The sequence below is a fragment of the Peromyscus leucopus genome, chromosome 14 (genome assembly GCF_004664715.2).
Source record: "Peromyscus leucopus breed LL Stock chromosome 14, UCI_PerLeu_2.1, whole genome shotgun sequence".
Taxonomy (NCBI): domain Eukaryota; kingdom Metazoa; phylum Chordata; class Mammalia; order Rodentia; family Cricetidae; genus Peromyscus; species Peromyscus leucopus.
In genome coordinates, this window is record NC_051075.1 from 49,446,778 (window position 1) to 49,590,956 (window position 144,179).

A 144,179-nucleotide genomic window follows, 5' to 3' on the forward strand; every position below is an offset into this window, starting at 1 on the left:
CAGGGTCAGAGCTATTAGAGCCATAGCAAGAGTGTGGCGGTGGTGGCACACGCCTTTAATCCCATAAGATCTCTGTGTGTTCAGGGATACAGTCAGCATTGGAGACATACCTTTAAGACCTAGGGGGCTGTACATTCAGACGGTGACGAGGCAGTCATGTGTTTGGGTTTACAACCAATGAGAAGGCAGAACAACATACTTTAAAAAAACTAACCGACAGGAAGTAGGTCTCTTTTCGCGAAGCTGGGACAGCAGAAGGAAGGGTGAGATTTAGCTCTGAGCTCTGACCTCTTGGCTTTCTCTTTTACATTGTTTCTGTGTTTCTTATTTAATAAGACGGTTGGTTACATCAACATCTGGCGCCCAACGTGACAAGAATCCATTAAAAACTGCTTGGCTTGGCGGCAGGTCCGCTTTCCCGCAAGGGCGGCAGGCGGCCCGCGGGCGGCGGCGGCGGCGGCGGCACGTGGCGGCCGGCGGCGATCGCTTCTTAGTCCTTAGCCTGGGTCTAGTTCTGCTTGACCTCAGGCTGGACTATCGGTGAGCTGCTTGCTTAAATCCTGCTTGCTTAAAGCCGGTGCTACAAACAACTCAGACCTGCCCTGCCGAACAGGGCCCTGCCTGTAAAGCCAACGCACGTGGTCGGAGCTTAAGGAAGCCAGACCCAAGCCTTGATTCGGCACAAGAGGGAACACGTGGCTGCATTTAAACTTTAGCCAGCTACACTTTCTTGCGCTCTCTCTCTCTCTCTCTCTCTCTCTCTCTCTCTCTCTCTCTTTCTCTTTGGATTTACACCTGGGACACTAGGCGGCTGCTTTGAAAATCCCCTCGGATTTCTACTGTTCTACGCAGATTTGGTAAGTCATAACATATCAGATATTTTAAAGGAAACTATCTAAAAGAGAATTTTTTTCCACATTAAAAAACAAATGGGTTTTATGTGTACATTGGAAGAAAATTGGTTTTTGTTCGAAATTTTAGGCAGTCTGGCAATGGAACAACTATATAATATTAGTATTGGTGGAATTATGCACCTTATCACTATAATCACATTTTAATATTTAAAAAGATAGTCAATTTAAGTGCCAGGATAACAGCTTTAGAAGAACTTGCTAAACCTGTAAAAATTCAGACAGAAGAAATTAACAGTGAAGTTGTTTCAAGTCGGGATCATAAGGTTGCAGAAAGAAAGCCTGTTTTCACACAGTCACCCTTAATTTATCCTGTAACCGTACAGCAGATGCCTGATCAAATGGCTACACAAAATAATTGGGCTCCAATTGAAATGTTGGATTTAAAAAGGTTTAAGGAGGCAATAGTATCTTATGGCATGCATTCCCCATATGTAAAGCAAATGTTAAACTCTTGGTCAACATATAATAGGATAGTACCACAGGACTGGCGGGACCTGGCACAAGGTGTTCTGGAACCCAGCCAGAGACTTCAATTTCTGACTTGGTTTAAGGAGGAGGCTAAGAACATAGAAAAACAATGGAGGGATAAAGGAATACAAGTTTGCCAGGATCAGCTTATGGGCGAAGGCCAATATGCTTCAGCACAAACACAATGTTTATATGATGTCCAAACCCTAATTTTATGTCGAACGGCAGCCTTGAATGCATGGGACAAAGTTGAGGAACCAGGAAAAAAATCTGAGTCATTTACAAAGGTGAAGCAAGGCCCAAAAGAGTCTTTTACAGATTTTTTACAAAGACTGGCTTCAGCAGTAAAGAGAATGGTCTCGGATTCAGAAGCTAGTAAGGCAATAATTGAAGCTTTGGCCTTTGAGAATGCGAATGCAGCATGCAAAAGAATAATCAGGCCATTAAGGGCAAGTTCTGCACCTATGGAAGATTGGATTAGAGAAACAATTAATGTTGAAGCTGATAAGCATGATGATACATGGGTAGGAGAAGTAATTTCAAAAGGTTTGAGGAGTGTTAGATGTTTTGGATGTGGAAAGCAAGGACATTTGAAAAGGGACTGTAGACAGGTCATTCCCAGAAACAATGTTTCTTCAAGGAACAATGGCAACAGAAGGCCCCTTCCTTCTGGAGTATGCAGAAGGTGTGGTAAGGGAAAACACTGGACCAACGAATGTAGATCAACAAAGGACAGACAGGGTAATCCTTTGCCTCAGTCTTCGGGAAACTCCCAGAGGGCCTCAGGCAGGCCCCCAATGCAAATCCAGTTCAAACCTTTCCTGCAGCCATAGAGGAAATGCCTGCTCTGGAGAGCGATTAAATAACCAAATGCCTATTGGAATAAATCATGCTGGTCAGGAAGATGAAACAGAGAGAATAGAAAATTCAGGAGAAAACATAAAGAAAATTTTTTGGCAAACTTCTATTAATGAACAAAGACCAAAATTAACAATAAAAATAAATGGTGTTTTGTTGTCTGGTCTGGTAGACACAGGTGCGGACGTTACCATAATTGCACCAGAATTTTGGCATCCAACTTGGCCTCTTCAGGAGGTAAACGTTCAACTGTTAGGAATTGGGACATTATCTCAGGTGAAGCAGAGTGCAAGATGGCTCGAATGTATAGGTCCAGAAGGACAGAGAGGAAAATTAAAACCATATGTGGCTAACATAACTATGAACCTGTGGGGTCGAGACTTGTTGCAACAATGGAATACTCAGATTAACATCCCTCCAATCTCAGAAACAAATCATAAACTAGCACATGTTACTGAGAGAAATATTAGAAGATATTGTTCTAATGAGTGGTCACCAGCCATCCATATTATACAAGAACAGGGCACAATAACTGATGATCTTCCAAAGACACCAACAGCTCTACCTTTAAAATGGTTAACAGACAAGCCTGTATGGGTCCAGCAATGGCCTTTAACAACAGAGAAACTCCAGGCTTTAGAAGAGCTGGTAGAAGAACAGTTAAATGCTCAGCATATTGAAGAATCAACCAGCCCTTGGAATTCTCCTGTATTTGTTATTAAAAAGAAATCTGGTAAATGGAGAATGGTAACAGACCTTAGAGCAATTAACAAAGTAATTCAGCCAATGGGCTCTCTACAATCTGGGATGCCTTTGCCTACTCTGTTACCAAAAGGATGGCCTCTCATAGTTATTGATTTAAAAGACTGTTTCTTTTCAATACCCTTACAAGAAAAAGACAAAGAAAGATTTGCTTTTACAGTGCCTACTTATAATAATTCTCAACCGGTTAAAAGATTTCAATGGAGGGTCCTCCCACAGGGAATGTTGAATAGCCCAACTCTGTGCCAATATTTTGTGCAACAGCCATTGGAAGTGATACGTAAAAAATTTTCTAAATCTATAATTTATCATTATATGGACGATATTTTACTAGCTGACTCAAATGCAGATACTTTAGAAATAATGTTTGAAGAAGTAAAGAAAATTTTGCCTTGCTGGGGATTACAAATTGCTCCTGAAAAGATACAAAGAGGAGATTCTATTAATTATTTAGGATATAAAATAGAGCTACAAAAAATTAGACCCCAAAAGGTGCAAATTCGGAGAGATAGACTACAGACTCTTAATGACTTTCAAAGATTATTTGGAGACATTTCTCATCTACGAACTATTGTTGGGGTAAAAAATGATGAACTGACTAATTTGTTCAAAACCTTAGAAGGTGACAAGGACTTAAATAGTCCAAGAGAATTATCACCTGAAGCTGAGAAAGAATTAGCCTTGGTAGAAAAGAAAGTGCATGAAGGACACGTGAATCGTATTGATCCAAAGCTGGATTGCATTTTAGTTATCTTACCTTCTAGGCGTTCTCCTACTGGAATATTAATGCAGAGGGAAGATATTATATTGGAATGGATATTTTTACCAAATAAACCAAATAAAAAATTAAAAACTTATGTGGAAAAAATCTCTGACTTGATTTACAAAGGAAAATTGAGACTTCGTCAATTAGCAGGCATAGACCCAGCAGAAATTGTCGTACCATTAACTAAGGAGGACATTGAAAAATTATGGACAGAAAGTGAACCTTGGCAAAGAGCTTGCAGTAATTTTTTGGGAGAAATTAACAGCAAATATCCCAAAAGCAATAGAATTGATCTTATAAAGAGAGCTGAATGGATCTTGCCTCAAATTGTACGGCAAAAACCCATATCTGGAGTTCGTACATTTTATACAGATGCCAACAAAGAAGGAAAGGCTGGTTACAAATCAGAAAATTTAAGTAAAGTGGTTCAAAGTCCGTATAATTCAGTTCAAAAATCAGAATTGTATGCTATTCTGTTGGTATTAATGGATTTTTCAGAACCTCTCAACATAGTAACTGACTCTCAGTATGCTGAAAGAGTGGTGTTACATATTGAGACTGCAGAATTTATCCCTGATGCTTCAGAATTAACTTCACTATTTATTCAATTACAAGATACAATCAGGAAAAGGGATCATCCTTTATATATAACTCACATTCAATCCCATACTGGTCTGCCAGGCCCTCTGGCACAAGGCAATGATGAGATTGATAAATTATTGATAGGAAATGTGCTGGAAGCCTCAGAATTTCATAAAAAACATCACGTCAATAGTAAAGGTTTAAAAAAGGATTTTTCCATAACCTGGCAACAAGCCAAAGAAATAGTAAAGAAATGTCCTACTTGTTCCGTCTACAATCAAACGCCATTACCAGCAGGATGTAACCCAAAGGGTACTCAGAGAAATGAAATCTGGCAGATGGACGTGTTTCACTTTGCAGAATTTGGAAAATTGAAATATGTACACCACACTATCGATACTTATTCAGGATTTCAATGGGCAACTGCTTTGAGTTCTGAAAAGGCTGATTCTGCAATCACTCATTTGCTAGAAGTTATGGCCATCATGGGTATACCTGCACAAATCAAAACTGACAATGCTCCATCATATGTCTCTGTTAAAATGAAACAGTTTTTTGCTTATTACAATATAAAGCATATTACAGGCATACCACATAATCCTACAGGTCAAGCAGTTATAGAAAGATCAAACAGAACTCTAAAGGATATGCTAAATAAACAGAAATGGGTAACAAAAACCCCCAGAAATAGACTACATAATGCTCTTCTAACTTTGAATTTTCTGAATGCCAATGAGAAAGGAACAACAGCTGCAGAGAGACATTGGATAATAGAAAAAACTACAGAATTAAATCAGCCTATATACTTTAAGGATGTGCTGACCTCAGAATGGAAACCAGGGTATGTATTACATTGGGGACGTGGTTTTGCTTTTGTTTCCACAGGAGAAGATAAGCTGTGGGTACCATCAAAATTGATAAAGGTTCGATTTGAACAAGAGAGACCTTAATTGAGGAGGTGATAGTTCATCAACCAGCATGAACATCCAATTTAAACTAACTTGTATCAATAAAACATGCCTTTTCATTTAATCAGATAATAACTTGCGAAAAAGGAACATCCCCAAAATTAGTCTTGGGGAAAGGTTTTTGTTTTTGTCTTTTAGGAAAATGAAGGTTAAGGAATCTGAAGAACATTGGACAAATGAGACAACTGAAGAAAAGTGACAAATCATCTATCCCAAGAAACAGAATGAAACGGTGTATGGGTATATATTATCTAAAAAATTTTATGTCTTCCTAAATGTTTGTTTCTGCTTTTCTCTAAAGATTTAACACTATTGGTCTTCTAACAGTCCCAGTTCAATTAAAATTTAAAGCTGACTTTGGAGTTGGAGAATGGCTCTCTCCTTCTTTAAACTCAAGCATGTTGTTAAAAGGAAAATGCAAACTCCCTGTATCATGCCAGAATAAGAGCCATCTTCTGCTATGGTACAGGACAAAAGCAAAATTAATTAAGGGACTATTCTATTACTAATCTCAACTCTTTGATTCTATTCTGATTCTTTAAACTTTTCTCAAAGTATAAATTTTATATCAAAATTTACAAGATTAATATATATATACATTTTAAACTTGTTAAGATATGAATGGTCACATAGAGTACTAACTAATTCTAGAAAAAAGGCTAGCTGCATATATATGTTTTTGTGCTCGAGTCTCTTATCAGTTTTCTGCAGGAAATCACGGCCAGGCCTAACATCAACTGAAGTCTCCAGAAAGAAGATGGGGCCCCACAACAACAACAATTCCACGTGGACAATAATAATATCATTAAGCTGACAAACATCATCCACAGATCAGCTTTGAACTACAAGGTGCTCAGAGCAATTTTGAGATGATTAGCTGAGATGATCCAGTCTCAAAGACTACTTGAATAAGGACTTGAGATAAACCCTGAACTTTGGCATTATACACAGACTGGATAATGAAGGATATAGTTACCTCTCCTAGAATTTGACAATTAACCTAAAATTTTTCTTTCAGGATAAAGAAAACTTCGCCCATACCCAGCAGGAAGCAATTTTAAGAATACGACGCCCACATTCCCAAAGAGGTGGTGTGGGGCGGGTGGTTTTTTGGTCTTTTTAATGGGTTTTGGGTCTGGGATAATTTTCAGTATTTAAGGGGGTTGGTTACAGGTTATTGTCAAGGGTTAGGAAAAAGGCTAAGCAAAGGAGATTAGATTTAAGGTTCTTGTTTAAAAAAAAAAAAAAAGAAAGAAAGAAAGAAAAGAAAAAGACAATTACTAATTTTAAATACTTTACATTGGATTGGATTGTTTTATATTGTATACAAATTTGAAACTGATATTGTTAGAAAATGCTATATGTATATTTCTAATTGTATTTATTCCATCCATTTAACAATGTAATGCAAATTTCTGATCCTTGAATGTTATTATTATCAACTATTAGGATATAAAGAAATGAAAGCTAGTAGTTAGACATTATCATAGAACTTGTAGTCAGATTAGATATGTTTTAAAAATTAAGCAGAGATGTTTTAGACAGGTCATCTTCAAACCCTTCAGAGATCTACAGAATATGGCATTTAAAATGTTTTAATAACTTAGAAAATTTTTCTTTTTTGAGACATTTCAGCTCCTGGCAGTACTAATCTACTTCAGAGAAAATATGGGCATTGAAGAAACTGCATATGGAGTCAACTTTCCTTGTGGCAAAAGTTAGCCACTGGACAACAAAGTATCCTCGAATCAACAGGACAAAATGGACAGACAGAACACGAAACAAGGGACTACTGATTCTTGCCAAAACAAGTGTGGTTATGGCTTTATCAAAAGGCATCTTCTGAGGCCAGGACGATATGGCCCCATCCCTGAAGTGGCCTTCGCATCCGGAAAAGGTACAGTGCCCTTTTCTTTGAAGGCAGCTTAACAGGCAGAGGGCCGATGGATTCTGTTGTACAATGGAACAGCAGCTGAAAGCTCATGCCTCTCAAAAGTAGACTGGCATTTAATAGAGGGATGTGGAGAAGAAGGGGATGCTGAGAGGAAGCCATATATACACAGCCAAGAAGAATGGACAGCTGAATTAAAAAACTGTCAACAATTTCCAGAATTTAAAATCCTGAATCATGACAGAACACTAGTGGAATTCAGGTGTTTCTGGTACATGGACTGCTCTCACCCAATGTGAGGTTGAACTGTTGACCTTGTGTACATCCTTGTGTACATCCTACTTCACAAATGAGTCTGTCAGATACACTAAGCCTATAGGCTGAAGATGATGCCCCAACACTGCGGAGAAACCTCAGGTGACTGCCCAGGCAGCTGGCTGTTTCTGTCAACTCACAAAATTTTTTGGAAGTTGCTTGCATGCACTTCCTGTTTTTATTTTTGTTAGCTAATATTATTCCCTTCTTGGGTCTCTGAGGGAGTTGAAGATTAGTTAGTTATGGGTGAAGATTAGTTAGTTATAGTTGAAAATTAATTAGGATAGAAAATGGAATTATTTTCTCTGATTTGTCAAATACCTGTTTAGGTATTTATTACTTGTATATATTGTATATAGTTATTGTACTTTTGTATATAGTTTTTCTTTTGTTAGTTATAACCTTTTGCTTTTTTTCTTTTTATTAAAATAGAAAAGGGGAAATGTGGTAGTAATCTAATTGTACTGAAATATTATTTTGATTGTATGTAATAAATAAAGTTGTCTGGGGGTCAGAGCTATTAGAGCCATAGCAAGAGTGTGGCGGTGGTGGCACACGCCTTTAATCCCACAAGATCTCTGTGTGTTCAGGGTCAGAGCTATTAGAGCCATAGCAAGAGTGTGGCGGTGGTGGCACACGCCTTTAATCCCATAAGATCTCTGTGTGTTCAGGGATACAGTCAGCATTGGAGACATACCTTTAAGACCTAGGGGGCTGTACATTCAGACGGTGACGAGGCAGTCATGTGTTTGGGTTTACAACCAATGAGAAGGCAGAACAACATACTTTAAAAAAACTAACCGACAGGAAGTAGGTCTCTTTTTCGCGAAGCTGGGACAGCAGAAGGAAGGGTGAGATTTAGCTCTGAGCTCTGACCTCTTGGCTTTCTCTTTTACATTGTTTCTGTGTTTCTTATTTAATAAGACGGTTGGTTACATCAACACCATCAAGCCATAGCAAAACTGCTGAGCATGTACACCAGAGAGAAAATTCTTACAGCAAGAATGCCATCCACATTTAAGGCAACTGCCACTACACTAACAGCAAATCTCTCAGCAGACACTTAGATCAGGGAGGAATGGATGGCATATTCAAAACTCTGAAACAGCCAAGCAAAAACCTGCTGGTCCAAAATATACACATAAAAACTATTGTGAAGAAATGAAACATTTTCAAAATAAAGACCTTTTCTGCATCTAATAAGATGATCATGTGGTTTCTGTTGTTTAGTCTGTTTATGTGATAGAGTACATTTATTGACTTATATATGTCGATCCATCCCTCTATCACTGGAATGAAGCCCATTTGTTCATGGTGAAACTTTTTGATGTGTTCTTGGATTAAGTTGGCAAGTATTTTATTGAAAAATTTTGCATCTATGCTCACTGGAGATATTGGCATATAATTTTGTGTTGGGGTGAGGACAGGTATTTTTCTGGTTTTGCTATCAGGGTAACACTAGTGGTCAAGCCTTTAAATATGGGCCTTTGAGAGAACATGCATCCTGATATGGTTGGTTTTAAAATCTAGTCACCAAAAATTAGAATCACCTGAGCAGGGAGCCTCCCTTGAAGAACTGTCCTGGCTGCCTTGATTGACATGGGAAGGTCCACCTTCTGTTAGCAGCCCAGATAAAAAGGGTATGTCAGGAGACTGGCCATCTTTTGTTCATTTGGCTTTTCCTCTTGCCATGAAGTTGGTTTGTCTTGTTGTTACTGCTGCTGCTGATTTCATCACTGACAGAACCAGCGCTTCCAAGCTTCCATCAGCAGCTCTCCAAGAAACTTCCAGGCTTCTGGTGCCAGACTAGGACTACTGAAGCACCCTGCCTTGTGGATTGAGTAACTCCCTGTTGTTTCCTGCTCCCCAGCCAAACGCCTGGTAAGACACAGCTATTGTAGGACTACGCTGACTGTCTGAGGCACTCAGCCTCAAGGACCAAGTAACTACAGGTTTCTCAGTGATTTAGCTGGGATCACTTTAAAGCAGACATTACATATATGTATTTGTGTTTATATATTATATGTATATATAATATGTTCCTCTACAGAACCCTGATTGAAACACTCTAATCACAAGATTTACTGTTAGGTTAGTAGGGATGAGGTAAAAGGATAAAAATGCATGAGACAGGAAAGAAATATGGTAAAAATCTTTTGGACAGTTCTGGCATTGAGAGAACTATGTTGGCATTCCACACACAAACCCCAAAACAAGATAGGAATCTGTAAGAATGAAGGAAAGAAGGGGAAAAACTAAATGATCAAAAGTAACCCATTGAAGAATTAACCCAGTCCCCATACTTGACCAGCTGTGGGTCTTTGTATTCATCTCCATTGACAGTAAAAAGAAGTTTCCCTGACAAGGGTTGGGAGATCCACAATCTATGGCCAAAGATAAGAATTTATAGGAAAGTTTATTACTATGTCCACTTAGTAGAATAATAGTATTAGGTTCTGTCCTAGGGTCTATGGCCTAGCCAGCCATGGGGTTTTGACCCAGTTAACGGTTCCAAGCATGAGTTCTATTTATGGAGTAGGCTTTAAATCCACACATGAAGTTGTGAAGGAAAAGAGGAGGGAGATGGGAAGTAGGGGAGGATTTGAAAGGAAGGAAGGAAGGAAGGAAGGGTGGGAGGGAGGGAGGAAGGAAGGAAGGAAGGAAGGAAGGAAGGAAGGAAGGAAGGAAGGAAGGAAGGAAGGGTGGATTTGATCAAATCATATGTAGGTGTGAAAGACTGGTTTTTTTTTGTTTTGTTTTGTTTCATCCTGTCATGATCAGACACGGAACAACCTGGGAATTGAACCCGGTTCCTCTGGAACATCAGTGCTCTTAACCACTGAGCCATCTCTGTCCTCAAGATGAAGTGAAAGACTGGTTTTTTGTTTTTGCAGGTGTGGAATTCTCAAACAAAAAATTAAAAATTTTGGGCAATTAATTAATTAACCCAGATAGATTTCTTCACACAGCACTGAACTATGTTAAAGAGCAAAATCACTGTAAGCCACTAGTGAACTCCAGTTAGAGGCTTTTTACAGAGGTACAGATAACCTACCCTAGAGTTAAGTAAGTAAATGTATCATACTTCACGGCAGCCAGAGCTCTCATCAATACAAGAGAGGCAGATCCAGGGTGGAGCTCATTTAGAGGGCTTGCCTAGCATCACCGCCCAGGGTACAATTTGCACCACCACATACACTGGGTGTGCTAATCCCTACACCTGGGAGGTGCAGGGAGGAAGGCCAAAACCGTAGTGTTATCTTTAGCTGGTCTGAAGCCAGTCTGTGATGCATGAGGCATTTAGAACAAACAACAAAAAAGACAGAATAAAAGAGAGTGAAGTAAGCCTTGAGGCAATGTACTAAATCTGGAAGGTATCAGTGTGAACTGATGGTAGCTTTTAATCCACACAAATAGACATCAATGTGCAGACAAATTTCTAAATGGTCTTATTAAATAAAAAAAAAAAAAAAACACGAAGCCAAATATAGTGGTGAAAGTCTTAGAGATCAGGGAAATAGAGAAAGCCACCAGCCAACCTTACCTCACCAACTCTGCAGCTTCCAAATGCAAGCTACTTCCTGTCTTACCCATGTCATTATATGCCTTGCTTTTCTGCCCTCTCATTGGCTCTTAGCCCAGCTACCTCACTTTCTTGTCACAGTCTGTCTGTACAGACCTCCAGGTCTCTATGGTTGGTACTGGGATTAAAGGCATGTGTCACCACGCTTGGCTCTGTTCCCTAGTATGGCCTTGAACACACAGAGACCCTGCCTGCTAAGTAATCGAATTAAGGGAGTGTGTTGCCTGACTTTGTTTACTTAAAATGGCTGGCCTTTTCCCCTTGATCTCCAGACAAACTTTATTTATCAAAGCACAAATAAAATATCACATCATTGTATGTAGAAATATGCTTTTTTAAAAATGTATCTCATGTGTGTAGGTGTGTTTTTTGTCATCTGTCAGCTGAGGCCAAAAAACAAACACCCCAGTAGCAACAAACATCATGATTTCCAAATGTTATTCTCCAAACAGAATATATATCCTTAGAGAAATGGCTGTTCTCAAGGTTGGGATGAATCTAAAATAACATCTTACTGTGCTGAAAAGCAAAGAGTTCCCAATGAGAACTTGCACAGCAAAAATCTCAGGGATCAGCTCCCAGTGGCTAAACAGACACTTTAGCAGCAATGGTCTCCAAAAGATCCCCAATGATAAAATAGCATAGAGATGAAGAGGCTATTTATAGCAGAAAACCAAGAACTACAGAATCACAAAGTCATTTAGGTACCATCCTAGTGACATAGGTAAGAACTTCCATTGGCAGCTAACTAGTGGCTAAATGTTTGAGGAATAACAAGAATCATTTATGAAACCTCTCAATGTAACTTAAAGGGGTTGGTGTAGATGTAACGGTCTTATTAAGTAAGAAACACAGAGCCAAATGCAGAGGTAAAAGCCCAAGAGGTCAGAGCAGTTGCTAAGAGCTGAGACTAAAACCGCCTTCTTACCACCCACTACCATCCTTCTTCTCAGAAAGAGACCTACTTCCGGTGTGTCTTTCTTTTTATTGACTTTCTGTTCTGCCTTCTCATTGGTTGTAAACCCAACCACATGACCTCGTCACTGCCTGTCTATACAGACCTCCAGGTCTTCTATGATTGGTATTAAGATTAAAGGCATGTGTCTCCATGCTGGTGGCAGACTCTGCCTGCCATGTGATCGGATTAAAGGCATGTGCTACCACCGTCAAAATTCTGCTATGGCTTGCTATTAGCTCTGACCCCCAGGCAACTTTTATTTATTAACATACAAATAAAATCACATTTCAGCACAAATGAAATATCACCATAGGTGGAAAGATGGCTCTGTGGATAGAATGCTTGCTTATCAAATATGAAGGCCTGAGTTCAAACCCCCAGCACCCACGTAAAAGTTTGATATGGCTGGACATGCGTATATGCCTGTAACCCCAGCATTGTGGGGGAAGGGTGGTGGTAGTTCCTGGAGCTTGAGGTCAGTCAGCCTAGCCAAAACAGCCAGCAAGCTGTGAGAGACCATGTCTCAAGGGAACGACAAAGAACACTAGAGAAGACAGCCTCTGTCTTGCACATGGCACTTAAACACCCAAGTGTACACACATGCAGACACCAACACACAACACACACCAATTCAAACATAAATAAAAATATAATGTATAAAAGGAAATGTGTAGTGGAGTAACCTGATGAACACACCCTTAACTAAGATTGATGGCATATGGCACAAGCATCTTTCCAGTAGAATTTCTGTAAAACAGGTATGAACTAAATAGGAGTATATGAAACACAATGACATTCAAGAAAATAACTGGCCTATATTCTTTAAATATTGAGCTCATGAAAAACAAAACTTAGGGCTGGAAAGCAGACAGTGGCAGAGTGCTTATCCAGCATTCAGGGGGTTCTAGACTCAATCCCCATCACCACCAACTTAAAATAAGAAAGAAAAATAAAGCTTAAAGGATGAGTCAAGGTGTAAAGAGTAGGCAACTAAAGAGATAGGGCAATTCAATCAGGACTTTGTTTTGCTGTAAATAGCATTACTGGTGCTTGTGGGCAAGATCAGAATAAGACCTACAGATCAGCTAGCTGAATTTGTTAACGTTAGTTTAATTTTCATAATTGGACTACAGACACATAAAATAGTGATTTTAAGAAACAGACTAAAAGCCGGGCGTTGGTGGCGCACGCCTTTAATCCCAGCACTCGGGAGGCAGAGCCAGGCGGATCTCTGTGAGTTCGAGGCCAGCTTGGGCTACCAAGTGAGCTCCAGGAAAGGCCCAAAGCTACACAGAGAAACCCTGTCTCGAAAAACCAAAAAAAAAAAAAAAAAAAAGAAAAAGAAACAGACTAAAATACTTAGGGAAATGGGCATATACTTTTTTTTTTCCCCACTGCTGGAACCAAAGTACTTGAGAACTGTGCAAAAGATGGAAATATACAGAGGAAAAGCACCTTCATCTCAAGGTAGATGGGAAACAAGTAAGAGGAATACAGAGGTGCTGGAGCAAGTAGACCCCTGAAGAACTTGCCCCCAGAGACCTATTCCTTCCATATAGATCTCACCTCAAGTTTTTTTGTTTTGTTTTTCCCCAGAACTTTCCAATACAGTACCATCAGTTAGGGACCAAACTTTCAATACATGACACTTTGGGGAGGACACTTCATATCCAAACCACAGCAGCATGACTATAAATGAGTAAAAAAATAAAAGGGATATACATGTGCATGCATACCACCCAGGCACACAGAGAAACAACAAGAGACAGAGGGGGCAGAAAACACAGGCAAGTGTTATCCATGAGGAGTACATAAAAGAGTTCTGTGCTTGTTTTACAACTTCCCTAGACATCTGAAACTAAAACTAAAAGAACAAACATCGCACAGAAAACCAAATGCTTCATAAAAGTAGAAACAAAGAAATTTGTCTTGTCACTTTAAATAATAAAACACTTTCTGTGGCGTAACTGGCAGTAGAACATTTAGTGACAGCCTTGGTGACAGAGACCCTGAAAAGCACAGTACCTTCACACTCTGTACTTAAATGATGAACCGGAGTCCACACCATTGGAGTACAACAACCTGACCATACAGAGTAAGAGCCCCAGGATACGGAGGCTGCAATGACCCAGCCCTACAGACCATGTATATGGCACTATACACAAATGGGTCACTGCAGCCTTATTTAAAATACGGCAAACTGGAAAACCTCCAAAATAACACAGGAAGCATTTTAAAAAACTGAGCTCCAAATCTTGGTAATGATATTCCATACACTAGTAAACACTGGCAAGTACTCACAACAGACTAACATTATGATAAAGAAAACGTGCGCAAAGAATTATTTAAAAACTGTTATTTAAAAAAGAAAACAAAGCAAACTGACAAGAGTCCATGGGATGATGATATCCATGAGTGAAGGTTTTCCTTTACCTTTCAATTATTCAATAAAAGTATTATTGTAATATAGAGGAATATCCAAATACTACAAGACATGCTTAGTTATTGCATTAACATTTATCCTCTCAGAGACAAGGAAAAGGCGTGATAAGTAATATATACAAATAACTTTATTGTTTTTAAAGATATATACTGGCATATCTGTGAGTTAGGTGCCCTGCCCATGTCCAGTAGAGGCAAGGTTACAAAAGATACGTAAGAAATATTCACATAGAAATCATGGTAGGGAGAATGTCCTTTTGTAAGGAACCAGTGCATTCCATACAAAGAAGAGGGCTGGGATAGTGTTTTAAGACTCCAGAGCCTCCCACGGTGCTGAGGTATAGTGATTGACAAGGAGCTTGCCGGCTTCTTTCTTGTCCACTAGTCACTGAAGTCTCATTCGTTTCTCAGGGGGACCTTTAGTGCTCACAGTCTGCTGAACATTCTTTGCACTCTCCTTCTCCTCAGATTTCACAGTTTCTGGTAGAGGCTCTGTCTCTTTCTTTGTCTGATCCACTAGACATCAAAAGCAGGTATTTTGTCAAAACAAATGAAGGTGGAAGGAAGACATAAATTTAAACACTGGTTAGTATCAATGGTTTACTCTTTTAAATTCATTTTTAATTGCTTATGATGTTGAATATTTAGTTGTTTCCCCAGGCAGACATATTTTAAAAATCATTTATAAACCTAAAAATTTATTAACTCAAAGAAATTTATGTTAGGCAAACACATGGTATTAAAATAAGACATCATGTGTGAACAAGCCACAAAAAAAGATCCTATGGCAACTTACCAGCCAGCTCAACACCTGTTCTCGATGATGAAACCTAGCATGAAGTCACCGTGGCTTCTTTGCTCTTCCTGTTCTCCTTACCTAAACCCCACTTTTAAATGCTAGTATCACTACTACAAAAACACTAAGTGTTGGCAATTCAAAAGTGTTCAAAGGTTAGGGGTGACAAACTATAATGGGACAGCCTAAAAGGACAAAATAACCACAGCTCATCTCACATGCCATTGCTGTTAGGACATTAAACAGGCTGCTTAATCTTACTTCAAGTTTAATAAGAATAACAGATGAATCATACCTGGGACAGGCTTTTCTCCAGACTTTTGCTAGGATTTGAAAAATAGGACATGGGAGAAGGAAAAGGAAAAGTCAAGTTAATAATGTTTCTTCTGGGTTTCATAGTCTTAAATGACATACTTACGTAACTGCATTGTAAAATGATTTCATAAAGAACAATTACCATCCATGCACCATAAAAAGTAAGCTTGTCATTTTCTGCTCTTTACACCCTTCATTCCAGAAAAAAAAAAGACACAAATCTAAAACCAGAAGTCATCCATAAAAATGCTGTACAGCTAACAAGCTGTGTGCTCTCCCACAAAGGCTACAATAAAAAGAATAGTCATGTGGAATTCAATGATAAGAAATAAGAGAAGCACCAAACCTTCAGAGACTTACCTGCTTAGAGGATATGAACTATAAAAAGGAGAACAAAGCCAGAAGTGATTTAATCCCAGCACTTGGGAGGCAGAGACAGGTGGACCTCTGTGAATTTGAGGCCAGCCTGGTCTACATAGTGAGTTCCATGGATAAACCCTTTGATTTTAAGTATGGTAGGCATGGGAACTAAGAAAGAAAAAGGTTTATTTATTTTTATATGTGTGGGTATTTTGCCTGCATATATGTCGGTGTACATGCCTGGTGCCCAAGGAAGCCAGAAGAGGAGGTCAAATCCTTTGGAACTAGAGTTACAGATGGTTGTGAGCTGTTTAAGTGGGTGATGGGAATAAAACCCAGAACCTCTAAAAAGCAACAAGTGCTCTTAACTGCTGAGCCATCTCTCCAACCCAGCTGGCTCAGTGGTTTAAGATAATGTATTGCTCTTGCGGAGGACCTAAATTTGCCTGGGCAATTTAATGAGACCATGTCACCAAAAAAAAAAAAAAAAAAAAATAACGGCCAATAAAATGGCTAAGTAAAGTAAAATGCACCTTCCACCAAGCCTGACCTAAGTTTGACCCCTGTGACCCACATGAGAAAGGAAGAAAATCTACTCCAAGGTCTCCTATAACTTCCACATCCATGTATCATGGCATATGCATGTCCCCTCCCCCAAGAACTACCCTGCCAGTAAATTAATACTAATTTTCCCCCCTTAGGAAAATGGGGGGAGATGTGCCGAGGATGTAGCTCCTCCAAGGCCTTGGGTTCAACCCACAACACTGAAAAAAATTAAAAAAACAAAGAGGACTGTTTTCAAGGTTGGCCCTAGGCTGGTATACATAAACTTGAATTGTAGGAGGTTTCCACTATTCTGTACCTGATAAAACTGATTCATTGTCCCTAGGCTACACAAATAATACAGTTTATAACAAAGATCTGCTTTCCTTCAGAGACTGTGGGACTTTGTTATGTGCTTAAGAGAAGCATCAATATATGATGAACTACCTCTAAAAGACTTAATTCGAAATTCTAATAAATTTCCCAGGCAGAAATATTCATATGTTGGTGTATTTTTATTGTTGAGGTAAAAAAGCATACTCTATATAACCTGTTACAAGGAAGGGAAAAGGACAAGGGAACCTACATACAGACCATAGACCCCTCCAGACTCTATTGCCTCTTTTCCCCTAGAATCTGACTATATATTCTTTAATGCATAGGAATGTTTTACCTGAATGTATATCTTTGCACTACATGCATACATGGTGCCTGCAGAATCAAAAAGAGGACCCTGGAGTCCCTGGAACTAGAGTTACAGACAGTTGTGACCTGCCACATGGGTGCTCGGAATCCAAACTGATCCTCTGTGAAAGGAGTCAGTACTCTTAACCACTGAGCCATCTCTCCAACCCTTGGCTGTATATTCTTATTATATCACATAATAAAAAATCTTTACCAAGTAAAACCACATAAATATCTAACAAATTAGCAAATACAGGGGTAGTCACAGACATCCCACAACACAGCCATATATCATGAACATATCAAGATTTAAATATGTCTAAAGTAATTATTCCTTATTTTACAACAGAAGAGGGAATAGAGTAACAATGAGGGGAATGAAATTTTAAGATTTTTTTAAAGGTTTATTTATTTATTATGTATACAGTGTTCTGTCTGCACGCATGCCTGCAGGCCAGAAGAGCACACTAGATCTCATTATGGATGGTTGTGAGCCACCATGTGGTTGCTCGGAATTGAACTCAGAACCTTTGGAAGAGCAGCCAGTGCTCTTAACCTCTGAGCCATCCCTCCAGCTCCAAATTTTAAGATCTTTGTACTGCTAGTTCTGAACCACTTGAACTGATTGATGTCATATATACCAGCACACACTGACTAATCTTTCCTAGTGAATACTGCCAACCAACTAACAGAATGTGCTATGACATGGGTAAACACAACAGGAATGCCTTTAATCAAATTTAATCCAACAGTCTTAAGGTAAACCTAAATGGAGCCATATCCTATATAGTGAGTGCCCTAGCAGCTTCCAGATTAAAAACTAAAACCACTGAAAAGAAATTCATCACAAAAGATATAAGGACCTGAACCCCCCATGCTCACATTAGTATCAGTGTAACATCCAGCAGTAACACGAATTAAAACATGGAAAAGAGGCCTAGAAACTCATGAAGACTTCTTAAAGATTCTCCTGTGCTAATACTACTACTGAAAAAACACTTAGGCATCAGAAGCCCGACTGTTCAATACTGTCTAAGTAAAAGTACACCCTGAGCTCCAAGCAGCTGAGCAACTCTGGGTAGCAGTTCCAGAGAAGCCATCTTTTCCTGCATCTATTACAGAGCTGGATGTACTCTCTTGACTATTTTTACCTTTTGGTTCTTGTGACTAAAACAAATATCGGGTTCAAAAAACAGCTATTCTCATGTATCTATTGCTACCTTTAGAAGAAAAACATCACTGAAATTATATGAAGGGTATAGTCAGTTTGATCACATAACAGAGAGGTAGGAGATACAAAAGATGAGCACTGGGTTCATGTGTATTTGCTTTTAAATTATTCCATTTTTATGTATTTATTTTAATTGCCATAACTTTCTACAAGGTAAAGCTTTTTTTTTGTATTAAGAGTCAAGGCTGTCTTTAAGCTTCTACAGTGTCTAGCCTCTCACTAGATGGCTTAGCAGCTATGAGCACTGGCTGCTCTTACAGAGGACCTGGGTTTAATTCTCAGCACCCACACACAGGCTCACAACTGTCTGTTCTGGAGCATTCAATGTCCTGATCTGTCCTCCAAGGGCACCACATACATATGTGGTACACAGACATAGATGCAGGCAAACCCATACACATTAAATAAATAAATATATATGAATGAATGGTTTTAAAGGGAACCTTTGGGCTTATCTATAGACAATATAATTAATTCTTTAAAAATTAATCTTATTTTTTTGGTGCAAGGTTTTTTCTTTTTAATTATATGTGTATGCTTTGTCTGCATGTATGTCTATGCACCACATGTATGTACGGTACATACATGTGTGTATGTACGGTACATACATGTGTGTATGTACTTGCAGAGGCCACAAGAGGGTACTGGATATTTGTGAGCTGCCACATAGGTGCTGGGAATCAACCCCAGGTCCTTTGGAAGAGCAGGCAGTACTCTTAACATTGATGAGCCATCTCTCTAGCCCTAAGTTTGTTTTAAGATTGATTGATTGATTGATGGATTGATTTTGATTTTTCGAGACAGGGTTTCTCTGTGTAGCTTTGCGCTTTTCCTGGAACTCGCTTTGGAGACCAGGCTGGCCTCGAACTCACAGAGATCCGCCTGCCTCTGCCTCCCGAGTGCTGGGATTAAAGGCGTGTGCCACCACCGCCCGGCCAAGATTTATTTTTATTTATGTGTGTATGTACAGTATCTGACCCCATGGAATTGGAGTTACAGGCCACCTGATGCGGGTGTTAGAAACCAAGCTGGGGTCATCGGAAAGAGCAGCAATGACTCCTCAATCGCTGAGCCATCTCTCCAATACTTGGTACAAGTTTAAGACTGAGTATGTATTGTACACTTACATCACAACTCAGCCTGAGTGAGCTGTGTGTGCAATACTCAAGAGTCATGTGTGTCTAGTGGTTAATGTGCTGGACAGCACAGATCTAGATGCTCTTCCCTCAGGCTATGCCGTAGAGATGGTGTACTCACTGAATAAATGACCAGCACACTTCATCTCAAACAGCCCAGAGCAGTTTCCCAGCACACAGCACACAGCTCTAACTCATGTTTCCCCTTGTTCTACCTTCAAGAACAGTTCATGAAATTTCTCTCAGCTAGCTTTCTCATCTCATGTTCCAACCTTTGTCTCTTCACTACCACATAACCATTATAGTAACATCTCTCACTATTTTAGAGTCAGACAGGGGAAGAAGAGGCCTGTTCTAAAGTCATTTTATAGTGTTTAAAAAAAATAACTCAATTAACTTAAAACTATCTTTAAAATTCCCTCAAATCCTTCCTAACAACAATAAACATGCCTGTGTGAGTACACATTTCTTTAAAGGTCCAGAATAACTAGCACTAACATGGCCATGAACTCCATTTCTCAGCTGCTTCACTTCAAAAGCTCACAGGGTAGAATGGCAGGTGGACCTGCTGCTAGACTACTTCTACATCACTAGGTGGCATTACAACCCGTTAACACAGTTAGAAGAGAACTCTAAGGAACCTCTGCTTCCTCTCTTGACCATGCCAAGCCCTCTGCCACTTTCTGTTAAGTCTTAACCATTAACCATTTAAGAGGCGACATATGTTATATGTCAGGCTGGGAATGCAGCAGGTAGAACAGAAAGCATGAGCTTTATATTCTAGGTTTGTTAGAATCTACTATGCTTTCAGCAACCTTACAGGTGAGAATATCATCCAAACACAGAGCTCAGTGTTCACACAGATTCAATAAGGAACAGAGAGCAATGCTGAATCCATTCCTTTCATTCATTACCTCCATTCAGCCTTTTTAAACCTTTCCTCTCATTCAGGGGTAATTTTTCAGCTAATAAGGAAAACCAATATTTCTAAATCATACCTAAAAGACTTTCCAATTAAAATGTGTCAAATCAAAACTCACAACACATTCTCATTACCTGAACAAACTTGGGTGGGAATTTTTGTCTGAGGTCTACGAGTAAAGCATCCACACGCTGTCTCTGAAAAATAGAACTTGGTTCTTCTTTCCTTTTGGCTTTAGGTTTGACTTTATCTATTAAGATATAAAATCCAAATCAACATGCTGAAACCATTATTTTAATAACATCTTTACTAAGACAATTCTTCAAATAAAACAGCAAATATATAAAAGGAGTTCCTAACTATCCTTTACAAACGATGTTAAATTCTAACATTTCAAAAGCTGACATACCTGTCTCTTAAAGATATCTTAGTTTCAGTGTGTAACACTGATAGACAAACAGTTCTAAGACTAACATTCTTCATAATTATCTAAATCACAATCCATATTATAGGCCTGAAATTACTTTTGAGTATTTTAAGTGCAATTCAATAGTCCTTTTCTGTACAATCTACTAAGGACAAATAGAAAAGACAGGTTTTAGTTACTATGCTCCGTTATAAAGATAGTAATTAAACCAGGCAAGAGAATCAGGAGTTCAAGGTCATTCTTGGCTATACAGCCAAGTTAACCTATAGTTAACCTGCCTAGACTACACAAGATCTGTCTCAAAAGACTGAAATTAGCTGGGGATGGTGATTCATATCTCTGTTGATCCTAGCATTTGGGAGGATGAGGCCAGAAGAATTAATGGCTCAAGGACAGCCTGGGCTCCATATGGAGAGATTTTCTAAAACACATTCATTTATTCATTCCCATTCTCTCTCTCTCTCTCTCTCTCTCTCTCTCTCTCTCTCTCTCTCTCTCTCTCTCTCTCAAAAAGGCTAAACACTGTATTGAGGAGAAAAAATACAAAACAAGATCATGAAGGCAAGAATAAAAAAGAATATGGAGGAGAAATTCTAAAGTTACTCGCATTTGCTCTGGCAGGGAGAACAGAGGTAGGGAATGGGTGTAGGGACTGTCTCTAAATAAAGGATTCCAAGTGGCCATGCTCTAGATATCATAAGGTGGGGACAATTGACCCGGGTCAATTTTACTCCACTAAGGTACACTTTCCTACATCAAACATTACTGCCTGCACCCAATATTAAGAATCAAAGTAACTTTATTTGAAAGGCCACTACACAGCTCTGAATTCTACATAAAAGTCATCTTCCCTATGCTTAATTATTCTCAAAAAAATAAAATACACTGATATAGACACATTTCTGGACACAGGTTTTTGGTAAAACATGCCAAAAGAACAGCCATCGATTAGCATCCATGGAAACTAAAGGACCTAGTATCATGACAGGTGCTAACATCAAAGAATTAGAAAGTGACCTAGGTCCAGAGAGAGGTACAGTAGACAAGGCAGTGGCCATGCAAGCCTGGAGAACTGAGTTTAATCCTCCAAACACACATTAAAGGTGGATGCAGAAAACCAACTCCAGAGCTGTCCTCTGACATCCACACATATTCTGTGGCACATGCCTAAGGCCCTGGGTTTAACCCTTAACACAACAGGAGGGGGTAAAAATGAAAATGAAAGGAAGGGAGAGAAAGGGAGGGAACACAGTCTGGCCATCTGAAGAAAGGGCACCAAGAGCAGTATCTCATCTCCTGACTTTGAAGACTAGAAGGCTGAATGGTTCCAAATTCCAAGACAACCCCAGAAGTAAGAAATAGCTTTGCTCATTCATCACCAATGTTTCTCCTCTTACGTTCCATCTTTATGTTTACATCTTCTTTACAAAGCTTATGGACATGTGACCTCACAGACAAAACTAACAACTGTTCTTATGTTACTATTACCGCACCTATGACATGAACACGGGGGCAGTAATGCCATCATCTGAGAAATTAAAACCTATCTCGGTAACATAACAAGCCTTCGAGCTGCAACTTCAGAGTATCAAACCATTCTGGGAGGGCCTAGGCACTCTACTTACCTTGCTCTTCATGATCTTTAAAGTGCCACCAGTACCCTTTGGAAGGATGATATCGACAGTACGACATAGCTTCATCAAAAGCTGACTGAATACCATGCACTGCAGTAAGCTTGCAAAACAAAACAAAAACCAACAAATTCTAAATCTCTCATGAGGTCAACTAAAATGTCCTAAGTAAATATAAAATATCACACATGCAAAGATAATTTCCTGTTTTCAGAATCTAGATTGCCATTCGACTGGAGTTGTATTCACCCCCAGTATCTGCAAGGGATGAGTTAAACACTCACATCCCTTATATAAAATAATTAGCATTTCTGTGTAACCTACGAATTCTCCAATATTCTTTTAATCATCTCTAAATTACTTATAAGACCTAACACAATATAAGTACTATATAGACAGACAGCTATTACAATGTATTGTTTAGGGAATAATAAAAAGGGCAACAAAAACATAGTACAGATGCAGTTCTTTTTCCAAGTACTTTTATGTATATTACTAATGATGTGGAGCCTGTGACTCTTCAGACTCTATTAGCACGGACTTGACCCACAGTATAGTCAACATTTTATACCAGTTTACACAAAGCAGGAGAGCTCCTACTTGATTCTCAGAGCAATGGCTCTCAATTAGAAGTTTGCATTAATGTTCTAAGAATGTGAAAAAAAAAAACTAGATGTGCTGGCACACATCTGGAATCTCAGGACTTGAGATGGAGGCAGGAGGACTGGGGTTCAAGGCCATCTCTGGATATGTAATGAGTCCAAGGCTACTGTCTAAAGAAATAAAAAGGGAAGGGAAGGGAGGGGGAGGAAGGGGAAGGAGAGAGGGAGGGAGGGAGGGCAAGCAGGTAGGCAGGTAGATGCATAGGTGGGTGAAGACACATACCACTCTGGAGTTTATAACTGATCCCAAGTCTGGTGCCTGATAGATGACTCCAGCAATGATATAATAATCAGCCAGTGGGATAACTAAAGCAGCAGGAAAAAATGCTTATGAACACATCTTGGACACAAACTGCTAAAAAATGATTTTTTTCATAGAATGAACAACTAAACTCTGGCACTTTAATATATGAAACTTTAAGGGAAGGTCTGGCAATTTCTATAGAAGTAGGCAGTATGGGAAAACAGCCACACTGTTCATTTATGCTATCTAGGGTTGTTAACAGTTGAGTAGTTCTATGTAGTTCCATCCACAAAGCCTAAAGAGTTTACTCTCTGCCCTTCACAGAAAATATACACCAACTCTTACCCACAAGCAGGGCTTCTCAAACACCAGGCACATCTGAATCAAGTTTAATCAATTCAATGTATCTTAAGATTACTAAAATGCGATCTTACTAGGTACATGTATAGGTATATATAGCACATTTCAATGGACTAAACAATGCCAATGCTGTCAGTCAACCAAATTGGGAAGTAAGACTGAAGAACATAAGACACTTAGAGACCAGAGTGAAGAAGATATGTGATGCATACACTATACTTTCCTGAGTCCCAAGACTGAGCCCTCAGGACAAAGATAACTATTACTGAGCCCCAATACCATCTTGTGTCATTACTATATCCTGAATGTTCTCAAGTAGCCTTGCTTATTATCTACAGTTCTCTTTTTCTCTGCAGAGACTCTAGACCTTCCATTCTGAAATAAGATTTGAATTTCGAACTACAACTTCTTTGACAAGAGATTTTCTGATATTGAAAGGTTCCAGGGAAAAGGATGTCCCCAAGTGCCTTTATGTAGAGCATCTATTTGAGAGATGTCTCTCAGCAATACCACCCTGCTTTTCTACTTTGAATAATCTCTTCTTCGATGAGACTCTGCAAAATCTTGGCTTGATCCCAAGGTGTCTTGAAGTGCCAGTCATTGCTAAAATATATGTTTTAGCTCTCTGATTCAAAATCAAATCTGGATGCATTTAATCTTCAATGTTGTTTCTTAAGCAAATATTCATTTGATAGTAAAACCCAGGTAAGATTTTTGGTTGAATGTGTCATTTGAAGCTACTCGGTGGATTCTCTATGAATTTAATACAAAGTATTAACTCAAAGACTGAGAGGAGATGAAAGTTATTCAGGAGGCTCAAGGTCCAGTGAGAACTCAACAACTGTGCTCACAGGAAGAGGCGAACCATCTGGGTTTTTGATATAGTTCTTACGGGAGCTATACCTGCCTGCCCAACCAAAATGTGTACCGTGAATATGGTGGAAAACTGGTTCCTACTGGGAGCCTTTAATTCTAGTGAACAGAAAATGCCTATGTGACCAGTCCTCAAAAAAAGGTTTAGGCTTAGAATTTCAAATGGCTTCCTGGAGTAGAAGTGTGTGTGTGTGTGTGTGTGTGTGTGTGTGTGTGTGTGTGTGTGTGTAGCTTCATCTTATGCTAACTAGAAGGCACATTTGGTATGGATCCTCAGAAGATGTTGATTCCTACAATGGCTTTTCTTGTTATTTGTCTAGCTGTGTATCCTTACCAGGCAGCCCCAACAAATTCTGGCCGTGAGTACAATAGATGCTGACTCTGATGAGTACACCCCTAACAAGTACTGGACATATATGTAGTTTGTGGGACCTGTAGAAACAGAACTCGATGCAAAACAAAACAAATCATAACATACCAGTTCCTGAATGGTGTACCAAAATAAATCCCTTATTTAAAAACAAAAGAAAGCATACAGATCAGGAAGTAAACAAATTGTGGTCCTTTGGACATTTTACCTTGAGCAGGGGATTGCCGCTGTTGCTTTCGAATGATGAAAAGAATGGGCTCTTGAGCATGTAGAAGGATGTATTCAACTCCAACCATCTGACTGAAATGGAAACATACAGAGATCTATGAAGGATTCCTAAAACTACAAAGGACACTTAAATTACCAAATAAATTGCAACAGTAGTGTAGAAAGGGAACTAAAATTGCTTATGATTAATGTTAAAAGTTGGCTATTGAAAAAAACCAGGTATTTTCCCAGACAGTTGGTACATAGACTAAAATGTGGTTTTTAAACAAATTTATAAAAATTCATGAATTTAACAGTAAGTTACCTTTAACAGCTAAAATTACCTCGTAGCAAAAGCTATTTAAAATATAGAAACTAAATTTTATAAAAACAGTGAGCCATCTCCTCAGCCCAAAGCTCAGGGGTTTCCTTCAAAGATTCAACTGTATCTGTCACTAATTACCATACACAGGCAAAATGACCAATCATTGCATAATCTCGAGTTAGCAAAGGTGCTACCTTCTTAAAACAACTTACTTCAAGTGTTCTAATGTTAGCCTCTGCATCTTGACCACTTCATTATTACACGTCCTATCATAAAAAGGGTTGCTTCTTTCTGAAAAGTAATCCAGAACACTACCACTGTTCAAAATGGGGATCCAAGAGCTGTCAACCCAAGAGATTCCCAGCAGATTATCTATAGGAAAGAAATAAAAGAATTAAAAACAATAAACAATCCAATGAATACCTACTACGTGCTGTGAATTAATTATATAGATTCTGCCCTATGCACTCATATTTTGGCTGTGAGCCTAATATTTAACAACTGAGCCATCTCTCAGCCAGCCCAGCCCTATGTACTGTTAACAGTCTAACAGAAGAGAGAACTATGAAAAAGGAACACAGTAAGGACTACAGTAAAGTTAGGGGTAAATTAATTATAGAAGCATAAGTGGGATAACAAAGCAGCTCACAGAGAAAATGGAAATTATGTTTCACAGGCAAGAGGTAGGTTTACATTGTTAAAGGAGAGACTGCCATGAAGAAGAGGGTAAACTGGTTCCCAGCAGAGAGAACTCATACACAAAGTACAAAAGATAAAATACATTGTTTCTCTATTTTTATTTTGAATAGTTTGATTGGGTAAAGAAGTATTAAGATTTGAAATCTAGAAAGATCTTTTTTTTTTGGTTTTTTTTTTTTCAAGACAGGGTTTCTCTGTGTAGCTTTGCGCCTTTCCTGGAGCTCACTTGGTAGCCCAGGCTGGCCTCGAACTCACAGAGATCTGCCTGGCTCTGCCTCCCGAGTGCTGGGATTAAAGGCGTGCGCCACCACCGCCCGGCAAAATCCAAAGTTTTTAATACTGACAACTGATACAAAAATTTCCAAACACACCCACAACCACCATTTTAAAGATCCTACCATTGGCAGGCAAAGAATATTAAGGAGCCTCTACTATAGACAAGAGAACAATGATACAAAAGTTATGGGGCAAATGGTAAGTAAAATCCCCTTTTTACAGCCATGTTTCAGATTCAGAGTAAAATTAAATCTTAATTTTTAAAAAGACATGGTAGAGCCAGGAACAGTGATCAAGACCTACAGGCCATAGCACCCTGGGAGGTTGAGACAGGAGGATCAAGAGATTGAGGCCAGCTTGGACTACATGTGATCCTGTCTCAAAAAATATGGTAAATTAGTTTTCTATAACTAATGAGTTTCATTGTGCGCTGACTATGATGATGATGTTTCATATCAGTGCCTACTAAACACCACTAGAGTTAAGTTATAAAAATTATAATGCCAATATAATACTGGTTGAAAAGTTTCACCTCTTCTATACAGCTACTTTGGACATCTCTGAAGAAGTCAAATCTTGCTGGGCATTGGTGGCACACGCCTTTAATCCCAGCACTTGGGAGGCATAGGTAGCAGATCTCTGTGAGTTTGAGGCCATCCAGGTCTACAGAGCAAGATCCAGGATAGGCTCCAAAGCTACACAGAGAAACCTTGTCTCGAAAAAGGGGGGGGGGGGAGTCAAATCTAACTCAAGGTAACAAGTAATTTCCAGCAAAATGAATCAAATGTAAAAAAGTTGTTACATATGAAAAATAATAATAAATTGTGCTTTATGTGATCTAAAATAAGGAGACAAACAGATGAAGTATGTTAAAAATAATACCAACTGTGGTGGTATTGTGTTCCCCAAAATATTGTGCACACTAATAAACTTATCTGGGGTCAGAGAACAGAATAGCCACTAGGTACAGAAAATGGTGGCACTCACGCCTTTAATCCTAACATTCCAGAGGCAGAAATTCCTTTGGATCTCTGTGAGTTCAAGGCCACATTGGAAACAGCCAGGTATGGTGACTCACACCTTTAATCCCAGAAAGTGAGTCTTCAATCCCAGGAAGTGATGGCAGAAAGCAAAAAGGTTTATAAGGCATGAAGACCAGAAACTAGAAGCTTTTGGCCTGGTTAAGCTTTTAGGTTTTGAGCAACACTTCAGCTGAGATTCATTCTGGATGAGGACTCAGAGGTTTCCAGTCTAAGGAAACAGGATCAGCTGAGGAACTGGCAAGGTAAGGAAGCTTGTTCTGCTTCTCTGATCTTCCAGCATTCACCCCAATACCTGGCTCAGGTTTGATTGTATTAATAAGACTCTTTAAGATTCATGCTACAACCAACCATCTCTCTCTCTCTCTCTCTCTCTCTCTCTCTCTCTCTCTCTCTCTCTCTCTCTCTCTCTGTGTGTGTGTGTGTGTGTGGTCATAATCAAAATATTCAAAATCAAGAAATAATGTTTTCAGAAAAAGATATCTTTTCTAATAAAAAGCAACAAAGAGAAACCACGGCCAGACAGTGGGGGCACACGCCTTTAATCCACCCCCCCAAAAAAAGGGAAACCACGACTAAGATTTAAATTCTCTAGTCCTACTAACAATCTTATTTACTGTGAAACATGCATTCCTTTTAGCTATTTTAGGAAATTGACTTTTTTTCCCTTAAAAATGTTTCTTATACCTTATCTTTATATCATTTACCAGGCATAATCATTTCATGCCCGTATCTATTAACTAAAGGTAGGTAGATAAGATCTTTATTTACATATACAACATTATGTGTGTTAAATGCTCTGTAAACTTGCAACCCAATAAATGTTAACTGTGACAATGGTAGTGGTGGTCTTTTCTCTGCTCTCATGGCAATTTTAATATACTGTTATTACTAATTCTCATATCATAACCAAAAACACAGAAATGTGCTCCCATTAAGTTGTGAGTTTTTATTTGTCAGGAAATTACTCATCAAATGCTTACAATTCATGACTGAAAGCCAAGGCAAGTATGATTTACTCTATTAATCACACATCTTAATCAATCAATTTAAACAGTCTCATGTATTCAAGGGCATTCATCTACAAAATACTTAACTGGAATGAAAAGTATAGTCTCTGGCTGAAAAAAAATTGTATTTGTCCCACTTCAAGATAACCTCTGGTCACAACTTCACAAATAGAACTACTACCAAATCAGGCAGATTCAACCACTTCTCACTAAGGTAGTTATCACCCTTTTCCAAGCTATCTGCAATTTCCATCCATTCCAGAAAAGTCCTCCTGGTTTTTCAAATTCTTTTCTTGCCCCCCCCAACACTATTCTCAGCAGCAAAAATGATCTAATACATAAATATATAAATTAAAAGAAAGACAGTCAGAACACGCCATCTCCATTGATCAAAACTCTGCAGTGGCTCTCTTACTGAGGAAATAAACCTTACCCTAGCCTACAAGACTTCTCTAAATTATCGTCCCACATCTTCTCACTCCATTTCTGGCTGTGCCAGCTTTTCTGCCATTCCTCTAAATATCAAACACATTACAAGGATGCTAACAAATCTAAATAATAAGTAAAACACTGAAAATGCTAAATAATCAAACATGGTATCGTGGACTAAATTTTTCTTTTTACTTATTAGCAAGACAGCGAGGTGAACAGCTGCCAGGGTAGCACTCAGCAATCTTCAACTGATGAACTTAGAAACTTGAAACTCCTCACAATGGAAGACAAGCGGGTACAAATGTGATCCAGAAATACTGACAACCGATACACTTAAGTAACTATACATAAGCTACCTGGAACCTCACTTCACCTAAGATAGCAAAAGATATCTCAAACACTTTAAAAAATATATGAAACATGTTTATTCAAGTAACCCTAATTAATTAAACTCAACACACACACACACACACACACACACACACACACACACACACACACACACCATGGAAGTAGGTGGTGAACTTGTTGGGAATAAAGGGTTCACCGGGAGTGTGTAAGATAAAAGAGGGTAATGGGCGGTATATATGATCAAAATGCATTATATGCATGCAAAAAATTGTCAAGAAAAAAAAACTGGAACATATACAAACAAACATGCTACCCGAGACCAAGGAGCAATGAAGAGGTTGCATCTCGATTTATTTATTCTCTGATTCAACGAAAATGACAACACCACTAGAGCCTGCCGAAGGTAACTACTGAATGACAGATGAAAGGTATTATAGACTAAAAATTAAAACATTAATACGAAGACTTAGGCATTTCTGTCCGGTACGCTAGGACCAGTCCTTATTTTACTCCACTTTTCTCTTCCCCAAAGCCATCCCCTCACCTCGATATAACGCCCCAGCATCGTGGTAGAAAAGGAAAACACTGCTTCTAACTCTTCCGTTTCGACTCTTTTAAAGAGACCCGTCAGAACACGGGAAAACTCTACAACTTTTCGTCAAATTAGAGCCTTCGGTTGTCCAGAAGCCACTCAAAAGAGCTTGAGAGAGCCCTCACGAAAGGGGTATGAGGCTGACCTCGGCGAGCTATAAACCCCTAACCGACCACAATCTGGGGGTGAGCGTAACATACATTACCTCGGATGTCCACGGCCGCCATAATTCTAAAAGCGCTCGCAGAGCCTCCTTCCGGCGCACAGTGAAGGTAATGACGACCGCGACGGAAGCGGCGGGCTGCCGACCGTACGGGAAGCAAGGAGGGCCAAAGTATTCTGGAGAAGCGCGCGGGCGTGGGAAGGAGTGGGCGGAGGCATGGAGAGTTTGCGGGCGGGGAGGGTTGAAGTAAGGGGACCGGGTTGAATTTTTGCAGCTGGACACACCTGCAAAGAGGAAAAAGGCGAGGCACGGGGTGGCGACCAGGAGGTCCAAGAGGTGGGACCCGCCGAAGAAAGCTATGGAGTAGGAGAAAGGAGGGCTACGTCGCAGTGGATTCCAAGCTGGAGCTGGCCGAGTCTGGAGGGACAGAGTCAGAAAAAAAAAAAAAAAAAAAGCAGGCCAAGCATCAGGGCCGAACAGTGGAAAAAGTAAGTCTATTTACAGGTAAAGAGGTTGAACAGAGTCCTGCCTCATGCACACCACTGATACTCTAAAATTCTCCTCTAAACTGAGTCTAAGACTCTCACTTCGAATCCCAGCTCCCAGGAGGCAGAGCCAAGTGGATAGCAAATTTAGGGCCAGCCTGGATTACATAGAGAGACAGTATTTTCAAAATAATAAGAATACCTCATGAGTATACAAACGAGCTGTTACATAGCAGAGAATTCAAAAGTCTTTGGTTTGCCTGTTGGCAGAGCCCATTAAAAACCTTAACCAGGGCTGGAGAGATGGCTCAGAGGTAAGAGCACCAACTGCTCTTCCAGCGGTCCTGAGTTCAATTCCCAGCAACCACATGGTGGCTCACAACCATCTATAATGAGATCTGGTGCCCTCTTCTGACTTGTAGTCATACATGCTGTATACAAAATAAATAAATATTTTAGCCTGTCTCGAAAAAACAAAAAACAAAACAAAACAAAACAAACAAACAAAAAAACCCTGAATCAATTTATGACTAAATTTCTCGAAATAGGAAGTGCTTCTGAGGTAAATTGTTAACAAGCTTGAGAAAAAGGAATGTTCTGAGTATTGTCCTAGTGTCTGCCTTCCAGGTAGTCTGGAACAGACAGACTTCAGGTAGGGAACAATTCTGTGGTGTGGAGAAGGCATAGAAAACTACAGAAGGACTTTCTGTGTCTAGTGTGGCTTTATAAAAGCAAAATGAGCCGGGCGGTGGTGGCACACACATTTAATTCCAGCACTCGGGAGGCAGAGCTAGGCGATCTCTGAGTTCGAGGCCAACCTGGGCTACAGAGTGAATTCCAGGAAAGGCTCCAAAGCTGCACAGAGAAACCCTGTCTCGAAAAACAAAAACAACAAACAAAAAATCAAAATGATGGAGGTGCCTGCAAACAAGACAGAGCCCCAAAGTGCCACACCAACGCCAGTGTCGTCTGTGTGACATGAACAGTTATGTCAGTAATAGTGGACAGGATATACGTGTCCCACGGGACTAAGCTCCCTGGAGGTCCCTGGCAGAGTGCCCGTGTTATGCCTCCTTCTCGAAGAAGATGTGCTTCACAGATCATGAGCTCCCTGGGCTATGGGTTCTGTACAACTGCTTTTCTGATAATGTTCTAATTAATCTATAAAGTACAGTCAAAACTAATAGATGCTTGGGTTGTGAACTATGGAGGAAAGGGGAAGGTGGACATGGACCTTATTTAGATATAGCAGAATGAGCTATTCGTTAAAGACCCCAAGCTGCTAGATAATAGAAAGTATAATAGTTCAGGTACTTCTAGGGAATGAACGCTCACCCATTAGGAATCCCAACTAAAGTGATTTATGGCAGAAAACGTTATCTCATAGGAGGCAGATGGTGGGCCCCTCTGTTGAGAAACGTAAGGACTACAGCAGAACTCCTTCCCCTTATAGGCATAAAAGTACAAGAGTCCATATTCCAGCAGGTAAAAAAGTTTTATATTAAAAGAGATATTTGATAAAAGAACTAAAGAAAGACTTAGGGAGGATCTGCAGCATCCAAATTGGCTAAATGGGTCATGAGAACCAGAAAAATAAAAATGAATTATAAACTAGCAAGCGGCTGAGATAAAGATGAAGGACACAGCTGCAAGAAGCCTACACAAGTCTACGGACTGTACTGAGTTTAAAAAACACAGACTGCTCTTTGGGTCATAAAGTTCTTGTGGGTGAAGGGATATGTCTAGCGCCAATTGATAATTGTGTGCTTGCTGTTTTTTAAAAGATGATGTAATTGAATTATTGCCAAGCTCTTGTTGTCCCTTGTATGACTTGATAGTTTTCTTTTCTGTATATGAACTACTGATTTGCAGAAGTAAAATTGCAGCAGATTCAAACCACTTCTGAGTGTGTTGTCTGTCTGTCATTCGCCGAATCCTTGCCTTCCTGACTACCCAAGCCCTTGTCCCCCTACGGTCGTGGTACCCCGATGGGCCAGTCCGTGGCACCAAAGCCTGACACAAGGAGCCTATATTCTCAAAACTAAGTACTGCCAAGCTCCCATTTCCAGCATTTAACCATAACCAACTAGTAAGGCAGGAGGACCACTCATTTAATTGGGATTTTTTTTCACTCAGAGACCAAGGAATAGCACATTTTAAATCAGTGTAATAAAAGCATATTTCTTGTTCACTTCAATTTTTGAACTAGGATGTTATACTTGAAATGATGTGGATAAAATAAATGTTCACAAAGAAGGATGTACGTGCTGAGCTGGGTTTTTTTTTTTTTTAATACAAACAGTTTCAGCAGGAAACAGAAAGCTTTTGTTTTGTTTCACTGATCTTGTTTCTTTGTGTCCTTAGAAGCAGATTAGGAGAGGCTGTGACAGAACACAAGCATGATAAACCAGATGGATGTTAAACCAGACTGGGGAGGTCCCCTGGATTTTGCAGGCCACAGGAGAAACGTGATTGAACTTCCGGTTGAGAAAGCTGCTTTAGCTGGACGGTGGTGGCACGCGCCTTTAATCCCAGCACTCGGGAGGCAGAGGCAGGTGGATCTCTGTGAGTTCGAGGCCAGCCTGGACTACCAAGCGAGTTCCAGGAAAAGCGCAAAGCTAGACAGAGAAACCCTGTCTCGGAAAGAGAGAGAGAGAGAGAGAGAGAGAGAGAGAGAGAGAGAGAGAGAGAGAGAGAGAGAGAGAGAGAGAGAGAGAGAGAGAGAAAGAGAGAGAGAGAGAGAAAGCTGCTTTAAGGAGGATGGAGTTGGAAGTATTCCTAAGACTCAAACCGGGGAATCTCTACCGGCAATCATTAGAAACTAAATGATGCCTTCACTAATAAAAATATTGAACTGAAGGAGGGAGGGGTGAAAACTATTTAGGTGATAGCATTAAAGAGCAGTGGTGACTTAATAGCCTGGTGGGGGAGAGGGATTAAAAGTGAGTCAGCCCCAAGGGGGCAAGCAGGGGAGAGCTGGCCCCACTATTGATCTGTCATGGGGCGGTGTCTTCCCCTTGTTCCTCACCCCTTGCCGCCTTTGGCACGTGGGAGATCTGGCCCCTGGGTCATGAGAGGAAGGGCTGGCCCTGCCCTCACTGGCTGCAGCACTCAGGACATCAGGCCCTGCACCTCACTGAGCCAGCACAGTAGAGCTGATCCTGTTGATGGGGGTTAATGTGACCAGAGAATGTGAGCATGGGAGAGCTGGCCCTGCCCCTCATCTGCCTTATGGAGAGATTACCCTCCCCTAGCCCCACCACTCACTGCCTGTGGCAGGTGGGAGAGCTGACCCTGAGGTTGTGAGAGTGGAAGAGCTAGTCCTGCCCCTCACCAGCTGCAGCACTCAGGACAGTGACCCCTGTAACACAGTTGAACTGGCCCTAGTGGTGTAGCTGTGGGTGAGCCGACCCTGGGGGCATGAAAGCAGAAGAACTGCCCCGCCCCTTGCTGCTTGCTGCACGGGGTGAACTAGCCAGGGCAGTGCTGGAGAGCTCCCCCTGGTGGTGAGGACAAGGGAGAATGGGTGGGCTGCCAGAGCCAGGGCTGTGAGTTGGCCACCCCAACATCCATGATCTGCTGGAGCATGTGAAGGGGCCGGTCCTGCAGATCCAAAGCTGCAGGATCTCAACGACATAGGGCAACAGAACATCCAAGAGGAGTCCCAGTGAGGGCCCAGTATCGATAGTGTAATGGGATTCAGAGGCCTCAAACCAGACCAATGACTGACTGCAATGAGCACTTGCAAGTAAAGATATATGGACTAAAATATATACTGTGTGACTCACTGGGTCACACTACAGCTTCTACAGCAAGATTTTTCTTTTTTCTTTTAAATTTTACTTCATTCTACTGGGGGAGGGGTGTTTAGGGGCAGAGGGTGGATGTGAGGGGAGGGAGAGATGGGTAGGCTCGAGATGCATGGTGTGAAAGCCACAAGGAATCAATAAAATGTTAAGAGAGAGAGAGAGAGAGAGAGAGAGAGAGAGAGAGAGAGAGAGAGAGAGAGAGAGAGAGAGAGAGAGAAAACTCCTAAGAGCTCTCCTGACTAGAGAACAATGCAGGACACACAACGAAAGCTCCCTTTATGCTAATGTTCTCAATAAAAAGAAAAATGCATGGCTGTGTTCCATATGATATCCTTGAGAAAGTGGTCTAGAAAGTATGAAGTCTGTATGAGATGTCTTTTCCTCTTCTGAGAAGGAACTTCAGATGTTTCATAATATAAATGAAGGTAGAAAACACCCTCAGAACTGCAGAGGCAACACCTCTGAAAAGTCATTCTGGAATCTCTGAGGGAGGCTCCAGTGGTCCAGGGAGAGACCACGTATCAAGAGGGCCTGGGTGTTTAGACGTTACAAGAAAATACATCACTCATATACAGCATGACATAGAGGACAGCCCTTCTGAAAACAGCTGTTCACCTGGGGGAAGTAGCTGTAACTGTAAAATAATCCAACCACTAAGAGCTGTAGCCCTACAGTCCCAAACAGATAAGCTCAGTGAGAAGACACAGAATCACCAGTGCCTAATGGGCGTCAGTATTCTTCTCACTACAGAGCATTCATTAAGGGTCTGTGAGGTTGGATGGCACTAAACTTCAAAGACCCCCGTGAGCCAGCCAAAAGCACCAACAGTGGCATACTAGATGATCAGAGGCCCACATCACAGTAGAAAACCCCTAACCACCATCATCTTCTTTGGGATTGAGGTCCTGAGTTGCTTAACTGATTCTGAGTGTTGCAGAGAGGAGCATCCTACTCATCTGTCAAGCAGGAGCCCAAAGTCAAATAGCTGTGTGACAAGTGACAATCACAGAAGGTAGCAATAACATGCAAACCTGATGATGAACCCTCCTTATGGACCTATGAGTAAAGGATTAGGCAGTTTCCTAAGTAAGACTATCAAGGAGGGGCATGTAGCCCAGTGGCAGGTGCTTCCCTAGCATGCACAAGACCCTAGGCTGCATCTCTAGCATTTGAAAGAAGTTACAGCCAGGTGTGGTGACTCATATTTGTAATCCCAGCACTTGTGAGACAGAGGCAGGAAGATTACTTCAAGTTCAAGGCCAGTCTGCTTGCTCTACAGAGTGAGTTCCAGGTCAGCCAGGGTCTCATAGTGAGATATTGCATCAACAACCCCCTTCCATAAAACTCCCTAGGTTTTATTAATAATACAATCAATTGATCCTTATTGCCATTTTAATCTGAGCCTTATCTACATGTGGGCCGCATTGTTAGTAATGTTTGTTTTATCTTTTTTCATGAATAAAATCACCAAAGATTTATCCAATTTGATTGCTTTTCTTTAAAAATCAACTCTTACCTTAATGAATTCTAGTGTGTCTTTTTGCTTTCATTTATTTCTGCTCTTAATCCTGTTCTTTCTTTCTACTTCATGTGGCTTTCCCCCAATTTAAAAAAATTAACATTATCTCATTAATGCTCTTTTAATCATTTAATGCTATAAATTGTCCTTAAGGGAACACTTTCCATTGTATACCTTGAGTTTCATGCACAGTGTTTTCATTTTCATTTTATTCTGAGTGTTTTTTTAAAGTCTTGACTATTTTTTTAACCCTGAGTTTTTGGTGTGTTCTTAAAATTTACAAACATATGTAATTTTTAGTTTTATCTTTTTTGTTACTCTACTTGCCTTGCTCTCAGAAAATATCTTCTATTCAATATCTATCCTTAATATTTGCTAAGCTCGCTTTGCCTCCTACATGATTATGTGACAACTGTATTTTGAAATAAGATCTTGCTATATAGCTCAGGCTTGCCTCACACTTGCTGTGTGGACCAGTTTGACATGGAACTGGCTCAGCCTCCTCACTGCTGTACAGCAATGTGTGGCATCATACCCTGAGACATTTAAACTTTCCTGAATGTGATTCTCCTCTTCCTGAATTCACACATTCAGCCCAGTACATGGGAGAGCAAACATGTATATGGATGAGGAAGCAGACACACACACACACACACACACACACACACACACACACACACACACACACACGAACAAACCACCGACATTTACCTAGAATATCCCACCCGTGGATAATAAAGAGTAAAACAAAGGCTCAAAACTGAAACAAAAAGGTTTGTAAGTCTGCAGATGCTGACTGTAATAAATGTGACTTTAGTCAGAGAAGACTATGTACTTAGGGAGAAAGCAGGAAACAGTGTCTGGGGACAGATTCTCCCCTTAGCATCTCTCCACTGACATGCAAGGAAATTATAGTATGTTCATCCCCACCACTTCTAAGAAAGGGAAATGCCCAGGCGTTTTGGTGATTGGACGATTCTATCTCCCAACCCATTTTCATGTTATTTTCTCTCCAGCTCTGTTGCCTGGTAACTCGGATCCCAGGCCTGCCTTCCTAGTAATTACATTTTTGTGATCTCCAATCACTACCTCCTGCTGAGCTTTCCTGCAGTTCACATTTTATTTCTAAATCAAGGCTATGTAGATGCAAGGAAATCATTTTCTGTTCTCAGAGCCACACACAGACTACGCTGATATAAGAATATTTACCAAGTATTTTCTGATAGAAGGAAACCTCTGGATTCATATTCAATTTCCTGCTGCTGGAAACAGCCCATCTCCCCCACAGATGTCTGTCTCTATGAATGTGGCTTTATGTGAGCTTGACAAATAATGTAAACTCATTTTATATTTTCTTATAGCTGTCAAGAGTAAGATTCGATGTTATTTCACAGATCTTATTTAAAGAAAGATTGGCCCTTAACAGAAGAAATAAGTGTTGAAATGATAGCCTTTGTAATGAAGTCCATTTTCTCATCCATTCACATCACACATTATTTCCATGTTAGATACAGATAAAGAGTATCAATGCATATAATTTTCAGATAGGTAGTGTACTTGTGTGAAATATAAAACCATACTATGTTTTATATTTCAAGATGAACAAGCTGAAATATAACAAGCTGAAAATGCCTATCTGATTCATGGCCTAATCACGGGAAGAAACAAAGTTGTCTTTCTTGGTCTTTCTTTATTCCCTAAGCTCTTGGTTGTGGTTGGGTATAAAATGGCCATGAAAATAAGTATTATAATAAGAAGTAAAAGTGACTTAACAGATGTTGTAAGGATACAGGGAACCAGTCAGCTATAAACCCCCTGAAGAAGTGTCCTAGTCTTCATCACAAAACCCAGATGCTAGACTCTGACTTTCCAAGAGTCAGCATCTGCCGTGGTGGATTTTATCTTCCTCAGTCTGGTCTTTCTTTGTTCTCCTCCTATCCATCCCTTTGGGGCAGGGAGGGTTTATTCTATACCATTGTATATTTGAAGTAGATAACTTTTTAAAACATCCTAGCCGGGCGGTGGTGGTGCACGCCTTTAATCCCAGCACTCGGGAGGCAGAGGCAGGCAGATCTCTGTGAGTTCGAGGCCAGCCTGGTCTCCAAAGCGAGTTCCAGGAAAGGCGCAAAGCTACACAGAGAAACCCTGTCTCGAAAAACCAAAAAAAAAAAAAATCCTACAGTAGCTCATGGTTAAGAGATTGCCTTGAACCTCAGAAGAGAATTTGAGTTTTGGACTTCTGAACAGCATGGGAACTTTTAGAGATGGGCTAAATATATTTTGCATTATGAGTATGAAACATTAGTGGGTGAAGGTGGAATGTTTTCATTTAGACCAATGTATTTGGGTATCAAGTTGACAAGGGGTGGAGATGTCAACCTGACTGGATTGAGACTCTGTGGAACCATACCCCTGGATATATTTATGAATGTATCCAGAGAGTCTAACTGAAGAAGGAGAAAGACCCACCCTGAATATGGGCTACACCATCCAATGGGCTGGAGTCCTGGGCTTTAATAAAACAGAAAACAAACAGCACCAGCACTCATCCCTTTCAGCTGCCTGACTACATGGCAGTGTAACCATGTTCCTTATGCACCTGCTGCAATGGTTTCTTTGCTGTGGTGTATGGTACTCTCAAACTGCAAGCTGAAGTAAATCCTTCCTTCCTCAAGTTGCATTTTTATAGGTATTTTGTCACATGAGCAAGAAAAGTAATCATAGTCATAGCAAACATGAGTACAAAGATTTTACAAAGGGGATGTCTTTATCTGCTGATGCTAATGTTGGTTGTTATGATTAAAGCAGAGCACTAAGCATAGTAGAATAAACTCTAAGACCTCTCTAAATATAAAAGCTTGGTCCTGGGGTTGGTAAGATGACTAGTGGGAAAAACATCTGCTTCAGAGCCTGACAACCTGTATTCAGTCCCTGGAACCCACATAAAGGTGGAAGGAGAGAATTGACCCCACAAAATTACCATCTGAGTTCCACACATGGACCAACACATTCACATCATACATATATGATGATAATAATAAGAGGAATTTTTAATTAAAAATCTTGATCCTGATCTAGTAGTTGTGTTTATTTGTTTGTTTGTTTGTTGCATATATCCTAATTGGTTTTTAATAAAAACCCAGAATCAGGTTTCAGGGTGAAAACTGGAAGATCAGAGAAGCAGAGCAAGCCACAGCCACCACCCCTTACTCACCAACTCCTCGGCCTGAAGGAGCCTCTGCAAGAGAGCAAATTCCTGTCTCCTCCCACCTTATATTTCTTTCTCTGCCCAGCCATACCACTTCCCGTTTCAAGCTTCCTAGTGCTGGTATTAAAGGTGTGTGATTCCGGGTGCTGTAGTTAAAGGTGTGTGCCACTACCTGGCTCTGTTTCTCTTTTATAGATTAATCTAGCCCAGCGTGGCCTTGAATTCACAGAAATCCAAATCTCTGCCTCCTGAGGGCTAAAATTAAAGGAGTGTGCCACCACTGCCTGACCTCTATGGCTAACTCTGATCTTCAGGCAAGCTTTATTAGAGTACAACAAAATATCATCACAGTTTGTTTGTTTCTCGAGATAGGGTTTCTTTGAGTAGTCTTTGCTGTCCCGGAACTTACTCTATAGACCAGGCTGGCCTTGAACTTAGAGATCCACCAGCCTCTGTTTCCCAAGTGCTGGGATTAAAGGCACTGTGCCATCACTGCTTGGGCATAGTTCTTGATTAAAAAGAAGTATTCAATGATTGCTGCCACATAGCTTCAATATGTCTTGCTTGATCACACTTCATGAGATGAGGCCATAATAAACGCTTAGAAATAAACAGACTAGGGTCAATAATGATGTTTCCTTGATCATTCAGTATGCTCAACCTAATATAATTTTAGACAAAAGCCAGTTAATATAAGATATAATAATACTAAAATATAACTAAATTGAAAAATATCAGCAAAATTATAAATAATAGTAGATGCTTCAATAGCTCATACTTAGGCAAGACACAGTCCTCAGTACATAGACAAATTTTTGCATTTAACCTCCCAACCACCTGGTGAGGCAGTCATTTTAAGTGGGCAGCTTACACACAAAGAAACAGAAGTTTAAGAAAGTTAAACAGGTCACTCAAGGCCACAAACTTGTATCAAGAATGGAGCCTAAGTCTCCAAAAATCCTAAACTCCTTCCCATTCTGTGGTTTTGCATTTAGCACATTAAACACAACTGAACAGGTATTAAAACTTGAATAGTTCATAAAAGCTTGAGTGTGTTTTCCTTGTAGAGTAAAGGGGATGGGCACAAACATGGGAGGGGCCGTGTTCCAAGAGGAACAGGTAAAACTGCCATTAGCAGCGGTGCTGAAAGAGGAGCCTGCAAGGTATACACAGCCCATCTCATGAAAGAACCGGTTGGCATAGACCTTTTGACATCATCAGTTATATTACAGAATGAGAATTCAAATGTCAGTATGCAAAATACATTGGATACACATTAACCCAGAGTTCTTAACAATAGAGGTAAGCTGGGACTGTCAAAGTGATAAACATGAAGCCCCTGTTGTGGGGCAGGAGGGGACAGCTCCCTTGTGTCAGAACATGATCAAGAGAATGACCATGGTGAACAACGCCTTGGGGAACTGTGAGACAGGCTCCAGGAAAAAAAGGCAGAGGGCCTTTTACCTCAGGTGCATTTTGTTCTCTGAATTGTTCTTGGACATGATTTCATGCCTCCTGTGACAAACATTTACATTCAGTTTGTAAGACATGTTCATTCTTGTTTAATATCACAACATAGGTAGAGAATCCAATCTGGTCAGTGTACCCCAGATCTGGATATGGCCTTCTGCCTGGCTTCCATGCTTTCCCAGATATAATCTATAGTAAATGTCAGGAAATTGTGTTTAAATTGGTCTGTCCTGAGAAAGTTCTGCTCTATTAATATTTGCTATGTGCTTACTGATGTCTAATTACATGCTTTTCTGATCATGCCTTTCTGAACTCAGCCTTTCTCGGATCATTGTTTTCTTTGTTACATTTATGTATAATAGTACACTGAAAGTGAAGTAAGGCTGTCAGCTGCATTAGACCGTCGTCTGCCCAGTCTTCCAGGTCCTCAGATCCCAGGTCTTGCAGACACAGATCTCCCAAGGCCCACAGGTGACTGTTGGGTGTGTGCAAACGTGGAAAGGGCTCAGTGAAGGAAGGCTGTCCTAACTTTTTCACCCATAAAATTTCCTGCCCTGGGCTATGCTTTACTAACCCAAATGGGGAGTCATCAATTCTGACTTCAGAGGAAAGATTAATGGTAAAATTCATTAGGTTTCCTGAATTAAAAAAAAAGTGTAATGTCTTCCAAGAAAATAATTAAACCACCATGGGTCTCATCTGTATAATTTAAAATTATGAAGTAGGTCATTACTTGGTGTCCTGAGTCTAGGGTGCATCTAAGCTAGTCAATAATCAGACTCCATCTGTCCAAAACTAGTCAAATTACCCTGCATGCCGGGAATGAAAATGCATTCATTTCATTTTAGGGTTGTCAATGTATTGTCAAATGTAATTAGTATGTGTCTTGATTATCCATTCTGATTTTCCTAAAGTGCTTGAATCTTGCTTAAATAAAAAGAAAAAGAATATCTGAGATGTATAATAAAGTCTTTCATTCAAGAGCTCAGAGCCATAGAAAGTTGGATAGTGCTATGGTCTTGATCTGAAAAGTCTCCCACAGGTTTGTGGGTTTGAACACATGGCCCCAGCCAGTAACACTACCCTGAAAGGTTGTGACAACTTTAGAAGGTGGGATCTCAAAGGAGTGCATGGGTTCCTGTCTCACGCTGTGCCTCTAGGTCTAGCCACCACGTAAGTATCTCTGCAGCATGCTCCTGTCACCAGGATGCTGCCCCCCCCATCCCTTCCCCACCACAAGGGACAGAAATCCTGTGCCCAAATACATCCTTCCTTCTTTCATTTGTTCCCATCAGTTCATCACAACAACCGGACAATTAACCAGTTCAAACAGAATATTGTTATCCCTACTTATGAGACAGGGAAGATAAACAGGCATGTGACAAGTTGCCAGGTGTTGAGGAGGTCAATCAAGCCAGCAAACCAAATGGAAAGTAACCACCAAATCTCCTGGATATGTTTTCAGCAGTGGTGCCGACAGAGGACAGAGAAGGAAGACACTGGCTCCCCAGGGTTCCATTTTTGGAATGGCAGAGTGAAAGGGAAGCACAGATGGGAGAAATCGTCTTACTGCCAAAGGGCCCTAAATCAAAGGCTCCTAATGTTTCTTATTGACTTGTGAGGCAGCAGGAAGGAAAAGGAGAGACTAGGAATGAACAAGCACCAAGTCACACTAAAGAAAACTGCCTCCAGAAAATCCTCAGAAACAAGGTCTTGGCAAAGGTACCTGGGAAGTGTCTCAAACAATGTCCCAGTAGAGACACCTCCAAATGCAGGCACCTGCTCTGGAAAACGTAGTCATTCACACTTCTGTCAATGCCACATTAAAGAATAAAAAAAGATGCTTCTTCTTGGAATAGGTTAAACCAAGACCTAACCCAAGTTTGAATTCTCCACTTCTCTCCCTGTGTCTTCCATCTGTCCTCTCATCTGTGTTCTGTCTGACTGTTGAGTGTGTCTGTTTGTCTGCCCCTAACAAGAGGCTTTGTGTTATATTTATTAAATAGCATAGAAACATGAATGGGAAAGGAATGGGGATTTTTTATTTAATTGTTTCGAGATAGGGTTTCTCTGTGTAGCCCTAGCTGTTCTGGAACTCACTCTGTAGACCAGGCTGGCCTCAAACTCACAGAGATCTGCCTGCCTCTACCTCCCAAGTGCTGGGACTAAAGGTGTGTACTTTTTTTTTTTTTTTACAGAAAATGTTAAGAGTTTTACAAAGGAAGGAGCTGCTTTCCTGACACAGAATAGCACTTAAAGTTGCAAGCAGATATTATCAACCTCTATCTACATGTTGAGTTCAACATTCATGGTGGATATTTATTTTCTTTAAGATCAGGGTCAGCCAGGCAGTGGTGGCGCACGCCTTTAATCCCAGCACTCGGGAGGCAGAGGCAGGCAGATCTCTGTGAGTTCGAGGCCAGCCTGGTCTCCAAAGCGAGTTCCAGGAAAGGCGCAAAGCTACACAGAGAAACCCTGTCTCAAAAAACCAAAAAAAAAAAAAAAAAAAAAAAAAAAAAAAAAAAAAGATCAGGGTCAATCTACTGGCTGCTTTCAGCAAATGATTGCCACAACACACACACACACACACACACACACACACACACACACACACACACCATGCATGTGTATACATTGTTTTAAGATTAAAGCTATTGGCCAGGCGGTGGTGGCACACACCTTTAGTCCCAGCACTCGGGAGGCAGAGCCAGGTGGATCTCTGTGAGTTCGAGGCCAGCCTGGGCTACAGAGTGAGACCTAGGACAGGCACCAAAACTACACAGAGAAACCCTGTCTCAAAAAAACAAACAAAAAAAAAAAAAAAAGATTAAAGCTATGGGGTTTAGCCATTTCTTTCCTGCGTTGCTTTTGGTCATGATCTTTATCATAGCAATAGAAATCAAACTAAGACAGAAAGGTAAGAAAAGTTTTTGGAAAGAGTTATTCCCACAAACATTGCTGATCCAATAGGGCCTTAGCCCTTGTCTGCATCTTCCTCCACAATACAACAGTGTTCAGGCTGTGCAAGAAGTCTGATGTGAACAGAGTGACTTCTCCCATAAAATCTGCCAGTTAAAGCCATGTGGTTACCTGTTGGGCCTCAAAGAGGAAAATCCAGATCAGATATTAAATTGAAGTAGACTCAGCTGTCCAATGGGCTAATTTGCCCAAAGCCACGAATTGTGAACAGACATCATAAAATGATATTTTTTTTGTAATTTCATGCAATTACTAGGGGAAATTGTTAATTTCATTTATTTATATTATACTTTAGAAGGACAAAAACTGGACACAGGCCTTGAATAGAGAAAGAAGAAACTTAACCAATCACCAACTTTACTGACTTCTTACTCAATCAACTTTGAGAAAAGAGGGAAAGGAAAAGAATGGGGATTGGAAAACTATTTGGCCCCCCTCAGTCTTCTGAACATTGATGGGTCTGCTTTTGCCACACCAGACTTGAGCATCTCCTGTCCAGTCAGCACAGGAAGGGGGCTCTTCCAGGCTGGAATGATGCTCATATTCCATCAATCTTTAACAATGGACTCTCCAACTTTTGTTCTCGTTACCTCTCACTCAGAGTATTGTAACAGACCTCCACTTACCACCTCTGCCTCTGGTTTATTGTCCCACTCGAATACCTGGCAAGCAATGACGAGTGCAGCACAGGGACCCCTTTGGAAGTCAGATGTGGACAATCAGTAACTGAGCCCACAAGAGAACAAGGTCTAGTGATACAGCCTTTTTAAATGTTTTATAATAATTTATTTATTTTTATTTTATGTGCATTGGTGTTTGGCCTGCATGTATGTCTGTGTGACAGTGTCAGATCTTGGAGTAACAGACAGTTGTGAGCTGCCATGTGGGTGCTGGGGGTTAAATCTGGGTCCCCCGAAAAAGCAGTCAGTGCTCTTAACCACTGAGCCATCTTTTCAGCCCTGTGATACAGCCTTTTAAAAAGGCAAGTTTATCCGTGAATGAATTAGGGGAAAAGAACACTCCACTTCTTTATTCATTTATTCAATAAGTAATTATAATTAATATTTATTAGTATATATAGTTACTATATTCTGGAGGTGAAAATAATCCCCCTAGTAAATAATGGGAATGTTGAAATAGGAATTTCAGTGAGGGATTCACATAGATGACATTCTAGTAATTAGAAAGGGCAAAGAGGTTTTCTAGATGCAGGAAGGAGAGGAGAGAGAGAGAGAAGGAAGAGATACCTAGGCAAGACATATCCTGGCACATTCTGTTTGCAAGCATTCCACTCTGTCTGGAGATTAGGAGTGACAGAGGTTGTAATGAAGGACACAGAAGATACAGCAAGAAGCAAATCAGAACTAAGTAAATGGGAGCTTAGTATTCTTCTAGGATGAGAAATTGAGGGTTTAATCCTGCATGTACTTGAGGTAGCCTTTTTAGAGTTTTACTTAAGTAACAATAGATTTTTGTTGTTGTTGTTGTTTCAAAAAGCCCAACCTAAAGCAGTGAAGGGGATAAGTGACTACAGGCACAACTATCTACAGTCTTAGTGAAAAGGCTGGGGGCCTGGATTGGGAAGAAAAGAAATGAAACAAAGAAGAAAGAGTGGATGTGATGGGTACGGAGGAATTAGAATTTAAAGGAACTGGTAACTCAGTAGATGTAGGAATTTGTGAGACAATTTAGAATGATTTGCTTGTTTGGCTTTGGTGAAAGATGGATAAGTTCACTGAACTAAAGGGTGAAGGAGAAGAGAAAGTGTTTCAGGCATGCTAAGCTTCAGGTGACTATTGAACTCGTGAGTAGTGAGGTTCGGAGGGCAGTTGGAATAAGAGCTGCATTTCAGGGAAAACAGTGGGTGACCGCCATGTGCTCCTGGGTAATGTCTGAAGCAGTGATAAACCACCTTCCTCTTTGTATCCCTGCCAAGAACATTGCTGCTGAACTCATCACCTCTTTTGAACTGTGACAATTGTCCCCATAATGATCTTTCCATTTGTTCTTCATATTTCCATCAGGGTGATATTTCTAAATATAATATATATCATCATTCAAAGTGTGTCGTCTACAAAGTAAAACCTGTGCTTCTAGCTTTGGGTCTTACGGCAGGTAAAGAATAGGACAGCTTCATTGAAAACATCTATTTTTACATCCTGTCTTATAAGGCTATCGTACTTTAGGGTTATTCCAAGGAAATATTAGGAAAGTGGGTCCTGCTTTCTGAGCATGGTGGTGCATGCTTTCAATCCTAGCTCTCTGGAGCTTGGGGCAAGAGCATCAAGAGTTTAAGGACAACTCGAGCCACCTAGCTGAAAGGCAGACATGAACAGATGGTCTCTAAATTTTTGATAGGTTGTCTGGTACTTCTACCATAAAGTCCCAGACGCATTAGCTATGGGCTTTGGCCTCAAACCTCAATTAGAGATCAAGGAAAATACACTGGGGTTTTGAAGTATCTGGATGTGATACATTTAGGATAGGCAGTTTTGAGAATTCTACATGCTGATAGAAAGATTCCCTTGACCCCTTACTCCTAGATCTAGTTCCCAACTATGACCCACATCCTTACCACTTGAGTGACTCTAACACATAGCTAAAAATTACTGAAAGGAATGGTGGCTTTCCCTCCTCCCTACATCTCCAGGATGTGAGACAGAGTCCAAGCTGGCAGCTGCTAGTCCAAATGAAACTTGCAAACACCTTTTGTAAGTCAATACAGCAATTCCCTGTGCAATATGCGTTTTTAAAATCTTTATTCCTTCCTTGCTATTAAAATGTGAATCTAAACCTGCCTTACTGGTGAGGCTGACATTTTGGCAGTTGCTAATCAAGTAGAGCTAGAACACTATTCTTCCTTAGGGAGGGTAATTGATTTACAGTTCATCACTCCTGGCCCAGTTCAATCATGTGGACTTGGAGGGTGCTTCTGATCATTAGCTCACATGCCAATCACCTGAAGAACCCAGCTAAAATTGAGATTCTGATTCAGTTGGTCTGGGAGGAGATTCTAAAATGCCCCAAGATTGGATGTTGCTGGACAAGGAGCAGCCCTTCTGTAGCAAGGGACTGGGGAGGTATCACAGGGGTTCGAATGCTTCCTCTGTCACTAACTCTGTTTTTTTTTTTTTTTTTTTTTTTTTTTTTTTGTTTTTGTTTTCTTTTGTTTTTTTAACCCCAGTTCTAACTGTAAGTGGATGTGTTCTCTGGGGACATTTCCGATATTAACTATCTCAATGCTGTGGTTTGAATCTGAGATGGCCTCCCTAGGATCATGTGGTTGAACACTTGGTCCCCAGCCAATGCTGATGTTTAGGAAGGTTATGGAACCCTTAGGAGGTGGAGCTTGCTATGGGAAGTTACTCCCTGGGGATGGGCTTTGAGGCTGTTCTTCCTCTGCGTCCTGTGAGCAGAAGAAATGTGATCAGCCAGCTTTCCACTCCTACTGCCCATGCCTCTGTTTCTTCCACTTTGTGGGCCTTGCACACTCTTTTTGGCCTAGAAACTTTCATACAAGTGGACGATCACTTTCTCCACCAAGAGACTAATAGGCACACAGTTTTTGTTTTCAGATCAGTAAGTGAGAACCATTATTATTCATTTTTAAAGTCCCAGCATGTCACCCCTGTGTTCAGGATTGTGGGATGATTTTCTTCTGGAGATATAGGCTCCTCTTGGCTTCCAGTGTCCTGCATATTAAATCCCTTATTTACCCTTCCCTTCCTTTCCCTGATCAACTCCTAGAAATCCTTCTTAGTTGAAGAACTTAGCTGATAAAATGAGTTTGTTGAAGACCTTCTCATCACCACTGTGAGTTAGATAACTCTCTTACGTGCTCTTATAACATCCTGTGTACATCCTAGAATAATGATTAATAAGTCATCTCTCTTCTTGAGAAACCCCTGTGGCTGGTGAGCTTTCAATAAATTCTGACCGTGGAATAATTTGAGCACATGAGGAAATAGAGAAATGCCACTTCCAACCTCTGCTGCTCTGAATCTTTTGATGAACCCCCCTTCTCTCTCATTTTTTGGTTGTTATTGTTGTTAACAATACCTTAGTGTGAAGCCTAGGCTACCTTCAAAATTGTTAGCCTCCTGCATCACCTCCAAAGTCCCAGGATAATAGGCATGTGTCTCCATGCCTGACTGACTGGTAAATGTCTTCTTTTATAGGTCCTGGACATTGCATCAGCTAAGTTCCTTACCTAAGTTCTGATCTCTAGAGCCCATGTAATAGCCTGACACAGTAGCACAAGTCTATAATCCCAGTGCTCTCCTACCAGGAGATAGAAAAAGGAGATGCGAGAATGGCCAGAAGATCACAGGTCAGCTAGTCTAGTATACAAAGCCTTGAACAAGAGAGCTTGCCTCAACCAAGGTAGAAATCAAGAACTATTAACTAAGATTGACTTCTGACCTCCACATAAGTCCCATGACACATGACATGTACGTACACACACACACACACACACACACACACACACACACACACACACCTGCACTCACAGAAACATGTACATATGTATACATACATACAAGCATACAAATACAGAAAGGTAGAGGGGGGAAGCAGGGGAGGGGAAGAGAATACAGCGAACGGAAGTGCAGATATCAAACATCAGCTAAGATGGTAACTCAGCACAGCAGTTTCAAACCTAGAATGAGCTGACTCACTCAAACCCAAACACAGGCCTGGTACTCTCTATGGATCACAAGCATTTAGCGTCATCACATCCTCATGGCCCAAGAAACCTTATGATTTCACTTCCATCCACATCTCTAGCCATTTCCCACTGTCCTTATGTTTCCAGTTGCAGAAGCCTGTTTCACTTCCAGAAAGACCCAGCTGCCCTCCACAAGGTCTCACACAGTGAATGACTAACATGTGAGGAGACCTTGGGGAGGGTAACTGATGGTACATCCTCATCCCACCTACCTCCACCCCCACCCCCAACCCCCACCCCCGCCACACACACACACACACACACACACACACACACACACACACACGCACACGCACACGCACACACACGCACACGCACACACACACGCACACGCACGCACGCACACACGCACGCACGGCTTCCAAGCATAGGAAGGGATCGGCAGATATGATCTGAATTGCGCTAAATGTTACTGAAGTAACTCTTCCTGTGAGGTCTCTGTTTCTTCTCAGGTTACTATCCCAACTATTTTCCAAGTCTGGAGAGTTCTGACTGCCAGATCTAATCTCCTGCTTCACCAGGTGCTCTGCTAGGAAAGCAGAAAGGTATCTGAAGCTCCTCAGTGGGTCCATTTAAAGGCAAATGCGGGTAAAAGAATCCAGACCGCTCCTTTTTAGGATCAGCTTTCCCCATTTATAATGTTGCATTGCTCCCATTTAAGCTCATGTAGAGTCACTTGTAGCCAATTTCTGGGGGTGGCAGCAGCAATTAAAACCAATTACACAAAGACCTAATTTTGATAATCTTGTATTGTCAACAAATGACTCACAGTTTGGGCATCTGCAGCTGGGTAGGAACAGTTCATGAAGATACTGTCACCTTGGACCACGTGTTCTCATTGGAGGCGATGGAAATTGGCTCTCATGAGTGTGCAAAGGCATGCAAAATAATTGTGCTCTTGTTATGTTTGAATCACAGATGTCATGTACTATATTCACAAACATAGTATATAAATAATGTTAGAGTTTTATGAAAACTACATCATGTGATTCTTTTTACATGAAATATCCATACCAGGCAAATCTACAGAGGGTAGCCTGGTGATTGTCCTGCTGGGGAAGAGAGCTATGGGCTGTTGGGAATTATTTGCTAATTGATATGCTGTTTGCTTGGGGGAGCAGTAGTTTAAGTTCATACAGCTCTCCCGTGCCACCAGTTTCTGGGAGTTGGGTAAAGTCTGCACTCTGTAAATATGATAAAAAGCCATTGATTTGCACACTATGGGTGGAGTGAATGGTTTGTGATTTCTCTGAAATAAATTGTCTATGAAAATGCTTCCCTTCTTTTGTTTGTTTGTTTGGTTTTTTGTTTGTTTGTTTTTGAGACAGGGTTTCTCTGTGTAGCCCTGACTGTCCTGGAACTCGCTCTATAGACCAGACTGGCTGGAACTCAGAGAATCACTTGCCTCTGCCTCCCAAATAAAGACATGAGCCACCACTACCCAGCTCTTCCCTTCTTCTTTTTTTTTTAAATGTTTTTTGAGATTTTATTTTATTGTATATGAGTGTTTAACTGAATCTATGTCTATGTGCTATGAGCACACAGTGCCTTTGGAGGGCAAAACAGAGAACTGGATGCCCTGGGACTAGAGTTACAGCTGGTGGTGAGCAACCAGGTGAGTGCTGGGAATGGAACCAGGGTCCCCTGGAGGAACAGCCAGTGCTCCTAACCATGGAGCCATTTCTCCAGCCCCTTAAAAAGATGTTTCCTTTCTTTAAAAAGAGAAAGAAAGAAAGAAAGAAAGAAAGAAAGAAAGAAAGAAAGAAAGAAAGAAAGAAAGAAAGAAGGAAGGAAGGAAGGAAGGAAAGAAAGAAAGAAAGAAAGGGAGGAAGGAAGGAAAGAGAGAGAGAGAGAGAGAGAGAGAGAGAGAGAGAGAGAGAGAACAAAAAAAGAAGGTATGGGCAAAGGAGAGCAATTGGTGGGAAATATGACTCAAGGGACCAGCAACAACAAAATGAGAAATATTTTCTTGAAAAAAAAACCCCAAATTTCATTTAAAGCTTTTTTCATTTATTTGTGTATTTGTTAATTTATGTATTTATGTATGTGTGTATATGTACGTAATGTGTTTGTATATGCATGCATACATGCATGTGTCATGGTCTACGTATGGAAGTCAGGGCAATTTAGCTTTTGGATCCCAGATATCAAACTTAAGTCGTTAGGTTCTGTGGCAACTACCATTATTTTCTTACTGGCCTCCAAATTTCATTTTTAACCTTGATACTCCCAGCCCAGATATCAGTGGTGACATCTCACTCCTCAGAATAGTCTAGGTTAATCTTCCCCAAACTAGCCAGAGTCCTAAGGGCCTCATCTCTACCAGTAGATGAAATCTGAGTTAGTTTCTCTGCCCAAACCTGGTTGCTATGACTAGGTAGGCATGCTTTATAGAAGTCAGGACTCATGGCAGTGACCGACCATATTAGAAACTGTCTCCTAGTGCTGGCAGTATAGCTGAGTGGCCCTAGGACTCAGTCACCAGCCCACACATTCATTCATATTCCCTGGCCACCACCAATTAGAAACTATTTCCTTATAGCTGGATGCTTGAGGCCACAGAAGAGTCCCTAAGTATAAACTCACCAGCTCAGCCATGTGGGTGAGTTCTCAGGATGACAGACTCTTTGGTGTTCAGCAAGCATGGCCTTATTAGAGATGCTCTTGTGAGGGACGGTTAGGGTATGGGGATTCACATAAGCTGTTACACAGGACTAACAGTGTGTTCCACCATCCCCAAGAGAAGCCCTGGAACTGAGATGGCCCATGTGAATTCTCCCAGTGAAGGGACTAAGTCCTTTATTCTTGAAGGAGTGTCTGGATGATTCATCCTAACATCCATCCTGATCAACATTTCAGAAGTCAGGCAACTGTATTGAAGTGCACCAGCAAAGGCTCATGGGATGCTTTGATTGCTGTAACTGGACTGCAGAAACTAGTGTTCCCGGTAGATTCACTTTTTTTTTTCAATCTCAAAGCCACACAGAATGTGTTTCTACAGAATTATATTGCTTATGGCACTAACACTAATATCACAATTTATGTTAATATTATAAGGTAAAATACAGGATCCAGCCATCATTACATGAGATATATCCATGAAAGTAAAGACATTTAGATAATGGTGCCAATGTTGTGCATTACAATATCATGTGACTGTGATATGGGGTGGGGGTGGGGGTGGGGGTGCACTCCATGACAGTGTGTCCACCCTAATGCAATCTCTGACAAGCAGGGAATTAAAGCCCTGAGGACAAAGGAGCCGCAAAAGAACCTAAAACCACAACTGTAAAAGCAAAAACAAAACAAACAAAAACCTCAGCTTTTGACAGCCAGAGCCCCAGAGAGATGGCGGTGGGGGTAGAAAAGTGGGAGAGGGGAGCAGGCAGCGGCCTACAAAGATCCCCTTAACAACAGGAATAGACAAACTTTTGACGGCTCTTCCCTGATTGGTCCGAATTCTCATCTTATTTGCATGCCCACATTCGGCGCACCAGGGTCCGCTGGTGCACCATCAATTTGAATGCTCTTGGGCTGCAGAGACAGAACATGCCAAGAGCCTGATGGAAAAAGGAGAAGGACAACTGCCAGGGACAGGTTTGGAAGCTGCCCACCCCTGAGGCTCCTTCCCCTGGGCAGGGAGCTTGTTCGAGCTAGCCTCCAGGACTTGACCAGCAGCTGGAAGCAGGACGACTCATTCCCGCCTCAGCCTCCGAGACCCTTCATCCCGGCTGTGGATGGGAATTCATTCCTGGAGCTGCGTTTAGCCTTCCAGACCTGCCAGAGATGAGGAAATGAGGGATCTACTGCTCCTGTTGCTCCCCTCTGTCACCTGCGTCCTGCAGAGTTACTCGGCAGGGGACTGCTCCTGATTGACATCCTGAAGTCTTTCGAGAGCTTCCTGGATTTGGAACACTCCTCAGAGCTGTGCCAGTTCGCTGCTAGCATTTCGCTGCCACAGAGACTTCAGACTGTTTTTATTTGAGTATTTGAGATTGTTCATTCCCTATAGCAATTTGTTTAAAGTGATCTTTGGTGGCTGGAGAGATGGCTCAGCACTTAAGAGCACTTGCTGCTCTTCCAGAGGACCCAGGTTCAGTTCCCAGCACCCACATTGGTCATCTCACACTGCCTGTAACACCCCCCTCTGGCCTGCATGGGCACCTGCACACACATACACAGATGCAAATAAAAACAATAATAAAATAAACCTTTAAAAATTAAGTTACCTAACCCATTTAAAGTTGCTAATTCCAAGTTAATAATCAAGCATCTCCTATCTGAACATTGCTCACTGTCTACCCATTCAATTCTTGGAGGGAGGACAGAGAGGAACCCAGTTGAAGACAGGAGATGGTCTCCACAGACCAGTTCACTGGTGTGAAGGTCATATCTGAAGATCTGAAACTTGCTGGTGACTTGATCTTGGAATTCCCAGCCTTGAGAACCATGAGAAATACATTCTGTTCTTCATCAATTACTCAATATGTAGTTACAATTCCCAGAATGGACTTTGATGAAGATTAGCATCAAGAAGTGGGATATTGCTGTAACAAATACCTCAAAATACGATTGTGGTTTCGGAACTAGGTAGTAGGTGGGTTTAGAGGAACATTATAGAAAAGGCCTAAATGCCATGCACAGCCATGTGGCTCATTCTGCTGGGGAGCTCAAGGCACTGGAGAGAAAACCTGAAGTTCCCCAGCTATTACATAAATGATAGTAAACATTCATAATATTATTAGACATATGAGCCATTCTCATGAAGTCTCAGACAGAAATGAGGAGAAAGACATTGGAAACTAGAAGAAAGGCCATCCTGTCACACAGCGCCAAAGAACTCGGTGGAATTGTGTCCGAGTCACACCAGGGAGTGATGAGTAAAGCAAAATGTTCAGAATGCTGCCTGGCTTCTTCTGGGTACTTATAGTGAAAGAGAGAGGGAGAGGGGAAGGGAGAGAAGGAGAGAGAGAGGATGGAATTTACAATCAAAAGGGAAATAGACGTAAAGATCTGGAAAATTTACAACCTGGCAGGAGAATTAAAAATAAAATGCTTGGAAGAAAACACCAAGAGTGTGGCTGGGCAACTTTTTCTGATATTATTATGGAACCAGGTGCTATCCATCAGGACAACAGAAGGATGTCGCTGATGGCTCCCTGGAGACTATCGTGACTGTCTCAATCATTGTAGTCCCCAAATGGCAGAACCTTAAGAACAAACCAGTTTCCAATGAGAGGCCCTGGGTAGCCATAGGACCTCACTGCTTACTGCCCAGGGCCACCTGGAGTTTCTGCCCCAGACTTTCAGGTGCAGTTCTCTCTGGTCATCCCAGCTGCACCTCACATGTGACTAGATGCATCTCTGTTGCCTTTCTGGAAGGCACCCAAACAGTAAACTTGTCATTCATGAGGTACCCATTCAGAACCTGTACACAGCACAAGAACTCCAGACCTGGATGCCTCAGTCACCTAGGTATCAAAGAATGCCCTGTAGAGTCTTTGGGTCGCCTTAGACCCCAAATCTGTAGTGCCATCTGCAGGTGGCACCTGTGTGGGAGAGGAGCACCCATAGGACTTTAATCAGAGTGCTTCTGTGTAGGCTGTGCTCAGTGAACCCCCTGGGGTGAGGCAGTCAGGGAATTGGGAGCTCAACCCCACTCTAGTGTATCTGGAAGGCAAGAATGTAGCCAAAGATTACATTAGAGTCTTAATATTAAATGCTGTTTGCCTTGTTGGCTTTGGGACTTGCTTGAGACCCATTGGCCCTGTCTTCCTTCTTTCTCCCACTCACAGTGGGAAGGTCGACTCTGTCCTGTCACACCATCTTACTTCGGGAGTAGATAACTTGTTTGCTTTCACAGGTTCAGAGCCAGAGTGCAGTCTGCCTCTGAATGAATCGCACCTTGCAGGTCTCTCTAGGCTTTAGACTTCTGAGTCGGGCTGAATGAGCTGCAGATTTGGTGGCTGTTGGGATGTAAGGAAAGCATTCCTCTTCTGAAAAGGATTTGGAAGGTCAGGAACGCAATGCTGTGGCCTAACGATGCCTTCAAAACTCTTATGTTGAATTTAGTCACCAATGTGATAGTATTAAGAGGTGAGGTCTTGAGGTATGGTACAGCCATTTCCCTTCACAAGACTCAGGAAGTAAATGAAAGTTATATGTTCAGAAAGCTGAAACTTAGAAAATTCACTAGCACAGTCTCTTAAATTTTTGTTTTGTTTTGGTTTGGTTGTTGTTGTTTTGTTTTGTTTTGTCTTTGTTTGTCTGCTTGTTTTAGAGAACCCAGTCTCTCTAAGTAGACAGGCCCTAAGTAGAGCAGAGTGGAAACACATCCATTGCCTTGCCATCCATGGGTCAAGGCAGCCTGACCGCTATCAAGTTACATGGGTTACATATTAACTGAGGTCCACTCTCCTACCCAGAGAGTGACCCCTGTCAAACAGCCCAAGTCATTCCTCCAGCAGCGGACACATAGCACAGCCCACATATTAACCAAGCATGCTTCCTTGCAATGTAAGACCTCCTCTGCCCTCAAAAGTCTCTAAGATGAGAGTCTTGTATGGTGGGACTGAAGCTGTGTGCTTCAGATCCTTGCTTTCTGTTGCCTGGAAGATGAGTTGATTTAATAATCCTGCTCCTTGCCCTCCCAATCCTTATGTCCACTTCTCCTCCCTTCCCTAAAACAGGTTATAGAAACAGTAAGCAGTTGTGGAGAAAAGAGACTCTCCTACCAGCTGAGCTGCCTGCAGTAGACTCTCTGGCTGGCTGGGCTGCCTGAAAATTGGGGAAGGAACTCCAGGGAGGCAGCCTTCATGAGTCATCAGCATGCTGGGGCAGGTTTTCAGCAATGCCGCTGCCTTGAGTCATCCAAGCTTCCTGTAAGTAACTTCAATCAACTCACAGGTTCACTAAGCTAGCCTTGTATGGAATCCTTTATCGGTCTATCGTTAGTGCCCCATCTGGGGCAGTAGATGTTTGTTGGGCTCTCCACAGGAAAAGACACACAGCAGAAGGTGGTTAAGTCATGGGCAGAGCATGGGCAGAGGAACTAGTGAAAAGGCTTCAGAGTGCTGTTTGGCACATTTTTTTGTCATGTAGAGGTGCCCAGGCAAGGCACAATCTCAGCTGCAAGGGGCAGATCTTCGCCACCACGTGCCAAACCTTGAGGTGTCTTGATCTTAGAACTCCAGCCTGCAGAACTGTGGGAATTTGGAGCTTATAAGTTATCCAGTCTATGATTTCTTTTTAAGTTTTTGGTGATAACAACAGATAACTTTACAGTATAAGGAAGTATCAGAATGAAAACGAACGGACCGAAATGACAGGTATCTCAAAGGTGGGAATGACAAGAATTGGTGAGGAGCATGCAGTATATCTGGTTTGTTAGCTGCGGGACTGATTTGCTGAGGCTCAAAGAACAGGTGTGTGAAAAAGTGGCGGTGGAGTCAGGTCTTGTTTTAGTGTGTGGTGTTTGAAGTGGAAGCAGATCATTTACAGGAAGACGTCAGCAGTCGGACACGTCAGTCTAGGGAAACGCCACTCATGCCACACATCGACTTTATGCTCTAGCAGCCCTTGACCATCCAATGGAGCGTCAGAGCCATGAAAAACCACAAGAGAAAAATTGGCTGGATGGATATTTTTTATCATCCTGCAAAGAGTGTCGACTTTTCCTGGCCCAACATGCTGACACGGAGCTCCTCAAGCTGAGGGTGTTTGCTATAGAGCAAATTACATTTTCTAATCCATGCTGGCTCTTCTTCATTCACTGTACCCCAAAGAATCATCAGTACAATCAATGCATAGGCTGTGTTTGGGAGAGTTGACTCCTTTAGGTTGATATGAAAAGAAAAGTATTTGGACTAGAGTGATAGACACATCAGCCCTTCCTTCCTCTCCAGCTGCCTCAGCCACATACACCTTCCCCTGAATTTCCTCTTCATCACTGTGAAAATGAAGGTATCCCCCAGGACAGATGACCAGAATGATGGTGATCCTTTGCCTGAACGTGATAGGTTGACCTGGCATTTAAAATTGTGTTAGACACTGAAATTCAAACTTTAGCGGTTGTCCTTCAAATTTAACCACTATGAAAAAGGGTTCTTTGGTGTGGCAACAAACCTCTTCATATCACAATTATGACTAAATTGCAGCCACTCACTTGACAGACATAAGTTCTGACAGTGTTGTTCATGCGGGCCTCATCCTGTTAGAGGATACTAGAGCATAAGGCATCAACACTAACTTGTATTGAGTATTTACTATGTCCCAGAAATTCAATAAATAAAATTCACTAACATTTTATTCAACAAAATTTAATAACAAGGATATTGGCATTATATCTTCCCTCAGTGTACCAAGTTTTTTCTTTCTTTCTTTCTTTCTTTCTTTCTTTCTTTCTTTCTTTCTTTCTTTCTTTCTTTCTTTTTTTCTTTCTTTTTTCTTTTTCTCTTGTGTAGCTTTGGAGCCTGTCCTGGAACTCACTCTGTAGCCCAGGCTGGCCTCGAACTCACAGAGATCCACCTGCCTCTGCCTCCCAAGTGCTGGGTTTAAAGGCATGTGCCACTGCCCAGCTGACCAGGCTATTTCTTTGGGCGACCAGTCAGCTCCCAAATCATGGCACAGAAACTTCTTATTAGTTATGAGTTCTCTGCCTTAGCTTAGGCTCATTTCTTGCAAGCTCTTATAACTGAATCTGTTTCTCTTCATCTACGTTTGGCCTCGGGGCTGTTTATCTTTTCTTTCTGCATGGCCTGCTTTCCCTGCCTCTTCTGTGTCTGGCTGCCTGGCTGCTGTCCTCGGGCATGCCCCTCTCCTCCTCCCTCCTTCTCTTCTTCTCTCTCAAGCCTAGATTTCTCCTCCTATTTATTCTCTCTCCCTGCCAGCCTCAGCTATCCCTCTCCTACCCTGCTATTGGCCGTTCAGCTTTTTATTAGACCTATCAGGTGCCTTAGGCAGGCAAGGTGAAACAGCAACACATATTTACATAATTAAACAAAAGCAGCAGAAACAAATGTAACAATTTTCACATAGTTAAAATAATATTCCACAACACAACAGTTTTATGAATTAGTTACTATTGGCTTGTGTGTGTGTGTGTGTATGTATGTATGTGAGTGTGTGTGTATGTATGTATGTGAGTGTGTGTGTATGTATGTATGTGTGTGTATGTATGTGTGTGAGTGTGTATGTGTATGTATGTGTGTGTGTATGTAAGTGTATAAGTGTGTGTGTGCATGTATGTGTGTATGTATGTGTATGTGTGTGTGGTGTGTGTGTGTGTGTGTGTGCATACAGGTGGGTATGATGTGTACATGTATGGGTTTGGGAGTGGAGGTGAGAAGTTGGCACTGGGTACCTTCCGTAGTCACTCCCCACCTTATTTTTTGAGACAGGGTCCCTCCCTGAACTTGGAGCTGACTGGTTTGGTAGTGAGCTGGCCAGTGAGCTCCCACGATCCCCGTCTCCATGCCATACGCCCTTGAGTGTTGGGTTACACCTAGGTTTTTGTGAATCCTTAGGATCCTGCCTCAGGTCACCACGTTTGCACAGCAAGCACTGTACCTGCTTGAGCCATCTCACCACCCCCTCCCCCCTCCCCTCCCCCTCCCCCCACCCCTACCCCACTCACTTTTAGCACAGGAAACTGAATCATAGAGATGGGTGCACACAGGTGATCAGTGGTGCGGCCAGGATTTGAACATGAGAAACTCCCCTTGTAGAGACCTCAGCATTAATCTCTATGCTTCACTTGGTGACCTCTGCAGTCCTTATTCCACCCCTGCCACTCATTCAAAGAGTTATCCATGGTACCTGTTCCATGGACTTACCATCTCTCCACTTATAAACTATTAAAATTATGGGGCTGGGAGATGGTTGGGGAAGGGTAGAGTGCTTGCCATGTACCAGACAAGCATGAGGACCATAGTTCAGCTCCCTAGACCCCATGAAAATGCTGCTGTGTGTGTGGTGACCCCTGTGTAATCCCAGTCATCTGGATATGGAGACAGGATTCTGGTTGATGAAACTAGTAGAATCATTGAGTCCCAGAATCAGTGAGAGACCCTTCCTCAATAAGCAAGGTGGAGGAGGGTGATTGAACAAGACACCTGGCATCAATCTCTGGCCTCCATAAGCATGCACACATGCACATACATCTTTACACACACACACACACACACACACACACACACACACACACCATACACACACACACACACACACACACACACACACACACACACACAGTTTCAAAAGCTTATGCTGCATTTGTCATTAGGACATTTAATCTTGGAAACTTCTATTATCTACCAAGTTTCTTGTCTAGGGGCAACATTGTAAGCAGGTGGAAAGAGGAGATAAACACAAGCAGCTTCAGGCTGGGGCCAAGCTCCTACTGCATAAGCTAGAGACTCCCTGAGTAGCAGAAGATGCTTTTTTCAGGGGCTTCAGATGCATAAGGCAATATCTTATTTTTCCTTTTTTGGGCTCTCAGAAACATGATGATAACTGGACCTTCATCTTAGGGCTCAAGAGGTGTTGTAGAATATTATTTTAAGATGTGCTACTTTTGTTTATGCTGTAGAACATTTGCTTTAATGATGCAAAGATGTGTTGCATTCTTTTATGTTGCATTTGTTTAACTCTGTGAAGCTGTGTTACTGTGCTGGTCTAAAATGCCTGATAGGTCTAATACAGAGCTGAAAGGCCAATAGTGAGGCAGGAGAAAAGACAGACTGGGCTGGCAGACAGAGAGAATAAATAGAAGGAGAAATCTGAGAGAAAGAAGAAAGAGCAAGAGAACAAGGAGAGGAGAGATCAATTAATGAGAGAAGAAGGAGGATGGTATCAGGGGCCAGCTACACAGCCACACAGCAAACCATGGAGTAAGAGTGGAAGTAAGATTACAGAGGCAAAAGGTAGATGGGATAATTCAAGTTAAGAAAAGCTGGCTAGAAACAAGCCAAGCTAAGGCCGGGCATTTATAATTAAGAAAAAGCCTCTGTGATTTATTTGGGAGCTGGATGGTGCTCCCCCCCCAAAAAAAAAGAGTAAAAAAACAAACAACAAAGAGGAACTTAAGATTTAGCAGGACAAAACTCAAAAAGGTTCACTCTCCCTTGGTTGGATCACAAAGGAGACAACCACAGTGAAATAATAAGATGAAGACACTTTAATAAATCCTAAACACACTGCCTACCCAGTGAGTCTCCTCACTAGCATGCAATAGACTCAGATAATAACACACTTGCTTTTCTTCTTAGGCCACAATAACTTTGAGCTTAGGACCTATCCATTCATTCAGAGTCTGAACTCTACTCTGGGCCTTCCCGCTGTCCTCCACACTAAGCTGGGCCTATTAACATGGCACTTTAAATAACAGCCAGATCAAAACAAGGCAGGACCTTGACTTCCCAGCATAGATGGTATTTGGTGAAGACAGAGCAAATCTATCAACTCCAGTGTGAATTACTTACTGGGAAATGGAAAGCAAAGAAAGATCGGAAGGAAAGAGCAAGGACAGATGTGAAGAAAGAAGGGAAATCACTGGTAAATTCTACCTAGGGGTCCAGGGTATGAAAACGTGTGGCCAGAGACTGTGTGGTAGAATGCATACTTTCATGTATTTCTTTTTTAATATTAGCCATAGGAGCCTGATCAGAGAGCCTTGAAGGCTGCTTTATTGGAGAAGTTCAGAGAACCCTAGAGTTCGGTCTTGACAAGTCAAGTATTTTACATCCCCAATGTAAAGTTGTCTGGTTCATGTGCATTCATTCCCAAGTCCTTGTCCCTGTCCTTCCACCCTCAGATCCCACCATCTCTCTCTCAGATGTACTCTGCAGTGCTGGGTTTATAGACAGAACCTCAGCAGCCTAGATAGGGGTGGGACCTGGATGAATATAAGGGAAGGAAATGAATAATGGATGATGGACTTGGCCAGGGGCTGTGCAACAGCAGCAGCAGCAGAGTCTGCAGTAGTCCAGATGTGCTTTTGCAACTCTGAAGAGATATTTGATTCAAGAGGCAAATAAAATCTGCCCTTCTCCGGGAGCATCAGCATTAGGAAATCACACACTACTGTCATCTCAGGACAACCAAAATGATGCACGTGATCGAAACATTTGTGGTCAGAGCATGATTTGAGGCAGAGTCTCTCTCACCAAGGCTGAAATGCTTCATTGGTGCCTTGGCTTGCCAGTTCCAATTTCATGCCACCAAAGGAAGCATGCTGTACCTGCCAGGCACTCAAAACCAAAGGGATTGACTATTAAAATTTAGAAACTACTAGGATTTAGGATTGACTGTTGGTGATATCAGCAAATGATACATTGGTAAACTGTCTTCCTTTCTTCACAGATGCACTGAGGTGACAGTCTGTGAGCCAGAACAAGAAGAGATTCCAGCAAAATCTGTGGCTGTTTGGCACATTCATCCGGCCTGCCCTTCCCTCTCTGGTACAGGGCTAAGCAGATGGGAAGAAACCCGCACTCCAAGGCTCTTCACCATGGAAACAAGAAGACAATCCATGCATTCAGTGTCCTACTTTATCTGGAGGCTATCCAAGAGCCTGGTTTCTGTCACATCTGCCTCCAAGCGCTGCAATGACCACCGGAACCTAGTCAGTGAACCAAAGGTGAGTCGCAGACCAAAGCTGCAGTTCTCCTAGTCGACACCAGGGGGAGCAAAAGAACAGAAAAGGTTTAAGAAGTCCTTGAACCTCCAGGGCTATCTGAAGGTCTTCTGGTGCATAAAACCAAAGACTGGAACATATCGCTGCTCTTCAAATGTCCAAATATAGACCCAAAACTTATAAGGCATACAAAGATATATGGAAATATGGCTCATCCAAAAGATAAAAAGAAAACTCCAGAAACCAATTCCACAAAAATATTTGAGCTGACTGATAAAGTAAAATATCTGACATAAAGATGTCCAATGAACTAAAAGAGTGTAATCTCAATGCTCTGATGGTGATGCAGGTAGACTTCAAGTTCAAGGACATCTTGGACTTTGTGATGAATTAAAGACCTACCTGAGCTACATGGCGAGACCCTATCTAAAAAACCAAAACAATAAATAAAAAAAAAAAAAAAAACCTGCCACACGTGCCCTCCCACCACACTCCCATGGCCACGTGTGCCCTCCCACCATACTCCCATGGCCACGTGTGCCCTCCCACCATACTCTCTTGCCACAGACTCGTAGTCATTGCAGTGAAGGACCATGGACTGAAAGCTCAGAAACCGTGAGCCAAATAAATCCTGTGTTATATTGTTTGTATCAGTGTGACACAAATGCCACAAAGATGAAAAAGCTTTTAATACTATCAACAATTATATGTCACAGGGTGGTGGTGGTGGTGGTGGTGGTGGTGGTGGTGGTGGTGCCCGCCTTTAATCCCAGCACTCAGGAAGCAGAGGCAGGTGGATCTCTGTGAGTTCAAGGCCAGCCTGGGCTACAGAGTGAGTTCCAGGAAAGGCACCAAAGCTACACAGAGAAACCCTGTCTTGAAAAACTAAAACTTAAAAAAAAAATATGTCGACAAATTACATGACCAGAGAAACTGGTAAGTCCCTGGAAACAAGCACTGTATTAACCCTAAATCTCCAATCAATAAAAACAGAAAGACCAATAATGAAAAAGAAAGGATCAAGACCAGATGATGTCACTAAAGACCCCCAATGTACATGTAAAGAATGACCAGTCTTCTGAAAGTTAGGGAAGACTCAAGATCACTCTATGAGGTTAGCATTACCCTGTCACTTACTAGAAGACTACAGCCTGATATCAAGGGTGAAGAGTCATGCCAAATTTCTCAATGAAATGGTAGCAATGTGAATCCCACAGCACATTTAAAAGAGTATACACCACAACCAAGGAGGATTTAATCCTGTAACAGGACAGTTCAACCTATCAGAAATAAAGCCAGTATAGAGCCCAATGTGATAGCTCATGGTTGTAATCCTAGCACTGGAGGAACAGAGCTGAAGCCATATGAGTTCCCAGCTAGCCTAGGTCACAGTGACATAATGGACTACAAACTGGAATTGTGTGTTGCTGGAGGGCTTCTCTCCAGGTTCCACCAAGCCCCGCAGTCCCACAATCCACGTATAAAATAATCACTCAGACGCTTATATCACTTATAAACTGTATGGCCATGGCAGGCTTCTTGCTAACTGTTTTTATATCTTAAATTAACCCATTTTTATAAATCTATGCCTTGCCACGTCGCTTGTGGCTTACCGGCGTCTTTACATGTTGCTTGTCCTGGTGGTGGCTGTAGTGTCTCTCTCTCTTCTTCCTGTTTCCCCAATTTCCCCAATTCTCCTCTCTCTTTGTCCCGCCTATACTTCCTGTCTGGTCACTGGCCATCAGTGTTTTATTTATATAGAGTGATATCCACAACAATTGTGAATATATATATATATATATATATATATATATATATATATATATATATTCCTTAAGTTATTTTTGTTGGGACACTGTGGTGATCTGAAAATGGTCCCCATAGGCTCAGAGAAAGTGAAAATATTAGGAGGTATAGCCTTGTTGGAATAGGTGTGACCTTGTTGGAGGGAGTGTATCATTGGGGGTGGGCTTTGAGATTTCAAATGCTCAAGCCATACCCAGTGTCTCACTCTCTTCCTGCTGCCTGTTGATCCAGATGTAGAACTTTTATCTCCTCTCCAATACCACATCTACCTGCACACCTCCATGCTTCCTGCCATGATGATAATGGACTAAACCTCTGAACCTGTAAGCCAGCCCAATTAAATATTTTCCTTCATAAGAGTTGCCACGGGGGCGGTGGTGGCCCATGCCTGTAATCCCAGCACTAGGGAGGCAGAGGCAGGCAGATCTCTGTGAGTTCGAGGCCAGCCTGGGCTACAGAACTAGTCCAGGACAGGCTCCAAAGCTACAGAGAAACCCTGTCTCGAAAAGCCCCCCCCCCCCAAAAAAAAAGAGTTGCCATGGTCCTAGTGTCTCTTCATAGCAACAGAAACTAAGACACTTGATCATAGAACAGGAAAAGAAACCAAGACACCCAAGAACCCATGGTGAGGCACCAATATGTTACATCAATGGCCATTGGGGGGGGGGGGTAGGCCAGAATCTCTTCCAACAGAGCCTTGAGATAACTTCAGACCCAGGCAGAAGGTCCCCTGTAGCTCCTTACAAGCACCTTAGGGCTGGGGATGCAGTTCAGTGGAAGAACACTTGTCTAGCATATGTGAGACCTCAGATTCACTCTCCTACTTGGCAAAACACAACACGGAAAAAAAAAAGGTTTAACCAGAACGATCTAAATAAAAATCTACAGAAACTGTGGGGCTGCTTCAAAATAATAAATGATAATTTTAAGCCTAATTTGGGGGCAATGTGTTATATGGCTACAAACAACGGCTCTAGCCTTCTGTAGGGAAATGAAGTGTGTGTGTGTGTGTGTGTGTGTGTGTGTGTGTTGTGTTGTGTTGTGTATTTGTGCTGTGCATGTGGTTCAGAAGAGGCTATAAAATGTTAAATGTCGCTGGGCGGTGGTGGCGCACGCCTTTAATCCCTTTAATCCCAACATTTGGGAGGCAGAGGCAGGCGGATCTCTGTGAGTTCGAGGCCAGCCTGGGCTACAAAGCGAGTTCCAGGAAAGGTGCAAAACTACACAGAGAAACCCTGTCTCGAAAAACCAAAAAAAAAAAAGTTAAATGTCTACTAGTGGGAACTGTTGATTGTAGTGTCGGAGTTTCATGTAAAATTGAAAAATGAAATGACAAAGACATCTATGCATGAGCTGATGTGCAAACAGCACAGAAGGCCACATAGGATGCTGCCAGGTAGAGGACTTGAGAGGAAAACGTCCTAATTAGCAATACATTAGTCTGACATCTACCTTACAGACTAATTCCATCTGACCGTGCAGCATCAAGTCATCAAAAACCTCCTGGAAGGCACAATATCTTAAAATAGTTTTCTTCCTTTCTTTTTTTCTTTTTTGTTTGTTTGTTTGTTTTGTTTTTCTGAGACAGGGTTTTTCTGTGTAGTTTTGGAGCCTGTCCTGGATCTCACTCTGTAGACCAGGCTGGCCCTGAACTCACAAAGATCTGCCTGGCTCTGCCTCCTGAGTGCTGGGAATAAAGGCGTGCGCCACCACTGCCCGGCATTTAAAATGGTTTTCACAGCAGGGTCATTATGGAGGAAAATCTAACTCTAGGAGCAGGTGTGCGGTCAGGAGACTGACTAGAGGCGTGTGACCACAGAAGAACCCAGGAGGAAGCACCCAGAGACTAGTGAGAGGAAGAAGATGCTGGGGAGAAAAGGAACAAATAATTTCTGAGCCCCAAAGATGGGGAGCGGGGCTCCTGATCTTAACTATAATAGAGATGAAGCATTGCACAAATAATTGGGCCAAAGCTCATATTGATGCCTCCTCTTTGCTAAAATCCACCATCAGCCAAGAGGGAAAGGGGTCCTGTGCAGCAGGGGTCAGGGCAGACACTGGAGGATGGAGGGTACCACGGTGCTTTGTGATGGCCAGTACTGATTGACAGGGCAAACCTCTGGGCATGCCTGGGAGGGAGTTTCTATATTGGGTTAACTGAGATGAGAAGGTCTACCCTATTTGTGGGCTACACCGTTCCACGAGCTGGCGTCCTAGATTAAAAAACAAGAAAGGCAACTGAGCACCAGCCTTCATCACTGTTGGCTCCCTGATTGAGGCAACAATATGAGCAGCCATCTTAGTCTCCCTACCTTCCCTGCTGTGTCGGCCGGTACCCTCCCCCAAACTGTGAAACAAGACAAGGTCTTTCTTCCTCCGCCAAGTCGCTCTCTTCACATATTCGTCCCAGCAGCAGGACAAGTGTCCGATCCAGGGCTGGAGCATGTTCAAAGCGAAAGAGATCTTGCTTGACCCACATCCGGGACAGGCCACCAAGCAGCATTTCCGTGTTGAGAAGTGACATCTCAAACTAGCTTACGTATAAATTCATTGGTGTGCTTACCTGAGAAGCCCATGGAGGGATCACAGCACTTCAAACAGTGGGATTGTAGCACTCAACTGATATCCCACGAGCTCCGCCTCTCTCCCACCTCTCCCTTTGCCTCTTCGTTTTTTTCAGGCCGCGAGGCAAGATGAGCATGAGTAGTCCTCAGCCCCATACAATATTCCAAGTGGAAAATGAACTTCCTCTCAACACCTAAGGCTTGGGGAACTAACTTATCTCTACTCGGTCTGAGTCCCCCCCCCCCCAAACTACAGGAAGATAAAGTCGCCAGTTACTGGCTCTACCTAGAATAAGTGCCAGCAATGAGGATGGGGCGGGTGCAGGGAGTGAGAGGGTACCAGTGATTGACATACAGTTCTCCCAGCCGCACAGCAGAGGAGAAGGAAGAGTCTCCTAAGGGCAGTTGTTAGCAGGTCTAAATAATGAATATCATGGCCCCTAGGTGGGGGTATAATTGACACCGGAGAGGAGGAGGCTGGAGAGTGGGTTGTGTGGTAGGAGAGAGGCAGGAAGGAGGGCAGAGAGAGCTTACTTGTCAAAATATAGCTTGGTGAAGGAACTGTGAAGTTATAGAGAGATGTGTTCTTCGTTTGGGAAGGGGAGAAGATAACATGAGTCGAAATATGAAACACACGGTAACTACATGTAGACACGAAATAATTTTAAATATTCACATTTTCTAGGGAAGAATATTTGAAGAGTATTGGGAGAAACAATGACCCTCGCTTCAGAATTAAGAGTCCTGGGAACTCAGAACAGTGAAAAGGAGACAGATTTATTTTCAGTTCTTCAGACGCTGGGCATCAGCCTGGATAAAAGGCAAAAATATCTGGTGCGCCCATTTGGCTTCAAGAGTTGTTTTTCTGTTCCTAATCGCATTTCTCTGCCTCCTGAACTCCTCATTGATGAAGTTCTTCATGGAGCTACAGTCTTCTTTGCATGGCTCTCTCTCCAAATCCCCATCCTATTGGTTCAGGAGGCAAGGCCTTATCTAATGTATAACATCCTGGGGCTCGAGATTTCCTCTTTTTCTAATGCATGGGCTGAGTCACATGGCAGACTGTCTGTCACTTTGCAGCCCTGGGATGCACTGACAGCACAGGGGCCCGCTGCCAGCTGGGGAGGACAGGGCCTCAATGCCTCCTGCTTCTCTGTGATTCTCTGATGATCTCTAAATGTACCTCATATGGAAAACGGAACATCATGGGTTATTTCTTACATGTGGATGAAAACAGATGATGGAAACGCTATAATTCTTCTCAGGTAAATTGTGAAGTTCAGTGCAATTAGCAAAACATCCTCAAAATAGCTTTGGTTTGGTTAGCATGCGACCAAACCCTGAAAAGCTTCGATTTGAGTGAACAAGATTCAAGTATATGTCTCGTGTCTGCTCAAGAAGCAGAGCTGAAGGAAGAGACCACAGAGCAGCAGCCATCTCCTTAGGAGGCGTGCAAGCTCCAGAATGAGTCTGCCAAAAGAGGGGCCTTTGAAGATCAGTGGACAGCGAAAGCGTCAGAGACCCCAAGGAGCAGAATCAATTTCGAGGCCTGGAGAAGATAACAGGGCTGAAACTCATATGAAACCACGCTACCACAGTTCTTTGCTTCCAAGTACTTTACCTCCCATGCCTGCCTTGGCAGTAATGAGTTATGCCCCGAGCGGTATGGCCATTTATAGGATTCTGAGGGGTGTGCTCACGGCTGAACCACCATGGATGAAAGGTGAAGTTCTGATACTGGTGGATCAAAGGTCCATGATCACTGGAAACCTACTATGCCTCAGCCATCCTTCTCTGTAAGGTTCCTGAAGAAGCAGTATACTCAAGGGCCATTGATGGAAGAGAAAACAAAATGCCACTTTACATACATCTGAGTAAATGCCAAATTAGTTAGTTCAGGATTCTCTTTCTAGGGCCAGCCGCCTATACCAATGGCTTCCAAGGGACTTTCCCTCTTGCACGAGGCACCAAAATCACCTCATGTTTGGTGAGAAATGCAAGCAATTAAAAGTATGTGTGGATTGTGTACTTGAGGAGGAGAAAACAAAGTAGCCAGATCCCAAAAGGAGGTCCTGACTCAGTTTACCTGTGCCAGCCAAATGAAGTAGAAGAAAGAGCTAAACTAAGTGGGGGCTGATGCCTCTGCTCTTATTAAATGTGGACCAAACCCACCCCCACCCCCAGGAAAGGTAAAGCTAGGAGAGAAGCAGGAATCTTGGGCTTCCCCTTCCTCCAACACCTGCCCTCTCTAGGGTACACCACGGACAAGCAGAACTAGCACACCTGAGAACTTACTAGAAACGTGGAATTTGACCCCACCCTAAATGAACAGAATCGGAGAGGCTCATTCATGAGCTCACCAGGCAATTCAAACATGTGTCAAAGTCTGAGAAACATTGAATTTCCAGCTCCTAAATTCACTCTCTGTTCATTTCCTAAAATAATGCTCGGCATATGGTCAATAATTAATGAAAGAATATTTGAGAAATTCTCCTTGGCACTTCTTTAATTCCATCTGAGGGGAAGCAAGCATTTCTGGGAAGCTAGAACACACTACAAATGGGTGGCTTAGCCAGACAGAAGCGTACTGAAAACAAGCAAATAAAATAATTCCCGGCACCCACATTCAGCACTGCCAAATGGGACAGATGGGCATAGTAACTCCTTCCTTACTCCCTCCCTCACGGTCTTCCCCCTCTTCCTCTCTGGTGCTCCCCTTCACTCCTAGGAGTACTAAGGTCCTGTGTTAAGTTCTGCATCAGAGACAAGGAAACGTCACACGGGTTATCTGCTTCTTCAAGCTCTGTCCTTAAGTCTAAAATTGAAGACAAGACATAGTGGGGGAAAAACAAAACAAAAACAAACAAACAAAAAACCCACTTTGCCACGTCATTATTCTTACCTTTTAACTTCATTTTATTATTTTATTTCCTGTGTGTGTGTTTATGGGTATACATGTGTGGTGTGTGTGGGCATGTGCACACATATCTGCAGAAGACAGACGCCAACATGGATCACTTTCCACCGTGTTTCTTGAGACAGGGTCTCTCACTGAACTCGAGCTCACTGATTGGACTAGACTGGCTAGCCAGTGAGCTCCGGGGACCCTCCTGACTCCCCTCCTCTGCACTGGGGCTATACAGGCTTGCTTGCAAAGCCAACGCTCTGCTGTCTGAGCCACATCCCCAGCCCCAACCTTACCTTTAAGTGAGTGATGTGACCTAATTTATGCCTTTTTGTTGACGCATTACCAAATCCAAGGATCTTTATGCAATATTTGTCATCGACAGCTCTTTCTACCTTTTCATAGGGCTAACAGTAGCGTCTCAGAGCACCCACTGTCAGCCTCTTCCTTCTGTTCAACCTGATAGACCGCTTGAAAATCAAAAGGGCCAGGAGTTGGCAGATAATTATGAATTATTGGAGTTCTGCCACAACATTATTATGGAATCCAGCCACGGTAGGTTTTAAGGAAAGCATAACACAATTACCATCTGCCAAGCACTTATACTGTGCTTCCCAACAAGCCGGTGGGGTCATACCCCCACCCCACGTAGTGAGTGAGGAAATCTGAGGTTGTCCAGAGTTGAATAACTCACCTAGGAAACAGCCAGGATAGAATTCCAGCCCACAGAGGCCTGAGTTCAAAGCTTCTTAGCCACTGAGCAAACAGAGTCCCTCACTTGAGGGAAAACTGTAGACAAGTTGTGTAAGCAAAGACTCTTTACCCTCTGTGGGGCTAGCGTGAGGCTCGCGCGAGGTTAAAGATGATAGAGCGCTTACGAAAGGAACATTCTATAAAATACAAGGTATAATTTAGTCTCCCCGACTTCAGATCCAGTCGAAAGGCCTCAGTTCTGTACAAATGGTAACTACACATGTGAAAACAACTCATCCTTAGCATGAAATGTATCCCAGTTAAGTTGATGTACATTTTTCATTCACCAAGTTCAAAAATATTTACACAAATTTTACTCTTGTTAGTAAGGATGATGTTTAATGATGATATTTGTGCTGGGAGCACAGGTTTGTCCCATCTTTTAAATTGGAATTATATATATATATTTAAAGATGAGGTCTCCCTCTGTAGCCCAGGCTGGCCTGGAATTCACTATGTTTACTTAGGCTAATCTTGAATTTGAAGCCCACTTGCTGCCTCACCCTCTTGAGTGCTGGGATTACAGGCAGGAGCCACCACATCCAGCTGTGTCACTTTTTTAAAAACAAACAAACTGGGTGCCGAGGAGATGACTTTAGTGATTAAAGCACTGTAAACACCAGGTTGGCTTGGGGGGGGGGTTACCTTTAGTGCCAGCCGCCCTTGGAAGGCAGAGACAGGGGATCCCCAGAGCAAGCTGGCTAGCCAGACCAACTGCTTCCTAAGCCCTGGGTGCAACTGAGAAACCTGCCTCAGTGAGAAAGGGGTCAAGCAATCCATGAGGACTCCCCACATCAAACTCAGGCCTCCACATGCATGAGCACCTGCACCCCACACCCATGTACACACACACACACACACACACACACACACACACACACACACACACGGGCACTCACATATACTCATGCATCCCACACGTGAGGGAGGAAAAGCAAATTGACAGTATGTTTCGAGACTTTCTCGAGCTGGGTGTGTAGTTTGGTGGTAGAATGCTTGCCTAGCACAAAGGAGGCCCTGGATTTGACCCCAAGCACTTTAAAATTTTGTAGACAGAAAAAAATAAGTAAGAACAGAAGAATGAGTGAGTAAATGTAAAGGATGATGCAAGAGATTTTGGATGAGGATTGTAAGGGTTCAAATACCAGATTTTTGACTGAACGTGGTGGCCCACGCCTTTAATCCAGGACTCAGGAGGCAGAGGCAGGCAGCTTTCTGTGAGTTCAAGACCAGCTTGGCCCACAAAGTGAGTTCCAGAGAAATCCTGTCTCAACAAAACACACACACACACACACACACACCACACACACACACACCACCACCACCACCACCACCACCAACAACAACAACAACAACAAACAAACAAATAAAAACAGATTTGCTACTTACTGGGAGTAGAATTTCTACAAGTCTCTGTGGCATGATGTTCAAAATGTGCAGAACAGCACTTATTTCACTAGATGGCTATAAAGGTTAAATGATTTATATATAAAGTGCTTAATCCAGGATCTGGCATAATGTACAGTTAAAAGCTCTCTGGCTACAAAAACAATTGGTTCCACACTCTATGCTACAGACATACAGTAAACTATTATATAGCCATGAATATAAGGCATGGGGCCCAGCTTAGTGGTAGGGCACTTGTTAGAACGCATGAAGCCCCAGGTTTAACGCCCCAGAACAGCAAGAGGGAAGCAGTAAAAGAATATTCAATCACATAAAACAATTTTTTTTTGTTTTTTTGTTTTTTTGTTTTTTCGAGACAGGGTTTCTCTGTGTAGCTTTGCGCCTTTCCTGGAACTCACTTGGTATCCCAGGCTGGCCTCAAACTCACAAAGATCCACCTGCCTCTGCCTCCCAAGTACTGGGATTATAGGCTTGTGCCACCACCGCCCGGCAAGGTTTTTTTTTTTTTTTTTTTTTTAAAGGAAACAAATTGTAAACATTGTCCCATACCACTTATATTTGTTAAACAGAAATACAAGCTTTACCTAGAGTCTCAGGGTAACAGTAGAAGCTTGGGGGGGTGGGGTGGGCGGGAGTTGTTGACAGTTTTCTATACATTCCTAAACTTCTAGTGCAGAGTAGCAGGTCAGTCAGGTAGCCATACATATCACTGCCAATCTTGTTAAAGTGCACCTTTTGGGCCAGTGGGTTGAGAATCGTGCACACCCAGCACTTCCCACAGGCTCCTGAGTGATGCTGATACTGCCCGTCTAAGGCCTGAACTTTTGAGGAGGAAGCAGTTCACAGCAGCGGCTTTCACAGCAATGTCTCTGAGCCAGACTTGGAGATTCAAAGGCACGGGTTCCTGGACCCAAGGCTGAGGTTCTGTTTTAGAAGGCCTGGACTCGGACCTTAGAATTTGCATATAATAGTTTCCCAGGAGATGCTGATGCTGCAGACCTGGGAAGCACACTTTGACAATCACAATAGAGCATCTTTTTTCTCTCTTTGCATCATAAATGCCATGAAGACCCTAAAAATGAATCTATCTTTTTCACTGCCTATAAATCAAACCCAAACACTTCATCCAGAAACCCCTGGAATTCTTTTTGGATATTTCTCACTCCCACTGCCACAAATCAAATCATTATGCCCTGAATACACCTGAGATGTCAAACATCACAGCTCTATGAGCTTTCCCAGCTTTGGTTGATCTGTTACTTCCTCCTCATGCCTCAATCCTGCCCATCCTTCAGGGTCCTCAAATGCTTTTATCCCCATAAGGCCTCCCCAGCACTTTCTGTTCCTCCCCAGTGACATTTTCCAGTCGCTGCCTAGTCCAGTGATTGTTAGTGGGGAGTACGTCCTCCTGCAGTAAACTGGGCACTTCTTAGGTACAGGGGGCGGGGAGTAACTTGCCTGTTTTCATCTGCCTATGGGCCTCAGCCAGCCTCCAGCTGAGTGAAAGGATGAAGGAAAGGAACCTCCCCAGGAAGGGCGCGGGACTGTCTAGTAATGGAAACTGGAACCCTGTGCCCGCCAAGCCTGATGACCAACAGTAACAGGTGTTTCCATCTCCAGTTCTGTGATTCATTCTGCATAGCTGCGCACGCACATAGCGTAAGCACACACAGGCTCCTGGAATACACAACGCCCGGCACGCCAATGTGCACCCTGGGCGCCCGGGAGACACACCTCAGCGACAACCTGGATCCACAAAGGGAGCCACCTAAGATAGTAATGTCTTGCTGCAAACAAAACAAGCGATGGCTCTTGCCTATTTTTCATTGCTCCCCGTCGCACCTTTCTCTTTAGTTCTAAAGAAAGCTATTGGGATGACCCCCCCCATTCCCCCCACCCCCACCCCGTCCTCCCCCAACACACGCACCCCTCCCCCACTGCCTCTTTCGGCCGCGGCGCGCCTCGGAAGGCTGGATGAATGAGAACCAGGGGGCCCTCTTTGTCGTTAATCCTCCCCTCCGTTGAGCAAGCCCAGCTTCTTCCGGGTCAGCGACAATCACCACCACCCCAGTCAGGCCCGCTGTCCCCTGCACCACGGCCCGGCGCGCACAGGGTCCGGTAGCCAGCGGCGGCAGGTTGCGGGGAGCAGAGAAGGGCGGGGACGAGGGCGGGCGCCGCGGGAGCGGGGGAGGGAACTGGGAGGGGGAGCGATCGCAGGAGGAGGGAGCAGCCTCGGGCGGCTGGCGACGAGGATGGGAGTGCGGGGCAAGCGCGCGGCGCCCAGGGTCACCGCCGCGGCGGAGTCTGCGGGGCGCGAAGCCAGCGCCCGGCGCTTTTAAAGCCAGGATCGCGGCGCGCTCCAGGCGCGGGCGGCGGCCGGATGGAGAGGAAGGGCTTGGCGGCCCGAGCCTTGGGGAACCCTAGCCCGCCCGTGCTGGGCGAGGGGCCGCGGGCCGCGCCACCACCGTGCGTCCCGGGCGGCGGAGGGGCCCCGGAGCGGGGCCAAGCTGGGTCAGCGGCCGAGCCCGCGGAGCTCATCCGGCGCGCGCACGAGTTCAAGAGCCAAGGGGCGCAGTGCTACAAGGACAAGAAATTCCGCGAAGCCATCGGAAAATACCACCGGGCGTTGCTGGAGCTGAAGGGGCTGCTGCCGCCTCCAGGGGAGCGGGAGCGGGACGCGCGGCCAGCTTCCCCGGCCGGGGTCCCCAAACCCAGCCGTCTCTCCGAGGAACAGAGCAAGACGGTTGAAGCCATCGAGATCGACTGCTACAACAGCCTGGCAGGTGAGCCGCGCCCCGCCGCGCCCCCCACCCCTCCTTTCCCCGGCCTCTAGGGGCCCCGCCCGACCATGCGTCCCCTGTTCCCCCGACCTAGTCCCTCCAGGTCCCAGAGCGCCGGTGAGGCACACCGCGGCGCTGACTCCCTCCTGTGACAGCCGTGCTCTAGGGAGGAGACCTGGAAGGGAGGCGCTTGAGAAAAAGTGTGACTTTCAAGATGATGCCTTCCAAAGGCCAGAGTCATCTCGAGTCTCTTCCCTTACATAGTAAATCTTAACTTTAAATGGCTGGACAGACAGGGGGCAACCCAGCGGGTCTGGCAGCGAAAGCTACTGCTCACCGGTGAACCTGGGTTCAAAATATAGAGGCAGCACCCAGGTGTGCCCCACAAGCCATGGGTTCCAAGTGCCCCACTCAGGTATCACTGGCTCCAAACTTGGCCTCTGCCTTCCATTAGGTATGCATCTCGGTAGGAACCGGCCTTCCCCCAAGTTCTTTTTTGCCCCAGTAGCAAAGGGGATTTTTCCAGCATGCCCTCAACATCCTGAGCAAAATGGATTCCGAAAATGCTACTTTCTTCTCTCTGGGTACTGCTGGTTACTCCAGCAATCCCAAAAGCCCCGGGTTCATGGTAGGTAGGTCGCTAGCCCTGCTGAATTCTTGGTCTTCTACATGAGGCTCTTCCGTTGAGCTAAAGGAACACGTTCCCACAGTGCACTTTAGGGATGAGGTTAATTTATATACGGTGCCAAATATTTAAAGTCAGTTAAAAAAAAAAAAAAAAAAAAAGGAAAACTCTGGGTCTTTCAAAGGACTTCCTGTGAAATGTGGGAAACAGTGGTATAAGCCACTGCCTTACAATGGCAAACCCACTCTCCTCTTCTCCAAGCCAGTGTGCTGGGACTTGGGCATGGTCAAGCCTCTCTGGTAGAATAAAAGGGGCACCTCTTCATTTCCAACCTTGGAAGTTGCCTGAACTAACTGTGGCCTGTTCCAGCAAAGGGATGGGGGGAGGCAACCGTGGATGTGTCTGCTAGAGAAATACTACAACTGTGCCCTTTTCAAACCCTTTGAGCTTTGAGCACCAGCCTTCTGCCTTCCCATTATACCATGTTTGAGGACATCTTTAGGCAAGCGCTCTACCACTGTGCTACCAGGCCCCCATCAGGGATCCTCTTTACTAGGGTGAAACCCAGCCCGGGGAGACACTTTATATATTGTGAAGTAGCTTACAAACATAACGAATTTTTATACTAAGGGGACTAGTAGTGCAGTAGTAGACTAGTAGTAGAGATGGTGATGTTGGCCCCAGGATTGCCAATAACGGCACCAGAGAAAAGAACAGTGCTGAAAGATGGAATATGTGAATCCATAAAAGGATACTGGATTCCTCTGATTTCCTGTAAGTATCTGGCATACTGGCCGCTGCCCCGATGAATAGTTAAAGGGCAAAGCAGCTGTGGGTGGAGGCAGAGGCACTCTGGATGGCTAATGCAGTGATTCTGGAGTGGTAATGGAGCCTGCCTCCAGTATTATCCACTGGCCTTCTAGAACCACATTCACCCCACGCTGCTGGCTCCTGGCCAGTGAGGAGCTAACACTGCTGGCCCTCCACCCCACAAGTGGCCACATTTCTATGGTGAAACCCAAGATGTGTCCTTGGTCAGGCCAAGGGCCGGGCTGAGGTCTGGACAGCCCCTCCACTTCTGTCTCTGACACCCAAACACTTTGGATGGAAGGAGACCCTTACAGACTTCCACTGCTGCTGCCTTCTCTGGGGTCCATCACTTATTAATATTAATGATTTATCCTGTATAGTACTAGGTACCTACATGTACTTTTTTTTTTTTTTTTTTTTTTTTTTTTTTTTTTTTTTGAGACAGGGTTCACTATGTACCCCTGGCTGGCCTGGAACTATGTAGATCAGGCTGGCCTAGAATTCAGAGGTCCTCTTGCCTCCGAAGGTTAGATTACAGGCATGCAGCAACACACACACACACACACACACACACACACACACACACACACAACTGAAAGAAATATGGCCATCCGCCTTGCAGAGGGGTATCCCAAGGCTCCAGAGCCATCCATCTCCCAATACAATGCCCTTACCATCACAATTTGATGCAGAAAGCCAGCATCTTCCAGACTTCCCCTGATACCTGGTACCCAGACTCAGGTGGGCTCTCAAAGTGCACATTTTAAAGTTCTTTGGGGGAGCCCTCAGTCCTGGTAATCAGGAAAGAAAAATAGACAGTACATTGATTCAAGGCTCTGAGAGGACCACTTGATGTCTTCAGATCTCACATAATGATGTGAGTGATGACAAGATGAACAGTTTTGTCAAAGTCTACACCCTGTGTGGAAAATTCACCACCTAGCAGAAAGGCTCTGCACAGAAATCACTTTGATGAGAAGCCTGACGTTGCTCTCCTTTGGGATGGTACATTAAATCAGCTCCCAGTCTCTCAGAAGTCCCAGCTGAAAACAAATAATCCTTTGTCACGGGATTATCAAAGGAGTAGATACCTAAATAGATGATTTCTTCTAGAAAACAGCAAAACATTTAAAGAAATGAAGAATGACCTCTAACTCTACCACCTAAAAGAAATCTGTATTTAGTCAGGCCATGGTGGCGCACACCTTTAATCCCAGCACTTGGGAGGCAGAGGCAGGTGGATCTCTGAGTTTGAGGCCAGCCTGGTCTGCAGAGTGAGTTCTAGAACAGCCAGGGCTATACAGAGAAACCGTATCTAAAACAAACAAACAAAAAAAAAAAAAATCTGTGTTGAATATGTGTGTGTTTACAAAGCAAGGCTCCTTGTCCTCCTGTGTACACAGTCACACATCCTGCTCTTGACCCCACTTACCACTGTGTCAGAAGCATTTATACATTTCATTAAAATAGTTCCATGAAGATTATTTTAAACACAAAATAAAAAATTTAAGTGTATTTTCAGTTATCTTTGGACAGAAAGGAAAGAAGAAAGACTTGTGTTATTTTAGCTACAGCTAGCACAGTGCAGCCTGACCCATGAGACAGCCTTTACCCTGAGTCCTGACTAACAGGAAGGAGGTGGGCAAGAGCAGGTTCATCCCGGCAGAAAAGCAGCTAACCCTTTCCATCCGGGTTTTGGTGGGCAGCCTGGTGATGTGATTAAGGCGCTGTCCTTCACATAGAGCCATATGTAGAGATAGAGGGTTGGCATTGGGAAGGTACTTAGAATAGCTTAGAAATACCCAGAGAATTAGGCTGTGTTGCTAAGGGTTGCTTTCTCTAAACAAGAGACTGGGGCGAGGCTTCTGGAGAAAACTTAAGCTCACGAACCCCCGTGTTCTGTCTATAGAACCCTCGAGAATAGCAAGAGAGATAGTAGGATGCAGTAAGAGGTGTTAGTCTAACACCCACCTGAATGTCCCTGGGGGCCCAGCAAGGGTGTGCAGGCAGTCTGCAAATGGCCCCAGATTATTGCCAGTTCTGACTCAGATTTCATTTTTGTTGGGAGGACTCTGGCTAGCTGTACATGGCTGATGGGGTTTTGCATGCCTTGTTCTCTGGGAAATCCAAGGGTGTAGTATTTTCTTCTTTCAGAATTTCAATAGACAAGCTAATCTAACCCGCCCAGGAAGACTGAGGAATCTGAGCCTTACTGAGGCCACAGAGCAAGCACGCATTTGACAGCCGATTGAGTCTTGTTGATCCGAACAAGATACATGATTCTCCTGGGGCCTTGGAACCTCATGAAGGGTAGATCATTTCCTCTTGGGACTCTGGAGGCTGTGTCTGGGGTATGGCTACAGAGATGCACCACACATTGCTTTATTGGTATTTTCAAGTGAAGCTGTGGAGATAGGTGCCGTTGGATCCAAGCAAAGGCTAGAAATTTGTGCCCTGATATTCCTCATGACCTGTAATAAACACTTACCATTTTGTTCTATTGCCATTTTTCTATCTATTTAGAGCTATGTTTGGGACATTTGTTTTGTCTTACCAAAGGGTAGACAGTATCATATTAGTTTCACCTGAAGACCCCAATATAAAAGTATGACAAGGCCTAGGAGCAAGTTCCTACCAAGAGAAATCCTGGGATAGTGTCCTCTGAAACTAATTTTATTGGTGCTAGTAGACATGTCTTGAAGTCATGAGGTCAGGGCTCGGCACATAATTTTCAGAGCTGTCTTAGTTTTTTGTCAACTTGACGCAAGCCAAGATCGTTTGGAAAGAGGGAACTTCTATTGAGCAAATGCCCCCATCCGATTGGCCTATAGGCAAATCTGTGAGATATTTTCTTGATTGATTGATTGATGTGGGACAGCCTCACCCATAGTGGGCTGGTGGTCCTGGGATGTATAAGAATGTAGGGTGAGCAAACCACAAGGAACAAGCTAGTAAGCAGCACCCCTCCATGGCCTCTGCTTCAGCTCTTGCACTAGCAACTTCCCTGCATGATGAACTAACTATAACTGGGATGAGTAAGTCCAAATGAACCCCCTCCTTCCCAAGTTGCTTTTTGTCATGGTGTTCTATCACAGCAATCGGAACCTAGTTATGACAAGAGCCTAGCACAACATGGAACTTAAGTGATGATGGCATGTATCTTTAATCCCAGCGCTCAGGAGGCAGAGGCAGGAGAATCTCTGAGTTCAAGGCCAGCCTGGTCTACAGAATGAGTTCCAGGACAGCCAGGGCTACACAGAGAAACCCTGTCTTGAAAAAACAAAAGAAAAGAAAATATGGAACTTGTTCAAAAAGCAGGGAAATCAAATCACTAATGATCCTAAAATATAAAAATTTTACCTGGGACATGACTGCAACCCAGTACTTGGAAGGTTAAGGCAAGAGGGTCATGAGTTCAAGGCTAGCTTTCCTGGTCTATATAGTAAGTTCAGGGTTAGCCAGCCTGGTCTACATAAGCATTCAGAATTAGCCAGTCTGGTCTACATATGAGTTCAGGACTAGTTGGTCTGGTCTACATAGTTAGTCCAAGGCCAGCCAGCCTGGTCTACACAGTGAGTTCATGACTAACCCATCTGGTCTACATAGTGAATTCAAGCTGGACTGTCTCAAAAACAACCAAACAAGGCAAAAGATAAAACTTTTCTTTCTTGGTTTCTCTCTCTTGACATGGTGGATTTTAAATTTGCTATTTAATGTCATTACAAGTAAAGAAAGTTAAATTTTTATATTGGAATGAATTTTAGTGTTCATCTGTGTTTTGTACAATGTCAGTTTTAAATGAGAATATGACTACTTAACTTGTATGTGGAATCAAAAATTACACAATTCATACTTTGTAGTTCCTACATGCATGCATAATTCATTCCTACTGGAACAGTAGAAATGCTACACAAATGAACTGCTTTTATTTAACTTCCTTATATGCATATTTTATATGCAGATGCCATATGCACACTTCCCACAGGGTTTTCTGATAAGTAAGGAAAGAGGAAGGAACCATGGGTTACTCTGTCCTTTTGTTTCTGCCATTTCCAGCATAAGTGGTTGGCTAAGCCAAAGATTCAAAAGAAATAAGAAAGGATATGATTGGGTTCTATAGGACATTTGTGTTACTTAGAACATCCCCCCCCTCTGCCCTACCCCCTTAATTTGAAGAGGTTTCTGGTTTAAGGAAGAGTGTGGTCTCTTGGGTTTGCCAACATGTCTACTTAATTAAAGACACGACACCTTTACCCACCCACATTGAACTTTGTGTCATGGATCTGCCAGAAGTCTGTGCTTGTGGGGTATTATGAATTCATATGTGAATGAGGCTTCCAAGAACAGTACTGCACATTATATGGTGTCATCAGACCTCCTCTACAAAAAACCAAAGCTCAAAATTGTTAAGAATTTGAAGAAGGCATCAGAAGAATATAAAACCAAACACTGGATACTGGGATGCTTCTGAACAAGGGCCCTAGGCAGCTTCATAAGTGGTTTGCTTTTGAAGTCAACCCTCAATGAGACTGTAGGAGATGACTGAATGGGTACATCTAAAACATACAAAACTAGGTGTAGATTCTGAGATGAAGTCTAAAAAGAAAAGAGTATTTGCCAAAAACAGATGTGGAACCAGATAGCCTAGCATAGGGGTGGATGAATTACAAATACAATTGAAAGATGAAGAGGGCTTCAGAGACTAGTAACAAACGATAATCTGGTGGCCCAAAGATGAGATTTGGGGTAAGAACTAAGAGGGAAGGAAGAGAGACTCAAAGCTGCTGTTATCTGGAGCTGTCACATAGGTAGCATTTGGACAATATGTTTTAAAGACCTTATAAATGTAGCTTCTAAAACCATCTTTAAAAAAAAAAAAGATGGAAGGATTAAATGTGTGGAACGTGTTCAGGAAGACACTGGGAAGAACAGTCTGACCTCGGACTTTGGGCTGAATCTCTAAAGTGGATTCTGAAGCCCTTACTTGGCCTCCAAGGGACATCCATCATGCAGCCTCTAGCCAGAAACTCTTGAAGGGATCTTAAAACCAGGTTCCCCACAGCCCAGATACTCAAGAATGTCTGTGCAAGATGCAAAGATCTGGCGGCTGTCCAGACAGGAAGAAACATCAAGATGCGGAAAAGCCAAAAGCTGCTCCCGGGATGTTAAAAGGTTGGGCACCAGCTGCAGAGGGGAAAGTCTCTCCTCCACTGTATCATTTGCCACCAGGCTGTACCTGTTCCAAACGGTGAGGATGGGAACTGGATGTCGGAACCAACCAACCCAAGATTTCCTGATCCCTTTGGAGTCAGATATATGTTTGAAATGGTTTTATATTTCTGCCCAGATGTGGCTGAGTCTCGATCACAGCACAGTAACGTGCCCTAGCCCAGACAACAGCATGAGACATAAAAAGACCAAAGATGGGGGCGGAGAGATGGCTCTGCTGTCTCTTGAAAAGGATCTGAGTTTGGTTCCCAGCACCCACTTTGGGTGGCTCACCACTGCCTGTAACCTCAGCTCTGCTGGGATCGACATTTTTTACCTCTTTGGGCACTGACACCCTGTGCCATACTCACACACAGACACATAATTAGAAACATAAATAAACAAAATTATTTTTTTTTAAGGCCAAAGATATCAAGCTGATATCTCTAACCTTTGCAGGCATTGGCTTGGGTACTAAAAGGCGCTTTCTTGGATTTTCTATTGGTTTGTCTGCTTTCTTCTTTTGCAACAACATCTCATCACTGTTAGAAGGATGCACTTTGACATTTCTAGGGCGACTCCCTTGTTCATCTTTCTGTCGTTTCTCCTGGAACTTATGCTTCCCTTTCTGTGCTTGCGCCTCATGGGACTAGGTTTCTCATTTTGTGGTGGTCCTGAGAGATTGACTTCTGTGACTTCTGTCCTGGCTTCTGTGACCAGGCAGAGCTGGCGTGGTAGTGACTTTTCATGCTGTGACAGAGCCTATGACAGGAACAAATGAAGAAAGGAAGAATTGGTTGGGACTCACATTCCATCATGCTGGAAAGGCGTAACTATAGGAGTGATCCGCCTGCCTGTGGTGACTGATTACATGAGCTGCAATCAGGAAGAATGCTCTGGCAGAAAGCAGGGCTATGTCCCACAAATTTGCTGCCCTATGACTGCCAGCTACCTCCCAACCCTCCCTCCCAAAACAGAGCCACCAAATAGAGACAAACTGTTCCAACAGTTGAGCCTGTGGGGACATTTCACATTCAAACCATAAGCTTCAACACCCTCCCACATCAGTGGAAAGGTGGCCTGAGTTTGTGTGGTCAGAGAATAAGTCTGTAGTTGGTTGTTTTCATTCTTTGCTCTTTGGGGGCCGCCACCCAGCTCTCAAATACATACACACACAGAAACTTGTTATTACTTATAAATGCCCAGCCTTAGCTTGGCTTGTTTCTAGCCAGCTTTTCTTAAATTATCCCATCTATCTTTTACCCCTAGGCTTTTACCTTTCTATATACTTTTCTTTACTTCTTACTCCATGGCTTGCTGTGTAGCTGGGTGGCTGGCCCCTCAAGTCCTCCTCTCCTCCTCCTTCTCTTGCTCCTCTATCTCCTCTTCCCAGATTTTTCCTCCTATTTATTCTCTCTGCCCAACAGCCCCACCTATCCTTTCTCCTGCCTACCTATTGACCATTCAGCTCTTTATTAGACCGATCATTTAGACAGGCAAAGCAACACAGCTTCACAGAGTTAAACAAATGAAGCAAAAAAGAATGCAATACAGCCGGGCGGTGGTGGTGCACACCTTTAATCCCAGCACTCAGGAGGCTGAGGCAGGTGGATCTCTGTGAGTTCGAACCCAGCCTGGTCTACAGAGCAAGTTCCAGGACAGGCTCTAAAGCTACACAGAGAAACCCTGTCTTGAAACTCCCCCCCAAAAAAAGAATGCAATACATCTTTGCATCATTAGAACAAATGTCCCACAGTGTAAATAAATGTAACACATCTTAAAATAATACTCCACAACATAATCCAATATGTGAAACTATTCAATGAGCATAGAGACTCAGAAGCCCACCCGCTGCCTCCTTTGGGTTTCCTGCCTGCTCCAGAGTTTGTGGCTCCAGCCACAAGTTTTGAGAAGTTTAAGTGGGAATGCTAAGAGTAGGTGTTGACTTCAGACACAGAAGAAATCACCTGCTAGGGAAGGTGCAGTGGGTGTGTTCTCTGGAAGCTGACCTGTGGCTGCTTCCTTCACACAAGCCCATCTTTAGGAACATAGCAGAAGCCTGGCCTGATGTGAAGGGACCTGGACTACAATTCTGTCTCCTGTTGGCTGTGTGCCTCAAGCCAAGGAATGTTACCTCTTGAGTTACAGGTTTCTAGTTTATAAAAATGAAGGGTTGGATTCTGGGACCTCTGAAGTCCTCTCCCGTCTCTTAAAGATAAATTCCCCATGTCCTTCTCTTCGGCACCACAAGCCATCACACAGAACAGCATGCTTCTGTGTGTCCTTATGGAGATCAGTCTCCAAAATTTATTATGCAAAAAAGGCAGAATGCAGAAGAGCATTTAATATAACTTCCCTTACTTGAATATTTAAGAACATTTGAGATTATGTGAAACCACAGTGAAGCAGTCCGTTGTCCCCTTTGAAAACAGAGGTTAGTTGAGGAACTTTAGACAGAAGAAAGACAGACAAAGGAGCTGAGCTCTTTATTTGAAATCTTTCGGTAATATTTGCTTGTATGTATATTATGTACAATATATAATATATATTAACTGTATGCTTCATAACATTTTTTAAAAGAAAAATGATGACATTAGTTTTCTGTGCAGAGAAATTATGAGCTCTCTCGCTTTCCTTACATTTACCCCAAGGTAACCCAACACACAAACACGTTTCTCAGCATCACTCTGGGAATCAACTATGTCTCGTCTCTCTTTGTCAGACAGTAACATCAAAGATGTCAAACAAATTATCCCAGACTCCGTGTTTTCTCTTTATGTCCCCTGATAGGATCCAGTCCACATACAGAGCTCAATCCTGGCAGCATGGTAGCTCACAGAGTAAGGAGAATGTCGCACATTGGCATAAATTGGATCTGGTAGTGAGCCGGGGAAGGATAGGGTCATCGCTTGTGACCCAGGTTGGTCCTGAACATTACTGATGTGTCTCTAGCATTTGGGAAGGGGTGGGATGAGTGTTCAGGATTCTTGTCTAGGGAATCCTGCCTGCTGCTGGCTCCGACAGAGTACCAGAAGGAAGCCTACTCATTCATCTGATCTTTACTGGACACCTGCCATGGCTCTTCACCACCCAGACTTGATCCACTCTGTTCTCAGCATGCCAAGTGGGGGGCAGACTTTTAAGACCAGGCTCTGCTGAAACCCTGCTCTGCACCTTCAGGCAGAGCCCATCCTTCAGAGGCTCGGTTTCCCTGTGTATAAACAGTGGGGCAGCTTCTCTCCAAATCCCCTTTCAGGAGCACCAAACCACTAGGATTTTGCAGGGCTTGTAGCCATCCTCCTGTCTTGTCTCTGGGAACCGCCAGATCTGGGGAGGGAAATGGGAGACAAGCCCTCTTTTATTCCAATTGACTCATCTGTGCTGACAGCTACGCATTCAAAGAACTTGGCTGAGATTGCCAGGCAACCCCTGCAACTCGGAGACGTGGCCAAGGGATTTCATTGTCTCCCGGGATGTTAGGGATATGGGGTGTCTGAGAGGACGGTGGATTGAGGAAGGGTTAAAGCCGATATAAATTTCTATATGGACCCTGGCATCCATTGTTGGCCAGAAATAGCACCCACTGATGCTGTATCTGCCCTGATGTGTCAAAAGTTCTGACTTCGACTCCAGCCATGCAGTCATCCACACCAGAAATGACCCCCAGGGAGGCAAGGAAAGAAACAAAAAAAGCTTTTGAGACGCAGGCTGGCAAGGGCAAGATTTTCGGGGAATAGATGCCCGCCAAATTGCAGCATCTCACCAAAAACAAAAAAACAAAAAACAAAAAAACAAAAAAACAACCACCAGTGGCCTAAAGCTGAATAGCCTTGGGGAGTCCGGCCAGATCTGACAGTTTTAGTCATACTAAGTCAAAACTGAGCGCTTTTCTCTGACAGGCCTGTCACCTCCAGACTGTAGAGACTACAGAACTATTAGAAATTTGAGTAGTTTCTTCTCTGATACCTCTATAGGGAGGGCTATGTGCCTGTGTTCAGGGGGGGGGGGGAGGCACAAAAACAGAGGAAAGCCTGAGCCACACAGCAGGGCCCCAGCAATGAACAAGTATGGCTGAGTAATGGAAAACGATCCCCGTTTAGCATACCGATCTGGATTTGAATCTTGGCTTTTCCGTTAACTCCAGACAGAACTTAACCCCTGCCCGGGAGTTGCTTTATTCGTTACTGCATGGGAATAAGATATGTACCACATGGGATGCAGAGGTGGCTATATTAATGTCAGTAGAGAGAAGTACCTGGAAGGAGGTGAGGAGGATGTGGCAAAGGAGGCTCTAGGGGCGTGAGAAGGAGATGAGAAAACTCTGAGGACAAGGGAGGGGTCATGGAAGTCTCACCCACCAAGCAGCCACAGGGTAGGAAAGGTGAGCAAGACGTATCCAACACCTTTGGTGTCCGTGTGGGGAGTGTGAGTGAAGGAAAAGCTGGCCAGATGTTCTCTGAGAGTCGGGTGGATCCCATCAGGACCCCCTTTCCTGGGCCCAGAGAGTCAAAAGCCTGTACCCCCTTCCGGCTTCTCAGGAGTGAGGGATCCATTTAGGAAACACATAGGAACTGCTTGGTGGGCATCGGAGAGATGGGGCAATGGGTAAAGTACTTGCTAACAACTCGAATACCAGCGTTCAGATCCCCAGCACCCACGAAAGCTCTGGGCAGGAGTGGTGGTCCTCCTGTAAGCCCAGCACTTGGGAAGAGAAGACAAGAGTATCCCCAGAGCAAGACTCCTACCTAGACTAGCTGAATCACGAGCTCTGGGTTCAAGTCAGAGACGTCATCTCAATATACATGGTGGAAAGTGACTGAAGGGGACACCCAAGTTAACCTCTGGTCTCCATGTGCGTACACACACACACACACACACACACACACACACACACACACACACAGTAAAAAAGGAAAGAACCTGCTGGCATCTAGGCTGTCCTGGGCTCCAGGCTGACACCTTGTAAGTGAATGAGGCTCAGTTAGATGTGTCTGTTCTCCACATTTCATCCTCTGTAGCAGGAATCTTAAAAGTTCTTATTAATAAAATCAAACTCGAGGCAAGTTATTGGGGTCCATGCTGGTAGATCAGAGAGACAGAACAAGCCACAGCTATCTCACCCTCGCCAGATCCTCAGCTGGTCTTGTCTCCTCAGACTAGAGGCTTCTGTGTCCTCATCCCAATGGCTCTCAGCTGAATTGCTGCTCGAAAGCCTGAATGCTTAACCAGCCAAATGCTTCTAGTTTCTCGCCCTCACGCCTTATATATCTTCCTGCTTTCTACCACCACTCCCTGGGATTAAAGGCTGGCTTTCTGGGATAAAGGCGTGTGTCACCATGCTTGGCTATTTCCAATGTGGCCCTTGAACTCACAGAGATCCAGAGGGATCTCTGGAATGCTAGGATTAAAGGTGTGAGTGCCACCATTTTCTGGCCTTTGTATCTAGTGGCTGTCTGTTCTCTGACCCCAGATAAATTTATTAGAATACACAATACCACCACAATCCTCAGCCCCAGGGTTCCCCAGCTTCTTTCTGTGAACTGAACCAGCAGGGAAAGAGCCACAGGCAGGCGGGTGCTCTCCCAAATCAACCCTGTCTCCAGCTGTCTGACTGACAGCAGGCCTTGATGAGATGAGAAGGTACATTCTGCAATCATTCAGGTGCCTGTAGGTCACCATGGAGCTTAACAAGAAAGCAAGTGGGATGATGGAGTGGGATGATGGAGTGGGATGATGGAGTGGGATGTGGCAGGAGCCCATGGGAGAAGTCACAGACAGATGCTGCCCATCTTCTAGGTGTCATGCAGGCACCTGGATGCCAGAGCTGCCTCCTAGGCTGGGTATCCTGGGAGTGAGAGAGTAGTGGATGTGTGTCCCTTGGATCTCCTCTCAGGTGTTTGAAGACCAGGACGTCCCCAGTTCTCAACCCCAAGGTACTGCCCTATAACAGGCAGCACTGTCTGTGGAAACCCTTCTCTCTTTAACAGAATAGTATAAGAAATTATGACAACAAATAAATTATAGTCACCAGCCACCTCACTTCAAGATTTACCTTTCTCCAGTTGGTTTAAGAATGAAGTTGGAAGCCAGGCGGCGGTGGCGGCGCACACCTTTCATCCCAGCACTCGGGAGGCAGAGGCAGGCGGACCTCTGTGAGTTCGAGGCCAGCCTGGTCTACAGAGCGAGATCCAGGACAGGCACCAGAACTCCCCGGAGAAACCCCGTCTTGAAAAAAGAATGAAGTTGGTCTCTTTTGACTCTTTTAGTTCCACGAGGTGCTGCTCAGTCCCCCTAGATGTCACCAAGAGCAGCCCAGGCCTCACTGCCATCTCCTTACATACCATACATGCACTAGTCTGTTGAGTCACTCCAGGTTTTACTGGAGTTTATGAGATGCACAAAACGTTTCTGTCTCTTAGAAATTCTTATTATTAAAACGTACCAGCCATCGCACTATGAGGAATTAATTACCAATCCCTTACTTGTTTGGCAGGTGCCTTCTACCGGCTTTGTTTATCACTTTTTCCTCGTTCCCATGCCTTCCCAGCTCCTGTCATTACATATGCAGAGCAGTTTGGCTGTATTCTGTCTCCTCGAATTACCCAGTACCTACCTCCAAGATTCCCCACACTTAGCTGAGGCAGCTGATGAAGATCATCCTGGGAGGGAGGAGGACGGAGAGGTTGTGAATTTTTTTTTTTAACAGCATTCAGTGCACACATTTTTGCATTCTCCGTTTTCCACCAGTATTTTCCATTGAGAATATTTCTGGTGCCGTTAAACATTCTTATTGTCTACAGTGCGCCCAGTTGCATCCATGTGCCCTCATTCATTTAGCTAGAGTCCTACTAGTCAATGTCTTGGCTATCTTAACAGTCTGCTCTGATACTGTGCCGCCAGGAAGGCTGTGTGTGGCTCTTCCTGTTTTAGTTGTGCCTGTTAACTTACTCCAAAGCATCTGATAACATGATGGAAGGCCAGTGGGAGAGACAACAGGGGCAGAAGAGACGTCACTGGAGTCACTCAAGAATGGCAGGGAAGGTTATCAGAACAGAAAGGTTTGGTTTTTTTGTTGTTGTTTCATTTTGATCTGTCTTGGTTACTGTTCTATTGCTGTGAAGAGACACAATGACCAAGGAAACGCTTATGAGGAAAGCATTTAATTGGGGGCTCACTTACAGTTTCGGAGGATTAGTCCATTATCATCATGTGAGGAGTATGGTGGCAGGCAGCAGGCAGGCAGACATGGTGCTGGAGCAGTAACCGAGAACTTTACATCCTGATCCAAAGGCAGCAGGCAGAGAGCTTTTCTTTGTCTTTTCTGTAGGTTGCCACAGGAAGGTGTGGCCAGACTAAAGATGGGTGGGTCTTCTGACCTCTGGTGATATGAGTGTGAGGTGGGTGCAAATATCTGAGCCTGTGGGAGCCATCTCATTCAAACCACCACACTATCAAAAAAGAACAGGGTATGAGCACAACAATTAATAAATGGGACCTCTCGAAACTGAGAAGCTTTTGCAGGGCAAAAGACACAGTCAATAAGACAAAAAGACAGCCAACAGAATGGGAAAAGATCTTCACCAACCCCACATCTGACAGAGGATTCATCTCCACAGTATATAAAGAACTCAAACTAGATATCAAAGTACTGAACTGTCCAATTAAAAAATGGGCTAAAGAGCTAAACAGAGAATTCACAAAACAAGAACTACAAGTGGCTGAAAGACATTTAAAGAAATGCTCAACATCCTTAATCATCAGAGAAATGCAAATCAAAACGACTCTGAGATACCACCTTACACCTGTCAGAATGGCTACCATCAAAAACACCAATGACAGTCAATGTTGGAGAGGATGTGGAGCAAAGGGAACACTCCTCCACTGTTGGTGGGAATGTAAACTTGTAGAACCACTATGGAAATCAGTATGGCAGTTTCTCAGAAAATTAGGAATCGAACTACCTCAAGACCCAGCCATCCCACTCTTGGGCATATACCCAAGGAATGCTGATTCATACCTTAAAGATACATGCTCAGCTATGTTCATAGCAGCACTATTTGTAATAGCCAGAACCTGGAAACAACCTAGATGCCCATCAACGGAAGAATGGATGAAAAATATGTGGTACATATATACAATGGAGTACTACTCAGCAGAGAAAAACAATGAAAGCATGAAATTTGCAGGCAAATGGATGGAACTAGAAAAAAATCATCCTGAGTGAGGTAACCCAAACCCAGAAAGACAGTCATGGTATGTACTCACTCATAGGTGGATTCTAGATATAAAATAAAGAACAATCAGATCACAACCCATAGAATCATAGAGGCTATATATATAGCATGGAGGTCCCTAGGACGACTGTGGCTTATATTAAATTTCAGTTTTACTCAATTATTGAAAAAAAAATAGCCAAATGAATGGAAACACATGAACTATGAACCAAAGGTTGAGGGCCCCCAGCTGGATCAGGCCCTCTGAATAGGTGAGACAGTTGATTGGCTTGATCAGTTTGGGAGGCAACTAGGCAGTGGGACCAAGTCCTGTGCTCATTGCATAAGTTGGCTGTTTGAAACCTGGAGCTTATGCAGGGACACTTGGCTCAGTCTGGGAGGAAGGGACTGGACCTGCCTGGACTGAGTCTACCAGGTTGATCGCAGTCCTCGGGGAGGACTTGTCCTGGAGGAGGTGGAAATGGGGGGTAGGCTAGGGGTAAGGGGAGGGTGTGGGAGGGGGAGAATAGGGGAACCCATGGCTGATATGTAGAACTGAATGGTATTGTAAAATAATATATATATATATATATATATATATATATATATATATATATACAAACACCAAAAAAATTAAAAAAAAAAAAAAAAAAAGAACAGGGTGGAAATCTGGCTTCTGATTTCTCCCCATCCCTGACTCAAGGCCAGACCAAGATATGTCCTGGGACAGAGCTGACAAGGGAAAGATAGGACCAGGCGGGTTTCTCTTGAGTATTTCTGGTGATTGTACATGTCATCGCATAGCAAATAGCCAATCTGACCCTACCCAAAGGGTTGGCTGTATTTCGTCCACTTGAATTCACCCAGTACCTGCCTCCAAGCTTCCAGAAAGAAGAGTGAGTATTAATACAGACTCAGTACACACTGTCCTGTCACCCCTCACCCCTCCACTGCCTTCTCTATCACATCAAGATCAAGAGTGAGTGTTGGGGACCGAGGTTGGGATAACTTGGGAGAGAGCTGCCATAGCAGCCAGGTAGAGACCTCCATCTTGGAAGTGACATGAGACAGTCACTGAAGGCTGAACTGACCTTGAGACTCAGTGCTGCATCTCTCTTCAGTGGATTCCAAAGTCCTATAAATATCTGTTAATATAGAGGGTTCTAAACTGGCTTTCGACCTTGGCTCCTTCACCAGCCATTCATCGGCTACCCCATCATCTTCCAAATCTACATGGGGGTTGGTTCCAGGAGCCCCACTAGACAGCAGAGATCTACAGATCCTCTTGTTCCTTATACAACACGGCATCGTATTTGCATGTAACCTCCGCACATACTCCTGTGTACTTTAAATCACTTCTGATTACTTACATGACCTAAAAATGCAATTGCCACGTGGACAGCTGTAATACTGTCTTAGGAAATAATGACCGTACAGTCTGTACATAACAGACTTTTTACAAGAAATTTACAATTTTTACAATTTTTCTTGCAAAAAGTCTGTTCGGTATGGGTGCAGTTTCTTTTTCCTTTTTTTTTTTTTTACCCCCTCCAAATATGTGTGACTGACAGTTGACTCTACATATGCAGGTCTTGCAATGTGCAGGGATGGCTTGCCAGTAGAGTGAATATGAATTAAAACGTGAAGAAAGCAGTATCTTTTGAGGGATTTCCTTATGAAGCCCCGGCAGAGGCCACAGGGAAGTGAGTCCTTATTGAATAGCTTTACCAAGGACATCTGACCGGGATCTACACTGATAGTGAGAGAAAAACGAGTACCAAAAGCACTGGACCATCCAGCTGGAGGCTTCAGAGATGGGAAAATGGCAGATTGGTAATGGCAAAGGAGTTCTAAGAGACTGTCCCAGACACGAGAGAAACAGCAGACATGTTCGACGGTATTTGTGTTGAATCTAGTGGGAACCTGTGATCGTCTGTAAAAGGAGGAGGTCTGAAATGTGTGGGGATGGAATAAGAATGTACCCCCTCGAGATAAATCTGCCAAGTGGGACCCGAGTGTGGGAGTGGCAGCAGTGTGGTGGGAGACTCCTCTGTCTGGTTGGCAGGAAGGGAATATACTTCTGAGAACAAAGACACAGCTACTTGGAGGGTACTGGCTCCCATCTGGTCATCCTCCTGCTCACAACCATTTCCCACTCTCTGGTCTTGGAAGAAGCCATTGGAGAATAGCAACACCAAGTTCTGCTTCCGTGGGTGTGACTTGGGAGTAAGTGATCCTGGTTGTCTCCCTGCTAGTTGAATGTAAAGCTTAGAAAGTCACTTAATGCTCCGAGCCCTAGATTCTGGAAGCAGAGCCAACAATACCTGCTAGGTAATACTACTTACTAATGATGAGCGTCACCGTGACGGGTGCTGGGTGAGGATTTAAAAAGCCTTGATGCTCGTCTGGAAAAGCAAAGGAAACATGTGTCATAAACAACTGCAAAGATGGGCATCCCCTGACTTAAGTATGTGATTATGAAAAGTAAAATCTTAATAGCTAAAAGAATCCATTGATGGTCACATCTGTAGGCACAATTTCATTAGGAAGAGATTCCCCCAACGCATTCTATATAAGCCTTACCTGTAGGCAAGAGGGTGTTATAACGGATAGACTTTTTTCAAAGCCATACTTTCTCAGTAAGCTACCAATAGAAATGGAAGGAAAGGGGTACCTGATCTTTAAAAAGCCATCTACAAGAAACTAAGACTCACTTTACACCTAGTAGCAAGAGACTGGAGGGTTGTTCTCCCTTATGACCTAGGAATTGAACTCTTAGGCATTTGTTCAAGAGAAATAAAGGAGAAATAACTGTTCCTATCAGCTTTATCCATAATAACTCACAATTCATAAACCTTATGGCGGCAGGACCATTCTGTAACTTAGTTTTGTTGTTGTTGTTGTTTTTTGAGACAAGGTTTCCCTGTATAGCCCTGGCTGTCCTGGAACTCGTATGTAGACCAGGCTGGTCTCGAACTCACAGAGATCCTCCCGTCTCTGCCTTCTAAGTGCTGGGATTAAAGGCGTGCGCCACCACCACCCGTAACTTAGTTTTAACAGAGGAAAAATATAGCTCAGGTGTGCCTCAGTAGATAAATAATTAACTGTGACTAAATGATTCTATCCACACCATAGAATACTATTCAGGCACAAGAGAGAGCGAATTGTTGATACATGTGACAGCTTAGAGCTCAAGGGAATTATGTTGACTAAAAATAATTCTAAAAAACTTAATATTATTCCCTTTCCTCCCCTCCCCTTCTCTTTCTTTCTCTCTTTCTGTTGATTAGTTTGTTTATTCATTTTTTTATAAGAAAGGATTTCTGTATGTAGCCCGGGCTGCCTTTGAACTCACAATGTATCCTAGGTTGGCCTGGAACTCACAGTCCTCCTACCACTGAATCCTGACTCCTAGGACTATGGCATGCACCACCATGCCCAGCCCATATAACAATTTTGAAATGACCACATTTAAAACATGGAGACCAGATTGACAGCTGCTGGGGAGAGACGGTGGAGGGAAGGTAGATAGATGTCTAAAAGGTGACTGACAGGAAGGCCTAGAGTCTAATCCTGGACTGACAGATGTCCTCAAGCCTAACCCTCGCTCCAACACTTCACTTGATGGCCTTCGGCAAGTGACTCAACTTCCTTGTGTCTCTGATTCCTGAAAAATGGACAAAATACTAGAACATGCCTTGGGGGCGGGATATCAAGAGTAACTCAGGTCAGTGCTTAGAAAGCAGGTCCAGCCCTTTGCTCACTCTGGATTCCCTACTCTGTGCTGATGGCCCTCCCAGGAGGTGCATGCCCATTGGCCACTGACACACAGCTGGATTCTTCTGCTCTTACCATGCAGCACTTGCCCTGCTCCTTCCTTATCCCCTGCCCAGGTTCCTTCTCTCCAGCCAGAAATCTCAAGTCACCACGAGAAATAACCGGGATGCCACGGTTTGACAGTCTGTCTGTCTGAGAACAATTGTTTGTCTACACATGCAGATTTCTCAGCTCTAGAACATGGCCATCTGATATCTCTGCCCTTTGGCTAGTCCTGGAGTACCCAGTGACTGTCCTGGGCTTAACAGCTGGATGTTTCTTAAGAAACACAGATCTGGCCACTGGAGAGATGGCTCAGCATTTCCTGCTCTTCCAGACTAAGTTTGGTTTACTACACCCATGTAGGTGGCTCACAACTGCTTGCAGTTCCATATCCATGTGATCCAATGCCCTTTTCTGACCTCCATAGGTCCCTGCACACATATGGTGTACACACACACACATGATTTTTTATGGGGTGTACACACAACACACAAGCACACAATAGAAATGAAAATAAATCTTTTATGAAAAAGAAAAAGATCATGCAGGCAGGCAGTGGATTGGATGCAATGATCCTTTAATCCCAGCACTCTGGAGACAGAGGCAGGCGGATCTCTGTGAATTCAAGGCCAGCCTGGTCTACAGAGTGAGATCCAGGAAAGGCGCAAAGCTACACAGAGAAACCCTGTCTCAAAAAAAACCAAAAAAAGAAAGAAAAAGAAAAGAAAAGAATAAGAAAAGGAAAGAAAGGATTCTATATCCTACTATAGAAATACCTGCACATCCATGATCATTGGTGCTCTAGTCACAATAGCCAGGAAATGGAAACAGTCTAGAATGTCTATCTACTGATTAATGGATAATGAAAATATGATACATTTACACAGTGGGGTTTTTTCAGCTATTAAGAAAAACAAAATTATGAAATCCACAGGTACATGGATGGAGCCGGAAACGATCATTCTGAATGAGGGAACCCAGACCCAGAAGGGCAAATGTTGCGCGTTTTCTCTCCTTGTGAATGTTAGCTTGGACTCCAGATACATGTATTTCATTTGGAATACCTATAGCAGTTAGGAAATATGGAGACCTGGGGAGGGTGGTTCAAGGGACGGGAGATAGACCATCGTGCTATAAAGGGTTAAAGAGGAAGAGCAGAACAGGAAGGATTAAACTGGAGTGGGGGATGGGAATGTGGGGAGGAGTAACACCAAAGACCTTAAGAAAAAGTCATTTGGAAACCTACTACTGTAAATGCTTCTTAAAATATATACCTACGTCAAATGTTTAAGTGGAGTTGCCCTATAGTGGAGCAACAATTCCCCTACTAGATACGACAGGCTAACAGCTAAAAAGCTCAGTGCCAGGAATAGAGTTACCTCTTTTGAAGTTGTTGGCCAATGGGGTCCCATATAACCCCAAACATAGGCTGTTGTCATCGCTCTTGGTCACTGTCCCCCTGAACTTGTCATTAAGACCTTGTTGTTACTGAAGGCGCCACATGCTTGAGTCACAGAACATGGAGAAATCAAGATGATACTCACCTGCAAAATTCATACCCACTGGCTAGTTTTTATAGTTCTGGAAGGTGTTATGCACATTACCAGAAGAATAATCATCAGTCTCACCCAGATGTGAACCCTGGAAGCTACAATAATAACCAGCCTGGCAAGACACGCTCACTGGTTCAATAGTGGCAGGAATACCATGGGAGTAACCAACTGTTTTCTGATTTGACTAAAAGCTTACTCCACAAGGTGAAACCCATACCTGGCACTTTATTTGGGCCAAGAACCTTGGGTAAACATGTCATAGGCCCTAGGGGAGAATCTACTACTATTATTCTGCAAAACTGACATAGTATTAAGCCAGCTCCTGATGATTTATCATTATGCTCATAGGTCGGTGCATTTCTCAACTCTCATCAGAGGAGTTTCTTTATGTAGCAGTTTCTTCTTTATGTAGCAGACGGTGATGAACAAAGAGAGACTCACAGCTGGACTAGGTGCAGAGAATGAAATACTGAGGAATATTCAGCCCTAAATGGGACAGCTATACCCCCTCCTCCCAGGATTCATTAGTCATTGGGGGCGGGGTGGACAGAAGGATTGTAAAAGCCAGAGGTGGTGAATAACTCCAAGGCAACTGTGTTTTCCAGACACATCACTATGAACTCACTGTGGTTAGGAGGGCATGCACAAGACATCCTGTGCAAATTCAAGCCAGACAAAACTCCAGCATGGGGAGGGAAGGTGTATCTAAGTCCCACCCTTAGCTGACAAACTATTGGAAAATGATAGCTGCTGGGAAGGGGGGGGGTGGGGGGTGGGGGGGGGGGGGGGGGGGGGGGGGGGGGGTGGGGGGCAGTGTTCTTTAAGGGTATGGCCCCTAGTCAATTGACTACATGAGAGTGGAAGGCCATATATCCTAGAGTAGATGGGCAACACAAATTGTACTTGATGAGTTAGAAAAACAAAAGACAAAGATGGGTGAGTAGGGAAGGGGGTGTAGATATGGGGGATAGGAGTGAATATTACCAAAATACTTTGTGTGAACTTCTCAAAAAAAACTAATAAAAAAAGAAAAAAGAAATGAAAGGGGGTAGGCATATGGCTCAGTAGTAAAGTACTTTCTTAGCACATCTGAGGTTCCATTCCCAGTACTGCAAAAAATAAGCATCAAAAGGGACGTACAATTCTTGAGTGCTAAAATTTGGGGAAGGGGACACACATGCGGTCCCTATAGTCCTTGGAGTCCTGAGTCTGTGGACACATGGTACAGGGATCCCCACATCAAATAAACCTGATTTTAGGAGACACACTCTCAAGACTGTAGGTTTCTCTGGATTTCAGAGCTGGCACTTGAGTGCCGTTTCTCCACCCTGTTAAGAAGCCTACAAGGGAAACAGCTAGTGACTGTAACTACCTCCTTATTTACCGTTTTTCAGCACTGGCATGAGGTGTTTTAACCCAGTGCACAGAATGAATCATGCTGGGGACATTGTAGTCACTGATTCAGAGGCTACCAAACTGACCTGGCAACTGAATGGAAAAAGAAAAAAAGAAGGGGAGGAAGGAAGGAAGGGAGGGAGGGAGGGAGAGAGAGAGAGAGAGACAGACAGAGAGAGAGAGAGAGACAGAGAGAGAGAGAGAGAGAAGAGAGAGAGAGAGAGAGAGAGAGAGAGAGAGAGAGAGAGAGAGAGAGAAAGAAAGAAAGAAAGAAAGAAAGAAAGAAAGAAAGAAAGAAAGAAAGAAAGAAAGAAAGAAAGAAAGAAAGAAAGAAAGACATGACTGCTCCTAGGTATGGTGGAGGAGAAAATTTTATTATAGATATGTGAGAGAACATAGTCAGAGGTGTGGAAATCTGGGAGAGTCCTGAGTGGACAGGACCCTGAGCCACATGAGGAGGGGGAGAGGAGAGGAGAGGGAAGGGAGCCAGGTGCAGCAGCCAGGAGGCCCAAAAGAGAGCCGAGAAACCAAAGTGGCTGGATTATATAGTGAAGGACAGCTGGGGCAAGGGAAGCCCAGCCCCTGGGCTGGAGAAGTTTAGGGTAGGAGGCAAGATATGCCAGCTAGGAGGGCCTTGTCACAGGGAGGGATGAGGAACCTGGCTGCCAGTGTCGGCTTTGATATGCTAACAGCAATTTACCTCCTGCTAAGATTGTCCTGGCCTTCCCAGGCTCTCTTGTGCCTTACAGAGCTGGGGACCAACCTATTGAAACTCATTCTTATAGTCACAGCGTTTTAGGCTCCAAGCTCTTGTGTTGTTGGGACTCTAGGGGAGTCCAGTCATTTGTGGTCCTTTGCTTACTCCAGCCATAAAGGTGTCAGCCAGCTGGAACTGTCAGCCAGACTGGGACAGGGAAAGGGACTGAGGGCTGGCTGTGGAGTCTGAGGTTGCCCCAGGCTGATCCCTAAGAGAGAAAATAGGCCCAGAACTCTCTAGCCCACTCCCCAACCCACCTTCTCTTCCTGGCTTTGCAGCTTCTTTTTAAAATATTTTCTGTATTTATCAAGCCCGATGTGGAAAATACACCTATAGAAAGAAAACTGGTAAATAAACCAAGCATCCAGCCTAGACTTGGGGGAGTAGCTGGAGCAAGGGGGTCCCTGTACATACTAGACCTTGAAACAAAAACAAGAAACTGAGCGGGACGTTTGTATATATGCAGAAGATCAGCACTTTTGTGGATAGGTGAAACTGCGCTTTCTGACCTATTCAAGAATGCACAGCTGTAACCTTGCGGGGTTGTCGGGGGAGGGAGTGTGACGACACTCAAGATGGAAACTTTCTGCAATCCATGTGTGCAGTTGCTGGGTAGACCATGTTCATGAGTGGCTCCCTTAAGAAACAGCATTAATGAGAATCAGTGTTTATCCCAGCACTATGAAATACATATACACATACCAGTGATGTCATTTTGTCACAAGAGTGCTCACAGGCATCATGATCCTGTTGAACACAGAAGGTGGATACCCAGCCAGTGTGCCCCAGAGTGGCTGTCCTCTTATGTCGTCATCCTGAGATAATACTCAGGATGTCACCTGTCTGGATCCTTCACTCTCTCCACTTTACTACTGTGCCAATATTCCTTGAAATAACTTTAAAAGCAAATCACATGTGTTTGGCAAAGTGGGTAAAAATTTCCTCCCTGAGTATGTAAAGGGCGCTCCTGGGCTATCTTCAGAAGAGGAGCAAGGGGAAGGTCCATAGGTTTCCTAGGGCTGTAACAAGTTACCTTGACTTGGAGGGCTTAAAGTCAAGGAAACAGATTACCACACTACTCTGGAGCCTGGAGGTCCCAGGTCAGGGGGTCAGTAGGTATAACTCCTTCTGAAGGTTGGGAAAGGATGTTTATCCAAATACGATCACCTCAGGCAGCACTGGGTCTCTTCCTATTATTTATGGCTTGGTGTCTGTCCATGTTTCTTTTTATAAAGGCATTTGGATTGAGGCCTGTTCCAAAACCTCCTCTTTTAAAAAACTTATTAATATTACATTATTACCCCCCCTCTTCCTTCTACCCCCTCTCATGCCTTCTCCCAAATTTATGGCCTCTTTGTCTTTAATTAGTATTGGTGTGTGTGTGTGTGTGTGTGTGTGTGTGTGTGTGTGTGTGTGTGCGCACACGAATAAATATATAGACACAGCCTGCTGGGTCTGCTTAGTGTTACTTGTATGTCTATGTCTTTTAGGGGTCACTACTTAATACGGATAACCAATTAGAGGGCTCATCCCCAGGGATGACTAATTCTTCCTGTCTCAGCAGTCCTTAGCTGCTTGTCTCTCTTCACTGAGGGGTGGACCCTTGAGGTCCCCCCCCCCCCCCGCCATGTTAGGATGTTAGTTAGTGTTGGAATTGGTCAGATCCTGTCTAGGCAGCCATACTGTTGAGATTTCATGACTGTAGCTTCCCAGTTATATCAAGACACACTCTTCCAGCAGACTTCCTGGTCCTGTAGCTTAGACTCTCTCTGCCTTTTCTTCCTTGATGGCTCCCTGAGCCTTAGAGATAGGGTAGTGCTGTGGATGTCTCAGCTGGGGCTGGGTACCACATGATCAGTTGTTTTCTACATTTTGACCAGTTGTGGCTTCCTGTAATGGTCTCCAATGGCCTTCTCTCAATTAAATTGACACTCTTTTTTAACCTCTAAATAAGATCACATTTGCAGGTACTGAGGATTAGGATTCTCACATATCTTTTCGGGGAGCCCATAAGACAACTCAGAGTCGTGGAGCAGCTTTGTAGAATGGGTTCCTTTTCCCTCCCAACCCCAGGAGAGCTCTTTCCTTTCCATCCGGTTCCTGCTTCCCTTCAGTTCTTCAGGTGAGCGCACACTAGTGAGTCAGCCGTAAGAAACAAGTCAGTGTGTGCATGAACTTGTTCTTCCTCTCATTTGACTTCTCTTCATCTCAAGCCAGTCAGTGGCATCCTGCCCAGGCAGTCACCATGCCCCGAATGCCCCAGGAAGAACAACAGAGGACAGGTGCCACGGTGACAAGATCCTCCGAGGCTGTAGCCTGTGGTCTCGGTGTGGTTGCTCTGGGGAATGTCAAACCTAAGGTTTTCTGTGTTCGTGGGCATGCTTAAAGCACCTTAAGTCACCAGTTCTCTCATTTTTATGAGCATAGGTGTCTTTGTGGAGCCGAAATAGCCTGCCAGCTCTTTTCATAAAACCATACCCCAGCCACCCAAGTAGGCAGAACAGGAGGAATCTGTGATTGGAGTGGTTGGAAGTTTACAGCCTTCAAATTCACTCTGTCAATCGTACCGGCTACTGCCAGCATCACCAGTTAGACTTGATGGAGTGTCCCTTCTCGTTCTTCTGGAAGATGGGTGAAACATATCTTAATTTCTTATTTTCTGTTGCCTAACCAACTCCAGACGTGTTCATTCAGACTTCTCAGAGGACTTAGAAATCAGAAAGCTAGTGATGTGTTTTCCAGGAGGCTCTTAGAGATGGTTGTTGCAGAGCTTGGGCCCATCGTGTGTCCAGGGCACACACATCTCCCATCATGCAACTCTATTTTTTTTAAAGATTTATTTATTTATTTATTTATTTATTTATTTATTTATTTATTTATTTATTATCTATATGACATTCTGCCTCCATGCATGCCTGCATACCAGGAGAGGGTACCAGATCTCATTATAGATAGCTGTGAGCCATCATGTGGTTGCTGGGAATTGAACTCAGGACCTCTGGAGGAGCAGCCAGTGCTCTTAACCCCTGAGCCATCTCTCCAGCCCCCTCATGCAACTCTTTTACCAACAACTAACTACCTCTTTAGAGTCTACACGTGCCTTCCCGGGCCGAGGATGTAGCTCAGTCGTAGAGTGCTTGCCTAGTATGTTCAAGGCTCAGGGTTTGATTCCTAGTACTTTAAGAATAAAAAAGATAGATAAATAGGTAGGCAGGTAGACAGATTGGTGGATGGGTGTGTGGATGGACAGACAGACAGATGGCTTGTCTTCTCACGTCTCAATGCTTGGTTTAACAGCTTTGCTTCAAGAAAGAGCCTTCCCTGAAGCCTTGCCTTGGAAGATCACCTCAAACTCTCCTCCAGTTTGCACCCCCCACAGACACACACAGAGAATAGCCACCCAGGGGTGGGGGTGATAAGTCATCTCACCTCTTGACCATTGCCTTCTTATTCTGACCGTAGTCCCCTAAAGAAGATACCTCACTCAACAGGAAAGATGGAGTTCCTTTTGACAAGGATCCAGACAAACAATCCTGTTCTTCCATGAAGAGACCAATGTCGTCCCCCCACCACCACCACCACAGGCTGCTAGATCGAAAAGGCTGCTAGATGGTAGAGACTACTTAGTAGAGTGTAGGCCCCTTGTTTAGCAGATAGAAAGTCAAAGCCTACAAAGAGAAAATGATTTTTGTCCTGCTGGTTAGAGGCAAAGGCGGGCCAGCCCAGGGAATATTCCAACTTTAATTCAAACAGAGAGCTTGCAGCAGAGTGAGAGGATACTTCTTCCTCAGCAGAAATTGCCCTGTAGCTCAGACTTGCCAAGGAACAGCAGGGGAAATAACAGGGGTTTCCCAGTGCCAGCTAGTTCCACCCACTGGATGTCACGCATTGACCTAGGCCTCCTGCCTGTCCGTTTCCACGTTAATTGAATATCCTGAAAATCCACACTTACCCCAAAATGGAGAAGAAAGTCTGGGTGTCCTGGTTTCTCACTTTTCCGGCTTCATTTTTCCCTCAGGTTTCCCATTGGGCTCTCTGCTCCAGCCTGATGTGGCTTCCTGGCATCCCTCAGACAGTCCCGGCCAGTGTGCCTGTGTGTCCCCTCTCAATGCACATCTGTCTCCCCCAACCCCAATCTCTCTCTCTGTCTTCCCACCTGACTAGAAAAGTTCTCTTAGTGTGATTAGACGAGTCATCCTCAAATAAGAATATCTTACCTCTCCAGGGGACATTTATCAATGTCTGGGGGTATTTTTCAGTTGTCACAATTAGTGCCTGGTGAAGAGAAGCCAGAGATGCCAACCATCCCAGAATGCCCAAGTCTTTATCATAAATCAAAAAGTTATCTGGCCCCCAATGCTCATAATGGTGAGATTCGAAACTCCCAATATTTCACTTTCAATTTAAAGGTCCCTCTTCCAGGAAGGCCTCTCCTGGTGCTGTAGGTTGGGTGGAGGCCCCTCCCATCATCCACAGGTGTTTCCATTCTGCCCTCGCCCTTATAATGTAACACCTGCCTTCTTAGCAGTCTCTCAACCCCCAGGAGTGCCCAAAAGGTGACACTGTAATACGACACTGTTATCTACAGAAGTGTTGGGGCACAGCCATAGCCAGCCAGAGACATATATGGCCTGCCAGCCACAGGTTAAAAACACCTGGAGTGGAGAGTGCATTGGCCCATCCCCCCACCCACACCTGCTGTCCATGTTCCACAAAACACACTTTCACCTGTTGCCCTTGGTCACAGTAGCTTGCAAGGTGTTCTTTCTTCCCGGGAGTGGTTTAGGTTTCTGAGGGCCTCAAATGCAGGTAACTCCGGTACTCTGGCACACTCTTGGGAGTCTGGCAGAAACGGTCTGGTATCCCATTTCTGCCCCCTTCTAGTTGAGTGACCTTCAGCAAGTTGCTTAGTTTCTCTGAACTCAATTTCATCCTTTATGAAAGAGCATAAAAATAGAACTTGTTCCATAGAGTTGCGGAGATTTAAAGGCATGCACAGTATGTGTGAAGGACTGAGCCCAGCTCTGACAGCGAGCCAAGGGATGCATTACTGTGAGGAGAGGGAGACTGGGCTCAGTGTGTAAGAGTGTTTGCTGTACAAGTGTGGGGACCTGAGTTCGAATCCCAGAGTGTGCTCATATGCATGCCTGTAACCGTAGCACGTAGGAAAATGTGACAGAGACAAGAAGATTACAGGTTCAGTGAGAAACCCTGTATCAAGGGAATAAGATGGAAAGTGCTAGACCACGCGTGACACCCTACATCCTCTTCTGCCCTCTGCACACACACACACAAGTGCTTATATCTATACACGTGTGTCCATGAGCCACACTTTCTTACACACACACACACACACACACCCTTGCTGTGAAGTGGGTCCCCTTGCAAACTCCCAGCCTACAGAAGAGGGATGAATGGTTGGAAGCAGCCTGTCTCTTTATTCTTAAGTTCCTCAACACTCAAAGCTGCCTACAAATGTCTTGTCTTACTATATAGGTTTACTACATGTGCCTGGAGAATTCCCCAGCTCAAGCAGAGGGGTGCCCCTAGATCACCAGCAGGTAGGGCTCAGGTCACCTCCAGCCTCTCACCCTCTCCACCTGCATCCTCTTTCAAACCCTGGCCTGGCACCCTGGCTCCTTATCTGGATTCCACGTCTCAGGTTCCACTTCTGCTTCAGCCTTTCTCTGGAAGGCTGCCTACTTCTCGGTCTCCCTGGGCGCTGCCTCCAGTGTGAGCAGGGGTTCCACGCCCTGCAAACAGCTTAGTCCTGTCTCCTATCGAGTCTGAACCCTATCCACAGTCAGGCGCCCCAGTTCCCATAGGATTTCCCTACAAGGGAATTAGGAACACTTTTATGAGCTCAGGGCCAAAATGGAGCACTGTACTTGGCTTTGCCCTTTCAGGGGCTGGGCGAGGGTGAGACTTTCCTATTTCCAGCCTCCTGTTTCCTTTCTCTGCTGCTTTAGATATCCAAAAGACTATTTTTAAAGAAGCAGAGGTCCTTCCTAGACTTCCCAGGTCAGCAAACAGAAGTGTGTGTTTAGAGATGGAGGCTGAGACCACAAGAAGGCACTGTGCCTGGTCAGAGATGTCAGACAGGACACAGGGAAGCTACACAGGAGAAATCCTTCTGCTCTGAGAGCGTGTGTGGGAGCCGCATCCCACACAGGTAGCTGTCAGTGGGATCAGCCCCTCCCTGTCAGCATAGCCTGGGACAGGGGAGAGGACGGAGGAGTCCAGGACCTACTGCTGAAGGTAGAGGGGAGGTTGTGGCATTAGCTCATGGCGAAGAAGGAGCCTCCGGTGCACCAAGAGCTTGTGACTCTGGGTGAGCAGCCGCCCTGAGGGTGAGCAGCCGGCTGGCCCTGCTGACTGGCTCTTGGCTTTCTGCCTAGCAGCTAGGAAAACCTGGTGGGTTGGTTTCTAGACCTCGTTCACTTCCTGGTTCTCCTACCCTCGGGTTGAGAGTTTGGATGGTTCACCTGTGAGTCTGCAAAAGGATGGGGTTTGGGGTTCAGAACGTGTGATGGAAGATTACTGGAAGGGTGGAAACAAGGGGGATTAGAATTCTTAAGATTAAAGCTGGGGGTGGCGGCACATGGCTCTGATACACTCAGGAGGCAAAGGCGGTAGACCTCTGTGCGTTTGAGGCCAGCCTAGTCTGCATAGAGAGTTCCAGGCCACCCAGGAGACTACACAGTGAGATCCTGTCGCAAAAAAAAAAAAAGCCTGTGTTGTGAAGATACCTGAGACAGCCACACACTGGCCAGCAGCCCTTCCTGCTCTCTGCCCAGGCTGGCCATGGGCCATGGGTGGTCCAGTGTCTCTCTTTTGCTCTGGTTTGTGGAAACAGACAGGCACCTTCCCACCTTCCTCTATCGCAGTCCTTTCAATGTGCACAATAAACCTCTTCGCTTAGTCAGTGCTTACTAAATATGGTGGAAGTGTCTCAGCAGGCTCCCAGTGAAGTGCCCAGGGCCCCAAGATGGTTCAGCCTCCCTCCAGGAACATTCTCACTCTGTCCCAGCCCTGTAACTCAGGCCAATGAGAAAATTCTTCAAGGCAAGATGCTTTATTCAAATATGGCTAATTATGGAATGAGCACCTGCTACCCTTAGCTTCCTCTTGCTGGGAACACCCTAGGGCTCCATGTCCAGAATGGGTGCTGTATGAGCTGGTCACTAGCCCATCAGAAAGCTCCCCCTCTCAGGAACTGTAGAGACAAGCAAGAAAGAAGGAGAGAGACAAAGACCTATCTTGACGGAGGACGGAGCCCATGTCCCTGGTACAAGGGAACAGAGTTATAGCAAAGTTAACAAACATCGTTTGAATGCTCCTTCCATGCCAAGCCAAATATTAAGTACTTTATGGTCCTTATTTTGTACCCCACACCCATTGACCTGATAACGAAGATCTAGGCCGTGGAGCCAGCCATTAGTTTAAACCTATCCTTGCCTCTTGCACATTGTGTACTCTCAAGAACATTCTTACCTTCTTAAAGGCTCAATTTGCTTATCTGTAAAATGGAGTAATAATAGTACCTACGCCATAATATTCTGGGGATTACATCAGATAAATGCATATAAAATGGTGAGGCACGCCTCCAGTACAAGGCAGGCAGTCGACAAGCATGAGCTAGCCTTAGTGCTATTGCCTTTGATAGCTTCTTTCTTGGGTGTCTGTAACAAAGCCCCACACACTAGATGGCTTCAGGTCACACAGATGTGTTGTCATGTGGTTCTAGAGGGTAGGAGTCCCAAACCAAGGTGTTGGTGGGTTGGTCTGTTCCATTTTCTAGAGGTCCCCTCCTGGCCTAGCCAGATGCTCTTTCCTGCCTTCTGGGAGCCTCAGGCATTCCTTGCGACCATCACAGCTGGCTGTCTTCTGTCTGTGTCCCTTCCTACTGTTCTTCCCTGTGTCCATATTCCCCTTTTATAAGGAAACCAGGCACATCATTGGGGCCCACTCTAATGACCTGCTTTTAACATGATTGCCTCTATAGAGATCCTGTCTCCAAATCAGGTCACATTCTCATGTACTGACTGTTGATAGTACCCGTGTATCTTTTAGGGGAGACATAATTTGATCTATGATACAAGGCTACATAACATGTTCAGTCATGTGATTTGTTGGTGATGAAACTGGTCCTGTAGCCATTGATTTTTAGATCACAGAAAGACTGAGGCAGCGGTGACTAGCACTGAAACATGACAGTGTTGTCATCTATACATGGGTTGGGCCACACTCAAAGCTAGCCTGGAACCCACGTGAACAGTGGGCCACAAGCTAGACTAACAGGAGGTAGTCAGAGCCTGCCAGTTTTGGTGATGGCGTCTTCTCTGTATTTTTCCTTCTTCCACAGCGTGCCTGCTCCAGGCTGAGCTGGTCAATTATGAGCGAGTCAAGGAGTATTGCCTCAAGGTCCTGAAGAAGGAAGGAGAGAACTTCAAGGCCCTTTACAGGTCTGGTGTGGCCTTCTATCATCTTGGGGACTATGACAAAGCTCTCTACTACCTAAAAGAAGCAAGGACCCGACAACCAACAGGTGAGACAGCTATTCCTGCTTTCTTATCACAGACACCCCTGACAAGTCATAGGGCCTGCTCAGTGCAGAAGATGGCGTCTGTAGCTGGCTGGGCAAGGTGGGCCCAGGAACGGCTCAGGCATAGGTAAGGAGAGCACATGGTCCATGCCTTCACCTGGGGTCTGGTTCCTAGGGACCCTGGGCACCTCTTCTCTCCAGATAAACTTGGGTTTTACCTTTTATAATTGGGTTTTGCCTTTTCCCAACTCAAAGCTAGGTCTCTTCACTCATTCAGTAAATAGACAATTTGTACCAGGTACCAGGGATGTAGATGAGAAGGTGTCGCCCCTCTTCCCTGAGTCCACAGTTGGCTGACAAGACAGATGTGAACAGAAACTTTTGATGCTAATAAGCTCAGCATCTTTCAGGAAGCATACACCAACTACTCCAATCAGACTGCATTCCTTTACATTGTGTGTTTTAGCTCTCCCATCATCCACTCATTCCCTGGGTATTTGCTGAGGTAGTGTAGTGGGCCAGGAACTATTCTAGGTGGTGAGTACTTTAGCAATGAGCAAAGAAGGCTACTGTTGTGCCCAGTGCCCTGTGCTTTCAGTCCCAGAGTTCAGGAAGCGGTGGCAAGAGGCTTGCTTAAGCCTAGGAGTTCAAGACCAGCCTGGACAAGACAAGGGAAAGTTATTTGTTTTATTTGGGTTTGTGTTTTGGTTTGGTTTTTGTTGTTGTTGTTGTTTGTTTGTTTGTTTGTTTTGAGACAAGGTCTTGTGGTATCAACCAGACTGTACTCAAACTCCCCCATCCTCCTGCTCAGCCTCTCAGGTGCTGGGATTACAAGTGTACGTGACCACACCCAGCAAGGAACTTTCATTACAAGGGAGGAAGTACACAGACAAGTAGTTGGTGCATTCTTCAGCAGTAGTAAATGCTATGAAATAAAGCAGAGTAAAGGGAACGCTGCTTTAGAGCAGGTGATCAGAAAGCCTCTCTGACGAGGTGAACCATAGGCAATGACTTTGGCCCATCATTATTGTTAATGTAGTTGGTTCCTTAAGATAGCAAGATTGCCTCCAATCCATATCTTTAAGAACTTCTCAAGTTGCAAACATCCAAGCATATTCTTCCCTTGTCTTTTTAAAGAATACCTCTCTATTTTTACGTATGGCTTGCTCGTTTCTGTACATGAAGTGTGGTCAGCCAACCATACTATAAGCAACTTTGGAACTAAAAGCAGACTCCTCCAACCGAGTCTCTCCTTGAGCACCTGCTATATGCCAGTACAAGATGTTATGCCTGGAGCTTTTAAGCATGATGCTATGCCATTTTTACTCCCACAAGTAGGTATCCCAGGCAGCAGTGTGGTCCATGCGTCGTGGTAAGTGCAGAACTCAATGATTCTAGCATGCCGGGCACCACTCAATTTAAGGACTGGGCTTAGGAGAGAATGCTTCAGTTGAGAAGTGGTTATCTGGCTGTACTTACAAAGACAAAAATAAGCATGGAGCAAAGTCATTTTAAGCTCCTAAGTTAAGTAAAACGACACATTCGACTAATGTTCATTGATCGCTGTGTTAAGCACTTTTAGGTTTCCCTCTTGTGGTCCTCACAGCACTCTATGAGAAGGGTATTATGATACCCAAGAGAATCAGTCTTGGGCAGACATGCTAATCACTGTATGTCTCCTTGAGCATTTTTCCTCCCCCCTCCCCCAGACAGGGTTTCTCTGTGTAGCCTTGGCTGTCCTGGAACTCACTCTGTAGCCCAGGCTGGCCTTGAATTCAGAGATCCGCCTGCCTCTGCCTCCTGATTGCTGGGATTAAAGGCATGTGCCACCACTGCCTGGCTTCCTTGAGCATTTAAAAAAAAAAAAAAACAATTTGTTTGCCACAGGGTCTCCACATAGCCCTGGCTGTCCTGAAACTCACTATGTAGACCAGACTGGCTTCAAACTCACAGAGATCTTCCTGTCTCTGCCTCCCAAATGATGGGATTAAAAGGGTGTGCCACAATGCCTGACTCCTGAGCATCTTAATTTTTCCAGATCCCAATCTTCCTTTGGCCATAGTGAGGGCTCGGGATACACACCTTGCAGGTTGCAATAAGAACTAGATGAGATAATGAAGGCTCAAAAACCCTATGCAACCAGGCACAGTGGTGTATAACTGGGAATCTGAGGCAAGAATATCACTTGATTCCAGGAGTTCGCGGCCAGCCTGGGCAACCCCCTCCATTAAAAATGTTTTGTTTGCTTAGGTTTTTAAGATAGGGTTTTGTGTAGCCCAGGTTAACCTCAAACTGGATATGTAATCAAGGATGACCTCAACCTGGATATGTAATCAAGGATGTTCCTCATGTTTCTACCTCCCAGGTGCTGGGATTTACAGGTATATGCTACTACATCCAACTGTAAGCAACATTTTTTTTTAAACTCAAAAGAAAATCACAAGTAGATATGAAAAATGGACATTGTTTCTTGCAAATGAGACCCAAGGGTAGAGAAGTTGGTGGCTTACCTGAGGGTTAATGCCAAGCAGACTCTCAGCTACCTGCTGACACAGGGAGCCCTGAGATTACTTCCTGCCCACCCGGTCACATTTGCGAGAGAGAAGCAGTGAGGAAAAGCCTGACATCTGGCTACCACTTAGGGCAAGGCAGAAGGGACCCTGGGTGAACGAGTCCAGTCTGTCCCCAAGTTTCAGGCCCAGCTCTTGCCCACTTCTTTGAAGACACCACCATAGTCCTGGTCGGGTCGTCCCTGAGTCGTGTTTTCTGTCCCCACAGACACCAATGTGATTCGGTACATCCAGCTGACGGAGATGAAGCTCAGCAGATGTTCCCAAAGGGAGAAAGAAGCCATGTAATGAAGACGCCTCCATTGAGCCACACCCGTACCTGACTAGGGACTTCCAGGCACCCTTGGCGGAGAGTCCCCGTGTGGGTTCTCTCCCCGGTTCTTCCTGTACCTCTTCTTCCTGTTGCTCCCCAACTCCATCTACTCCCAGTGTGAGAAGGTGAGAGGCACTCCTGGACCTTGGTGGGTGGCCCAAACATGGACTTGTCCCCTTCCCTCGTAGGCCAGCAAATGGGACGGCTGGGGAAGAGTCCCACGGACTGGGGACGGTACTGTGGCTTCTGACTTGGGCCACTGTTTCTGAGCCTGGCAAGGTGTGCGGAGCCGACAGTCTGGACCCTTCCACGCTTCTTGATGAACCAGAGCATCTTGAAGAAACTGAAAGAAAATCTGGGGCTGACGAACGGGAGAAGCGTTGTTTGAAGCAAGGCTGGGGTTGTGAATTGTCGCCCCCTCCGTCCCCTGAGCCCCCGCCACACGCCCTCCCTTGTCTAGGCTTGTACTTTCTTCTCTCCCATCGGGAGGTCGGGTCTTTGCCAGGGTTCACATGCCATTAAGGGCCTACTCTCAGTACCCTCTGGTGACCACACATACCATTCCCCGCCTCTCAGCCGGCAGGCAGCTGTGATCGCAGAAGGGCAGGGTGACAAGGGCCAAACGTTGGGGGCAGAGCGGACTGTGTAGGTGACAGGGGAGGGTAAGATGACGCCAAGGGAAAGAAAGAGCCTGGGGTGGGTTGAGGGGCTGGTCTAACTAATGGGAATAAAAGCTAATTGACGGGCATCAGTGCCTGTCATTTCTATTGAAAGCGGTCCACTCCCCCACTTCCCTTCCTGTCCCTCAGGCAGAGTAGCCTACAGCATCCCCTAAAGCCAACGACCATCGGTCCAGGACTAAACATGTTGGCCTCAGCCTTTGTGCTTCTAGGGGTAGGCTGGGATGACGGAGACCGTTCCAGGACTTGGCTTGGTGAGAATTTGTACGGCCCCCCTTTTTTGACAAAATTACCTGAACTCAATGTCTAGCACATAGCAAATTCTTGTTGAATGGATACATTTCAACTGCAGACTGGCTCTCCTGCCTTAAACTAATGGGATCCCAGCCTGGTCTCCTGACGCCCATGCTTCTCATTCGATGCTGTGTTGAAACATTTCCCGAGGGCTTACGGTCCCCCCACCATAGTACAATCTAGTCCCAGTCTTCACGGAGACAGGAAAGCTGAGAAACCCATATGAGATTATTACCAATGACACCACTAATATATATGATGCTTAACCATTTTCAAGGCACTTTCATGTATTTTTCGTGTGACTTAGTGAGACACCGTTGTATAAAATTAAAATATATACAGATGCAATAATGTTAATAGTTAGGATTTATTAAATGCTCTATCTTCAGATCTTTACACGGACAATCTCATTTCTTTCATATAATCACTCTGTGAGATATTATTCCCAGGTGATGGAGAAGAAAGCAGAAAGCCAGAAAAACTAACTTTTTTGAGGTTGCATGGCCTTACGGGACATGGCTAGGACATGTGCCGGGTCTGTCTGACTCCAGAGCTCTGGCTACTAACTGCCCTGTGCTTAGTAGCCTCTTTGTTGGACAGTAACAACGATTTGAGCAGAAAACTTTGCGTTAAGTTGCAAAATGCTCAGCACGTCTGACCTGCCCGCCTTATATTTACCTACGCAAGACAGAAAGAGACCAGAAGCCAGAAGCCTGAGCAGTGACCAGCCAGAAGAAGACAAGCAGGGCCCAGCAGTAATGTCTGTTTGCTGGTTGTCCTATTTGCTGATGGGGCAGCATGAATCTGAACAGCCCACCTGGCGTTCCTCACTGTGTGGCCAGCAGTGGGAAAGGATCACGGTTAGAGGCAAAGACTGAAGAGAAACAGGAAGCTAGAGATGGGCGATTTGTTTTCGTAGTGGCTTTGACACTGCAAGACCCAATCACTGCTGAGGGGCCCAGAAGCCAACAGCACAGGTTTTATTCACACAGCTCCCCAAATACGTTCAATGGGGGCTGCAGGAAGGTGCTAGAAATATCCAGAGGTCTACGGTGACGCTGGGGAAAAAAAAAAAGAAAAGGAAAAAGCCATCCTAGGTACCACATCCCCTGCTTCTGTCCCCGCCCACCTCCGAACCATATCCTGTCTTCTTCCCTCAAACTGACTTCACATGACCCCAACCCAAAACTGCTCTCAGCCCTGGCATATGCCCGCAGCCATCCCTTACACCCCCAATGCCATCCCCAAGCTCAGAGTTTATATGTTGACAAACTATTAGGATCTGAAGGATGAAAACGAGATCCGAGGTGGTCTGCAGAATGAGTTCCAACTGGCAGGCTCCCCCTTTGTTCTTCAATGCATTAGGAATGATTGACGCACTTAATTCCCAACAAAGGGGCCGGAGAGAAGGCTTGCTTGAACGAATGCATTGGGTCAGGGCTATACTCAGAGGGATAAAATCATTGTCACCCCAAAGAGAATGCCTGGAAAGCACAGTAAGGTGAGGACAAGTGTATAGCCGTTGTCTTATCCAGTGACTCAGATACACATGCTCGTGGGAACTCCATTCACTGTGACCCAGACTTAAGTGATGCCCCCCACCCCCACCAAAAGGAAGCTGCCTGGGGTATTAGTTAACACTAAGGGGTGGCAGGGCTGAATTTTCTGTGCATTTGTCTTCAGAGGGCTGTTTAATCTTCCTTCTTCCACATTTCCCAAAATAAGGACTGTACTGGAATTCCGGACTTGGTGGGTGTCATTGTTGGACTGCGTAGACAGCACTCCTCATGAATCTGACCTACATTGTGATCTGCCTGGACTTTTGTGAGAGACCCTTTGACATAGAACTTACACTTTTTGTTGAGTTACGGAACCCTCCCATATGTATTGTAAAACATTTAAGGGAAGTTAAGGATGAAACTCAGCCCATCAAACAACCACATTTTTATCCTTTTGGCCCATCTTTCATTCTCCTTGGTATAAATGTGGACACACACTCTCACCAGTTTTTGTTTGTTTTTTTAATGAAGAAAACTTGGATTGTGCTGTATATAGTCTTTAATAACTTACTTTTCAAATGTGTATTTATATTTTAGAATATGCAATATATGCACAAATAGACAAAATTCAAATAGTACACAAAGTCTGTAGTTGAAAGTAACTCTTTTCCCTTGTCTGCTCACAGCTAGTTTCCCTCTGGTTTCTTGTGTACCCTCCTAAAGATACGCGTTTTTTTCAAAGCTATGTATATATATTCTTTTATTACTCACGTGCAATAGCACATCAGATACTTTTTCCTCTGTTGCCTTGTGTAATACATCATGGGCATTTCGGCATGTCTTTTGGGTTTTTCTGCTAGCATCTTCATGATATGGGTGGATCTTTATTCTGTAACCTGTCCACAAATACAGATGATTTCACTTGGTCCCAATCTGTATTGTAAATAACGTTGTAACTGACGTTCTTGTCGCTAAATTTTGCACATGTCTATGACGAGTTCCTTAGGATATAATCCAAGAAGGAAATTGCTTGACTATTTTCAAGGATTTTGATACATGTTGCCAATGCCCTGTAGAAAGTTTGTACCAAAACACTGTCCTATTTACGGCCCCCAGAGTGTCCTGCTCTCTGGGCCCTAACAAGTACTAAGTATTATCACTTACCACATCTTTGCCAATTTGATAGGCAAATGACAGTATGTCAATGGTATTTCAACTTATTGCTTCAACTTTCTTTGATGGTTGGTGAAGAACATTTTCATATGCTTATTGGCCATTTGTATTTCCTTCCTTGTGAATTTTCTATTTATTTGATATTGGTATGTTTATCTTTATCTATGCTTATCTTTATTATCTGTTTGTAACCTTAAGAATATTATTTTCATCAAGAAATGCTGCGGATATGCTTTCCAAGTGCTTTGCTTTCATTTATGGTGCTTTTTGACATACATAAATTCCTAATTCTGCAATTAATCTGTTCTATATTGCTAGCTTTTCCTGCCTGTATCTTAGACCCTCGTGCCTAAGAGGCAGTCCAAGCAGATGTTCCCACAGCTTCAAAATGCTTCGTCATGTCTCATCGCTCCTAAGATAAAAACCAAACCTCTTAACGTAACACTACTGTCCAGCTCTAACTTTAGCAGGCTCACCTCTGGCCCTCTAAAGGTATCCTCCACTCCATAGCCATGTCGTCCTGAGCCATTGAGCTGGGTCTGTGAGACTTTCCATCCTGGCCCCTGTGCCTTGTTGGACATTCCTCACACTTCACCCCATCTTTACCTTGTCACTCTTGTAAGCGCTAACCCAGGGTCACTCTGCAGACCTTAGTCTGTGTTCCTAAGCAAGGCCTCCCTACCTCTGCCCAGTGTCTGCCACAACTGGTCAGAATGTCCTCTTCACATTCACCTCTCCCCTGCCTGGGTGTTTGTTCCCCAAAGCAGGCGCTCAGGTTTCTTTGCAGCTAGAATGTCTGACAGTTGTAGATGTTTGGAAGCTGCTGAGCACAGGATCTGCAGTGGACAGTGGATTCGGCCATGGATATTGCTTGTGGTATAATGCAGGGCTGGGCTAGATTTATGCTTCTGAGAAATGAAAACTTCCTGTAAGACTTGAGTGGCAAGGAAGCCGCGTACTCCAGCCCTTGCTTTCCAAAACACCATAATCACTTAAGCTTTTTAAAAGTACATGCTCTCAGGTTCAGCCTCAGACCTGATGAATCAGACTTACAGGGATAATGCCCAAGACATTAGAGTGTTTAGAAAGTTCTGATGACCAGGCATGTTAAGCAGCCAGCCCTGATAAAGACCAGCAGACTCATTCCATTGGCTCCATCACTTCAAACCACGTGACGTCTTACAGTGGACAGGTGATGCTTTATCAGAGGTAGTTGCTTAACTTTCTGACTCTCGTTTTCCTAACTTACGTAGAAGGGTGTTGTGAGGATTAAGAAATAACTGACTCCCAGCTAGTGTCTGCAACAGAGCGCAGAATAAACAATCATTTCTTCCCCTACCCTATTCTGCCTCAATTTTCCTCATTTACAGTGTGACGGTACCTCTATGCCTGCCCTCCCTATTCTTACACTCAGCACTCTAAAAGCCCTTGGGTAATTCTGGGCAAAGAGGTGGTAGGAAACAGAGCGAGCCCCATATGGAGTCTTCACGCCCTCTCCACAGCAACCGATGGGAAACATTCCAGTGACTTTTAGAACCCGCTGCCCTCGGGTCGTATCCAAAGAGCAACGCCGTTTTCTTCCTGACAATCCACCCAAGAGAACAAGCAGCCTCTGCACTACGAGAAAGAAGCAACTATTAGGAAATTGCCCACTCTCCTTCCAGTGCCCTTGGTATCCCCATCATGTGACCATCGTGCAGTCAAATCACTGAAGGGGCAGCTGCTTTGGGTAAGATGTTCCCCCCTCCGTGTCCAGCACCAGGCAGCCCAAGGCAGGTGGTGGAGGCAGAGAAAATGCACTCTGTCCATCAGGCATGGCATAGTTCAAATTACAGAGTCAGCATGAAAAGTCCCACTCTAAATGGACTGAAATTGGATTCTATTAAAAACCGCATGAAGCAATGCCTTTGGCTATTAATATTTGCTAAGACATAGAAGAGGGAGGAGAGGGTGGAGGCCTCTGAAGAAGGTTGGGGCTCAGCTGCTGTTGAGTAGCTTCTCTGGAAGGAGGCCTACACTGGTCTGTTTTTAAAGTCTCAAAGAAGGTTAGGCATGGAAGGAAGCAGGAAGTGAGATCGCTGTACCATATATATATATATATATATATATATATGCGACTGGTCAAATCCAGTCTGATGACCTATCCAAGATCACACAGCTTGTAAGTAGTTCAGTCAGAACTGGAATGTGGGCCGGTTTCCTGATGATAAATAATACTCTTTCCCCTAAACCAAAATATACTCACAAAGCCCCTAACTTAAAAACCGTGTATTTTAATGTTGTGAATTGTTTTGCTCGGAAGGAAGTAGAGACAGTGTACTCACTGGTTTATCCCTCCACTCGGTACTTGTCCCCGCCGCTCTTCAGAAGGTCCAGTGGTTAGTAAGGAACTACCTCTGCCTGCAAGACACGGGCAAGAGGGGAAGTAAGCAGTGCCAGTTCATGTGGGAAGTGTCACCAAAGACAACGGGGCACACATAGAGAGGGACATCTATACCAATCCTGAGGGCGCAGGGAGGTTTTCCTGGGACAGCCTGGATGGTAAAGGAGAGAGTTTGCATGCTGGTTCTTTGCTACCCTCTTTAGGTCCAAAGACTAAGAAATCACAGAAGACAGCAGTTTTAGCTGGTCAGGTCCCTCAGGCAGCTGTTCGTGTTCTCTTTGAATAGAGTTAGAAATTAAGACTAGTGCTTCCCTCAGCTGGGAAGATGGCTCAACCAGAAGGGAAAAAAAAAATGCTGACTGAGTTCAAGGACCTGAGTTCAAATCCTCAGGTGCATATCTGTAATCCCAGCACTGGCCAGTCAGTCTAGCTAAATCAGTGACTGTGGTCCTTTGAACGAAAAGGCCCCCATAGGCTCCTAGGAAGTAGCTCTATTAGGAGGTGTGGCTTTGTTGGAGTAGGTGTGGCCTTGTTGGAGAAAGTGTGTCACTACAGGTGGACTTTGAGGTTTCAAAAGCTCAAGCCAGGCCCAGTGGCTCACTCTTTCTTCCTGCTGCCTGTGGATCCAGATGTAGAACTCTCAGCTGCCTCTCCAGCACCATGTCTGCCTGCATGCTGCCTTGCTTCCCACCATGATGATAATGGACTAAACCTCTGAACAATAAGCCAGCTCCTTCGTAAGAGTTGCTGTGATGAGTTCCTGGCCGCAGCAACTCTAAAGGCTTCGAGGTAGTCTTTCCAACCCTAACAACCCTCACTCCACACGTCAGAGAACCTATGTGAGAATTGTGCCACCTTCTAAGTCTATCCCAATTATGCACTCTGGAGCTGGGGAAATAGCCACAGGATGAGATTGGGGGCCCAATAGACCTACTGTGAGTCAGACTTCAGCCAATACTCCATTAACCACCTGGCCCCCATAAGCCCTTATTTTAACTGGAGGGCCACAGTGTTTCTTGGGAATCCCCTGGAATCAGTGTCAATTCAGAACCAGTATCCAGCAGACCTGGGAAAGTCTGGCTGTTTCCATTCTCCCAACATACAGTTAAGTCCTGGTTCAGCGAGAGTCTGTCTCAGAAAATAAGGGAGAGCATGTTAAAAGACACCCATGCTGGGCGGTGGTGGCGCACGCCTTTAATCCCAGCACTCGGGAGGCAGAGCCAGGCGGATCTCTGTGAGTTCGAGGCCAGCCTGGGCTACCAAGTGAGCTCCAGGAAAGGCACAAAGCTACGCAGAGAAACCCTGTCTCGAAAAACCAAAAAAAAAAAAAAAAAAAAAAAAAAAAAAGACACCCAGTGTTGACCTCTGCCCTCCATGTACACATGTACACACATGTGTACACATGAGCATGTATATAGACACCACAAACACATACGTTTTTAAAGACCTGATTTCCCTGAGGGGGAAATCCTGTAACAGGTTTCATACACTGTAGCTCCCATAAGCACCTTGGATGGATCCTGACATGGTCAGTTCTCACATCTCTGCCTCTTCACTCTATCTAAAGTTGTACTGTGCATTAGATACAGTAATGTGACCGTCTTCTTTCTAGTAGTCCCAGATTAAAAGGTAAAATCGAAAGCAACCTTCAATAAGAGTCTATTAATAAAAACAAAGCTTAGAAAACTGCCAAAAGTATTCAGAAACCAATTCCACAAAAGAAGTACAGAATCAAATACTCCAAATACTGCCAAACATTGCTGGAAGGAGATGGAGGATGCCCAAATAAGTGGAAATATATCTCGTGTTGATGACATGGAAGACTCAGGCTTGTCCAATGCCAATCCTTCCAGCCAGATCTGGAGATTCAACACTGTTCCTATGACTGACAGAATGATCCTAAATTTCCTATAGAGAGTTAAAGAATCTAGAATGACCAGTCTAAAAGCAGAAACAAAAAAGCATCAGGGACTGGAGGGGTGACGCAGTGGTTAAGAACACTCACTGCTTTTTTTCTGGGGACCCAAGGGTGGTTCCTAGCACCCACATCAGGTGGTTCACAACCACCTATGACTTCAGTTCCAGAAGATCCAATTCTTTCTTCTGGCCTCTGAAGACACCTGCACAGATGCCACACACATACATATCCTCTCTTAAATAAACTCAAAATCACATCTCCTGCTATCTAAACTTACCATGAAGCTGTAATAATGAAGACAATGTGATATTAACAGAAAGGGGGACAGTAGACCAATAGGACAACAGAATAGAATGAGAATTCAAAAACAAGTCCTGACATTTACAGTAAATTGATTTTCTACAAGGGTACCAAGACAACTGAGTGAGGGAAAAACTGTCTTCTCAACAAATGGTGCTGAGTTGACAAGATACCCTGTTCCAGGAAGTGATGTGAGACCATCACACTATACACAGGAATCCACTCACCATGGACTGCCACCTTGAATGTAAGTGCCAGCATTAGAAAACCCTTTGTGACTAGGGTTAGGTAATGTCTCCAAAACACAAGCAACAAACAAACAAACAAAAACGATAAACCAAACTTCACTGAAAACGGAAAATGTACTTCAAAGGACAGTTTCCAGAAATGACAGCCCACAGAAGTCAGGGGAGGCTGCAATTAGTGTGTCCAACAACAACAACAACAAACTATATCCAGAAAGTATAAAGAACTATTACAGGGGCTGGAGAGATGGCTCAGAGTTTAAGAGCACTGACTTCTTTTCCAGAGGTCCTGAGTTCAATTCCCAGCACCCATATGGTGGCTCACAACCATCTCTGATGAGATCTGGCACCCTCTTCTGTATACATAATAAATAAATAAATCCTTAAAAAAAAAAAAGAACTATTACAACTTGGCAGTGAGCACAACCTGATTTAAAAGGGGATAAGAAATCTGAATACACGGTACTCCAAAGAAAATAGGCAAATGCCAACACCCACATTAGCAGATGATCAATAACATCAGCGAAGTACATATGAAAACCACAATGGGTGACCACTTTGTGCCCTTCGGATTGGCCCATCACATGGTTAACAAAAGGTTCTGCAGCGAACAGATTTCCCCTAGGACCAGTTACATCCATTTGCTTTCCTTATCACTGTGACCAAATATCGGTCAGAAGCAACTCGAGGGAAGAAGGGCTTCTTTTGATCTCTAGTTTAGAGGGTACAGTCAGTCCATCATGACAAGAAAGACATGGTGGCAGGGCTGACTTCTCCCGTCTGTGGTACCAGGAGCTTTTGGGGTGCATGATTACATCTTGGCAGATTGGGAAGCAGAGAGCTAGACCAACCTCTACCCTCAGAGCCCACCCCTATGGCTCTGCACCTGCCAGCTAGGCTCCGCATCCAAACCTTTCTATGATTCCCCTGCCTTATTTACTTAGGGTTTCTATTGCTGTGAAGAGACACCATGACCACAGCAACTCTTAGAAATGAAAATATTTCATTGGCGCTAGCTTATAGTTTCAGAGATTTAGTCCATGATCATCATAGCGGGAAGCTTGTCAGGGTGCAGGCAGACATGGCGCTGGAGAAGTAGCTGAGAGTTCTACATTTGGATCCACAAGCAGCAGGAAGAGAGTGACACTCGGCCTGGCTTGAGCTTCTGAAACCCCAAAGGCCCCTGCCCTGTCAGTGACACTTTCTCCTATGGGGCCACACCTACTTCAACAAGGCCACACCTACTTCAACAAGGCCACACCTACTTCAACAAGGCCACGCCTACTTCAACAAGGCCACACCTACTTCAACAAGGCCACACCTCTATGACCACCCCTCCCCAAAAGATGTGAGACAGTTAGGAGCGGTCTTCAAATCTTCCCCCTAATTTTTCAAGCCTGGGCTCAGATAAAGCCATGTCTGTTACCTCTGTAGGCCCAATGGTTGAGCTATTACAGCGGACGCTGAAGTTGGGTCTGGTTAAGTCCCTCGGGTGACTGACTACTGGTGTGCTCTCTGAATGTAGTCGGAGGATCAGCCTGGCCTGTGATCCTGGATCCTTCAAGCACAGCTCACTGGTGACCAAATGTTCAAAACATGAGCCTGTGGGGGACATTTCCCATGTATCTTAGTCACTGTTCTGTTACTGTGAGGAGACACCATGACCAAGACAACTTATAAAATAACGCACTTAATGTGGGGCTTGCTTATCGTTTCAGAGGGGTGAGTCCATGGCCATCACGGCAGGGAGTGTGGAAACAGGCAGGCAGGCATGGTGCTGGAGCAGTGGATGAGGGCGCACATCTGATCTGGAAATTGCAGGCTCAGAGAGAACGGGCCTGGTTTAGGATTTTGAAATCTCAAAGCCCATCCCCAGTGACATAGCTCCTCCAACAAGGCCACACCTCCTAATCCTTCTTAAAGAGTCTCATGGGAAGCTGGGTTGTGGTGGGATCGGCGGCGGCGCATGCCTTTAATCCCAGCACTTGGGAGGCAGAGCCAGGCGGTATCTCTGTGAGTTCGAGGCCAGCCTGGGCTACAGAGCGAGTTCCAGGAAAGGCACAAAGTTACATAGAGAAACCCTATCTCAAAACAAAAGAGAGAGAGAGAGAGAGAGAGAGAGAGAGAGAGAGAGAGAGAGAGAGAGAGAGAGAGTCTCATGGGGAACCAAACATTTTAATATATGAGACCATTCTTGTTCAAACCACCACAGCATGGAAACTATTGTTAGGGTCTGAAAGAAGCCCCCAAGAAAGACCAACAGTCATGTATGCAATTTAGCAAGAGCGTTTATTTGCACCATGATGGGGTGGCAAATAGCAACCCAAAAGTGGGGTCGAAATCTCCTTTTAAGCAGAGTTAGGGGAATTCTAGGGAAGAGAGATTAATCTGGTATTGATTGGTGGAGGAAAGATTAGTCTGGGAGCTGATTGGTGGGATGCTGTAGTAGTTAGGGGCCCATTGGTGGTGGTGGGGTCTAGTGTCTAGGGGCTTGTTGACAAGAGGGTAGGGAAAGCTATCTTTAGCTAGCAGAAGTCTGGGGGACATCTGCTGAGCCAGCAGAAGGGGCTTCAGGGCACCTGCTGAGCTGGCAGGATTCTGGGGGGCACCTGCTGATTGGTTGCCCCTAAGTTGTGGTTTTCCTGAGAATTACTTGCTCAGCTCCAGCTTGTGCTAGTGAACTGAAACTAAGGTCTCGTCCATGTCAGGGCTGCTAGGGGAGCCTGTTATGGCCCTGGCTTGGCCATCCAGTCTTTTCAACTATAATACCCAGCAGTTCCTCTGGAAGTTTATATCCAAGATACCTGAATGCTTATGTCCACATAAAAGTCTATACACAAATGACCATAGCAATGTTATTTATAGGGGCCAAAAAGTGAAAACAACCCAGATTCCCATAAACTTGCCAATGATCAATAAAATGTGGTCAAGTCACATACAAAGACTCAGAGAGTAAAAAGTAATAAAGTACTGACATGCCTCAGAATGAACTTGACAAGATACCAAATGAAAGGCATTGTGAGATAATCTTTTTTTTTTTAGCTTTTTAAATTTTTTTTTCATTTTTTTTAATGCCAAATACCGTTTATTGAAAGAGGGAGGAGGTCTTAAATACAGGCTTATAGCACAATGGGAGAACCCCGGAGGGCAGAAGTTCGCTATCGATGTTTTGCAATCTTGTATCTAAACTGTTAACGCCCAATATGCAGGATACACAGACAAGGAACTTCCCTTCAGGAGGGTGGAACCCTGCAGGGAATTAGCATAGAGAGGATATCAAGGTTAAGGTCTGCAAGCAAGGCAACAGTTACCCAAAACGGGAGCCAGGGCCCTACAGGTCCCCCTTTTACTAAAAATGAGCTTCTGACTTAGGTTGCTAGGGATGTCAGCAGGTCACCTTACCCGTCATGGAGACACTGGCCCAGGCCACACAGGCGCTCTGTCTTAGGTTGGTGAGTGCCCCCTAGGCATTACCCGTCTCTGAATACTCATGTGAGATGATCTTTTTGTACACTGTGAAGATGTATCTCTGCCAAGGTACCTTCTGATTGGTTTAATAAGGAACTGAATAGCCAATAGCTAGGCCGGAGAGGATAGGCGAGACTTCTGGGCAGAGATAGGAACTCTGGAAAGAAGAGAGGCAGGATTCATTCGCCAGACACAGAGGAAGTGAGATGCCTGGTACTGAGCAGAGGTAATAAGCCACGTGGCAGAATGTAGATTAATATAAACAGGTTAATTTAAGTTTTAACAGTTAGTTTGGAACAAGCCAAAGCTAAGGCCAATCTTCCATAATTAATTCTTATTAATTATAGTAATTATTAATGATTATAGTGGTTATTAATAATTAATATTCATTATTAATAGTGAGTCTCCATGTTATTATTTGGGAGCTGGTGGTCCAAAGAAAGTCCAACTACAGAAAGGACCGGGTCACAACATACCCCATATTACATGATTTCTAACTTATATGAAATGTCCAGAATAGGCAAATGACAAAGAAAAAAAAATGTAGCTGGGTGATGGTGGTGCATGCCTTTAATCCCAGCACTCGGGAGGCAGAGCCAGGCAGATCTCTCTGAGTTTGAGGCCTGCCTGGTCTACAGAGTGAGATCCAGGACAGCCAGGACTACACAGAGAAACCCTGTCTTGAACCCGCCCCCAAAAGTTGCAACTTCTTAGGGGACAGAGTTAAGGGGTTGGAAGGAACAGGACTTATATCCGAGGGTTGTGGGGCTTTTTATCAAGGTAATCAAAATGTCGTACAACTGATTGTGTTGATGGATACACAACACAATTAGCCATTGAAATGTGTACTTTAAATAGGCACATTCTATTTTTGTGGTTGTCATTGTTTCTGAGACAGAGTTTCACAATGCAGTTCCTGTGGGCCTGGAATTTGCTATGTAGACCAGCCTGGCTCTTGAACTCACTAAGATCTGCTTTCTTCTGCCTTCCAAGTACTAGGACTAAAGGTGTTTACTACCACACCCAACAGTACATTTATCTTGATAAGACTCCTAAGATCGTTTATCTAGCCCAACAGAGCTAAAATGTTACCATTTCATAAAAAAATACTTGGAAGATGAAACAGTCACCAGACTGCAGGGACCTTCCTGGTGGTTTTATTCCCGATCCTTCATGGAGTTCCCAATGCCATCATTCCCAGACTCTTCTGCAAGCTTCCGCTCAGCCAAGGAGGAGCCAAGACTGCTTGCTGCAGGTGAGAAGAGGCCTGTTCCATGAGCCTCCCTCTGCTGGCCTCACGTTGACCCACACAGCCTTTATAAGGTGCCATTTCATATGCCCAAACTTACCAGGTGCATGTCTCTTTTAAGAAGATGGGGTTTATCATAACCCCATCCTCACAGAATCTCCTTGAGGATTGCATGTGATAATACACAGAAAACGCCGTGTAGAGAGTACAAAGTCAGCACGCTTTAGAATTAGCTAATTAAAAACAACAGCACAGTCATTATTCTGCCTCCCAGTTTTAACAGAGAGCCTGGTCCACAGCCAATTCTTGGGAAACATCCTTCTCCAGAAGGGACCCTTACTCCCTTGAGCTGATTCCGGAATCCTAACTCCAACATCAGTTCACTTCCACTGGCTGGAATTCACCCTTCTACACCTGCAGGCATCCTCAGGAGCTTCCACTCACAGCCTGCTTTTGGCTCTGTTCAGAGCAAGTTCTTCAGTATGTCATCAATCCAAATAGTTAAAGACAGTCTCTGAGCTCTCTCACAGTCTCCCATTTCCCTAGCCTGTATATCCTTGGTTTCTTCAGCTCTTCATTTCACAGACTTTCCCTCTCTAAGCCTTAATTTTCAGTCCTTAAATGCGACAGACTGAACTGAGAAGAGACTTCTGACATTGGGACTATTTACATACATGCTTGGCTTTGTTATCAGATCATCTTGCACAGTGTGCAGTGTGCTCCTGCCCTATCTTATATTTGTATCACTGACTTTTAATTATTGTTATAATTATATGTACAGTATCCCTACCACTATCCACACTTTCACTTTGTGTTATTTTGGTTACCTGTGGTCACTGTGTCTAAAAATACTAAATGGAAAAGTCCATTTTAAAAAAATCCATAAATTCTAAGCCAGGCAGTGGTAGTGCATGCCTTTAATCCCAGCACTCAGACGGCAGAGGCAGGTGGATCTCTGAGTTTGAGGCCAGCCTGATCTACAGAGTAAGTTCTAGGACAGCCAAGGCTACACAGAGAAACCCTGTCTCTCAAAACAAAAACAAAAAAAGAAAGAAAGAAAAAAGAAAAGAAATCCATAAATTCTAAATGGTGCACTCTTCTGAGAAGCATGATAAAAATCTCACATCATCCTGTACCAACCTGCATGGGGGATGAATCATCCTTTATTCAACATATCCACACTGTATAAGCTACCCACCTAATAGTCATTAGCAGGTACTTTAGTTATCAACTGTCATGGTGTCACAGCACTTGTGTTCAAGTGCCCATTATCGTACTTAATAATGGCTCAAGGTGAGGGACCAGTGAGGTAGAATTTGGATATGCCCAAGAGATGCTTTAAAATGCCTCCTCTGAGTGAAAAGTACAATATGAGATCTTGGAAGAGACAAAGAGAGACAATTCATGTAACTTCCATTGCTGATTATGATTGTTGTTATTGGTTATTGTTGAAAATCTCTTCCTTTGCCTAATTTGTAAATTAGACCTTATTATAGTTACCTGTGTATTGGGATAAAACAGCATATATAGAATTCAGCTAGATATAATTTCATATTAGGCATCCTGTAGGGTCTTGAAACATATCCCCTGAGAAGAAAGACTACAGGACTCCAAAACGCCCGCTCTCAGGTGTAAAGGAATTCTGTCCAGCATTAACAGACCAGCAAAGCATCATCCTTATCCTAGGACATCCTCATGCTGTCTCATTAGACAATCCTCCCGAAGCTTCCAAAGAGCGAGCACTATTCTGATTCCCAACCTCACAGATTCCTTTTCACAAACAGAAATTCCTGTGAGTAGAATAACACATTGTGAGATCTTAGTCCGCAATTTTATTCCTAGTAAATTACTCATATAGATTTCAGTCCTTCTTCACGGTCTGCTATAAAGGCATTTTGGTTTCATCTCCCCAACTCGCACCTAGCTGTTGATTGTCTCAACTCTGTGCTACCTTCAGATTTGGTAATAGTTCTTTCTATCCATAACCTAAGCACAGATCGGAACCACAAAGGAGCCCATGGGTACTTAACTAGACAGTCTGCAGTCTGCAGTTTAGCAGTTGAGAAGCCCTGGACCAAGGAGGCACAGGAAGACAATCCTCCTTGACAGACAGAATCCAGATCTATTGGGATTCATTTATAGTGGAAAAGAAATGGCTTTCTTCCACTCTTTCAGGTTCTTTGGCTGAATCAAACTGACAAAAACCATATTGGCTAACAGGAGAAAGCTCATTTTAATTATGCACCAAAGTGCCACAAAAAATATGAGACTCTCAGAGAGCCAGATGATTAGAGTTTATATAGCATCCTGGGCCACAGAAAGGAATTGGAGATTGTGGGGGCTGTGGGGACTAGTTGAGAGGACGAAAAGAAGAAACTTGGTGGAAAAAAATGTGGCTTTGTTATGTAAGAGTCTCTCAGGGCTGGGTGGTGGTGGTGCACGCCTTTAATCCCAGCACTGGGAGGCAGAGGCAGACGGATCTCTAAGTTAATGGCCAGCCTGGTCTACAGAGCGAGATCCAGGACAGTCACAGTTACATAGAGAAACACTGTCTCAAAAAAAAAAAAAAAAAAAAAAAAAAAAAAAAAAAAAAAAAAAAAAAAAAAAAAAAAAAAAAAAAGAAAAAAACAAACAAACAAACAAAAGAAAAAAAAGTCTTTCAGATGAATCTAGGAACATCCCCTTTATGATCTATAAAATTACTTTTGAGACAGTCACTCTATGTAGACCAGACTAGCCTTGAATTCAAAGAACTCTACCTAGCTTTATCTCCCAAGTGTTGGGATATATATATATGTATATGTATATATTTATATTTTTTTTTTTTTTTTTTTTTTTTTTTTTTTGTATGTATGTATATGTATATATATATGTGTGTGGGTTTGTACACACAAGTACAATGCCCATGGAGGCCAGAAGAGAGCATCAGACCCCTTGGAGTTGGGGTTACAGGCAATCATGAGCGGCCAATAGCAGGGGCTGGGGACTGAATTAGGTGGTACTACTTAGATGGTATTACTGTGCCATCTCTCCTGCCCTCAATACACAGATTTAACTAATGTGAAGTCACATGCAGATCTTTTTTTTTTTTAGAAATTTTTATTTCAGTGTGTGTGTACATGTGCATGTATGTGTGTGTGTGTGTGTGTGTGTGTGTGTGTGTGTGTGTGTGGTCGGAGAACAACTTTTGGAAGCTAATTCTCTCCTACCACCAGGGTTCGAGAGCTCAAACCCAAGTTGCCAGGCAAGGGCTTTTACCTGCTGAGCTATCTCGCCAGCCTCAGCTGCAAAAATCTTTAAAGACAACTTCTCAGAGATACCTGGTGTGTGTGGTTTCTCAAAATAACCATCCAATACCCAGTTTGGCAGAGATGTGTGTTCTGGGGTGACCTAGCCTGCTCACTTACAGTCTTATTTCAGGATGCTCTATCCTGAGAGACAGCCTATATCGGAAGGGGGAAGCTGGGAGTGGGATGTGTGCTGGGAGAGGACAGGGTTCCGGAGAGGGACTGAGAGCCACACCTGTGGAAGATGGCGCTCAGTGGAAGGTGGAAGGAGGTGCCAAGGGAGAGAACTGAGCACACACACCAGTCACCCACAGGGGAAGGCCCCGGGTTTCCAAGGTTCCCTCCCTGAGGAATCCTGAGCTAAAGCTATTGTTTGCATTTAATATTATGCTTTTGTTTCATTTTGTTTGTTTTGCTAAGTCCTAAATAGAGCCTGGCAGCTTGTAAGGAAAAAACAATTTTCCTAGATTTAGAAGCGGCTGGGACCACGAAATCATGTAAAATACCTAGTTCCTTCCCAGGTCTCAACCACAAGCCCTGAGGCTTAGAGTGCAGACTGAGAACAGGCCAGGGGTGGGGGGTGGGGGGTGGGGGTGGGGTGGGAGGTCTGGATACTGGGAACATGTTGGTCCTCTCAGTCCTTCAGTGAAACACTCTAGTAAAGGTCACCTTATAGAAACACTCCTTAAATGTTTACTCTTTGATTCCATGTGTCCACAGAATAGAAACTGTATTTCTTTGAAATACAGGCAGACTTAGGAATACAGGTGTCTTGTGACAGGAACTATAAGCCTGGATCTGCAATGTTTGAATTGGACTTTAAGCAGGCTTCCTTTATTTTCATTTCATCCAAAGATGGATGAGAATTATAAATCTATTAAGATGTCAGAATTATTCAATGAACATTTAGAAAAATACAGGACCAGGTGAGGCATGTTCTGTTCTGTTTGGGTGGTACCTGGGATGGAACCAAGGACCTCATTTCTGCTAAGAAAATGATCCACCCTGAGCTGAATCCTCAACCCTAGTATCCTCTTTAAAAGCCAAATTTTACACACAATTGCATGGACCTATAATATCTGATACTTAGGGAGCCTAAGCAGAAGAGGCTGGAGCTGCAGTCCAACTGCTGAAGACCAGCCTGGGCAACACAGCAAGACCCTAGCCTCACTTCCTAAGACAAAAATGTTATGACTGTTATGTGGGGAATTAATGAATGATAAGACATTTATGGTTTTACCATCTATAAATTTCTGGTACAGTATGCTAGCTAGGCAAGAGTCGTACTTTCCAGGCTGTGCTTCTATTTGCCTACATTAAAATGCATAAGAACACTGGTTTGGTTCAAAGGTAGGAATAGACTTCTTTCTTGGCAGAGAGATTTGAGATCTCATGAAGGGATACTATGTAGGCAATGGCGATGGACCTGAGAATCTGAGGTCAGGCATAGAAGACTGGTACTTAATAGAAACTTCTATGATAAGGACATGATGGGACTTTAAGAAGCATGCCAGTGGCACATTTGGTCAAAGAATCTTTTCGTACACTGTGAAGATGTGTCTTTGCCAAGGTGTGTTCTGATTGGTTTAATAAAGAGCTGGCTGGCCAATAGTTAGGCAGGATGAGGTTAGGCAGGACTTCTGGGCAGAGAGAGAGGAAGAGGAGATGAATTGAGGTGCAAGAGAGATGCCAGAAGACATGGAGAGGAAACAGGAGGTGCAAGATGAAAGAGAGGTAAAAAGCCATGAGGTAAAACATAGATTAATATAAATAGGTTAATTTAAGTTATAAGAGCTAGTGGGATAAGTCTAAACTATAGGCTGTGCTTTCATAATTAATAGTAAGTCTCCGTGTCATTTTTTTGTGAGCTGGCGGCCCAAAGAAAAATCCATCTACACCTACACCTGCTGCATGGACACAAGCTTCAAAGCAACCCAAGGCTCTTTTGAAAAGGGAAGGGTGGGGCTGGAGGTAGAGCTCATTTATGTAACAGTGTTCCAGGCCCTGGGTTCCATCCCCGGGAGGAGGAAGAGAGAAAAAAAAAAAGAAAAGGAAAGAGAGAAAAACAGAAAAAGAAAAGGAGCTAAGCATTTGAGCATCTGAGGCACAAAGTGAGTTGAGGAAGAAACGCTGGCCACAGACACAGCGTGGACGTTCCTCACAGACCTTCTGAGGTTCACTGTACAGAAACCTTAGTTCTCAGTCCAGCTACTGGGGGTTGACTGGTTATTTTTTTCCTGCATTCCTTGGCAGGTGGCAATAGAGGAATTTTTAATATGACTATTAATAGAAGTTATGCATTAGGGAATGTCTAGTAAATTAACTAATACAGATATTCTCTCTCTCCCTCTCCCTCTCTGTATGTGTGTGTGTGTGTGTGTGTGTGCATGTATGTACATATATGCCAATGCCAGCAATTTTTTTGATGTCAAGGGCACACATTAGTTATATGCCTTTCCACAGCATTGCTCTATATTCAAAGACTTTATTTGAAAATAAGCCCCCTAGAACCACATCCCTGACATCTTAGCACTCTGGAGTCCAGCCCTGGCTACATATTGAGACCCTGTCTCTAAACCTAATGCAAGGACGGGGGCGGGGGGGGGATTCGAGATAATAAGCCTACTAAAGCATAAACTTCATTTAAAATTATAATGCAATCAGATCTTGTTTTGTCTGAGACAGGGTATCATCGAGTGTGAGACCAAAACAGGAACAATTTACCTTGCAGGTTAAGGGTTCTGTTTGCAGTTAAGACGGTTAAGAATAAGCTCCTGTTTTTCCTGTGTTAAGTCCTTGCAAGTTAAGATTCCTATTTGTAATTAAGAAGTTACTGTTTGTCCTGTGCAGGTTAAAGCTTCTACGTGTAGTTCAAGAATAAGCCCCTGTTTGTCCTTGTGCTAAGTCCTTGCAAGTTAAGGTCTCTATTTGTAATTAAGAATAAGTTCCTGTTTCTTAGATCTGATGTAAACTGCTTGCAACCCCACTCAAGTGGTGCATATCCTCAACTTTGTTCCTTCCTTTTCATTGTATCCTTCTAACAATGTGTAACAGCCAGCTCTCTCGCCCCTGGGAACACCTTATCTCTCCTACAAAAGGGACCTCAAGAGACCATCAGGGGATGCTCTCTCAGATCTCAATTTGGGGTGATACAGCTGGCTGGCCAGTCCCAGTGCACCTGAAAATACAGCTTGCTTTGATTGGATGATTGTGGATTTGTTCTTCTCTCCTCTCAAGTTTAACAATAGTCCAGGCTGGCCTGGAACTCACTGTGCAGTCAAGGACAACCTTGAACTCCTGATCCTCCTCCTGCCTCTACCTTCCAAGTGCTGGGATTACAGGCAAGTGCAGCCATGCCTGGTTTATTATTAGATTATTATGTTTATTCATTTATTCAGTGTGTGCGTGTGTGTGTGTGTGTGTGTGTGTGTGTGTGTGTGTATGTATGTATGTATGTATTATGTATGTATGTATGGAGTTCACAGGACAGCTTGCAGAGTTGGTTCTCTCCTCCTACTGTGTGGATCCCAGGAATTTGAACTCAGGGCAGTGGGTTAGACAGCAAGTGTCTTCACTGAGCCCAGTGATCAGATTCTTAACAGCATCTGATGGCGTTTTGTCCTGCAGGGAAGCATTTAACACTCCTCACAGGGCTTTCTCCCCATCCCAACTTCAATGTGCCATGAATCATCTGGTGATGTTGTTAAAACGTAGACTTTGATTCAGTCAGTCTGAGCAAGGCCTGGGATTCTGCCTAACATGATCCCAGCTGGTCTGTGGCCTGCACTGTTACTAGGAGGATACTGGGTGGCTGCCCTGGGCAGAGGCAGACATTCTGCAGTGGTTTCCAGCCTTACACCTAATTACTCCTTGGACCCTATCCTTATCTATCTATGATTACTTCTCAATAATTGACAGGACTCTTAAGTGGGATGTCCACCCTTCTAAACATTCTGGGAAACAGAATAAGGACTCCCCTCCAGTTCGACCCTCTTGTTAGCTAAGTCCTTCCTTGTACAACTCCAACCCATTCCTTATAATCCGTACCCCCCACCTATCACTTAGTTCTTCCTCTTCCTCCCTCCTCCTCTTCCTCCCTCCCGTGTAACACAATCCTAGCATAGGAAACAGCTGCAGCTGCCATGTGCCAGCCTGTGGTTCGCCCTTCTCAGTAGCTTGTAAATACCGATGGATGAAGTAGTTATTATTTTAACCTCCGAGTTACTTGTTTGGAAGGAGTCTGGTGGAGGATCCACCTCGGCTCCCTGCTGTGGGATGTTCTGTATGTCCTGTGGGAGCCCTTTTTTGGTTCTTTGTGGCGTTACCCAGCAGGTCCGCATAGAGGATGATTAGGACCATGGGCCTGAGTGCAGGTGTCTGAGATGGTCTGCACTTGGCTGTGCTGGGGGATGGTCTGTATGTCAAGTTGCTCTGATTGGTCAATAAATAAAACCTGATTGGTCGTGGCTAGGCAGGATGTATAGGCGGGACTAACAGAGAGGAGAAATAAAAGAACAGGAAGGCAAGAGACACAGCAGCCGCCGCCATGACCAGCAGCATGTGAAGATGCCGGTAAGCCACCAGCCACGTGGCAAGGTATAGATTTATGGAAATGGACTAATTTAAGCTATAAGCACAGTTAGCAAGAAGCCTGCCACGGCCATACAGTTTGTAAGCAATATAAGTCTCTGTGTTTACTTGGTTGGGTCTGAGCGGCTGTGGGACTGGCAGGTGACAAAGATTTGTCCTGACTGTGGGCAAGGCGGAAAACTCTAGCCACAGCTCCCTTCCCCATCTCTTTCCCTAAACCTGCCCCTTCAAAGCCCACCAAACACAGCTCCTCCCCCAGAGAGGCTCAGGATGACTCCTACAGGGGATATGTAATTGGCATCCCAGAAAAGAAACTCGTGGTCCTTCTGGTCTCATCCCCTTCTCTTCTCTGCAGGGGCCAGGGAATCACCAGGGACTTTTCCTGATTTGGTCTGATTTGGTCTTTTGTGATGGTGGAGAGGCCTTCAGGAGGCCTAAAACTTATCATTACTGACAAGGAATTGAGACCCAATGGGTTAAATACATTGCCTGAAGCTATTTGATTAAGTACAAATACCAAGAGGTGAACCCAGGCTGTCCTACCCCAAAGTCCAAGTTCCTGTCCCACTGTGACATAGGAAGTTGGGTCCTAGAATGACCCTTCTGCTCTCTCTGACAAGGGCTCTCCCTTCCTCTCCTCAACCTAAATTAGATCTACTCCTAACTCACTCAGGCTACTTGTTATTTCTTCTCAGCCTGGACTAAAACTGCATTAAATCTCAGACAGCCGCATAAAATATACGGCTTTGTCTTTGAATATCTTCAGCAGTTGAGGAGTTGGCCAAACCTGCCTCTGAGATTCCCACCATCTCCTTCCTAAAGCTTCCAACCGAACCCCTCGGGATTGCCTTACCACTTCCTCCCATTCATTGCCTTCCTTTGCTCTCTAAAACCCTGGCCTCCCGCATCAAAAGGTATTTTCAGAGAAAGCTATGGAACCATTTATTAGTGTCTTCACAGGCACAAGGGTTTTTAGGAAGTTGGCATTGTAAGCCTTATCTCGGGGAGCTGTGGACTGAAAGATAAATGGCTGCTAAGGAAAGGAAGCAGGGATAAGGGGTGTGTGTGTGTGTGTGTGTGTGTGTGTGTGTGTGTGTGTGTGTGTTCCAGACTGGAAGAACAGCAGAGTTACTCAGTAAATGTTTGCTGAGGAGCTAATGAAGAGAAAGGTACATAGAAGTCCACCGGGGATCCGGGAGAGGGCTCCCTGCAGAAGCTCTGGCCCCCCTCGCTGCCTTCTATGCAACTTTAAGAAAAGACAGTTGAATTTTTTTTTAATAAATGCTTAATTTATAGTGTCTCCCTTCCTCTCTTAGCCAGATGGGTTGGTTTTTACCTTTGGTTAGATACTTTAAAAACCAAAATACTCATCAAACCAGATGCCACTTAAAGAAGAAATCTATAGTGCAGTGGTGGCCCACATCTTTAATCCCAGCGCTTGGGAGGCAGAGGCAGCCTGGTCTACAGTGTGAGTTCCAGGACAGTCAGGGCTGTGCAGGCAAACCCTGTCTCGAAAAAAAAAAAAAAGAAAGAAAGAAAGAAAAAAAGAGAAGAAAAGAAAAGAAGGGGGAAAAAAGAAAGAAATCTACGATTGGAGGTAACATGGTTAACTTGCTTACGTAGACTTGCACAGAGTTCAGAGTTCATCCATCTGGCACTGCTATGCCATCCTTGGGATCTGGTCTCTGACCCTTGGAGCACAAACAGGGATGGGAACTAGGGCTTGGATAATTTATTTTATTAAAGACAAAGTCTGTCTGTGTATCCAGGCTCTCCTCAAATGCTGGAATGACAGGTACGCGGCACGATGCTCAGAAAAACCTAGAATTTTTGATGGTGGGTTACACGACTTTATGAGTGTCATAGTAGGTCCACAGCTGGGTTACATGACTTTATGTGTGTCATAGTAGGCCCACAGCTGGGTTATATGACTCTGTGTGTGTGTGTGTGTGTGTGTGTGTGTGTGTGTGTGTGTCATAGTAGGCCCACAGCTGGGTTACATGACTTTATGTGTGTCATAGTAGGCCCACAGCTGAGTTATATGACTGTGTGTGTGTGTGTGTGTGTCATAGTAGGCCCACAGCTGAGTTACATGACTTTATGTGTGTCATAGTAGGCCCACAGCTGAGTTACATGACTTTATGCATGTCATAGTAGGTCCACAGCTGGGTTATATGACTTTGTGTGTGTGTGTGTGTGTGTGTGTGTGTGTGTGTGTGTGTGATAGTAGGCCCACAGCTGAGTTACATGACTTTATGCGTGTCATAGTAGGCCCACAGCTGTCTGTGCAGCTCATTTTCCTGTCTCCCCTCTCAAGGCCCTCACGGGTCTGAATCATGGGAACTATGGCTTGCTCTTTTAGATGTGAGCAAGCAAAGGAGCTTTGGAGTAAAGTTTACACCCTGGGGAAGTCTAAAATTGTCTGATAACTTTGCACCTCTGAATAGAATAGAGCAGAATAGAATAGAGCAGAATAGAATAGAATAGAATAGGATAGGATAGGATAGGATAGGATAGGATAGGATAGGATAGAATAGAATAGAATAGAATAGAATAGAATAGAATAGAATAGAATAGAATAGAATAGAATAGAAAAAAAAAAAAAGAAAGAAAGAAAGAACAGAACAGAATAGAATAGAATAGAACAGAATAGAATAGAATAGAATAGAACAGAACAGAAGACTGTAGGAGAGCTCCCTGCAAGGCCAGTGAACGGGGGGGCAAGTAGCCAATTCTTTCCCATCTGCTGAAACATCTCAGTATCTCTTGGAGTGGGAACCAGAGCTTCTCGACTATGGAGAGTCTGATGACAGACAGAAAGAGCAAGATAGAGGAGCTAGCATGGGTGTTTAGTAGGAAATGTTTGAGCTTTCAGATAGTAAAATGTGGACTAAGAGTATGGTAAGTGTTGGAGCCACGTCATTCTGTTGTGCACAGAGTCGGGAGTGATCTGGACTCCCAGAGAGACCACCGAAGATGAGCTTACCAGAATGCAAAAGCAAAGCTTTATTGGGGAGCAATACAAGCCTAGACAGGGACCCAGTCAAGCCATCCAACACAGTGGAGGCTAGAGGAGGTGCCCGCCCCTTGCAAGCTCAGTTTTTAAAGGCAAAAACCACAAGCTTACATCAGTTAGGGGTGCTAGTACAGGTACAATTCTGATTGGCTCACTTCTAGGGACGTTCTAGAAATCATAGCTTAACCTTATTTCTAATGGTTGCCCGTTGCCATTTCTCATTGACTGCCCGCAGGTTGGGACATTCCATGGCTAAACAGTCACTACCAGATGGTTAACTTGATATCGGCAGTTCTGAGAATTTGAAACTCAGGCCTGTTTCAAACTGGGGTTAGGGGCTTGCTTAAAATGGAGGTGCTTTGGTTCTTCAGTTTAACCAGGATAGCATTATGGGCGGGAGATACAGCTCAGTTGGTAGAGTGCTTGCTAATATGCACCTGGGGTTTAATCCCAGTACTACATAAACTGAGCACGGTGGCCCACACCCATAGTCCCAGCACTTGGGAGACAGAGACAAGAGCTTGTAAGGAGTTCAGGATTATCCGGGCTATGTTGTGAGTTTGAGGCCAGCCTGGGGTTTCTGTCTCAAATAAAACACAGTCTAGCATCACGCTAGAAAAAACAGGTTCTTATTCGCAGAACATTTTAAAAGTGACCTGGATACAAGCTAGGAGTCTGTGTTTAACATAATCTCCAGCTATTCAGTGACGGGTTGAGTACGCAGCTGTTAGTGCATTGTTTCTGCCCTGCAAAGGCAGAGGTTGTATGTGTCTTGCTTACGTTTTCATCCTTGATGATAGTTCAGTCATAACCCACGGCGGCTCTTATCAGTTTGGAGTAAGCATTTATTCATTTCTTAAAGATTTATTTATTTTTATGTGTATGGATGTGTTGGTTGCATGTCTGTCTGTGTACCACAAGCGTGTCTGGTGCCCACAGATACAAGAAGGTGTCAGATTCCCTAAGACTGGGGTTACAGACAGTTGTGAGGTGCCATGTGAGTGTTGGGACTCAAACCTCTGTCCTTTGGGAGAGCAGACAGTGCTCTTAACCCCTGAGTCATCGCTCCAGCCCAAAAGGTGCAAGGGAGGAGACCTGCTAACACCCCCAGAATGGGCGCGCCCACTTCTTCCCATATAAAAGCCACACCTTTCCTGTGTCACACATGTAGCCCTCCAGCTGACCCAGAAAGACAGTTTGAAGGAAACGTGAGAGTAAAGATAAATGGGAACACAGACTCTGACTCTGCAGGTGTCAACTTCCGGTCTCACTTCTGCTGACTCACTCCCTGCCTCCCAGGCTCTTGCTCAGGCTCAGAAGTTAGGGCCTGATGACAGGTGAGTGATGGATTCTCCAACCTTGCCCAGGAACCTAGCTCAAAGGCATCCTGTCTGTCATCATGTCATCTCAGTGAAATGAGAGTCATCTATCTTTCTGGATATACAGGAGACTTCAAGTTCAAAGAATGAGGAACCTGAAGGCTCTGAAGCCTGGAGAAGCAAATATCCCAGATAATAAAACACCGGGAAGGGGAGGTTTCCAGAAATTCACATGTTATGATTTGAATTCACTGGGAGAAACCAGGACTTAGACTCAATTCAAATTTAGATTGGATGAATTCATTCTTACCGCTGGCAGAAGGGCGACAGCCTTAGAGTCAATACAGCATGCCATGCGGGAGCGGGGCTTAAGGTGGAGGTTTTAAGGCGGACATCAGAAAGATGCGCATGCCATGGAATCCACAGCTGGGCAGGAACATTGTTTTACTTCCTTTCCCGCTATATATAGTAATAAAAAGACCATTCCATCCCTTTCCAATATCGATAAGCAGGTTTTACAGAAGCGAAGGCAGCTGTTAATGCCTCCCAGCCCATGATCCTATTCTTATCTCACCTGCAGGCCACTAGGATCTCCAGACATTCCAGAGCAAGAGGTCAACGGCCCTTAAGCGATGCCTGGCTCCATATTAAGTCTCTTTAGTCATCACGGGGAAACTTGTGTAAATTATTATTCAGGTCTGAGCACTCTAGTGACTGGGACAGAGCAGTTCATTTCTGGGCAGGCAAAAACACACTGCCATCAGGTTAGGGCTGGCTGTCACGTCCCCACATATGACTCCCTTGTAAACCCACTGAGGCCGCTGAGGGCAGGGGCTGGGAATCCAGGTTCAGTGCCTACCTCTGGGTCAGAAGCTCACTTCTCAGTGTGGCAGCTCCGTCCTGGGCCCCTTGTGTATGTCCCCAAAGATAGAAGAAGCGACTTCGGGGGCTTCACTGTCTGGGTCCTGTCCCACAGGACCTGTAGCCACGTCCCTCCCTGCCTGCTCTTTACAGAACTGGCCACAGAAGCCTCCTGACCTCAGTGTGTGACTCCAAGCAGTTGTCTCCATAGCAACCGGATGACCCCTGAGCAAAATGACAAAGGCACACTCTGTGGGTGGGGCTCAGTTGTGTCTCTGGGCCTGGAGTCAAAATTGAAGTCATTGCCAAGAGGCCAGAGTGGGCAAATCCTATCAGTTCTACTTCCTAATATTATCTAGACTCTGACCAGGAGATTTAACTCTTCTGTCCTTGACTCCTGCACTCTTTTCCAAAGTGAACCCATCAAAACTCAGTTCAGGCCGTGGCAGCATTGGTGAACACCTTTAGTCCCAGCACTTGGGAAGCAGACAGGCAGATCTCCGTGGGCCTGGTCTACAGAGCGAGTTCTAGGACAGCCAAGGCTACACACAGAAACTGTCTCGAGAGAAAACCAAAACAACCCCCCCCCAAAAAAAAAAAAAAACTCAATTCAGATCATGTCCCTCTTCAAGCCCTCCAGGGTTGGATATGGGTGCTGGGATCTGAATTCAGATCCTCAGGTTTGCACAGCAAACTCTCCCCACTGAGTCATCCCCCGGTCGCCACACTATCCTGTTTTCACATGATCGTGTCAGCCTAGAGACCACGTTGAACATTCAGGTGTCCATTTTCATTCTTTGAGATTCTTTCCCCTACGCATGAAGGTGGGCTCTGCTGGCTGGCATGCTGGAACTTGGAATATCCTACCCTCCACTCAACAGGTCACGCCAAGGCAAAAACTGGACCTAGTGGATTTGGTCTGTTCCTTTTTACTAGAAAGGCAGATCCAAATACAGATACGTGTTCTCGTCTATGGCTATACCACCCTGAACTCGCCTGATCTCATCAGATATCCACAAGGTGGAACTGGAGCCCCAGTGTCTGGCCACAGGTGCCCCAGGCCAATGGGTAAGAAATTATGCAGTTGCTGTGGAGACCAGAAGCATCACTTCACAATGACAGAGAAAGACCATATAGCTGTAGTTCACAGCAGCAGCCCTACCTCAGATCCTATTCCTTAAGGCCACCTGAATATCCAAGTCCCAGGTTTTATGTGGCTATTTTTGGGGGGGGGGGGTTTGTTTTGTTTTGTTTTTTGAGACAGGGTTTCTGGTTTCTCTGTGTAGCTTTGCGCCTTTCCTGGATCTCACTCTGTAGACCAGGCTGGCCTTGAACTTACAGAGATCCGTCTGGCTCTGCCTCCCGAGTGCTGGGATTAAAGGCGTGCGCCACCACCGCCTGGTTGTGGCCATCTTTTATTCCTCCAATGAGATGTTCCATTCTGATTTTGATTCTCTTTTGCATGCTAGGGATCAATCCCAAACCTCGTACCTGCTACCAGCGTGTTTTACCACTGATCTACATCCCAGCCCTAAATGCCCTGTTTTGAATAAGATACGTCAAGTAGCTCTCAAATACCTCTAGCCAAGGGAGCTTGACTCAGAAGTGAGGTACTGACGTAAGACCATGCAGGCTGAGAAGCATGAATGAATGGGGCTCATTCATTTCTGTGGCTGCCATTTCACTAGGGCTTTTTTCTTCTAGGCAGGCAGGGATGGGCAGGGATCCACCACCAGACCCATCGCCTCACTTCCACTTTTTCCACACAGGGCATTTTGCTATGGAAAATGAGGCCAGGCTAACATTCAGAGCAGCTGGGAAGTTGAGGCTGGGGGAGAAGCAGAGAGAGGTCAGCATCGTTCGGAGTGTCAGAATGAGGCATCGCTGGTGAGTGCAATTTTTTACTGAGTGTTAAGTTGTAGCGGGAGCAAATAGAGCTATCTCCATAGTGACAAGGCAGACAGGTAAAGGAGAGAGGCCAGTAGGGAGAGGGAATAGTTTAGTGTTTTAAATGGGGCTTTAGCCACAAGATTCCCAGATCCGAACCATGTTCCTCATCAAGGACACTGTACCTCCCAGGCTTGGTCCAGCCATGCAATCCAGCCAGGGTGAGACCTGGAAAAGTGGGTCCAAGGTTTCTTTGGGCAGATCCATTCAGGGCAGCAGCTCCCCTGGAACCGCTTGTAGGCTGCAGTTCCTGAAGCTCTTGTCTATTGCCTCTGTTTATTTCTCTAATTTGTCAAGGGCTGTCTGCATACTCCAGCCTGCCTCCTAAGCGCTCAGCCTCTGTTTCACCTCACAGGCTTTACCGATTCGATTAGCGCACTTTATACTCCATCTTCGGAGTCATTAATGAAAATACTGCTGAATGCTAAGTATAAGTCAAGTCCCTGGGGCCCGATGCCCCTTCATCCTCTAGCCTAGCTAACAATCTTCATTTCTGATCATCTTCACCTATTGTTCCAGGATTCTTCCCCCTCTTCTCTTCTCATTCACTCATCAATTCAATCACTCATTTGTTCACTTGGATCAGGACATCATGTGCAAGGAAAAAAAAGAAAGGCTTAACTACTTACTGCAAGCTATTACTATGGTGAGGTGCCTTGGGGCGGCAAAGAAGTAGATAGACTGGATAGACTCCGGCCCTCAGCAATAAAAATGGAAGCTTAGCAGCTGCCGCTGACAGAGCACTCTCCAGGTGCCTGGCTAATTTTGTACAGATAGTAAGAAGCCCGTATTGGACATGGCCCACACTACTGGGGCAGCTATTGCTCAGGATTAAAACTACTGATTCTAGCTGGGCAGTGGTGGCACACATCTTTGGTCCCAGCACTTGGGAGGCAGAGGCAGGCGGATCTCAGTGAGTTGGAGGCCAGCCTGGTCTACAAAGAGAGTTCCAGGACAGCCAGGACTGTTATATGAAGAAACCCTGTCTCAAAAAACAAAAAACAAACAACAAAAAAAGACCCCTACTGATTCTCAAGTCAAAGCGTTCATTATGGCTCTCTCGCTGGCTTCTCTGCCTGGAGTGGCCCTTTGTAAAATGAGGGTACTCTTTCCTCATGGGGCTGTTGTGGGGATTTAAATTATTCAATAAGATAATGGAGAAAAGATATTTGAAGTACTGCCCAGCATATAATATGCATTCAATAAATGATGGCGATTATTATTTAATGTAATACGACTGTCCCATGTCAGGTATTGCAATCTGGGTTCTGTCAGCAAGAAGGCTGATTCTTATGCTAATTTACCCAAAATTCTACAGATGATCGTGAGATAATGAGACCACTCTACCAACTCCAGACTGTTTGATTCCAGATTCCGTTTTGTTTTCTCGTTGCAACATGGAGAGAAAGAAAACATGCATCAATAATTATTTCACAAGCTGGGAAAGCAAAGGGGACTGCAAAGCACAGGACATTCTCACCACACAAAGCACCAGGTGGTACCAGGTGGTGGTGATGATAAAGATGAGGAGGAGGAGGGGGACACAACAGTCATGGTGATGATTATGGTGGCCGCCATGGTGGTGGTGGTGGTGGCGGCGGCGGCCGCAGCAATGATGATGATGATAAAAGCCTGCCATATTAAAGTTTAAAAGAAATGTTAAGATGCCAGAAGACAGAAAGGAGTTATTTATTATGTGCGTAGGCAGGGGCTCACTCTCTGGCTCAGGCTGGAATTCTCCCACTTCCATATCAGAAGTGCTGGGATTGTGGGTATGCGCCACCACACTTGGCTAGAGAGGGCTCATTTCTGGGCAGAGGAATAGGTGGAGACCTTCATGGAGACAGTGGCATTTGAATAGTCTTAAAGAATGGATGGGACTTAGACACAGCAAGGAAAGGGACATCCTATGGAGAGAAAAAAATTTCATGAGCAGAGGTATGCAGACAGGAATGCTTAGGGTGTGTTTAGAAATTTCATCTTGGCTCCAACATGGTAGGTGAAAGGAAATAGCCAGGGCTGGGCTAGTGAAGAAGGAGTCATAGCTACATTAATAAATGAAGCCTTGGAAAACACATTGGTCAAGGCATGGAGATTTCTCAATACTCAGTCGAGGGAAAGGCCAGAGTTCTTATGCAATGGGTATTCAGGGTAGAGACTAAGCAAGGCTGCCGTGTAGCCTACTCACACGTATATAATTACAGATGGTTAAAAATACTAAAGTGTTTTTGTTTTTGTTTTGTTTTTTTTCAGGCACCTCCTTGAGCCACCCAAGACCTCCTGCTCTGACTCCAGGACCTCCTTGACAGCCTGCCATGAAATGATTAATGCCTGGCACTATTCATGAAAAGTTATCTTTTGACTAGGGACTTGGGGGCACTTTTTGCTAGGATTTTACTCAAGATTGAAAAAAGGATGGGGGGAGGGCAGGTAGGGCGTTGCTGCTAGAGCATGGGAAAGCCAACGGAGTGACCAGTGCACACCAGCCTTGGCTCTTCCTTGGTCTAGCTCCCTGCCAGTAACTGTCTGCTGAGTCACTAGGGCTGCGGTCTACTGGGCCACGTGACTGACCTGTTGTGTGGGAGTCTGTCTCCTTCTTCCTGAGCCCATGGAGAAAGGGTCTGTATGGAGACATGGGCCTTGCCATCAATTGAGGTATAGATAGATCTGACTGTTCTTTTGAGTTCCTGGTTTTTCTATGGCTCCTAGCATCTGATTGACCTGTTCCTGTCATTAGCTCGGCAACGCTGTAGAAGATACCAGAGTATGATCCCTCCGAGTTGCTTCTTGGCAGCTTTTGCTCAGGCATACCTCCAGGCACCTCTCCACTCCTCCCAGCATAGCGCCCTGGGGCGTGAGTCCCAACTACGAGAGGATGCTTTGGGTTGGCTCTAGCCTCCACTGTATATAACGTTTCCTATTCGAAGCGGTAGCCTTCATCATCCCTATGGTTAAGCTTGGTTTGCTCCCTCCCCCATCTCTCCACCTCCCTCACCCCACCCCACCCCATTACCTCCTCCAGCTTACATTTTACAAAAGAGAACCATACATAAGCAGGGAGGGAAGGGTCCCCAAGGCAGAGCAGTGTCTGATGAGAGTGGAGTCCACAGCCACTCTGCACTTGTGTGACTCTGGAGACCACAAGCATGAGTGATACTCCAGGATGAATGGTGCTCATGAACCCTTTGTGTGGTGGCCCTGCGTACCATCTAGTACTCCGCCCTTGAAGAGACGGTCTACTATCGAGACAGGACCCAGGAAGGATGTCCTGGGTCTGCAAATTGGCTCACTTGCAGGGTGAAGATATTATTTCTCTTTCAAATTATTTTGAAACTTAGATTATTTATTCATTTTATTTTATGTACGAGTGTTTTGCCTGCATGTATGCCTGCGCACCGTGTGTGTGCCTGGTCCCCTCAGAGGTCAGATGAAGGCATTGTACCCCCTTCCTATAGGCTCCAATTCCACCTGCCCGCTCTCCCACAGGTTCCAGCCACCCACCCCGGTGCGCTTTCCCAGGGAAACACATTTCCTCCTAGTCTGACAGCCGCACAAGCTCTCTGCTCCTCTAGGTCACTAGGCTGCTGCTGGTCCCACAGCTCCATCTGGACAGGACTTCCTACCTCAGCGGCGCTCCTTTCCTAACGTGCCCCCAAGTACCAGCCTCTGTGCTAACTAGGCCCTCTGGTTCAGCCCTTCCTGGTCACCTCTCATCACTACCCCCACGGCTGCTGACTCAGCATGTTGCATCCTTTAACTCCCCTTGAAAGTGGGGTCACTGTGGAGCTGTTGAGGTCTGCCCATCTTTCTAAGCCAGGACTTTCCCCCTTTTCCTGTTTTCTGCCGCTTTCAGAGGAACCTCTTCTAGAGCTACAGCAGGCCAACTTACTTTCACGTAGATAACAATTCCCGAAACTTCTCAAGGGCCAGGCCAGTGGTTCTCAACCTTCCTCATGCTGCGACCCTTTAATCCAGTTCCTCGTGTTGCGGTGACCCCCCCCAACCTAAAATTATTTTCGCTGCTACTTCATGACTTTGATTTTGCTACTGCTATGAATTGTGATGTAAAGATCTGATATGCAGAATATCTGATATGTGACCCCTGTGAAAGGGGCCATGCGACCCCCAAGGGGTCGTGACCCACAGGTTGAAGACAGCTGGGCTAGGCCTTGTCCAAACTGTTTATGTGCCTCACTCACATAATCCTCTCAGTAGCACATCGTGCTCAAGTCTGTGAAGTAGATGTTATTTTTGGTGCCAGTGTATAGGCTGAGGCAACTTGAGTATGAAGGAGTCTAAGGGTGTAGCCAGATCTTTGTGTAGTAGGAGGAAGACCCAGACTCCAACCGAGGCTGTTGATGTTTGGAGTGCTTTGTCTCCCAGAACACTCTGTCACCAGGCCACCGCAGGAACACAGGACTGACATCTAATCTTTCCCCAAGAACAGGTCATGTAACAAGTAGATGCATGTAGGTGCGTGCATACGTGCATGCGTGCGTGCATATGTGCGTTTGTGTAGAAACAGATACCTGAGCTGGGCGGTGGTGGCCCACGCCTTTAATCTCGGGAGGCAGAGGCAGGAGGATCTCTGTGGGTTCGAGGCCAGCCTGGGCTACCAAGTGAGTTCTAGGAAAGGCGCAAAGCTACACAGGGAAACCCCGTCTCGAAAAACCAAACCAAACCAAACAAATAAACAAACAGATGCCTGAAGAGGGAAGGCAAGGCGGACACACAGGAGGACACCCCGGAGGATGGAAGGCAAAGAGGAAATTGGCTTTCCTCCACCCTCCTGGCTGTGGAGGGAAGTGACCAGGAGAAATAGAAAGGAAGGAGGTGAGGCGTGAGGGCTGGAGAGAAGAGGAGGAACGGGACATGGGGGAGGTGGAGGGGAGGGGCTGGCTGCAGAGCTGGCAGGTGGCTCAGAGGTGCACACCCCTCCTCTGGCTGGCTGTTCAGATCCACTGAGACAGCTGCAGGCTAAGCCATAGACGACAAGAGCAATTGACTCATGTCTGCAGCCGTCTTCGTTTATTTTTATTATTATTAATTATTCTAACGTAGGGTGTTGTCTGTTCTACGTCGCTGCTCCTCGTGGCTGGTCCCCGTGGCTGCATGGGAGGAGCGTGCTGATTGAAAGAATCACAGCCATGGTTACCTTTTTAGAGCTTTATTGGGAGGGGGGGAGAGGGGGGAGGAGAGGGAGAGGGGGGCCGATGGAAGGAAGGAGCGGAAAGGAGAGGGGGCGCACAGAGGGCCCACCCGCTTTTTTTTTAGGCTGGGACGCCGTTGAAGGCTGATGACGTAATTAAGGACCGAATCCTTACATAGGGGTCTCACGGATCCCAGGCTGGCCTCACACTCACTATGTTTCTAAGACCGAGCTGTTGATCTTCCTGCCTTGGCCTCTGGAGTGCTGGGGTTACTGGGGTGGTCCACCACACCTAGTGTATGTGGCGCTGGGGATCGAACCCAAGGCTTTGTCTTCTTGCGTGCTAGGCAAGGACTCTACCAGCTGGGCTACATTCTTGAGTCTCACCTGCTTCTTACTGACCCATTTTTCCCAAAGGCTTGAGACACCAGTGGCCTCTCAACAAGGCTACTCAGATACTGGAATTTGGAAGGGGCCTAGGAAGCCAAGCTGGAGACCCAACACACATGCCCCTGGCAGCAGGACTCAGGTACGACTACAAGGCTGGTTCTCTGTCCAGTGACTGGACTGGCACAGGCTAAGGCTCAGGGAAGGAACAGAATCAACCACAAGGCCCCAGGGGTGCCTAGTCAACACTGTGCAGTGTCCTTTAAACACTCCAGAGAAAACAGAGACAAAGGGTTTCCTTCCTCCTCCCTCACATTAGAAATTCCCCTGAGGTTCTCTCAGGAGCCATGTGTCTGTCTTTGCCATCCTAGGCACTGGTCGGAGTTCTTAAATGACTCTATAAACAGGAAAAAGGGAAGCAAGTTCAAAAAGATGTGTGGCCTGCTGGGGGCTGGGGAAGGGAGGTGAGGGTGGGAGCAGGAGTGTGCTGATTTATGACACTCTGTGAACAAAGCAGAGGAAACAGATTTTTCTGTGTTGCATTTGATGGACGTGGGAGCTGGGACCAAAAGCCTGGCTGTGGAGCCCAGAGGGAGACAGGGTGAGTGGGAAGGGAAGGGAGGAGGAGGAACTCGGAAAATCGGAGTCATCCTGACTTGTCTTCACTTCCCCTGCCTCTCCCTTCTGCAGCAGGCTGCGAGCTCAGAGTCAGTGAGTCCTTCCCTCTTGCATTCACATTCTCTCCATTTCCTGAACCCCCACCGCCCGATTCCAAATCCTTCCTGCCTCTCATGACTCAGGGGTAAGGTTAGGGTGGTCTCTGTAGCTTCAGTTTCTCTTTCTCCAACGCCCCTTTCTCAGCACTTGTAGTCTGGCCTCCTAGAAGGTTCTTCACCTCACGGTGCCACTTTTTCACGGCTCCCTGCTCGCCTCCACTTCTTATTTTGCTGTACTAAAAAGAGATGAGCGTTTAATAGCCGAGACCTCAGTGCCTCCGAGTAGCTGGTACTGGGGAGTAGATGGGTATTCTAGGAGGCTGTTCTACACTTTGTAAACCTTGTCTAGAATAGCACACAGGTTAGTTAGCATCACCCCTGTTCCTCGGGAGCATTTATCCCACCCCACCCACCACTTCCCCTGTCACAACCCCCCATTTCTCCAGACATTGTCAAATGTCTCCTGGGGGCCCAGACTGCCTCTGGTTAAGGTCCACTCACCTAGAGACAAATTGCTACTCTGTCATTTGCTGAGTTCCCTTAGGTACGTGATATAAGTTCTCTAAACTTCAATTTCCTTAATATCAGCACAGGGGTAAGTAACATCTACCTTAGGAGCCATTGTGGGAAGTGAATAAAAGAATTCCTAACCTGTGACAAATCACCAAACACAACACACACACACACACACACACACACACACACACACACACACACACACCTGTGTTTCCTCAGTTTTGTTTACAGTGGCTCAGGCCCCGCCAGAGTCTATCTGGTACCTACATGTTGAATGAATGGACGAATCTCCAGCTCACTCCTGCTTCATCCGGAAAGCCCCATTCCTCTCTCTCCAAACCCTGCCCTCTCTGAGAATCTCCAGCAAGGGAAAGGCACCAAAAAGCCCAGTTGTGCATTCTTGGTGGCTTCAGCAGCTCCTCCCTTCAAGTTGCCAGCAGCCCAAGACCCGGCTAAAGCCCTCAGTTTTTGAGCAGACTCGGGCACAAACCCAGCTTGTGGAGGACACGTCATCACCCCTCACCTAAGGTATATAAGCTCCCTGCTTTAATTTGGGCGCATGACTTCTCCTGCCTTGATCTCTGGGGCTCGAGAACTTACCTGGGCGTTGCTTTGCTCAAATAAACCTGTTCTTTTATTTTTTCAGTTTGTCTTGATCTAGCTTAAATCTATTATCGGGGTACAGAAAACCTGTTAGAATGAGCAAATGGATAGAAGAAATAACCTAATACCAAACCCAGGAAAAAGAGAATGTCATTTTTGTTCATTTTTCCCCCAACACAGGGTCTCATTATATAGCCTTGGCTGGCCTTGAACTTGGAATCCTTCTACCTCAGACTCCTGAGTACTGGGATCCCAGGCATGCAGCACCCACCACACCTAGAACAATACTTACTGCTCTTGAGCTATTCCTTCCTCCAAAAGGCCTCGGTTATTGTGACTCTGTGCAGTACAAACCAGAGGCTCCGCCCCAATGTCGCCCCACCCTGGAAGTATCCCCAACAGCAGCTATCTACCTGTTAGTATAAAAGATAAAATAATGGTGCATTTGAGAAGCTAGGGCTGGCTAAAGGGAAACAAAGACATCTACCCAGAGGAAACTGGACAGTACTTGGCTTTTTTTTTTTTTTTTTTTTAAATCAAGAACTCACTTCCCCAGGAATGACAGGAATCTGTTCTGGAGGCTGGGACACTCCCAGGCTTATCACCTGTCAACAGCTTGCCTCTTAATCACAAGGACAATTAAAAGTCAATGGCCGCTTTGAAGAGGGACATTCAAACCATAGAGGGCTTCATAAGAGCTTCTGAATGTCATTGGGGGATCCTGTCCTGTCCATAGCAAGCAGAGTGAGGATGCTCAGAAAATATTTATCTAAAAGATACAGAAAGAGAGTAGCCACCAGAGCTTACTGCTGGCTGTAGGACCTCGGGATACATTTTGACACGGATACTCTTCTTGCTTCTTTTCAGCTCTCCGGGTTCTATATTAGTTACTTTTTTGTTAACCAGAAGCAACTGAAGGAAGAAAGAGTTTGTTTTGGCTTATAGTTCCAGAGGGATGAGTCCTTGGGGGGGGGGCACGAGACAGGAGAAAGTAATGGGATAAATCCACAGAGTCTATTTAATGATCAAAGGAATTTATTTGGGGGTAAACTCACAGATCCATGGCCTGAGATGCTGGATTAAAGGTGTGAATACCGGGAAAAGAATAGGTAAACAAAGGAGATTTATAGTAGAGTCCAGGAAAGCTGAGCTATGTCCCACACTGAACGGCTTGGCCCAAGATCTCAGCATCCAGAACCACAAGGTAGCCAAGCAGAAGGGGTGTAGGTGGTGCATCCCTGGTCTTAAGGATCCACTGTCATAGGCAGGTGTAACAGGTACAGCTGCCTCATTAGGGGCGGTGCTTTAGGACGTGGCTCAAACAGCTGCTCACTACATCTCCCCCTTTTGTCTAAATAAGAAAGTTCTAGCCTGACACAAAACTATATACAATAGGAATGATTATCAAGGAGAAATAAAGGGTAATGACATAAACAAATGGAACTACAACCAACAAGAGCAACATCAAACAAGAGACACACACTAAAATCCAGAGACGTCCAGAACATTGGTAAGTGGTATGTTGAGAGATTATTCCAAAAGCTGTCCTATCCTGAAGAATCTGATT

General features: G+C 44.2%; 2 protein-coding genes across 3 annotated transcripts; one reads left to right on the forward strand and one right to left on the reverse strand.

Annotated features, from left to right (window-relative positions):
• Positions 1 to 14,617: 14,617 nt before the first annotated feature.
• On the reverse strand, positions 14,618 to 30,288 carry Med6 (mediator complex subunit 6). Of its 2 annotated transcripts, XM_028877472.2 has the most exons (8): positions 30,199 to 30,288; positions 25,806 to 25,965; positions 25,270 to 25,361; positions 23,438 to 23,520; positions 22,547 to 22,655; positions 20,629 to 20,744; positions 15,599 to 15,626; positions 14,618 to 15,023 (listed from the first exon to the last, which is right to left on the reverse strand). In XM_028877472.2, exons 1-8 carry the CDS (start codon positions 30,218 to 30,220, stop codon positions 14,893 to 14,895), a joined length of 741 nt encoding a protein of 246 aa, XP_028733305.1. In that variant the 5' UTR covers positions 30,221 to 30,288; the 3' UTR covers positions 14,618 to 14,892. The 2 variants fall into 2 exon arrangements, with proteins under 2 accessions (XP_028733305.1, XP_028733315.1); XM_028877482.2 differs by lacking the exon at positions 20,629 to 20,744 and having other exon boundaries at positions 14,876 to 15,023.
• Positions 30,289 to 72,632: 42,344 nt separating this feature from the next.
• On the forward strand, positions 72,633 to 110,213 carry Ttc9 (tetratricopeptide repeat domain 9). The gene is made up of 3 exons (XM_028877459.2): positions 72,633 to 73,207; positions 103,950 to 104,132; positions 106,908 to 110,213. The coding sequence occupies exons 1-3, from the start codon at positions 72,805 to 72,807 to the stop codon at positions 106,985 to 106,987; spliced, it is 666 nt and encodes a 221-aa protein (XP_028733292.1). The 5' UTR covers positions 72,633 to 72,804; the 3' UTR covers positions 106,988 to 110,213.
• Positions 110,214 to 144,179: the final 33,966 nt, after the last annotated feature.

What these genes read in the sequence shown, in the direction of transcription:
- Med6 (XM_028877472.2), bottom strand. Translation starts at nt 30,220, where the DNA reads ATGGCGGCCGTGGACATCCGAG. An exon ending in TCCCACCCAAGTTTGTTCAG is followed by an intron (nt 15,627 to 20,628) that starts GTAATGAGAATG and finishes TTCAAATCCTAG; the next exon opens with CAAAAGTCTGGAGAAAAGCC. An exon ending in TGGAGAAAAGCCTGTCCCAG is followed by an intron (nt 15,024 to 15,598) that starts GTATGATTCATC and finishes TTTGATGTCTAG; the next exon opens with TGGATCAGACAAAGAAAGAG.
- Ttc9 (XM_028877459.2), top strand. Translation starts at nt 72,805, where the DNA reads ATGGAGAGGAAGGGCTTGGCGGCCCGAGCCTTGGGGAACCCTAGCCCG. An exon ending in CTGCTACAACAGCCTGGCAG is followed by an intron (nt 73,208 to 103,949) that starts GTGAGCCGCGCC and finishes CTTCTTCCACAG; the next exon opens with CGTGCCTGCTCCAGGCTGAG. An exon ending in AAGGACCCGACAACCAACAG is followed by an intron (nt 104,133 to 106,907) that starts GTGAGACAGCTA and finishes CTGTCCCCACAG; the next exon opens with ACACCAATGTGATTCGGTAC.